Source organism: Somniosus microcephalus, chromosome 7 (assembly GCF_052327205.1).
Source record: "Somniosus microcephalus isolate GS21.2 chromosome 7, FLI_Smic_1.0, whole genome shotgun sequence".
Lineage (NCBI taxonomy): Eukaryota > Metazoa > Chordata > Chondrichthyes > Squaliformes > Somniosidae > Somniosus > Somniosus microcephalus.
In genome coordinates, this window is record NC_140993.1 from 590,961 (window position 1) to 735,139 (window position 144,179).

Here is a 144,179-nt window from a genome sequence, read left to right on the forward strand (position 1 = left end):
AAGGAAGGGGTACTCGGTAAAATAATGGGACTCAAGGCGGACAAATCACCTGGACCTGATGGCTTACATCCTAGGGTCTTGAGGGAAGTGGCGGTAGGGATTGTGGATGCATTGGGAATAATTTTCCAAAACTCCCTGGACTCGGCAAAGGTCCCGGCAGACTGGAAAACTGCTAATGTAACACCCTTATTTAAAAAGGGCAGTAGACAGAAGGCTGGAAACTATAGACCGGTTAGCCTAACATCTGTGGTAGGTAAAATTTTGGAGTCCATTATTAAGGAGACCGTAATAGGACATTTGGATAATCATAATTTAATAGGACAAAGTCAGCATGGTTTTATGAAGGGGAAGTCATGTTTGACAAATTTGTTGGAGTTCTTTGAGGAAGTAACATATAGGGTGGATAAAGGGGAACCAGTGGACGTAGTGTATTTAGACTTCCAAAAGGCATTTGACAAGGTGCCACACGAAAGATTATTGCTTAAGATAAAAAATCACGGGATTGGGGGTAATATTCTGGCATGGATAGAGGATTGGCTATCTAACAGAAGGCAGAGAGTTGGGATAAATGGTTCATTCTCAGACTGGCAATCAGTAACTAGTGATGTTCCGCAGGGGTCAGTGCTGGGTCCCCAACTCTTTACAATCTATATTAACGATTTGGAGGAGGGGACCGAGTGTAACATATCAAAGTTTGCAGATGATACTAAATGGGAGGGAAAGTAGTGAGTGAGGAGGACATAAAAAACCTGCAAGGGGACATAGACAGGCTAAGTAAGTGGGCAGAGATTTGGCAGATGGAATAGAATACTGGAAAGTGTGAGGTTATGCACTTTGGCAGGAAAAATCGTAGAGCAAGTTATTATCTTAATGGCAAGAAACTGGAAAGTACTGAAGTACAAAGGGATCTGGGGGTCCTGGTGCATGAAACTCAAAAGGTTAGTATGCAGGTGCAGCAAGTGATTAAGAAGGCCAATGGAATGTTGGCTTTCATTGCTTGGGGGATAGAATATAAAAATAGGGAGGTATTGCTTCAGTTGTACAAGGTATTGGTGAGACCGCACCTGGAATACAGCGTACAGTTTTGGTGTCCATACTTAAGAAAGGACATACTTGCTCTCGAGTCAGTACAAAGAAGGTTCACTCGGTTAATCCCGGGGATGAGGGGATGGACATATGAGGAGAGGTTGAGGAGATTGGGACTCTACTCATTGGAGTTCAGAAGAATGAGAGGCGATCTTATTGAAACATATAAGATTGTGAAGGGGTTGGATCGGGTGGATGCGAGGAGGATGTTCCCGATGATGGGTGAAACTAGAACTAGGGGGCATAGTCTTAGAATAAGGGGCTGCTCTTTCAAAACTGAGATGAGGAGGAACTACTTCACTCAGAGGGTGGTAGGTCCATGGAATATGCTGCCCCAAAAAGCTGTAGAAGCTACATCATTACATAAATTTAAAACAGAAATAGACAGTTTCCTAGAAGTAAAGGGAATTAAGGGTTATGGGGAGCGAGCAGGAATTTGGACATGAGTCTAGGTTCAGTACCCTGTCCCTGCCTTTTCCACATATCCCTTGATCCCTTTAGCCTCAAGAAATATATCCAACTCCTTCTTGAATATATTTAATGAACTAGCCTCCACCGCCCTCTGTGGCAGAGAATTCCACAGGTTCACCACTCTCTGGGTGAAGAAATTCCTCCTCATTTCAGTCCTAAATGGCTTACCCCTTATCCTCAGACTATGACCCCTGGTTCTGGACTCTCCGGCCATCAGAAACATCCTTTCTGCATCTAGTCTGTCCAGGCCTGACAGAATTTTATAGGTTTCGATGAGATCCCCTCTCAATCTTCTAAATTCCAGTGAGTATAAGCCCAATCGACACAATCTCTCATCATACGTCATTCCTGCCATCCCAGGTATCAGCCTGGTGAATCTTCGCTGCACTCCCTCCATGGCAAGAACGTCCTTCCTCAGGTAAGGTGACCAAAACTGTACACAATACTCAAGGTGCAGTCTCACCAAGGCCCTGTACAACTGTAGCAAAACATCCTTGTTCCTGTACTCGACCCCTCTTGCTACGAAAGCCAACATATCATTTGCCTTCTTAACCGCCTGCTGCACCTGCATGCTTTCCTTCAGCGACTGGTGCACAAGGACACTCAGGTCTCTTTGCACTTCCCCTTCTCCCAATCTATTGCCATCTATTGCCATTCAAATACTAATCTGCCTTCCTGTTTTTGCCACCAAAGTGGATAACCTCACATTTATCCACATTATAGTGCATTTGCCATGTTTCTGCCCAATCACCCAACCTGTCCAAATCGTACTGGAGTTTCCCGACATCCTCCTCACAGCTTAACCTCCCGCCCAGCTTTGTGTCATCTGCAAATTTGGAGATATTACATCCAATTCCCTCGTCCAGATCATTAATATATATTGTGAACAGCTGGGGTCCTGGGACTGATCCTTGCGGTACTCCACTAGTCATTGATTGCCACTCAGAAAACGACCCGTTTATTCCAACTTTTTGCTTTCTGTCCGCCAACCAGTTCTCTATCCAAGTCAATACCTTGCCCCCAATCCCATGTGCCTTAATTTTGCATGCTAATCTCTTATGTGGGACCTTATCGAAAGCCTTCTGAATGTCCAAATACACCACATCCACTGGTTCTCCCTTATCTATTTTACCAGTTACATCCTCAAAAAATTCCAGTAGATTAGTCAAGCATGATTTACCTTTTGTAAATCCATGTTGACTTTGTCCGATCCTGTCACTGCTTTCCAAGTGCTCTGCTATTACATCTTTTATAATAGACTCTAGCATTTTCCCCACTACCGATGTCAGGCTTACTGGTATAATTCCCCGCTTTTTCTCTACCACCTTTTTTGAATAGTGGGGTAACATTAGCTACCCTCCAATCCATGGGTACCGTTCCAGAGTCTATCGAGTTCTGGAAGATGACCAGCAATGCATCTACTATCTCTAGGGCCACTTCCTTAAGTACCCTGGGATGTAGACCATCAGGCCCTGGGGATTTATCAGACTTCAGTCCCATCAATTTTCCTAACACCATTTTCCCACAAATACTGATTTCTTTCAGTTCCTCTCTTTCATCAGACTCTATGTTCCCCGGCATCTCTGAGAGGTTATTTGTGTCCTCCTTTGTGAAGACAGAACCAAAGTATGTATTTAGTTGGCCTGCCATTTCCTTGTTTCCCATTATAAATTCCCCTGATTCTGACTGTAAGGGACCTACGCTTGACTTCACCAATCTTTTTCTCTTCACATATCTATAAAAGCTTTTACAGTCAATTTTTATGTTCCCTGCTAGCTTACTCTCATATTCTATTTTCCCTTTCTTAATTAATCCCTTTGTCCTCCTTTGTTGACTCCTAAATTGCTCCCAATCCTCAGGATTATTGCTTTTTCTGGCCAATTTATATGTCCTCTCCTTGGATCTTATGCTGTCCCTAATTTCCCTTGTTAGCCACGGTTGAGTCACCTTTTTTGTTTTATTTTTATGCCAAACTGGGATGAACAAATTCTGTAGCTCATCCATTCGGTCTTTGAATGTTTGCCATTGCCTATCCACCGTCAACCCTTTGAGCGCCATTCCCCACTCAATCCTACCCAACTCGCTCTTAGACCATCGTAGTTTCCTTTATTTAAATTGAGGACCCTTGTCTCTGAGTCAACTACTTCTTTCTCCATCTTAATGAAGAATTCGATCATATTATGATCGCTCCGACCCAAGGGGCCTCGTACAACAAGATTCCTAATTAATCCTTTCTCGTTACATAATACCCAGTCTAAGATGGCCTGATCTCTGGTTGGTTCCTTGACATATTGGTCCAGGAAACCATCCTGTAAACACGCCAGGAATTCCTCCTCCACAGTATTGTTACTAATTTGGTTGGCCCAATCTATATATAGATAAAGTCACCCATGATGACTGCTGTGCCCTTATTGCACGCTTCTTTAATTTCCCTTTTAATGCCATCCCCAACCTCCACCTTACTGGTTGGAGGTCCATATACCACTCCCACGAATGTTTTTTTCCCCTTAGTATTTCTCAATTCTACCCATAATGATTCTACATCATCAGAGCTAATATCCTTCATTACAATTGTATTAATCCCTTCTTTAACCAGTAATGCTACCCCACCTCCCTTTCCTTTTTGCTTATCTTTCCTGAATATCGAATACCCCTGGATGTTGAGTTCCCAGTCTTGGCCATCCTTGAGCCACGTTTCTGTAATCCCAACCAAATCGTATTCGTTTACCTCTATTTGCGCAGCCAATTCATCCACCTTATTACAAATGTTCCTCGCATTAAGACACAAAGCCTTCAGGCTTGTTTTTTTAATGCTCTTAGACCTATTAGAATTATTATTTACTGTGGCCACGTTTGATTTAAACCGTTGATTTCTCTGACTGCCACTTTTGTTTTTCTCCTTCCTATCTTTTGCTTTTATCCCTGTTTTCCTTTCCTCTGTCTCCCTGCTCAGGTTCCCAACCCCCTGCCATTTTAGTTTAAACCCCCCCGAACAGTGCTCGCAAACCTCCCCGCAAGGATATTTGTCCCGCTCTGGTTCAGGTGCAACCCGTCCAACTTGTACAAGTCCCACCTTTCCCAGAAGCAGGCCCAGTGATCCAGGAAACTAAAGCTCTCCCTCCTGCACCAACTCTTTAGCCACGCATTCATCTGCTCTATCCTCCTATTCCGATACTCACTAGCACGTGGCACCAGGAGTAATCCAGAGATTACAACCTTTGAGGTCCTACTCTTTAATCTGCTACCTAGCTCCCTAAATTCTTGTTGCAGGACCTCATCCCTGGTTCTTCCTACCTATGTCGTTGGTCCCAATGTGAACCACGACCTCTGCCTGTTCACCCTCCCCCTTCAGAATGCCCTGCAGCCGTTCAGTGACATCCTTGACCCTGGCACCAGGGAGACAACAAACCATCCTGGAGTCATGTCTACAGCCACAGAACCGTCTATCTGTTCCCCTTACGATAGAATCCCCTACCACTATTGCTCTCCCACTCTTTTTCCTCCCTCCTGAGCAGCAGAAGTGTCCCTGGTGCCAGGAAGTTGGCTGCTGCTGCCTTCCTCTGGTGAGTCATCCCCCTCAACAGTATCCAAATTGGTATACCTGTTTGAAAGGGGGATGGCCACAGGGGTCCCCTGCACTACCTGCCTGCTTCTACTGCTCCGCCTGGTGGTCACCCATTCCCCTTCTGCCTGTGCAGCCCTACCCTGCGGTGTGACCAACTCATCATATGTGTAATCCACGACCCTCTCAGCATCGTGAATGCTCCACAACCCATCCATCCGCAGCTCCAGCACCTCAATACGGCCTGTTAGTAGCTGCAGCTGGATGCATTTCTGGCACACGTGGTCATCAGGGACACTGGCAGCGTTCCTGAATTCCCACATAGAGCAAGAGGAGCATAACACGGGGCTGGGCTCTCCTGGCATGACTTACCCCTTTAATTAATTTAAATTAATTCAATACCGCCAGTTAAAGATATACTCTAGGGTGCTTATTTACCAACTGTCCCCACTACACCACAGGGACCCAAGAAATTATAAACCGCAGAATTTAATCTTGTAATAAAAGAAATACTCACCTACCAATCACTTACCTGCTTCTTGGTGACGTCACACTTGGATTACTTTTTACCTCTCTCCTCTGCTGTTGAATTGGTATGCCTCGTTCACTGCCGCCGGTTTTATCTGCCGCCGGTCGCGCCTCTGCTCTCCCCCAGGTCCAAGCTCTCTGGTCGGGCCTCGTTCGCTGCCGCCGCTTTTATCTGCTGCCGGTCGCGCCTCTGCACTCCCCCAGGTCCAAGCTCTCTGGTCGGGCCTCGTTCGCTGCCGCCGCTTTTATCTGCCGCCAGTCGCGCCTCTGCGTACAAAGGGATCTGGGGGTCCTGGTGCACGAAACTCAAAAGGTTAGTATGCAGGTGCAGCAAGTGATTAAGAAGGCCAATGGAATGTTGGCTTTCATTGCTAGGGCGATAGAATATAAAAATAGGGAGGTATTGCTTCAGTTGTACAAGGTATTGGTGAGACCGCACCTGGAATACTGCATACAGTTTTGGCGTCCATACTTAAGAAAAGACATACTTGCTCTCGAGTCAGTACAAAGAAGGTTCACTCGGTTAATCCCGGGGATGAGAGGATGGACATATGAGGAGAGGTTGAGTAGATTGTGACTCATTGGAGTTCAGAAGAATGAGAGGCGATCTTATTGAAACATTTAAGATTGTGAAGGGGTTAGATTGGGTGGATGCGGGGAGGATGTTCCCGATGATGGGTGAAACTAGAACTAGGGGGCATAGTCTTAGAATAAGGGGCTGCTCTTTCAAAGCTGAGATGAGGAGGAACTACTTCACTCAGAGGGTGGTAGGTCCATGGAATATGCTGCCCCAAAAAGCTGTAGAATCTACATCATTGCATAAATTTAAAACAGAAATAGACAGTTTCCTGGAAGTAAAGGGAATAAAGGGTTATGGGGAGCGGGCAGGAATTTGGACATGAGTCTAGGTTCAGACCGGTCATGGCCCTGTGGGTAGCGGAGCGGGCCCAGGGGCCGTGTAGCCTGATCCTGCTCCTATTTCGTGTGTCTAATTCTGTTAGATTCAGGAGATGGTTCTGTGATAGTAGATTGGCGGTTAGGATCAGATCAGCCATGATCTTATTGAATGGCGGAGCAGGCTCGAGGGGCCGATTGGCCTACTCCTGCTCCTATTTCTTATGTTCTTATGTTCTTCCTTTCCCTGGATCAGGAGAAGGCATTCGACAGGGTGGATCAGGAGTATTTCTTCGGGACTCTGCGCGCATTCCGGTTCGGGATGCATTTCGTCAGCCGGATCCGACTTTTGTACGCCGCCGCGGAGTGTCTGATTAAAGTTAACGGGTCTTTGACGACGCCCCTTCACTTCGGGGGAGGAGCTGCATCAGGGATGCCCCATGTCCGGTCAGTTATATGCAGTCTGCGTGGAGCCTTTCATGCGCCTCTTGCGGAAGAGGTTGACGGGACTGGCTCTGCAAGGGCTGGGCATGGAGGTCGTCCTCTCGGCTTACGCCGATGACGTGCTCCTCATGGTCACGGATCCCGCTGACTTGCGCAGGATGCGAGAATGCCAGCAGATTTACTCGGACACATCCTCCTCCAGGATCAACTGGGAGAAATGCTCCGGATTCCGGGTGGGTCAGTGGCGGGTGGACTCCCTGCTGGAGGTGTTCAGGCCCTTTGCCTGGAGCACCACGCACCTCCTCTACTTGGGAGTCTACCTGGCCGGCGAACTGGCAAGAGCTGGAGGCCAAAGTCAGCGCTCGCCTAGGACGCTGGACAGGACTGCTCAGAGTGTTGTCCTTACAGGGGTTGAGCACTGGTCATAAACCAGCTGGTGGCCGCCATGTTGTGGTACCAGTTGGTCACTTTGATCCCGCCCCCTGCATTTGTTGCCAAGATGCAGAAGAAGCTCATCGACTTCTTCTGGGACAAAGGGAAGCACTGGGTCTCTGCCGCAGTTCTGAGTCTCCCGCTTAGGGAGGGCGGTCAGGCGCTGGTGTGCCTTCATACCCAGGGTGCGTCTTTCCGTCTTCAGATGCTGCAGAGATACCTGTATGTCGAGAATCCTCCGAGGTGGTGTGCGCTGGCAACGTATTTCTTCCGCCAGCTGCACGGTCTCAATTACAACACGCAGCTCCTGTTTGTGGAATTGGGCCGTACGCGTGCCTGCCTGCGGGAGCTGCCTGTCTTTTACCAGGAACTGCTATGGGTCTGGAACAGCGTCGCCTCCAGGTGGAGTTCTCCCCCGTTAGGAGTGGCAGCTCTCCTTTGGAAGCCGCTGCTCAGGAATCCGCACCTCCACGACCGCGGGTTCGGGCGGCTGGTGGAGGGCAGGGCTGTGCCTGGTAAGGTGACCAGGGTCGGGGACCTGCTCGATGGTGGAGGAGTGGGCTGGATGGTGCCGGAGGAGCTGGTGCAGCGCCTGTCTTGGGCCAACGTCCGGCTCGCGGCCAAAGCCATCGAGACGCTGAAAGCGGCACTGGGCCCTGACTCCACTAGGTGTATCGAGGAGGCTCAAGCACATGGGGCGATCCCGTCCGAACTGACCCCCGTTTGGACGGAATTCCTCATCGACGCGCGGCCCCAAAACCCCTCAGGAACCGGCGCCTCACAGCTTGAGCCGTCTCGGGGAAATGCCCTCCGTGCCTTTTAGTTTTGCACGGAGGGGTTTCCTGTACGGGCTGCTCCTGCACACTCTCCACTTTAAATCTTCACCTGCCATCCGGACACGCCTTGCCGTGCCATCTTGCCATCCAGCAGAGGCAGAGGGCCCCAATGGGGGGCTCTCTATGCGGGAGTCCTCCCTTTATCCATTGGGGACTTGGCCTGGAGGGTGTTGCATGGAGCAGTCCCGTGCAATAAGATTTTGGATAAGTTCCCGGACTCCCAGGCTGCTTGCTATTTCTGCGGCCTGGAGGAGTCCGTGTTCCATATTTATGTGGAATGTGAGAGGTTGCAGCCCCTCTTTCACTATTTGAAGGGGCTGCTCCTCGATTTTTGGTTGCACTTCAGTCCCACGCTCTTGATCTACGGCCACCCAGTGCGGAGGGGAGCAGACAGATCGGAGGACCTCCTCGTGGGACTGCTCCTGGGCCTGGTGAAAGTGGCCATTAATAGGTCCAGGCAGCGGGTGGTCGAGGGGGTCGTTCGGCCCGATTGCCTGCCTCTCTTCCACGGCTATGTTCACACCAGGGTGGCCCTGGAGATGGAGCACGCGGGATTGGCAGGACTGGACAGACTTGATGCAGGAAGGATGTTCCCGATGGCGGGGGAGTCCAGAACCAGGGGTCACAGTCTAAGGATAGGGGGTAAGCCTTTTAGGACTGAGATGAGGAGGAATTTCTTCACCCAGAGAGTGGTGAACCTGTGGAATTCTCTACCACAGAAGGCAGTAGAGGCTAATTCACTAAATATATTCAAGAAGGAGTTGGATGTATTTCTTAAGGCTAAAGGGATCAAGGGGTATGGGGAGAAAGCAGGGACAGGGTACTGAATTTGGATGATCAGCCATGATCGCATTGAATGGCGGAGCAGGCTCGAGGGGCCGAATGGCCTACTCCTGCTCCTATCTGCTATGTTTCTATGTGTCCACCAGCACACTTGAGGCCTTCCGAGACCGGTGGGTGCCGCGAGGACTGGAGTGCATTGTCACCCTGGCCGGGGTGAATTTAATTTAATTTGATAAGTTAAAAAAAATTATTTAAGTTTTTAAGTTTCTTTACAGTCCACTTGTTCGGCCGGGAGAGCGAGAGGCCCTGCTCGGCGATGCAGAGAGCCCTGCAGATGGAAAAGAATGTCAACCAGGGTCTGCTGGATCTGCACAAACTCTCCACTGTGAGCACCGACCCTCATCTGTGTGAATTCCTGGAGACCCATTATCTGGATGAACAAGTGAAGACGACCAAGAAGTTTGTAGAGACTGGGACCCCTGCCTTGTAGGCATGAGGGCTTGTGACTTTGTACAAAGAGCTGAGACCTGAGCTCTGTAAATGTCACTTACTGTAAATAAAATGTTCAATCTTAAATTAAAAAAAAAAATTTTTTAAGATTATTTAAAGACAAATTTCCTCCAGTTTCACAGACAGCCTTTGTCACTGCAATAATTTCTTAAATGTTTAATCATTAAATCAAAAGCATCAAAAAGGAAGAGAGTAGCAAAAGTAAAGAAAGACTTGCATTTCTATAGCGCCATTCAAGACCACTGGACGTCTCAAAGCGCTTTACTTTTTGAAGTGCAGTCACTGTTGTAATGTGGGAAGTGCAGCAGCCAATTTTTACTCAGCAAGCTCCCACAAACAGCAACGTGATAATGACCAGATAATCTGTTTTTGTTATGTTGGTTGAGGGATAAATATTGGCCATGACAACGGGGATAACTCCCCTGCTCTTCTTCAAAATACTGCCATGGGAGCTTTTACATCCACCCGAGAGAGCAGACGGGGCCTCGGTTTAACGTCTCATCTGAAAGACGACACCTCTGACAGTGCAGCACTCCCTCGGCACTGCACTGGAGTGTCAGCCTAGGTTTATGTGCTCGAGTCTCTGGAGTTTTATAAGTATATTAAGGGCAAGAGGATAACCAGGGAAAGGGTAGGGCCCATTAGGGACCAAAGTGGCAATCTGTGTGTAGAGCCAGATGATGTAGGCGGGGTTTTAAATGAATTTTTTGCCTCTGTGTTCACTATGGAGAAAGACGATGCAGACATAGAAATCGGGCAAGGGGACTGTGACATACTTGAACATATTAGCATCGAGAGGGAGGAGGTGCTAGCGGTTTTAGCAGGCCAAAAATGGGATAAATCCCCAGGCCCGGACGAGATGTATCCCAGGCTGCTGTGGGAGGCAAAGGAGGAGATTGTAGGGGCTCTGACACAAATTTTCAGAACCTCTCTGGCCACAGGGGATGTACCAGAGGACTGGAGAACAGCTAATGTAGTACCATTATACAAGAAGGGTAGCAGGGATAAACCAGGGAATTACAGGCCAGTGAGCCTAACATTTGTGGTAGGGAAATTATTGGAAAAAATTCTGAGGGACAAAATTAGTCTCCACTTGGAGAGGCAAGGATTAATCGGGGATAGTCAGCATGGCTTTGTCAAGGGTAAATCATGTCTGACAAATCTGATTGAATTTTTCGAGGGGGTGACTAGGGAGGTGGATGAGGGAAATGCTGTGGATGTGGTTTACATGGACTTCAGTAAAGCTTTTGACAAAGTCCCGCATAGGAGACTGGTCAAGAAGGTAAGAGCCCATGGGATCCAGGGTGCCTTGGCGCGTTGGATCCTAAACTGGCTGAGTGGCAGGAGGCAGAGGGTGATGGTCGAAGGTTGCTTTTGTGACTGGAAGCCTGTGTCCAGTGGGGTACCTCAGGGATCGGTGCTGGGTCCCTTGTTGTTTGTGATCTACATAAATGATTTGGATGAGAATGTAAAAGGGATGATCAGTAAGTTTGCAGATGACACGAAAATTGGTGGGGTGGTAAATTGCAAGGAGGAAAGCCTCAGGCTACAGGACGATATAGACGGGTTGGTCAGTTGGGCGCAAAAGTGGCAAATGGAATTTAACCCTGAAAAGTGCGAGGTGATGCATTTTGGACGGACAAATAAGGCAAGGGAATACACAATGAGTGGTAGGACCCTAGGGAGTACAGAGGGTCAGAGGGACCTTGGTGTACATGTACATAGATCTCTGAAGGCAGTGGAACAGGTAGATAAGGTGGTTAAAAAGGCATATGGGATACTTGCCTTCATTAGCCGAGGCATAGAATATAAGAGCAGGGAGGTTATGATGGAGCTGTACAAAACGCTGGTGAGGCCACAGCTGGAGTACTGTGTGCAGTTCTGGTCGCCTCACTATAGGAAGGATGTGATTGCTTTGGAGAGGGTGCAGAGAAGATTCACCAGGATGTTACCTGGGATGGAGCGCCTCAGCTATGAAGAAAGACTAAACAGGCTGGGGTTGTTTTCCTTGGAGCAAAGAAGGCTGAGGGGGGACCTGATTGAGGTGTACAAAATGATGAGGGGCATAGGTAGGGTAGACAAAGAGGAACTTTTCCCCTTAGTAGGGGGGTCAATAACAAGGGGGCATAGATTCAGAGTAAGGGGCAGGAGATTTAGAGGGGATTTGAGGAGGAACTTTTTCACCCAGAGGGTGGTTGGAATGTGGAACTCAATGCCTAAAAGGGTGGTAGAGGCAGGAACCCTCACAACATTCAAGAAGCATTTGGATGAGCACTTGAAATGCCATTGCATACAAGGCTATGGACCAAATGCTGGAAAATGGGATTAGACAGGACAGGGATGGATGGGCGGCGCAGACACGATGGGCCGAAGGGCCTCTTTCTGTGCTGTAAAACTCTATGACTCTATGACTGGGACTTGAACCCACCACCCTTTGACCCAGAGGCGAGTGTGCTGCCCACTAAGCCACAGATGACAACTTTGGCCCCTTAGAGGTAGAGACAGGAGAAATTATTATGGGGAATAAGGAAATGGCAGAAACGTTAAAACAAATATTTTGTATCTGTCTTCACAGTAGAAGACACAAAAGCATACCAAAGATGGTGGGGAACCGAGGGTTTAATGAGGGTGAGGAACTTAATGTAAAGTACTAGAGAAACTAATGGGACTAAAAGCCGACAAATCCCCTGGACCCGACGGCCTACATCCTAGGGTTCTAAAAGAGGTGGCTGAAGAGATAGTGGATACATTAGTTTTGATCTTCCAAAATTCCCAAGATTCTAGAACGGTCCCAGCAGATTGGAAGGTCGCAAATGTAACACCGCTATTCAAGAAAGGAGGGAGAGAAAAAACAGGGAACGACAGGCCAGTTAGCCTGACATCAGTCGTTGGGAAAATGCTGGAATCCATTGTTACGGAAGTTGTATCAGGGCACTTAGAAAATCATAACATGGTTAGGCTGAGTCAACGTGGTTTTATGAAAGGGAAATCGTGTTTGATAAATTATTAGAGTTATTTGAGGATGTAACTAGCAGGGTATATAAAGGGGAACCAGTGGATGTAGTATATTTGGATTTCCAAAAGGCATTCGATAAGGTGCCACATAAAATATTATTACACAAGATTAGGGCTCACGGGGTTGGGGGTAATACAGTAGCATGGACAGAGGACTGGTTAACAGACATTAAACAGAGAGTAGGGATAAACGGATCTTTTTCAGGTTGGCAGGCTGTAACTAGTGGGGTGCCGCAAGGATCAGTGTTGGGGCCTCAGCTATTTACAATCTATATTAATGACCTAGATAAAGGGACCGACTGGAATCACAGAATCCCCACAGTGCAGATAGAGGCCATTTCGGCCCATCGAGCCTGCACCGACACATATCCCACCCGATCCCCGTAACCCCTACATCAACACATATCCCACCCTATCCCCGTAACCCCACGTATTTAATCCCCCTAACACTAAGGGTCAATTTATCATAGCCAATCAACCTAACCCGCACATCTTTGGACTGTGGGAGGAAACCGGAGCACCCGGAGGAAACCCACGCAAACACGGGGAGAATGTGCAAACTCCACACAGACAGTAAGTGAGTGAGCAGTAAGGTGGCAGATGGAGTATAATGTAGGGAAATGTGAGGTTATTCACTTTGGTAGGAAGAATAGAAAAACAATATTTTTTAAATGGCGAGAAACTTTCAAATGTTGGTGTTCAGAGAGATTTGGGTGTCCTCGTGCAAGAAACACAGAAAGCTAGCATGCAGGTACAGCAAGCAATAAGGAAGGCAAATGGCATGTTGGCCTTTATTGCAAGGGGGTTGGAGTATAAGAGTAAGGAAGTCTTGCTCCAATTGTACAGGGCCTTGGTGAGACCACACCTGGAGTACTGTGCACAGTTTTGGTCTCCTTATCTAAGGAAGGATATACTTGCCTTGGAGGTGGTGCAACGAAGGTTCACTAGATTGATTCCTGGGATGAGAGGGCTGTCCTATGAGGAGAGATTGTGTAGAATGGGCCTATACTCTCTGGAGTTTAGAAGAATGAGAGGTGATCTCATTGAAACATACAAGATTCTGAAGGGGATTGACAGGGTAGATGCTGAGCGGTTGTTTCCCCTGGCTGGAGAGTCTAGAACTAGGGGGCATAGTCTCAGGATAAGGGGTAGGCCATTTAAGGCCGAGATGAGGAGGAATGTCTTCACTCAGAGGGTTGTGAATCTTTGGAATTCTTTGCCCCAAAGGGCTGTGAATGCTGAGTCTTTGAGTACATTCAAGGCTGAGATCGATAGATTTTTGGACTCTAGGGGAATCAAGGGATATGGAGATCAGGTGGGAAAGTGGAGTTGAGGTCGATGATCAGCCATGATCTTACTGAATGGTGGAACAGGCTGGAGGGGCCGTATGGCCGACTCCTGCTCCTATTTCTTATGTTCTTATGGACTTTCAAAAAGCATTTGATAAAGTACCACATAAGAGACTTACTCGGAAAAGAGAAGCACATGGTATTAAAGGGCTGATGGTAATTTGGGTATATAATTGACTGAGGGATAGGAGACAGTGAGCAGTGCTGAGGGATGTTTTTCTGACAGGAGGGAAGTATGCAGTGGGTCGGGATTAGGACGATTGCTTTTCTTGTTATATATAACTGACCTGGACTTGGGTATAAGTGTACAAGTTTGAAGTTTACAGATGAAACAAAACTTGGCAACGTAGTAAATAGTGAGCATAGTAGTAGCAGACTTCAGAAGGACAGAGACAGACTGAAATGAGCAGACACAAGTCAGATTTAATTAAATGAGGATAAGTGTGAAGTGATGCACTTTGGGAGAAACAACAGGGAGAGGCCGTATAATCTAAATGGGACTATTTTGAGGGGGTGCAAGAGCAGAGGGACCTGGGGGTCCATATTCACAAATCTTTGAAAGTGCCACGGCAAGTTGGTGAGGCGGTTCAGAAAGTGTGTGGGATACTTGGCTTTGTAAATAGTGCCATTGAATACAAAAACAAGGAAGTTACACTAAACCTTTACAAATCACTAGTTAGGAACATAGGAACAGGAGGAGGCCATTCAGCCCCTCGAGCCTGTTCCGCCATTCAATGAGATCATGGCTGATCTGTGACCTAACTCCATACACCCGCCTTTGGCCCATATCCCTTAATACCTTTGGTTAACAAAAACCTATCAATCTCAGAATTAAAATTAACAATTGACCTCGCATCAATTGCCGTTTGCAGAAGGAAGTTCCAAACTTCTACCACCCTTTGTGTGTAGATGTGTCTTCTAATTTCACTCCTGAAAGGTCTGGCTCTAATTTTTAGACTATGCCCCTAATCCTAGACTGCCCAACCAGCAGAAACAGTTTCTCTCTATCGACCCTATCTGTTCTTCTTAATATCCTGAAAACTTCAATCAGATCACCCCTTAACCTTCTAAATTCTAGGGACTACAACCCTAATTTGTATAATCGCTCCTCGTAATTTAACCCTTGAAGTCCGGGTATCATTCTGGTAAACCTACGCTGCACTCCCTCCAAGGCCAATATATCCTTCCTAAGGTGTGGTGCCCAGAACTGCTCACAGTGCTCCAGGTGTGGTCTAACCAGGGTTTTGTACAGCTGCAGGGTTTTGGCCTCAGCTGGAGTCTTGTGTACAGTTCTGGGCACCACACTTTAGGAAGGATGTCAAGGCCTTGGAGAGGGTGCAGAGGACGTTGACCAGGATGGTACCATGGATGAGGGACTTCAGTTATGTGGAGAAATTGGAGAAGCTGGGATTGTTCCCCTTAGAGCAGAGAAGGTTAAGAGGAGACCTAATAGAGGTGTTCAAAATGATGAGGGGTTTTGATCGAGCAAGTAGGGAGAAACTTCACTCTGGCAAGTGGGTCGGTAACCAAAGGTCACAGATTTAAAATAGTTGCTAAAAGAACTAGAGGGGAAATGAGGAGAATTGTTTTCACACAGAGGGTTGTTAAGATCTGGAACACACCATCTGAAAGGATGCTGGAATCAGGTTCCACAGGAACTTTCAAACAGTAATTGGACATGTCCTTGAAGAGGACGAGTTTGCAGAGTTCTGGGGATAAAGCTGGGGTTTGGGACTAAATTGGACAGCTCTTTCAAAGAGCCGGCACAGACACGATGGGCCGAATCACCTCCTTCTGTGCTGTTAGATTCTATGATCAGTGTGAAGATGCTGGTGTCCCTTAAGGTTCTTAGAGCTTTTAAAGCTCTTCCCACAGTCAGAACATTTAAAGGGTCTCTCGTCAGTGTGAGCAATCTGGTGTGACAGGAGGGTGGATGACTGAGTGAATCCCTTCCCACACACGGAGCAGGTGAATGGCCTCTCACCAGTGTGGAGGAGCCGATGTCTCTTCAGCTCCCCGGAGCTTTTAAAGATCTTTCCACAGTCAGAACATTTAAAGGGTCTCTCGTCAGTGTGAGCAATCTGGTGTGACAGGAGGGTAGATGACTGAGTGAATCCCTTCCCACACACGGAGCAGGTGAATGGCCTCTCACCAGTGTGGAGGAGCCGATGTCTCTTCAGCTCCCTGGAGCTTTTAAAGATCTTTCCACAGTCAGAACATTTAAAGGGTCTCTCGTCAGTGTGAACTCGCTGATGTGCCAGCAGGTTGGATGACTGAGTGAATCCCTTCCCACACACAGAGCAGGTGAACGGCCTCTCCCCAGTGTATAGGTGTTGGTGTCTCTTCAGCTCCCCGGAGCTTTTAAAGATCTTCCCAGTCAGAACATTTAAAGGGGTTCTCTCCAGTGTGAACTCGCTGATGTTCCAGCAGGTGGGATGACTCAGTGAATCCCTTCCCACACATGGAGCAGGTGATCAACCTCTCACCAGTGTGAACTCGCTGGTGTCTCTTCAGCTCCCCGGAGCTTTTAAAGCTTTTCCCACAGTCAGAACAGTTAAATGGTCTCTCATCAGTGTGAACAAGCTGGTGTCTCAGCAGGGTGGAGGACTTCAGGAATCCCTTCCCACATACAGAGCATGTGAACAGACTTTCCACAGTGTGAACAAGCTGGTGTCCCTTCAGATCCCCAGAGCTTTTAAAGCTCTTCCCACAATCAGGACAGTTAAACGGCCTCTCATCAGTGTGAATAAGTTGGTGTCTCTTCAGCTCCCCGGAGCTTTTAAAGCTCTTTCCACAGTTAGAACATTTAAAGGCTCGGTCTTCAGTGTGAACAAGCTGGTGTGTCTGCAGGTTGGATGACTCAGTGAATCCCTTCCCACACACAGAGCAGGGAAATGGCCTCTCCCCAGTGTGGAGGCGCTGGTGTTGCTTGAGCTCCCGGCGGCTTTTAAAACTCTTCCCACACTCAGAACATTTAAAGGGTCTTTCGTTAGTGTGAACTCGCTGGTGTTGCTTCAGATACTGGGGGCTTTTAAAGCTCTTTCCACAGTTAGGACACTGAGATGGTCTCTCATCAGTGTGAACAAGCTGGTGTCCCTTCAGCTCCCCGGGGCTTTTAAAGCTCTTTCCACAGTTAGGACACTGAAATGGTCTCGCATCAGTGTGAACAAGCTGGTGTCTCTTCAGTTCCCCGGGGCTTTTAAAGCTCTTCCCACAGTCAGAACATTTAAATGACCTCTCCCCAGTGTGAACAAGCTGGTGTCCCTTCAGTTCCCCGGAGCTTTTAAAGCTCTTCCCACAGTCAGGACAGTTAAACGGCCTCTCATCAGTGTGAACTCGCTGGTGTCGCAGCAGATCCCCGGGGCTTTTAAAGCTCTTGCCACAGTCAGGACAGTTAAACGGCCTCTCATCTGTGTGAGCTCGCTGGTGTCCCTTCAGATCCTGGGAGCTTTTAAAGCTCTTTCCACAGTTAGGACACTGAAATGGTCTCTCATCAGTGTGAACAAGCTGGTGTCCCTTCAGATCCTGGGGGCTTTTAAAGCTCTTTCCACAGTTAGGACACTGAAATGGTCTCTCATCAGTGTGAACAAGCTGGTGTCCCTTCAGCTCCTGGGGGCTTTTAAAGCTCTTTCCACAGTCAGAACACTGAAATGGTCTCTCATCAGTGTGAACAAGCTGGTGTCCCTTCAGTTCCCCGGGGCTTTTAAAGCTCTTACCACAGTCAGGACAGTTAAAGGGTCTCTCGTCAGTGTGAACTCGCTGGTGTCCCTTCAGATCCCCAGGGCTTTTAAAGCTCTTCCCGCAGTTAGGACAGTTAAAGGGTCTCTCGTCAGTGTGAACTCGCCGGTGTCCCTTCAGATCCCCGGGGCTGTTAAAGCTTTTCCCACAGTCAGAACACTGAAATGGTCTCTCCCCAGTGTGAAGTCGCTGGTGTGTTTGCAGGTGGGATGAACAAACAAATCCCTTTCCACACACGGAGCAGGTGAACGGACTGTCCCCAGGGTGACTGTGCGGATGAACTTCTGACGCAGACGGGGAACTGAATCCATTCCCCCCGTCCCCACCTTTACCAGGTTTCTCCCCGGTGTGACGGTGCACGTGTCTCACCAGGTCAGGCAATTGGCTGAATCTGCGTCCACACACCGAACACGTGTGCGGTTTGTCTGCACTGCGATCGTTGCTTTCTCCTTCCATATGCAAAGGCCAATGATATTCAGGTCCTGATGAATCGAGCGACTCTGTCTGATCTTGACGTGATGTTTGGTCTGCGCTTCCCGCCTGTAACTGCTCCACTTCTATAACCCTGTAAATTGAGATCAGAAAAGGATCAGAGGCAAACTGTTGTTTAATTTTCCCCTTTCCGAACCTAGGGGCAGTGAAGCTGATTTTCAGGCTCCAGCTGCTGCACAGGTTGGTTGAAAGGATCAGCAGTAATGGCGGCTGTAATACCCACAAGCCCCCGAGCTGCAGAAAGCGCTCTGTTGACTCTGAGTCCCGCGCATGCACCTCATGGCCCCCGCACTTTCCCTCCTGCTCCACAATCGCCCATCCCAATCGGTCCACAACGCACATCTCAGCACACAAAACCCCACGGTGCATAGGCAATGGGAAACATTTAAAGGTCGCATGAATGAACTACAGAATTTGTTCATCCCTGTTTGGCATAAAAATATAACAAAAAAGTTGACTCAATCGTGGCTAACAAGGGAAATTAGGGATAGCATAAGATCCAAGGAGAGGACATATAAATTGGCCGGAAAAAGCAGTAAACCTGAGGATTGGGAGCAGTTTAGGATTCAGCAAAGGAGGACCAAGGGATTAATTAAGAGGGGGAAAATAGAGTATGAGAGTAAGCTTGCAGGGAACATAAAAACTGACTGTAAAAGCTTCTATAGATATGTGAAGAGAAAAAGATTGGTGAAGTCAAGCGTAGGTGCCTTGCAATCAGAATCAGGGGAATTTATAATGGGGAACAAAGAAATGGCAGACCAACTAAATACATACTTTGGTTCTGTCTTCACAAAGGAGGATGCAAATAACCTCCCGGAGATGTCCAGGAACATAGGTTCTAATGAGAGGGCGGAACAGAATGAAATCAGTATTTGTAGGAAAATGGTGTTAGGGAAATTGACGGGATTGAAGGCCGATAAATCCCCTGGGCCTGATAATCTACATCCTAGGGTACTTAAGGAAGTGGCCCTAGAAATAGTAGATAAATTGCTGGTCATCTTCCAAAATTCGATAGACCCTGGAACAGTTCCCATGGATTGGAGGGTAGCTAATGTTGCCCCACTATTCAAAAAAGGTGGTAGAGAGAAAACGAGGAATTATAGACCGGTAAGCTTGACATCGCTAGTGGGGAAAATGCTGGAGTCCATTATCAAAGATGTAATAGCAGAGCACTTGGAAAACAGTGACAGGATCGGACAAAGTCAACATGGATTTACAAAAGGTAAATCATGCTTGACTAATCTACTGGAATTTTTTGAGGATGTAACTGGTATAGATAAGGGAGAACCAGTGGATGTGGTATATTTTGACTTTCAGAAGGCCTTCGATAAGGTCCCGCATAAGAGATTAGCGTGTAAAGTTAAGGCACATTGGGTTGGGGGCAAGGTACTGACTTGGATAGAGAACTGGTTGGCAGACAGGAAGCAAAGTGTTGGAATAAACGGGTCTTTTTCCGAGTGGCAGGCAGTGACTAGTGGGGTACCGCAGGGATTGGTCCTAGGACCCCAGCTATTCACAATATATATAAATGATCTAGACGAGGGAACTAGATGTAATATCTCCAAGTTTGCAGATGACACGAAGCTGGGTTGGCGTGTGTGCTGTGAGGAGGATGCCGAGAAACTCCAGTATGATTTGGACAGGTTGGGTGATTGGGCAGATGCATGGCAGATGCAGTATAATGTGGATAAATGCGAGGTTATTCACTTTGGTGGCAAAAACAGGAAGGCAGATTATTATCTGAATGGAAATAGATTGGGAGAAGGGGAAGTGCAACGAGACCTGGGTGTCCTTGTGCACCAGTCGCTGAAGGTAAGCATGCAGGTGCAGCAGGCGGTTAAGAAGGCAAATGGTATGTTGGCCTTCATAATGAGAGGGTTCGAGTACAGCAACAAGAATGTGTTGCTGCAGTTGTACAGGGCCTTGGTGAGACCACACCTTGAGTATTGTGTGCAGTTTTGGTCGCCTTATCTGAGGAAGGATGTTCTTGCCATGGAGGGAGTGCAGCGAAGATTCACCAGGCTGATACCTGGGATGGCAGGAATGACGTACGCGGGGAGATTGGGTCGCTTGGGCTTATACTCGCTGGAGTTTAGAAGAATGAGAGGGGATCTCATTGAAACATATAAAATTCTAACAGGACTAGACAGACTAGATGCAGGAAGGATGTTCCCGATGGTCAGGGAGTCCAGAACCAGGGGTCACAGTCTAAGGATAAGGGGTAAGCCATTTAGGACAGAGATGAGGAGGAATTACTTCACCCAGAGAGTGGTGAATCTGTGGAATTCTCTACCACAGAAGGCTGTTGAGGCCAATTCATTAAATATATTCAAGAAGTAGTTAGATATATTTCTTAAGGCTAAAGGGATCAAGGGATATGGGAAGAAGGCAGGGACAGGGTACTGAATTTGGATGATCAGTCATGATCTCATTGAATGGCGGAGCAGGCTCGAGGGGCCGAATGGCCTACTTCTGCTCCTATCTTCTATGTTTCTATGAACATCGGGCGCGCATGCGGAGCCGCAACATCTGGTACGCGTGAGCGGCTCAGGTGGGGGCGAATCGGTGTTTCGCCTCAGCCGCCAGGGAGGTGCGCATGCGCAGGACGACCCAACATTCTTCCTGTCAGCAATCACTCCCTCGTTTCTTTAATAAAAACAGAAAATGCTGGAAATACTCAGCAGGTCAGGCAGCATCTGTGGAGAGAGAAACAGAGTTAATGTTTCAGGTCGATGACCCTTCGTCAGAACAGCTTGTTCTTTTGTGTCAGCTGTGGCTCAGTGGGTAGCATTCTCTAGGTGGGAGGGGCTATGAGTGAGCCAGGTGTTACTGGTTGCCTGATTGCAGCTGGGAGTTGGAGGGAGTTTTGTAAAAAGTTGGTGGTGGGTTTTGGGGTTTTGTTTTTAGGTTTTAGGGCCTTTTTGGCCCACTAAAAACAGCCAGATGGCTGCTGAGGGGTCCGGAGTACCGGGCCCCTCAGAGGACAGTGTTCCCGAGAGGAATTTAATTTGGGAAGAAACTGTGGTGGGAAAGGAAAAAAGAAGGCCCAAAGATTTGGGCCGGGACCCCAGGAGGTTTGGTAAAGAAAACACGGTGGTGGTGCAGTGTGAGGATAAGAAGATTCGAGCTTGGGATATTATCCAGGCGGTTCATGAGGACTGTGGCGAGGGAAGCTGCTTTGCCTGCCGACCAAAGCCGAATGTGGGATTTGAGGTGACGGTCAGTGGCCGTGAGGAGGTAGAAAAACAGCTACTCAGTCTGAAAGTTGGTGAGAAATTCTTGGAGGTGACTCTGCTATATTCAGGGGAGGTGGTGGTTTCATTTTTGAACTTGCCACTTTACATCGAAGACGAAGTGCTGAGCAAAAAGTTGGAGTCGTGGGACATTAAAATCTGTTCTGAAATAAAGAGGAGGTACTATCCGGGAACACGGGTAGCAGACGGAACCCGGTATGTAAAGGTGCGGTTCCCAGAGGGGGTGAGGTCTTTGCCGTACAGTATGAAGTTCGAGATACTGGAAGGAGTGCAGTACTTTCGTGTGCTGCACGATAACCAAGTAAAGGTGTGCTATTATTGTCTGGGACATGACCATCTCGTAAGAAACTGTCCAGATTTGTATTGTTACAATTGCGGTGAGTCGGGACATATTGCTCGGAGCTGCAAGGCGGAGAGCTGTGGGGTGTGTCACAAAGGCCCCACCCGCTGTGAGTGTGTGGCAGAAGGGAGCGATATGAGTGATGAGGAAATGGGAGAAGGAGAAGGAGATGAGAGTGGAACAGCCGGAGGAGCGGTGCAGTCGGAGGACACAGCTGGTAAAATAAAGGAGAAAGGACCACAGGAAGAGGCAGAGGATGGCGGAGCGGAGGACGGGATGGAGATGGCGGAAAACACGCCGAGTGCTGTGGAGGGGAACAAAGACAGCAGCGGGCAGCGAGGGTCGAGTGCAGACTTGAGCCTTAGTGTGGTTCGGCTTCCCCTGGGGAGTCTGGTGGCTGCGGGGGGAGAGGAGGCGGGAGCGGGGTGTGTGGTGGATGTGGGTGCTCCGGGGAGAGGCGGGGAGTCGGATATCTTGGTAAGCGGGAGGGGGCAGGACGGGGAGAGGGAGCAAGAGGCAGGAGCCTTAAAGGGACAGCAGGATGGGATCGGCGAGATAGAGACGTCAGAAGGGAACAATTTAGGTGCACCATTGTCCCATGGAGAGGGAACAGGGTGCAAGGGTCAGAGGTGGAGATGTGGTCGAAGGGAGCGGCACAGTGGGAGAAACTGCGACAGCAGGAAGACTCTCTATGGGAGATGAAGTATCTGACGGGGAGCAGGATTATGTATCTGACGGGGAGCAGGCACAGGGGGTTGCAGAAGAGCTTGAGTGTGAGGAATTAGAGGGGAACAGAGACATGGAAGTCGGGGGTGGGGTGGCATCATGTGGAAAGGGAAAGGTTAGTGAGGGGCAGAAGGAGGGAGGAAGGGCAGCTCCTGGGCCCAAACTTAATGCAAGGAAGAGGCTGAAACAGCAAGGAAAGTTTAAACATGAGGGGAAAAAGAGTCGGAGGCTGCAGGAAAAAGCAACAGCTGCCCGAGAAGTTGGGAAGGAGCATGTGAGGAGGGAAGAGCCAGAGATTAAATGATGGGGAGATTATCAGGCATACTTCCCTTCTTTGGAGCCATGATTACATTGGTCTCGATTAATGTGAACGGACTGAGGGGTGAGAAGAAATTGCAGCAGTTGTTGCAGGTTTTAAAGGTACGGACTTGTGTCTTCAAGAAACCTTTTGGGATGAGGATATCCTAGAAAGAGTTCAGAAGGTTTGGAAAGGAGAGGTATTTGCAAGTTGTGCAAACAATAACCGTAGAGGGGTGGCTGTTTTGGTGAGTCTGTCCATAAAAGAGAACGTTGCCTTGATGGATAAGGACGCTGAGGGGAGATTTTTACGGCTAAGGGTAAAAATGGAGGGTTTTAATTGCGATCTCTTTAATATCTATGCACCGAACGACCATTGCAAGCATCGCAAGTTTTTTCGGGGGTTATTCACTGAAGCGGCAGAGGTGGAAAATCCTTGTATAGTGGGGGATTTTAATGTATTTTTATCTTGGATGGACATTTCAGCCCAGATGACCTTTAAGGATGATAACTCCAGAGGGATGATTGTAAAAATGATGGCAAATTTAAATTTGAGAGACTTATGGAGGGACCAGAAGCCCATAAAAAGGGAGTTCTCCAGATCAGGTTGGGTGGGTGATGTTTTAAAACAGAGCCGAATAGATTTTGTGTTAATGCGGGAAGGGTTAAGTTCGGAGGTGATGGAGATTTATTATAAAAAAGTATTTTTTAGTGATCACTCGGCTTTGGTTCTTAGAATTAGGAACAACAGAGTTAAGATTGGTTCAGGGGTGTGGATTTTAAACAATCAATACCTGAAAGAAATTGCTTATAAAGAAGGGATTATAAATATAATAAAGAATGCTCGGAAGGAACCTTTGCTCTTGAAAGAAAGAAGAGTTTGGTGGGATAATTTCAAATATGAGGTAAAAGATTTTTCGGTACGTTATGGGAAAAAGAGGGCGGCAGCTAACCGGCATCGAGAAGAGAATATAAACAAAAAGTTTACGGATGTCTGTAAAGCAGTTGACGGAGGAGATAAGGGAGCAGAGACTAAGTTCCGGGTGCTAAAGGAAGAGTGGGAATTATTGCAAGCTGAAATAACTTTTCAAGAAAAATATATTCCACTGAGGAAAAATGGGAGTAAAAGAAAAGACAGCCATCCGTGGATAAGTAAAGTAATAAAGGATAGTATCCGACTGAAAACAAGGGCATACAAAGTAGCCAAATCTACTTGGAGGATAGAAGATTGGGAAGCATTTAAAAGCCAACAAAGAATAACTAAAAGATTAATTAAGAAGGGGAAGATAGATTATGAAAGTAAACTAGCAAAAAATATAAAAACAGATAGCAAGAGTTTCTACAGCTATATAAAAAGAAAAAGGGTGGCTAAAGTGAACGTTGGTCCCTTAGAGGATGAGACCGGGAAACTAGTGGTGGGGAACATGGAGATGGCAAAGACGCTGAACAAATATTTTGTATCAGTCTTTACAGTAGAGGACACTAAAAATATCCCAACACTGGACAAACAGGGGGCAATGGGGGGGGGGGGGGGAGGAGCTGAACACGATTAAAATCACTAAGGAGGTGGTACTCGGTAAAATAATGGGACTTAAGACGGATAAATCCCTCGGACCTGATGGCCTACATCCTAGGGTCTTGAGAGAAGTAGCGGTAGGGATTGTGGATGCATTGGAGATTATTTTCCAAAACTCCCTGGACTCAGGAAAGGTCCCGGCAGATTGGAAAACTGCTAATGTAACACCCTTATTTAAGAAGGGAAGTAGAGAAAAAGCTGGAAACTATAGGCCAGTTAGCCTAACATCTGTGGTAGGTAAAATGTTGGAGTCCATTATTAAGGAAACAGTAACAGAGCATTTAAGGTTTTGAGATTTAAGGTGGTCATGGAAAAAGACAAAGACGGCCCGGAAATAAGGGTTCTAAATTGGGGGAAGGCCGATTTTAATATGATAAGGCAGGATCTGGCCAAAGTGGACTGGGAGCAGCTGCTTGTAGGAAAATCCACATCAAAACAGTGGGAGACTTTCAGAAGGGAAATAGAGAGAGTACAACGCCAACATGTTCCTGTAAAGGTCAAGGGTGGGACCAACAAGCAAAGGGAACCTTGGATGACAAGGGATATACAAAAATGCATCAGAAATAAAAGGGGGGCTTTTGGCAGTTACAAAAGACTAAAGATGGAAGAAGCCCTAGAGGAGTATAAAAAGTGCAGGGGCATACTTAAAAAATAAATTAGGAGGGCGAGGAGGGGCCATGAAATAACACTGGCGAGCAAAATAAAGGAAAATCCTAAGATGTTTTATAAGTATATTAAGGGCAAGAGGATAACCAGGGATAGGGTAGGGCCCATTAGGGACCAAAGTGGCAGTCTGTGTGTAGAGCCAGAGGATGTAGGCGGGGTTTTAAATGAATTTTTTGCATCTGTGTTCACTATGGAGAAAGACGATGCAGACATAGAAATCGGGCAAGGGGACTGTGACATACTTGAACATATTAGCATCGAGAAGGAGGAGGTGCTAGCGGTTTTAGCAGGCCAAAAAGTGGATAAATCCCCAGGCCCGGACGAGATGTATCCCAGGCTGCTGTGGGAGGCAAAGGAGGAGATTGCAGGGGCTCTGACACAAATTTTCAGAACCTCTCTGGCCACAGGGGATGTACCAGAGGACTGGAGAACAGCTAATGTAGTACCATTATTCAAGAAGGGTAGCAGGGATAAACCAGGGAATTACAGGCCAGTGAGTCTAACATCTGTGGTGGGGAAATTATTGGAAAAAATTCTGAGGGACAAAATTAATCTCCACTTGGAGAGGCAAGGATTAATCGGGGATAGTCAGCATGGCTTTGTCAAGGGTAAATCATGTCTGACAAATCTGATTGAATTTTTCGAGGGGGTGACTACGGGGGTGGATGAGGGAAATGCTGTGGATGTGGTTTACATGGACTTCAGTAAAGCTTTTGACAAAGTCCCGCATAGGAGACTGGTCAAGAAGGTAAGAGCCCATGGGATCCAGGGTGCCTTGGCGCGTTGGATCCTAAACTGGCTGAGTGGCAGGAGGCAGAGGGTGATGGTCGAAGGTTGCTTTTGTGACTGGAAGCCTGTGTCCAGTGGGGTACCTCAGGGATCGGTGCTGGGTCCCTTGTTGTTTGTGATCTACATAAATGATTTGGATGAGAATGTAAAAGGTATGATCAGTAAGTTCGCAGATGACACGAAAATTGGTGGGGTGGTAAATTGCGAGGAGGAAAGCCTCAGGCTACAGGACGATATAAACGGGTTGGTCAGATGGGCGGAAAAGTGGCAAATGGAATTTAACCCTAAAAAGTGCGAGGTGATGCATTTTGGACGGACAAATAAGGCAAGGGAATACACAATGAGTGGTAGGACCCTAGGAAGTACAGAGGGTCAGGGGGACCTTGGTGTACATGTACATAGATCCCTGAAGGCAGCGGAGCAGGTAGATAAGGTGGTTAAAAAGGCATATGGGATACTTGCCTTCATTAGCCGAGGCATAGAATATAAGAGCAGGGAGGTTATGATGGAGCTGTACAAAACGCTGGTGAGGCCACAGCTGGAGTACTGTGTGCAGTTCTGGTCGCCTCACTATAGGAAGGATGTGATTGCTTTGGAGTGGGTGCAGAGAAGGTTCACCAGGATGTTACCTGGGATGGAGCGCCTCAGCTATGAAGAGAGGCGGGACAGGCTGGGGTTGTTTTCCTTGGAGCAGAGAAGGCTGAGGGGGGACCTGATTGAGGTGTACAAAATGATGAGGGGCATAGATAGGGTAGATAAAGAGGAACTTTTCCCCTTAGTGGGGGGGTCAATAACTAGGGGGCATAGATTCAGGGTAAGGGGCAGGAGATTTAGAGGGGATTTGAGGAGGAACTTCTTCACCCAGAGGGTGGTTGGAATGTGGAATTCAATGCCTGAAAGGGTGGTAGAGGCAGGAACCCTCACAACATTCAAGAAGCATTTGGATGAGCACTTGAAATGCCATTGCATACAAGGCTATGGACCAAATGCTGGAAAATGGGATTAGACTGGACAGGGATGGATGGGCGGCGCAGACACGATGGGCCGAAGGGCCTCTTTCTGTGCTGTAAAACTCTATGACTCTATGACTATGACTCATTTGGATAAACATAATGGCCCAGAAATTGGTGTCGGGGGCTTCCCGCGGGTACAAGCCCCCGACCTACACTTACCTAGCACGCCAGCAGTTCAGGCCTGGGCCTGCGTGGATTTCCTGTCAGTGGCCCGGTCCAGCTCCCGGCGCGCTGTGCTTGTGTGTCCCAGGGGCGTAGTTAGTGCGATGCGTTGGCTGGGATCACGTGAGCCATGGGCAGCCAATCGGAGGAGGGAAAAGCCCATTCATGAGATTGACAGAAAGACCTGTCAAACTCATGAAAACTCCGGCCCCCAAAACAGTACTTAACCTTCAAATAGTTTTTTTTTTAAATAACACTTTTTAAATAAACTATAAATAACATTAAATAACTATTTTAAACAATAATTTAAATTTTTGAAAAAAATAATTTTATAAAAAAACGGGGCTAAAAATACACTTACCTTACTTTAAAGTATTTCAAAATAATAAACCTGTGGAAAAAATGTTCTATTTTAATTAATTGACCTCTTACCTTTTAAAATGAAGTCCTTACACCTGGTTTTTAAATGTGTAAAATGTTGAGGCCTTCACGCACGGAAAAACCTGTAAAAAAAAGGAAGTTCAACGCGCCGCGCAGACTCCCGCGCGCACGCATTCGACCTCTGAACCCCTTCGTTCAGAGGATCGGAAATGCCGGTTTCCCGCGCATGCAAGAAACCGGCACTTCCATCGGGTCTACGCGTGAGTACTCTGTGCGTACTCACGCGTTGGGACCCGAATTTCTGGGCCATTTTAATAGGACAGAGTCAGCATGGTTTTATGAAGGGGAAGTCATGTTTGACTAAATTGCTCGAATTCTTTGAGGACGTAACAAACAGGGTGGATAAAGGGGAACCAGTGGATGTGGTGTATTTGGACTTCCAAAAGGCATTTGACAAGGTGCCACACAAAAGATTACTGATCAAGATAAAAAATCATGGGATTGGGGGTAATATACTGGCATGGGTGGAAGATTGGCTATCTAACAGAAAACAAAGAGTTGGGATAAATGGTTCATTCTCAGACTGGCAATCAGTAACTAGTGGTGTTCCACAGGAGTCAGTGCTGGGACCCCAACTCTTTACAATCTATATTAATGATTTGGGGGAAGGGACCGAGTGCAACATATCCAAGTTTGCCGACGATACAAAGATGGGAGGGAAAGCAGTGAGTGAGGAGGACATAAAAAACCTGCAAAAGGACATAGACAGGCTAAGTGAGTGGGCAGAGATTTGGCAGATGGAATATAATATTGGAAAGTGTGAGGTTATGCACTTTGGCAGAAAAAATCAAAGAGCAAGTTATTATCTAAATAGAGGGAAACTGCAAAGTGCTACAGTACAAAGGGATCTGGGGGTCCTGGTGCATGAAACACAAAAAGTTAGTATGCAGGTGCAGCAGGTGATCAGGAAGGCCAATGGAATCTTGGCTTTTATTGCAAGGGGGATGGAGTATAAAAACAGGGAAGTCTTGCTGCAGTTATACAGGGTACTGGTGAGGCCACACCTGGAATACTGTGTGCAGTTTTGGTTTCCATATTTAAGAAAAGATATACAGGAAACTTTGTGCTATCCGGAGGTTGTATGTCCGGCAACTTCGAGCTAACGGCAGAAATCAGCAGCCGTTTTTGTTAGTTTTTTTTTCTTCCCCTAGCATTTTTTTTTAACAGCCAGGCTCTGGAAAGAGTCTCTGTAACTTAGCAACAGCTTCAGAGATGCTTCCAAGGTACGGGCCGAGTGTTGACAAGCTGTTGCTAAGCAACAGTCTTTGTTGTCAGATACTGAGATGAAAAGCTCCGTATCTGATAACATTGACGCTGGTCTATCCGGAAGTTTTGAGGCAACGGCAGCAGCTCGGTCCCGTGGGTGCCGGATAGCACAAAGTTTCCTGTACTTGCTCTCGAGGTGGTTCAGACAAGGTTCACTCGGTTGATTCTGGAGATGAGGGGGTTGACGTATGAGGAAAGGTTGAGTAGATTGGGCCTCTACTCATTGGAGTTTAGAAGAATGAGAGGCGATCTTATCGAAACATATAAGGTTGTGAGGGGGCTTGATCGGGTGGATGCGGTGAGGATGTTTCCACTGATGGATGAGACTAGAACTAGGGGGCATAATCTTAGAATAAGGGGCTGCCCTTTCAAAACTGAGATGAGGAGAAACTTCTTCACTCAGAGGGTGGTGAATCTATGGAATTTGCTACCCCAGAGAGCTGTGGAAGCTGCAACATTAAATAGATTTAAAACAGAGATAGACAGTTTCCTAGCAGATAAGGGAATTAGGGGTTACGGGGAGCGGGCAGGGAAGTGGACGTGAGTCTAGGTTCAGATCAGCCATGATCCTATTGAATGGCGGAGCAGGCCCGAGGGGCCGTATGGCTGCTCCTGCTCCTACTTCTTATGTTCTTATGTTCTTATAAATGCAAGGGGGCCATTCTCCGTGCAAAGGCTAGAGATGCATTGGAGGGCGAAAGATGCACTAAATATTTTCTAGAGCAAGAAAAGCTGCGACAGAGATTATCGTTAATTGAAGAGTTGAAGATCATTCATGAAAGTGGGGAGATTTTAGAGGCGGCTAGCAGCTTTTATCAAGAGTTATATACTAAAGAAGACATTTCCAATTTGGCGATGGAGAAGGTTACTGCTTTTATTGAAGAGGGTTTAAAGGAGGGTGAGAGAAGCATGTGTGACAAAGAAGTAGGATTAGCGGAAATAAAAGTAGCAATAAGTGGAATGAAGTGGGGGGGGGGAAAGCCCAGGGTCCGATGGACTAAGTGCAGAATTTTATAAAGAATTTTGTGAGATTTTAACTCTTAGAAGTTTTTAAGGAAATTAAAATTGAGGGAAGCCTGGCCCCATCTATGAGGAAAGGGATCATAAGCTTAGCTTATATAAAAATAAAGGGGATAGACGGGATCTGAAGAATTGGAGGCCCATCACATTATTAAATGTGGATTATAAGATCTTGGCGAAGGTTATGGCAAATCATTTGAAGGAGGTGTTACCGCAGATAGTTTGGCCTCTCAGTCCTATGGAGTCATAGGCCGGGACATCGCAGACTCTGTGGTCTCAATCCGAGATGCGATAGAGCTCATGGAAGAGAGTGGGAGGGAGGCTTATGTATTAAAGATAGATCAAGAGAAAGCCTTTGATAGGGTCTCTCATGAGTTTTTATTGAAGGTTTTGGAAGCATTTGGTTTCAAGGAAAATTTAATTCAGTGGATAAGGATTTTTTATTCAAACATATTTAGCTGTGTTAAATGTAATGGTTTTTTATCCAAGTATTTTCCGATACAGAGATCAGTGAGACAGGGTTGTCCCCTGTCCCCATTGTTGTACACATTGGTAGCAGAACCATTAGGTTACATGATGCGAAAGAAACAAGGTGTAGTTGGGATTGTGGTTCCCAGTTCTGGGCTGGTGTCGGTGATACACCAATATGCAGATGACACAACCTTAACATTGAGAAATGGGGAGTCAGTGAGGAAAGCTATGGATGTCGTGGAGGAATATTGTAGAGCTTCAGGAGCCAGAGTGAATCATTGTAAGTCCCAATGCCTGGTTGCAGGGAGGGGTAGGGGGAAATGGTTGGGGGAATGTCCCTTTAAGGTGGTGGAGGTTTTGGAAGTTCTGGGGGTGTATATGGGGTGCAAGAAAGACAGGGATGAAGTGGATCGATTAAATTGGGAACCGAAGGTTATGAAAATTAAAAAGATTTTGGGAAGATGGGAAAGAAGGTGGTTGAAAGTGCAAGGAAGAGCGACAGTGGTGTCTGCCCTCCTGCTATCTAAGCTATGATACTTATTGACGGTGGAGGATATTCCTGAGTGGGCGGAAAAGTCCATCTGAGAGGCTTGTGTGAGGTTTTTATGTGAAGGGAAACCAGCCTTGGTGGATTACAATACCATCACTGGACGGAGAAATCAGGGAGGACTCAATTTCCCAGATATTGATTTGAAGAAAAAATCCTTCAGAATCAAATGGGTGAAGAGATTTCTTCAGAAGTCAAATACAAGTTTTTGGAAGAGTTGTTTTGAGCATTTTTTTAAATGAAGTGGGATAGGAGGGCAGGGGATATTGTATATGGAATACAATAATATGTTTTTGAAATCGATTAAACTTCTCCCTAGGTTTTATAAGGGGGTTGTAGAGACTTGGGCCCAATTTTTTAAAAATTGTGCAGTTTATGCCCAAGGGGGCTGAGGAATTTTTAGAACAGCCTTTATTTTTGAATAGGTGGGTCAACATCGAAGGAGAGGTTTTATTTAATCAAGCTTTTATAAAAGCTGGGATTATATCTGTGAAAGATGTATTATACGAGGTGATTCCATGTTGGTTGCCGGAAGCGATAGTGAGGGACATGGTGTGGGAGGAGGATCAGGAGGTAGAGGAAAAGCAATAGGAATTATGTATGAGAAGATTGTAAGGGCAATGCCACAGGATTAGATGGAAGAAATAAATGTGGAAATCTCCAAAGGAAGTAAAATGCATCCTGCTTTTCCAAGCTTTGTACTGGAGAAAGGGGGAGAGTTGGTCCAATTTGACAACTGTAATACTCGAGATTTCTATGAGGTATTCAGAGAATGGAGATTCAAGACACCTGCTGGTCAGGAGTTTTGGCAGAGTATATACCCACAGCTGGACTTCAAAAGGATTTGGAAGGGAGTGTGGGCAAATTTTAAATGTCCAGAGTGGATTGAACTGGATTTCAAATTGGCTCATAACCGGATTTTTACCATAACGGTCTTGTGCAAGATTGGGCGAGTGGAGGCGGCAACATGCCCTGTGTGTGGGACACGGGATGAGACTCTGTCCCATTTACTGGTGTTATGTCCGCAGTTAAATGACTTTAAGTACTATGTTCGACAGTTGTGTGAAGCTTTTTTGCTGGGTGGGGACCGAACAGCGAGAATGGGAATCCCGTGGGACTCAATTTTGAGATGGGGATGGCAGGAGAGTCTGCCCGAGTCTAGCGGAGCGGCAATTAATTTAATGTTCAGTTTGGCTAGATTCGTGATTGTGCAAAGAAGGAATGCTCTGCTTTTTAAGGGGAGGAGAATCAATCTAAAAGTATTTTAAATATAAGCTAAAAGATCATTATAAGGCTCTGTGGATGTTTTATTCAGAAAGGAATTTAAGGATAGTATTTTACAACCAATTTTTAAAGTACAATCGATTAATATATGTTACAGATGTTAAAATGTGGTGGCGGAATGGCTGTGCAGAGCGGCGGAATTGATTTGTATCATACAATGAAATGATCACGATGTTGTAAATGTTCTTAATGTTCAATAAAGTATATTTATAAAAGAAAAGTGGGTAGCACTCTCGCCTCTGAGTCAGAAGATTGTGGGTTCAAGTCCCACTCCAGAGACTTGAGCACCAAAATCCAGGCTGACACTCCAGTCAGTGCTGTGGGAGTGCTGCACTGTCGGAGGCGCCGTCTTTCGGATGAGACATTAAACTGAGGTCCCGTCTGCTCTCTCAGGTGGATGTAAAAGATCCCATGGCACTATTTCAAGAAAGAAAGACTTGCATTTGTATAGTGCTTTCATGACCACCAAATGTCTTGAAGTGCTTTACAGCCAATGAAGTACTACAATGATGAGGTCACTGTTGTAATGTTGGAAAGAGCAGGGCAGTTATCCCCAGTCTCCTAGCCAATGTTTATCTCTCAATCAACATAAAAAGATAGATTATCTGGTCATTATCACATTGCTGTTTGTGGGAGCTTGCTGTGCGCTAATTGACTGCCGTGTTTCTTACATTACAACAGTGACTACACTTCAAAAGTACTTCATTGACTGTAAAACACTTTGGGATGTCCGGTGGTGGTGAAAGGTGCTATATAAATGCAAGTCTTTGTTTCTTCACTGATCTCACCAGCGACCTCTTCTAGCTGATGGTTGACATTACAAGAGGATTTGAGTACAGGACTAAAGAAGTCTTACTCCAATTGTACAGGGCCTTGGTGAGACCACAGCTGGAGTACTGGGTACAATTTTGGTCTCCTTACCTAAGGAAGGATATATTTGCCATAGAGGGAGTGCAACGAAGGTTCACGAGATCGATTCCTGGGATAGCGGGACTGTCGTATGAGGAGAGATTGAGTAAACTAGGCCTGTACTCTCTTGAATTCAGAAGAATGAGAGGGGATCTTATTGAAGCATACACAATTATTACAGGGCTTGATAGGGTGGATGCTGGGAGAATGTTTCCCTTGGCCGGGGAGTCTAGAACCAGGGGCCACAGCCTCAGGATAAAGGGTAGGCCATTCAGGACTGAGATGAGGAGGAATTTCTTCACTCAGAGGGTGGTGAACCTTTGGAATTCTCTACCCCAGAGGACTGTAGAGGCTGAGTCTTTCAGTATATTCAAGGCTGAGATCGATTTTTGGACTCTAGGGGAATCAGGGGATGTGGGGATCGGGCCGGTGAATGGAGTTGAGGTGGATGATCAGCTATGTTCTCACTGAATGGTGGAGCAGGCTTGAGGGGCCGAATGGCCACTCCTGCTCCAACTGGGGACAGCCGAGAGTCCGCGCGTGCGCACGCGGGACAGCGGTTTGGGCCGAGTCCGGCACAGCGACCCCTCCCGGTCACCAAGGGTAATAACCGCGCATGCCCAGAGGAGACCAACCCCCTCCCCCACTCGGAGCTGCGCCTGCGCGGTCGGATACTGCCGGAGTTGGCGCAGGGCATTCCGGGGAAAGGCCTTAGTGTCGGGTCCAGAGTCGCGATCGGTGACGCAAAGTGAGTTTTCTCCGCTCCGATTGGGTGGAGAATCGCGCAGGGTGGGGGGGGGAGAGAATAAAGAGAAATAGAAAAACCTGAGAGTCCGCGAGGCCCCGGACCGAGCAGCATCAGTTGGACGGTGCACGGGATCTCCTCAGGGACACGTGACCCAGGCCCACGGGCTGAGTGACGGGAGCTTCCGACCAATAGGGAACGAGCGGGGCGGGGCTGGAGGAGCGAGCCGGCGGCGGGTCCTCTGACCAATCGGGGAGCCCGAGGGGCGGGACTAGCGCTGGCTGATTGTCTGATCTGCAGGGCAGCGAATTTCTCCAGTCCCTTGTTCAGGGCCCGGGGCCAGGGGAGGCTCTGGGCCTTTATTCCCCGCATTGGACACAAGGCTCTTTGGCTCACAACACACTGGCTCAGGTTTTAATAGAGACTTTTTAAATTCATCAATAAAAGCAGATAAAACCCGTGCTTCTGTGGAACAAACTTTCTAATATTTTATAGAATCAGAGAATGGTTACAGCACAGGAGGCCATTCGGCCCGTCGAGCCCGTGCCGGCTCTCTGCAAGAGCACTTCAGCTAGTCCCACTCCCCGCCCTTTCCCCGTAACCCTGCAAATTTCTTTACTTCAGGTACGCGAGGGGGCGAATGGCCAGCTCCTGCTGCTATCTTCTATGTATCTATTATCCGAGGCGCAGGTAGGCCCCACAGCGGGGGCGGACCTTTGTGGGGCGAGGCGGCGGTGATATAAAGAGCGAGGCGGCGGAGCAGGTAGGCCCCACAGCGGCGGCGGACCTGTGAGGAGCGGCGGCGGTGATATAAAGAGCGAGGCGGCGGAGCAGGTAGGCCCCACAGCGGGGGCGGACCTGTGTGGAGCGAGGCGGTAGTGGTATAAAGCGAGGCGGCGGAGCAGGTAGGCCCCACAGCGGGGGCAGACCTGTGAGGAGTGGCGGCGGTGATATAAAGAGCGAGGCGGCGGAGCAGGTAGGCCCCACAGTGGGGGCGGACCTGTGTGGAGCGAGGCGGCAGTGATATAAAGCGAGGCGGCGGAGCAGGTAGGCCCCACAGCGGGGGCGGACCTGTGTGGAGCGAGGCGGCAGTGATATAAAGCGAGGCGGCAGAGCAGGTAGGCCCCACAGCGGGGGCAGACCTGTGAGGAGCGGCGGCGGTGATATAAAGAGCGAGGCGGCGGAGCAGGTAGGCCCCACCAATCTCAGAGCTCCGAGAGCGTGAGAGAGAAGTAAAAAGTAATCGAACTGTAACGTCACCAGAAAGCAGGTAAGTGATTGGTTGGTGAGTATTTCTCTCTTTCTCCTTTTTTCCAAACTTAAATTTTGTGGTTTTTAGTTTATCGGGTGTCTGTGGTGTAGCGGGGACTGCTGGTAAACAAGGGCCCTTGAGTATATCATGTAATTGTTGTGTAATTGGTGGGATTGATTTGATTTAATTTAATTTGAATTAATTAAAGGGTAAGTCATGGCAGGACAGCTCGGCCCCATGGTATGCTCCTCCTGCGCTATGTGGGAAATCTGGGACACTTCCTGTTTCCCTGACGACCATGTGTGTGGGAAGTGTATCCAGCTGCAGCTACTGACAGACCGCATTGCGGCGCTGGAGCTGCGAGTGGATACATACTGGAGCATTTGAGATGCTGAGGAGGCCGTGGATAACACGTTTAGGGAGTTGGTCACACTGCAGGTAAAGGCTGCACAGGCAGGAAGAGAATGGGTGACCACCAGGCAGAGTGGTAGGCGCAGGCAGGTAGTGCAGGAGTCCCCTGTGGCCATCCCCCTCTCAAACAGATATACCGCTTTGGATATTGGTGAGGGAGATGGCTTATTGGAGGAAGGCAGCAGCAGCCAACTTTCTGGCACCAGGGGTGGTTCTGCTGCACAGGACGGGAGGAAAAAGAGGGGTGGAGCTATAGTAATAGGGGATTCTATTGTAAGGGGAATAGATAGGCATTTCTGCGGCCGCAAACGAGACTCCAGGATGGTATGTTGCCTCCCTGGTGCAAGGGTCAAGGATGCCTCAGAATGGCTGCAGAACATTTTGGAAGGGGAGGGTAAACAGCCAGTTGTCGTGGTGCATATAGGTACCAACGATATAGGTAAAAAACGGGATGAGGTCCTAAAAGCTGAATATAGGGAGTTAGGAGGTAAATTAAAAAATAGGACCTCAAAGGTAGTAATCTCAGGATTGCTACCAGTGCCACGTGCTAGTCAGAGTAGAAATAGAAGGACATTTCAGATGAATACGTGGCTAGAGGAATGGTGTAAGGGGGAGGGATTCAAATTCCTGGAACATTGGAAACGGTTCTGGGGGAGGTGAGACCAGTACAGACTGGACGGTTTGCACCTGGGCAGGACTGGGACTGCTGTGCTAGGGGGAGAGTTTGCTAGTGCTCTGGGGGAGGGATAAAACTAAAATGGCAGGGGGTTGGGAACCTCAGCAAGGAGACAGAGGAAAGGGAAACCAGGATAAAAGCAAAAGAAAGGAAGGAGAAAAACAAAGGTGGCAGTCAGAGAAATCAAGGGTTTAAATCAAACATGGCCACAGTAAATAATAATTCTAAAAGGTGTAAGAGTGTTAAAAAAAACAAGCCTGAAGGCCTTGTGTCTTAATGCGAGGAGCATTCGTAATAAGGTGGATGAATTATCTGCGCAAATAGAGGTAAACGGATATGATATGATTGGGATTACGGAAACATGGCTCCAGGGTGACCAAGGCTGGGAACTCAACATCCAGGGGTATTCAATATTCAGGAAGGATAGGCAAAAAGGAAAAGGAGGTGGGGTAGCATTGCTGGTTAAAGAGGGGATTAACACAATTGAAAGGAAGGATATTAGCTCCGATGATGTGGAATCTGTATGGGTAGAACTGAGAAATACCAAGGGGCAGAAAACGTTAGTGGGAGTGGTATGCAGACCTCCAAACAGTAATGCGGAGGTTGGGGATGGCATTAAACGGGAAATTAGAGACGCATGCAATAAGGGCACAGCAGTTATCATGGGTGACTTTAATCTACATATAGATTGGGCTAACCAAATTAGTAACAATACTGTGGAGGAGGAATTCCTGGAGTGTATACGGGATGGTTTCCTGGACCAATATCAAATCAAAATCAAATCAAATCAACTTTTATTGTCATTGTAGTGCACAAGTGCAGTACAACGAAATGTAGGCTTGTGGCTCCCGAGAGTGTACATTTGGATTAAGACATTTAAACATTCAACATACATTTGGCTTGTAGTATATTAACATAAATATAACCATAATAAAGTGCATTGGCAGATGTGCAGGCTTTAGGGTTTATTTGTGGAGTTTAGTAGGATGACAGCCCTGGGAAAGAAGCTGTTCCTAAATCTGGTCGTATGGGTGCGAATGCATCTGTAGCGTCTCCCAGATGGCAGGAGGGCGAACAGACTGTGGCTGGGGTGGGTAGGGTCTTTGATGATGGGCCGTGACCTCCGGAGACAGCGTTTCTGGTATATGTGCTCTATGGTCGGTAGCCGGGTGCCGGTAATGCGTTGGGCAGTTTTGACTACCCGCTGCAGGGCTTTCCAATCATAGTAGCTACAGCTGCCATACCATACTGTGATACAGTTTGTCAGGATGTTCTCTATAGTGCAGCGGTAAAAGTTAGAGAGGATCAGGGGTGACAGATTACATCCCTTCAGCCTCCTTAGGAAATATAGGCGCTGCTGGGCCTTCTTCACCAGAGAGGAGGTATTGACGGACCAGGAGAGGTCTTCCGTGATGTGGACTCCGAGGAACTTAAAGCTGTCCACCCTTTCCACCACAGCCCCATTGATGTGGATGGGGGTGTGACTTCCGCCATTGGACTTCCTGAAGTCCACAATGATTTCTTTTGTTTTCTTGGTGTTAAGGGCCAGGTTGTTATCGGCGCACCACTTCACGAGATGCTGGACCTCCTCCCTGTAGGCTGACTCATCATTGGTGGTGATCTGGCCTACTACCGTGGTGTCATCCGCAAACTTGATGATGGTGTTGGAACCATTAACAGCCACACAGTCGTGGGTGAAGAGGGAGTAGAGGAGGGGGCTCAGCACACATCCTTGTGGGGCCCCCGTGTTCAGGGTCAGGAATATGTCGAGGAACCAACTAGAGATCAGGCCATCTTAGACTGGGTATTATGTAATGAGAAAGGATTAATTAGCAATCTTGTAGTGCGAGGCCCCTCGGGTCGGAGCGATCATAATATGATAGAATTCTTCATTAAAATGGAGAGTAAAGTAGTTGACTCAGAGACTAGGGTCCTGAATTTAAATAAAGGAAACTACGATGGTATGAGGCGCGAGTTCGGTAGGATTGATAGGGGATTGTCACTCAAAGGGTTGACAGTGGATAGGCAATGGCAAACATTCAAAGATCGCATGGAGGAACTACAGAATTTGTTCATCCCAGTTTGGCATAAACACCAGTCGCTGAAAGTAAGCATGCAGGTGCAGCAGGTGGTTAAGAAGGCAAAAGGCAGTAGAGACCAATTCATTAAATATATTCAAGAAGGAGTTGGATATATTTCTTAACGCTAAAGGGATCAAGGGATATGGGGAGAAGGCAGGGACAGGGTACTGAATTTGGACGATCAACCATGATCTCATTGAATGGCGGAGCAGGCTCGAGGGGCCGAATGGCCTACTCCTGCTCCTATCTTCTATGTTTCTATGTCATGGAGAGTGCGGTGAAGATTCACCAGACTGATACCTGGGATGGCAGGAATGACGTATGAGGAGAGATTGGGTCGACTGGGCTTATACTCGCTGGAGTTTAGAAGAATGAGAGGGGATCTCATTGAAAAGTATATAATTCTAACAGGACTACACAAACTAGATGCAGGAAGCATGTTCCCGATGGTCATGGATTCCAGAACCAGGGGTCGCATAGAAACATAGAAGATAGGAGCAGGAGTAGGCCATTCGGCCACTCGAGCCTACTCCGCCATTCAATGAGATCATGGCTGATCATCCAAATTCAGTACCCTGTCCCTGTCTTCTCCCCATATCCCTTGATCCCTTTAGCCTTAAGAAATATATGTAACTCCTTCTTGAATACATTTAATGAATCGGCCTCAACTGCCTTGTGTGGTAGAGAATTCCACAGGTTCAACACTCTCTGGGTGAAGAAATTCCTCCTCATCTCTAAGTCTAAGGATAAGGGGTAAGCCATTTAGGACAGAGGCCATAGGCAGTAGGCCAATTCATTAAATATATTCAAGAAGGAGTTAGATATATTTCTTAAGGCTAAAGGGATCAAGGGATATGGGGAGACAGCAGGGATAGAGTACTGAATTTGGATGATCAGCCACGATCTCAATGAATGGCGGAGCAGGCTCGAGGGGCCGAATGGCCGACTCCTCTTCCTATCTTCTATGTTTCTTCTTTGTTTAATCTGAAGAACACATGAGAGAGGGGGAGAGAGTCCCTTTAAATTTGGAGGTGGGTGTCCCTTTAAATGTGGAGGGGGTGGTTGTCCCTTTAAATGTGGAGGGGGTGGGTGTCCCTTTAAATGTGGAGGGGTGGGTGTCCCTTTAAATGTGGAGGGGTGGGTGTCCCTTTAAACGTGGAGGGGGAGGAGGACCCTTTAAATGTGGAGTGGGTGGGTGTCTCTTTAAATGTGGAGGGGCTGGGTGTCCCTTTAAATGTGGAGGGGGTGGGTGTCCCTTTAAATGTGGCGAGACGAGGCCGCGCATGCTCATTCGGCCCCCTCACCACAACACCAGGCTTCCAGTGCGCCTGCGCGGGGCCTCCGGGGAGCAGCCGGAAGGTCGGGCCCGGGGAATAGGCGGAATCAGCGGCCGGGGTAAAGTCAAGTGTTGGGGAATCGATTTAAATCGAAGTGAGGGGGGAGCGGAGAGCGAGATTATAAAGTAAAATACGAGAAAACCAAACCTGAGATTCGGACGGGCGGGACCTCAGCGGACGCCGGAAGAGCGGATTCAGCTGCGCGGGGGGGCGGCGAGGGCCAGAGCAATGTGATTCTGACTGACGGGAGCGCTGACCATTAGGAAGAGGGCTGAGCTGGGAGGACTGAACTGGGCGGCCTGGTCCTCCAACCAATGGCGGCGCGGCTAGGGGGCGGGACCTTCCCCCCGGGCGCTGAGGCTGGGGCCCGATTGTGACGTCATCAGAGGAAGAGGCCCATTCAGTTGGATGGAGGCCCGACCCGGCCTGTGATTGACGGTAGCTCTGACCAATAGGACAAGGGCTGAGGTGGGTGGACTGAACTGGGCGGCCTGGTCCTCCAACCAATGGAGGCGCGGTAAGGGGGCGGGGCCTCCTCTCCAGCTCAGGTGCGCTGGGGCCGATTGTGACGCGCTGTCCCCAGGTGAGAGCAGCTCAGTCAGCACAGAGCCGGGGCTGGAATCTGGGAGACGGGCCGCAGGCAGCACAGAGCTGGGGCTGGAATCTGGGAGAGGGGCCACAAGCAGCACAGAGCTGGGGCTGGAATCTGGGAGAGGGGCCGCAGGCAGCACAGAGCTGGGGCTGGAATCTGGGAGAGGGGCCGCAGGCAGCGGGCCTGGCAAAGGGGCAGAAGCTTCACAATACAAGCTTCTTTCAAATGCAAAATTGTTTCCGACACACAGCCTTGGTCACTTTGCAAAAAAAAACTGTTTAACAATTCATCGTAACTTCCCTGCTTTAGGAGAGGCGTAGAGTGCAAAAAGCAAGGAAGTTATGATGAAACTGTGTAAAAGACTGGAGTCAGCTGTGGCTCAGTGGATAGCAGAGTCAGAAGGTTGTGGGTTCAAATCCCGCTCCAGGGACTTGAGCACATGAAGCGAGGCTGACACTCCAGTGCGGTGCTGAGGGAGCGCCGCCCTGTCGGAGGGGCAGTGCTGAGGGAGCGCCGCACTGTCGGAGGGGCAGTACTGAGGGAGCGCCGCACTGTCGGAGGGGCAGTACTGCGGGAGCGCCGCACTGTCGGAGGTGCAGTACTGAGGGAGCGCCGCACTGTCGCAGGGGCAGTACTGAGGGAGCGCTGCACTGTCGGAGGTGCAGTACTGAGGGAGCGCCGCACTGTCGGAGGGGCAGTACTGAGGGAGCGCCGCACTGTCGGAGGTGCAGTACTGAGGGAGCGCCGCACTGTCGGAGGGGCAGTGCTGAGGGAGCGCCGCACTGTCGGAGGGGCAGTACTGAGGGAGCGCCGCACTGTCGGAGGTGCAGTACTGAGGGAGCGCCGCACTGTCGGAGGTGCAGTACTGAGGGAGCGCCGCACTGTCGGAGGGGCAGTACTGAGGGAGCGCCGCACTGTCGCAGGGGCAGTACTGAGGGAGTGCTGCAGTGCCGGCGGTACCGTCCTACGGATGAGACGTTAAACCGAGGCCCCCGTCTGCCCCCTCGGGTGGACGTAAAAGGTCCCGTGGTGCTCTTTCGAAGAAGTTATCCCCGGTGTTTTGAGCCCAATATTTATCCCTCAATCAACATGATGAAAACACAGATTATCTGGTCATTATCACATTGCTGTTTGTGGGAGCTTGCTGTGCGCAATTTGGCTGCCGCGTTTCCCACATTACAGCAGTGACTACACTTCAGAAGTACTTCATTGGCTGTGAAACGCTTCGGGACATCCAGTGGTCATGAAAGGTGGTTAAGAAGGCAAATGGTATGCTGGTCTTCGTTACAAGAGGATTTGAGTACAGGAGTAAAGAAGTCTTACTCCAATTATATCTTCTTCTTAGGCAGTCCCTCGGAACTGAGGATGACTTGCTTACATATTAAAAATGAGTTCTCAGGTGACTGATGAGTCCAATGCGGGACCTACAGTCTCTGTCACAGGTTGGGCAGACGGTGGTTGAAGGGGCGGGTGGGTGGGGTGCTTGAGTTGACGTTCGCTCCTTGCGCTTGGCTTCCGCTTGCTCTTGGTGAAGAGACTCGAGGTGTTCGGCGCCTTCCCGGATGCTTCTCCACTTTGTGTGGTCTTGGGTCAGGGATTCCCAGGTGTCACTGGGGATGTTACACCTTTTCAAGGAGGCTTTGAGAGTGTCCTTGAAGAGTTTTCTCTGCCCACCTGGGGCTATCTTGCCGTGCCGGAGCTCCGAGTAGAGCGCTTGTTCTGGGAGTCTCGTATCGGGTATGCGGACAATGTCACAGAGTCATAGAGTCATAGAGTTTTACAGCACAGAAAGAGGCCCTTCGGCCCATCGTGTCTGCGCCGCCCATCCATCCCTGTCCAGTCTAATCCCATTTTCCAGCATTTGGTCCATAGCCTTGTATGCAATGGCATTTCAAGTGCTCATCCAAATGCTTCTTGAATGTTGTGAGGGTTCCTGCCTCTACCACCCTTTCAGGCATTGAGTTCCACATTCCAACCACCCTCTGGGTGAAAAAGTTCCTCCTCAAATCCCCTCTAAATCTCCTGCCCCTTACCCTGAATCTACGCCCCCTTGTTATTGACCCCCCTACTAAGGGGAAAAGTTCCTCTTTGTCGACCCTATCTATGCCCCTCATCATTTTGTACACCTCAATCAGGTCCCCCCTCAGCCTTCTTTGCTCCAAGGAAAACAACCCCAGCCTGTCCAGCCTCTCTTCATAGCTGAGGCGCTCCATCCCAGGTAACATCCTGGTGAATCTTCTCTGCACCCTCTCCAAAGCAATCACATCCTTCCTATAGTGAGGCGACCAGAACTGCACACAGTACTCCAGCTGTGGCCTCACCAGCGTTTTGTACAGTTCCATCATAACCTCCCTGCTCTTATATTCTATGCCTCGGCTAATGAAGACAAGTATCCCATATGCCTTTTTAACCACCTTATCTACCTGTTCCGCTGCCTTCAGGGATCTATGTACATGTACACCAAGGTCCCTCTGACCCTCTGTACTTCCTAGGGTCCTACCACTCATTGTGTATTCCCTTGCCTTATTTGTCCGTCCAAAATGCATCACCTCGCACTTTTCAGGGTTAAATTCCATTTGCCACTTTTCCGCCCATCTGACCAACCCGTTTATATCGTCCTGTAGCCTGAGGCTTTCCTCCTCACAATTTACCACCCCACCAATTTTCGTGTCATCTGCGAACTTACTGATCATACCTTTTACATTCTCATCCAAATCATTTATGTAGATCACAAACAACAAGGGACCCAGCACCGATCCCTGAGGTACCCCACTGGACACAGGCTTCCAGTCACAAAAGCAACCTTCGACCATCACCCTCTGCCTCCTGCCACTCAGCCAGTTTAGGATCCAACGCGCCAAGGCACCCTGGATCCCATGGGCTCTTACCTTCTTGACCAGTCTCCTATGCGGGACTTTGTCAAAAGCTTTACTGAAGTCCATGTAAACCACATCCACAGCATTTCCCCAATCCACCCCCCTAGTCACCCCCTCGAAAAATTCAATCAGATTTGTCAGACATGATTTACCCTTGACAAAGCCATGCTGACTATCCCCGATTAATCCTTGCCTCTCCAAGTGGAGACTAATTTTGTCCCTCAGAATTTTTTCCAATAATTTCCCTACCACAGATGTTAGGCTCACTGGCCTGTAATTTCCTGGTTTATCCCTGCTACCCTTCTTGAATAATGGTACTACGTTAGCTGTTCTGCAGTCCTCTGGTACATCCCCTGTGGCCAGAGAGGTTCTGAAAATTTGTGTCAGAGCCCCTGCAATCTCCTCCTTTGCCTCCCACAGCAGCCTGGGATACATCTCGTCTGGGCCTGGGGATTTATCCACTTTTTGGCCTGCTAAAACCGCTAGCACCTCCTCCCTCTCGATGCTAATATGTTCAAGTATGTCACAGCCCCCTTGCCCGATTTCTATGTCTGCATCGTCTTTCTCCATAGTGAACACAGAGGCAAAAAATTCATTTAAAACCCCGCCTACATCATCTGGCTCTACACACAGATTGCCACTTTGGTCCCTAATGGGCCCTACCCTTTCCCTGGTTATCCTCTTGCCCTTAATATATTTATAAAACATCTTAGGACTTTCCTTTATTTTGCTCGCCAGTGTTATTTCATGGCCCCTCCTCGCCCTCCTAATTTCTTTTTTAAGTATGCCCCTGCATTTTTTATACTCCTCTAGGGCTTCTTCCGTCTTTAGTCTTTTGTAACTGCCAAAAGCCCCCCTTTTATTTCTAATGCATTTTTGTATATCCCTTGTCATCCAAGGTTCCCTTTGCTTGTTGGTCCCACCCTTGACCTTTACAGGAACATGTTGGCGTTGTACTCTCTCTATTTCCCTTCTGAAAGTCTCCCACTGTTTTGATGCGGATTTTCCTATAAGTAGCTGCTCCCAGTCCAATTTGGCCAGATCCTGCCTTATCATATTAAAATCGGCCTTCCCCCAATTTAGAACCCTTATTTCCGGGCCGTCTTTGTCTTTTTCCATGACCACCTTAAATCTCACCGAATTGTGGTCACTGTCGCCAAAATGCTCTCCTACTGACACTTCCACCACTTGCCCGGCTACATTCCCCAGAATTAGGTCCAGTACCGCCCCCTCTCTTGTAGGACTTTCTACATGTTGGCTCAAAAAGCTCTCCTGGATGCACTTTAAGAATTCTGCACCCTCTAAGCCTTTCACACTCTGACTATCCCAATTTATATTGGGGAAGTTGAAATCCCCCACTATTATTACCCTATTATTTTCGCACTTTTCTGAGATTTGCCTACATATCTGTTCCTCTATCTCCCCCTGACTGTTTGGGGGCCTATAGTACACTCCCAGCAAAGTGCTTGCCCCCTTTTTGTTTTTAAGTTCTACCCATATGGCCTCATTAGAGGAACCTGCTAATATATCATCCCTCCTTACAGCAGTAATTGACTCCTTAATTAATATTGCAACACCCCCTCCCCTTTTACACCCCCCTCTGTCTCGCCTGAAGATTCTATACCCCGGAATATTGAGCTGCCAGTCCTGACCCTCCCTCAACCATGTCTCCGTGATAGCAACAATATCGTACTCCCATGTGTTCAACAACAACTTCAGTTCATCCACCTTATTTGCAAGACTCCTTGCATTAAAATAAATGCCTTCCAGCCCTGCCATATTCTCTTTTGCCTTCACATATTTGCTTTGCCTTCCCAGCTGACTTGTTTTTCCCTCTGTATTTGGCTGTAAATCACCCCCTACTATAGCTCCACTCTGTACCCCATCCCCCTGCCAAGTTAGTTTAAACCCCCCCCAGCAGTGCTAGCAAACCTCCCCGCAAGGATATTGGTTCCCCTCTGGTTCAGGTGTAAACCGTCCGACTTGTACAAGTCCCACCTTTCCCAGAAGCAGACCCAGTGATCCAGGAAACTAAAGCCCTCCCCCCTGCACCATCCCTTTAGCCACGCATTCATCTGTTCTATCTTCCTATTTCTATACTTACTAGCACGTGGCACCGGGAGTAATCCAGAGATTACAACCCTTGAGGTCCTGCTCTTTAATCCTTCACCTAGCTCCCTAAATTCTTGCTGCAGGACCTCATCCCTCTTTTTACCTATGTCGTTGGTACCAATGTGGACCACGACCACTGGCTGTTCACCCTCCCCCTCCAGAATGCCCTGCAGCCGCTCAGTGACATCCTTGACCCTGGCACCAGGGAGGCAACAAACCATCCTGGATTCACGTCTACGGCCACAGAAACGCCTATCTGTTCCCCTTACTATAGAATGTGACCCCTCCTTCGGAGCTGATCGAGCGTGGTCAAAGCTTCGATGCTGGGGATGTTGGCCTGAGCGAGAACACTGATGTTGGTGCGTCTATCCTGCCAATGAATGTGCAGGATCTTGCGGAGGCAGCGTTGGCGATACCTCTCCAGTGCTTTGAGGTGCACTGGAGAGGTACCACCAACGCTGCCTCCAATTATATAGGGCCTTGGTGAGACCACACCTGGAGTACTGTGTACAATTTTGGTCTCCTTACCTGAGGAAGGATATACTTGCCATAGAGGGAGTGCAACAAAGGTTCACAAGATTGATTCCTGGGATGGCGGGACTGTCGTATGAGAAGGTTGAGAGGAGATTTGATGGAGGTGTTCAAAATCATGAGGGGGTCTGGACAGAGTAGAATGAGGGAAACAGTTCCCATTGGCGGAAGGCTCGAGAACCAGAGGACACATTTAAGGTGATTGTCAGAAGGTCCAAAGGCTCCTCATAGTTTACTGTCCCACCTAGCTTTGTATCATCAGCAAACTTGGATACATTACACTCGGTCTCTTCATCTAGGTCATTAATATAGATTGTAAATAGCTGAGGCCCCAACACTGATCCACGCGGCACCCCACTAGATACAGCCTGCCAACCTGAAAAAGATCTGTTTATCCCTGCTCTCTGTTTTCTGTCCATTAACCAATCCTCTATCCATGCTACTATATTACCCCCAACCCCATGAGCCCTAATCTTGTGTAATAACCTTTTATGTGGCACCTTATCGAATGCCTTTTGGAAATCCAAATATACTACATCCACTGGTTCCACTCTATCTACCCTGCTAGTTACATCCTCAAAAAACTCTAATAAATTTGTCAAACACGATTTCCCTTTCATAAAACCATGTTGACTCTGCCTAATCATGTTATGATTTTCTAAGTGACTTGATACCACTTCCTTAACAATGGATTCCAGCATTTTCCTGATGACTGATGTAGCTTGCAAAGGCTCTTTTATAATAATGTGTCCGTGACTACACAAACCACCCTGGGTACAGGTATACTGTGTATCAGTAAAACAGGTTGTGGTGATTATTCCTTGATTAGTAAAAGTATTGTGATTCGTTGTTTGTTAACTGCCTTGGGATATGTGTTGTAATCTCATTGGTAGTTGATGATCACATGATGTGTTGTGGCTACCTTAAATTCAGTCCTTTTCTAGCTTTAGTTGGGACTGGATGTAGAAAGATATGCTGCCGATTTTAAAGTTAATAAAGCCTAACTTTGGAAGGCAAATCTATTCTTTATTTCAATTTATTAACTTTATGTTAGAATGGAGTGATATCTTCAACCAGAACGATTCAAGGCTGACCCCAATTCTGCTGGAGTGGATGCTAAATGGAAACATTGGTATTGTACATTTAAAAACTTTTTGGGCGTGTTGGATCAAGAGGCTCTAAATAAGCTGAATATGCTGATCAACTACATTGACCCGGATGTATATAAATATATTTTGCACTGTAAAACTTATGAAGAGGCTATTTCTACATTGGAAAAGATTTTTGTTAAACCAAAGAATGAGGTATTTGCACGTCATCTTCTATCTGCCCGTAGGCAGCAGGTGGGAGAATCTTTGGATACTTATTTACAAGCACTTCGGTGCCTTAGTGTTGACTGTAATTATAAGGCTGTGACGGCTGAAGAATATAAGGACGAATCGGTACGGGATGCTTTTATTAATGGATTACTGTCTAGATCAATTCGTCAGCGGTTGTTAGAAAATAAGACTCTGGATCTTAAAAGTGCTTTTGAGCAAGCTTCTACATTGGATATGGCTCAGAGAAGTTCGGATTCTTATGCTCTTTTTAATCGGCCTGCGACTATGGTTTCGGCAGTTTCGGATGAAAAGGAATTATGTGGACTTAATGGGAGTGGTTTACTAGATTTTGAAACAGTTTCTACTTCGGCAGCCGTTGCCTCTAGGATTCAGAAGTGTTATTTTTGTGGGAATATCCGGCACCCTCGTCTGAAGTGTCCTGCTCGGGATGCTGTGTGTAGTAAATGCGGCAAGAGAGGTCATTATGCACGTGTGTGCAAATCATCAGGTTCAATTACCTTCCCTTCTCCTGGTGTGGGAGGGTCTTCCTCCACTACCTCTTCTGTGACTATTCAGCCTTTAGATAGGGCGTTTATTGCATCAATTTCTGCTGCATTTGCTCATGGCCTAAACAAAGCTATAGTTACGGCTCAAGTTAATGGGTTGGAAGTGAAGGCCCTTATAGATACGGGCAGTACTGAGAGTTTTATAAGTCTTCAGTTTGCGAAGGAGAAGCATTTGAAAATTTCGCCTGTTACGTATCAGGTGTGTATGGCTCAGCTGACCCTCACTCGGAGCAGCAGAGAGCAGCGAGGAGGAGCCCGGCTTAAAAACCGGCGGCAGTTGCGAGGCCCGACCACTCGGAGCAGCAGGGAGCAGCGAGGAGGAGCCCGGCTTAAAAACCGGCGGCAGTTGCGAGGCCCGACCACTCGGAGCAGCAGGGAGCAGCGAGGAGGAGCCCGGCTTAAAAACTGGCGGCAGTTGCGAGGCCCGACCACTCGGAGCAGCAGGGAGCAGCGAGGAGGAGCCCGGCTTAAAAAGCGGCGGCAGTTGCGAGGCGTACCAAATCAACAGCAGAGGAGAGGGGTAAATAGTAATCAGTGTGTGATGTCACCAGGGAGCAGCTGGTGCAGTCGGGAGAGCAGGAGGCCAGTAACTCTTATATAGGTGGAGCTGTTGCTAAACTCGAAACACTACAGTGTAGTGTCTCCCACCCTTCCACCTCCTCTAACCTTTTAGGGGTTAGGGGAAGTTGAAAAGGTAGGTTCAATTTATTTTATTTCAGGAGCCTAACCTAGGTGGAAAAGGTTCCAGGACAGGAGGCGGCAGTGAAAATACAACACCAGAAAACAGGTAGGTGACTGGTTGGTGAGTACTTTCACAAACTTATTCTAAGTAGAATTCAATAATTAAGCTAAATCGTAGTAAATAAAAAGGTATTGTAAGGGTTAAGTCATGGAAGGGCAGCTCAGACCCGTGTCATGCTCCTCCTGTGCCATGTGGGAAATCAGGGACACTGTCCCTGACAACTATGTGTGCAGGAAGTGTGTCCAGCTGCAGCTCCTAGCGGACAGCATGGCGGCGCTGGAGCTGCGAATGGACTCACTCTGGAGCATACGCGATGCTGAGGATCTTGTGGATAGCACATTCAGTGAGTTGGTCACACCGCAGGTAAAGGCTAGCTCAGACAGTAAATGGGTGACCAAAAGGCAGGGTAAAGGCAGGAAGGTAGTGCAGGAGTCACCTGCGGTCATCTCCCTCCAAAACAGGTTTACCGTTTTGGGTACTGTTGGGGGAGATGACTTATCAGGGGAAGGCACCAGCAGCCAGGTTCAGGGCACCATGACTGGCTCTGCTGCACAGAAGGGCGGGAAAAAGAGGGATAGGGCTATAGTGATAGGGGATTCAATTGTAAGGGGGATAGATAGGAGTTTCTGTGGCCGAGACCGAGACTCCAAGATGGTATGTTGCCTCCCTGGTGCAAGGGTCAAGGATGTCTCGGAGCGGGTGCAGAGCATTCTGAAGGGGGAGGGGGATCAGCCAGTTGTCGTGGTACATGTAGGTACCAACGATGTAGGTAAAAAGAGGGATGAGGTCCTACAAGCTGAATTTAGGGAGTTAGGAGCTAAATTGAAAAGTAGGACCTCAAAGGTAGTAATCTCTGGATTGCTACCAGTGCCACGAGCAAATAAGTTTAGAGAGAGTAAGATAGATAAGCTAAATACGTGGCTTGAGCAGTGGTGCAAGGGAGAGGGATTTAAATTCTTGAGGCATTGGAACCAGTTCTTGGGGAGGAGTGACCTGTACCAAGGGGACGGTCTACACCTGAACTGTGAGGGAGCCGATGTCCTCGGGGTAATATTTTCTAGGGCGGTTCGGGAGGATTTAAACTAATTTGGCAGGGGGATGGGAACCTAGGTAGTGGAAAAGAGGGAAGTCATATGAAGTCAGAAATAGATGGTAGAAAGGTGAGAAGCAATAAGCAAAGGAGAGAAACACAAAGGGCCAAACTAATTCATAATGAGAGTGTGAAAAAAGCAAGCCTGAAGGCTTTGTATCTTAATGTTAGAAGCATTAGGAACAAGGTGGATGAATTAGTTGTGGAAATAGAGGTAAACAAGTATGATTTGATTGGGATTACAGAAACGTGGCTGCAGGGTGGGCAAGGCTGGGAACTTAACATCCAGGGATATACAATATTTAGGAAGGATCGGCAAAAAGGTAGGGGAGGTGGGGTAGCATTGCTGGTAAAGGAGGGGATTAATGCAATGGAAAGGAAGGATATTAACTCGGATGAAACGGAATCTGTATGGGTAGAAATGAGAAATAGCAAGGGGAGGAAAACGTTAGTGGGTGTGATATATAGGCCTCCAAATAGTAATATGGAGGTGAGGGAAGGCATAAAAAGGGAAATTAGAGAAGCGTGCGATAAGAGCACAGCTGTCATCATGGGTGACTTTAATTTACGTATTGATTGGACTACCCAAATTAGTAAAAATTCTGAGGAGGAGGAATTCCTGGAATGTTTTCGGGACGGTTATCTGGACCAATATGTCGAGGAGCTGACTCGAGATCAGGCCATTTTAGGCTGGGTATTGTGCAATGAGAAGGGACTTATCAGCAATCTTCTTGTACGAGGCCCCTTGGGTCAGAGCGATCATAATATGATCGAGCTTTCAGTCGAGATGGAGAGTGAGGAAATTGAATCAGAGACTAAGGTCCAGAACTTAAATAAAGGGAATTACGAGGGTATGAGACGGGAATTGGGTAAGATTGATTGGGTGGTGTTTCTGGGGGGATTGACAGTGGAGAGACAATGGCAAGCATTCAAAGATAGAATGGAAGAATTCCAGAACATGTTTATACCGGTTTGGCATAAAAATAAACCTAAAAAGGTGACTCAACCGTGGATAACGAGGGAAATTAGGGACAGCATAAAATCAAAAAAAAGGGCATATCAACTGGCAAAAAAAAGCACCAGACCGGAAGATTGGGGGCAGTACAGGATACAGCAAAGGAGGACAAAGGGATTAATCAGGAAGGGGAAAATAGAATACGAAAGTAAACTTGCAGCAAACATAAAGACAGACTGCAAAAGCTTTTATCGGTATATCAGGAGGAAAAGACTGGTAAAATCCCAAGTCGGTCCCTTGCAGTCCGATTCGGGAGAATATATAATGGAGAATAAGGAAATGGCAGACCAATTAAACTCATACTTTGGTTCTGTATTCACAAAGGAGGACACAAATAACCTCCCAGGAATATCGGCAAACATAGGGACTAATGAGAGGGAGGAGCTGACAGAAATTAGTATCTCGAGGGATATGGTGTTGGGTAAGTTGAGGGGACTGAAGGCCGACAAATCCCCGGGGCCTGATAAACTACATCCTAGGGTACTTAAGGAGGTGGCCCTGGAGATAGCAGATGCTCTAAGGATCATCTTCCGGAACTCCATTGACTCGGGAACAGTACCCGTGGATTGGAGGGTAGCTAATGTTACCCCAATATTTAAAAAGGGGGGTAGAGAGAAAGCAGGGAATTATAGACCAGTAAGCCTTACATCGGTTGTGGGCAAAATGCTAGAGTCCATTATTAAGGATAAAATAGCGGAGCACTTGACAAATGGGGAAAGGATCGGACAGAGTCAACATGGATTTACAAAGGGTAAATCGTGTTTGACTAATCTGCTGGAATTTTTTGAGGAAGTAACTGGTAAAATAGATGGGGGAGAGCCAGTGGATGTGGTGTACCTTGACTTCCAGAAAGCCTTCGATAAGGTTCCACACAAAAGATTATCATGCAAAATTAAGGCTCATGGAATTGGGGGCAAAGTATTAACGTGGATAGAGAACTGGCTGGCGGATAGAAAACAGAGAGTTGGAATAAACGGCTCGTTTTCGGAGTGGCAGGCAGTGACCAGCGGGGTGCCGCAAGGATCTGTCCTGGGACCCCAGCTGTTCACAATATATATAAATGATCTGGATCAGGGAATTGGATGCAATATTTCCAAATTCGCTGACGACACTAAACTAGGAGGAGGGGTGGGCTCTGATGAGGATGTCAGGAGGCTACAGTGCGATTTGGACAGGTTGGGGGAATGGGCGGATACGTGGCAGATGCACTATAATGTGGATAAATGCGAGGTTATCCACTTTGGGGGTAAAAACAGGAGGGTAGATTATTATCTAAATGGCAGTAGATTGGGAGATGGGGAAGTGCAGAGGGACCTGGGTGTTCTTGTGCACCAGTCACTGAAGGAGAGCATGCAGGTGCAACAGGCGATTAAGAAGGCAAATGGTATGTTGGCCTTCATATCAAGGGGGTTCGAGTATAGGAATAGGGATACCTTACTACAGCTGTACAAGGTGCTGGTGAGACCGCATCTGGAGTATTGTGTACAGTTTTGGTCGCCCCATCTGCGGAAGGATGTTCTTGCCATGGAAAGAGTGCAACGGCGATTCACCAGGCTGATACCTGGAATGGCAGGAATGACCTACGAAGAGAGATTAAATAGTTTGGGCTTGTACTCACTGGAGTTTAGAAGATTGAGAGGGGATCTCATCGAAACATATAAAATTATGGCAGGCCTGGACAGGCTGAATTCAGAGAGAATGTTTCCAATGGCCGGGGAGCACAGAACCAGGGGCCACAGTCTAAAAATAGCGGGCAAATCATTTAAAACAGAGATGAGGAAGAATTTCTTCACTCAAAGAGTGGTGAGCCTGTGGAATTCCCTGCCACAGAGGGCTGTGGAGGCTAATTCAATAAATATTTTCAAGAGAGAATTGGATATATTTCTGAAGGCTAAGGGGATTAAGGGTTACGGAGAAAAGGCGGGGACGGGGTACTGAACTGGTAAGATCAGCTATGATCTCAGACGAAGATCAGCCATGATCTCATTGAATGGCGGAGCAGGCTCGAAGGGCCGAATGGCCTACTCCTGTTCCTATCTCTATGTTACTATGTTACTTCATAAATAGCTGGTTGTTGCTTTGTGAAAATGGTTCTTCTAGGTAATACGTATACTGATATATGCCTATCTGTTTTGCCTAATCTCTGTGCGGATATTTTGATTGGACATGATGTGCTTCAGTTACACGAGTCTCTTAGTCTTTCATTTGGAGGGACTAAGCCACCTTTATCTATTTGTGGATTAACCTCTTTATCTATTCCTCCATTATCACTTTTTTCCAATTTGATGTCGGATTGTAAGCCAATTGCTACCAAGTCAAGAAGATATAGTAGTCAGGATAGAGAATTTATTAATTCTAAAGTTCAACGTCTCTTATTGGAAGGAATCATTGAACCTAGTTGTTCGCCTTGGCGAGCACAGGTAGTTGTCATGACTAACGAGAGACACAAGAAACGAATGGTGATAGACTATTCCCAAACTATTAATAGGTATACTCAATTAGATGCGTACCCTTTGCCTAAGATTGATGAGCTTTTCAATAAAGTATCTCAGTATAAAGTTTTTAGCACTATTGACTTAAAGAGTGCTTATCATCAGATTCCTATTGCTAAGAAGGATCAACCATATACGGCCTTTGAGGCTGGTGGAAAGCTATCAGTTTTGCCGAATACCATTTTGTGTTTCTAATGGTGTTGCTTGTTTTCAACGGGCAATGGATGCTTTTATAAGTGATAACTCCCTCTCTGACACCTTTTCACACTTAGATGACATCACAGTGTGTGGCAAATCAAGGGTGGAGCATGATTCTAATTTAAAAAGATTCCTTCAAGCTGCGGAAAAAGTTGGTTTAACTTTTAACAAAGAGAAATGTGTCTTTTCGACTACTGAGGTAAATCTATTGGGGTATATTATTTCGGGAAATAAGATTAAACCAGATCCAGAACGTCTGCGACCATTGATCGAATTACCTTGTCCTACTAATTCTAAGGCTTTGCAACGAGTTGTTGGACTGTTTTCTTATTATTCTAATTGGATTGCAAATTTTTCACGGAAGATCCGGCCTCTTATTCGGGTTACGACATATCCTCTATCATGGGAGGCCAGGACATGTTTTGAGAATTTTAAAAAGGATATTTTAGGAGCAGTTGTGCATTCCATTGATGAGCAGGTTCCCTTTGTGATTGAGACGGATGCTTCGGATTTTGCAATTGGGGCTACTTTGAACCAAAATGGAAGACCTGTGGCCTTTTTCTCACGTACTTTGAATAATAGTGAAAAAAGACATTCCTCAATAGAAAAAGAGGCATACGCAATAGTAGAAGCATTGCATAAATGGAGACATTATTTATCGGGGCGACATTTCACGTTGGTAACTGACCAAAAATCTGTGTCCTTTATGTTTGATGTTAAACATTTTGGAAAGATTAAAAATGATAAAATAATGAGATGGAGGATTGAGTTGGCATGTTACCATTTTGACATAGTTAATCATCCGGGGAAGGATAATGTTGCTGCTGATGCACTGTCGAGGGCTTATTGTTCGGTGATTCACGGAGATACGCTTATTAATCTTCACAATGCCTTATGTCACCCTGGGGTTACGAGGATGATACACTTTGTACGCAGTAAGAACTTGCCTTTTTCAGTTGAAGACGTCAAGCGTATGACTTCATCATGTTCTATCTGTGCTCGGTGTAAACCGAATTTCTTTAAGCCTCAACGAGCTCATCTTATAAAGGCTACTTCTCCTTTTGAACGTTTGAGTGTTGATTTTAAGGGACCTCTTCCTTCAACTACTCAAAACCGATATATATTTACTGTTGTGGATTAGTTTTCAAGTTTCCCTTTTGCTTTTCCTTGTGCAGATGTATCAGCTGCTACAGTTATTAAATGTTTGACTCAACTTTTTGTCATCTTTTGGGATGCCTGCGTATATCCATTCGGATCAGGGAAGTTCTTTTATGTCTTCCCAGTTGAAGGAATACCTTCAGAGTTGGGGAATTTCTACTAGCCGAACTACCCCGTATAATCCCCAGGGTAATGGACAGTGCGAACGATACAATGGGGTGATCTGGAAGGCAGTTATGTTGGCGTTGACATCCCGGAACCTTAAGAATACACAGTGGGAAATGGTACTGCCTGATGCCCTGCATTCCATTAGATCATTGCTTTCAACGGCTACTAATGTGACCCCCCATGAAAGGCTCTTTAACTATCCACGGAGATCTACTACGGGATATTCGGTACCTTCATGGCTTACTATGCAGGGACCTGTGTTGCTTCGACGCCATGTTAGATTGTCAAAATATGACCCCTTGGTGGAGGAGGTGGAGGAGGTGGAGCTGTTAGAGGCAAATTCCCAATATGCTCATATTCGATTTCAAGATGGGAAAGAAAGTACTGTTTCAATTAAAGACTTGGCTCCTTGTGGGGGCCAGCCCTCTTCTGAGGATAATAATAATGGTCATGATTCGGATAATGTGGATGCTGTTACAGATACTACGAATATTTCCAATCCGATTGCAGATAATCATACTTCTATTAGTCAGCCTTTGATAGATGTTTATGACCGTCCCAGTGCATCTTCTGATGGGATTTCTAATCCGGAAACCGTTGAGAATCGGGATATGGATAGCCTTCCTGTTGAAGATACTTCTGTGCCTTCTGGCGTGGGAGGGCAAGGAATTTCACCAAGGTTAAGAAGGTCGACACGAACAAGATATCCGGTCGACCGATTGAAAATGGACTTTTAAATTGATAGTAATGTTTTAAAAATTGTTGAAATATATTATATTGTTTTAGTTGAGAGATACTTAATACTTATGCGTAATGTTATTATTTGTTGTTGTTCATTTAGTATTGTGTTATGTAAATAGTTTTATTCTCGTGCATAGTTTAGTTGTAAATAATTAATTGTAAATTGTAAAAGTTATTAGGTTAGCATATATTTTAAAGGAGGGGTGAATGTGGTGATTATTCCTTGATTAGTAAAAGTATTGTGATTCGTTGTTTGTTAACTGCCTTGGGATATGTGTTGTAATCTCATTGGTAGTTGATGATCACATGATGTGTTGTGGCTACCTTAAATTCAGTCCTTTTCTAGCTTTAGTTGGGACTGGATGTAGAAAGATATGCTGCCGATTTTAAAGTTAATAAAGCCTAACTTTGGAAGGCAAATCTATTCTTTATTTCACAGGTTTATTAAGCATTAAACATCCGGTACAAAGAAGTAGTACTTAACAAGAAGATAGTCACAGTTTGTTCGTTCAAACCCCGGCGTTCCTTCCGAGAAGCGCGGCGCAAGTCTCCTGATGTATCTTGCTGTGTTCTGTTGACCCATGCGCGCTTCCTTGGGATCTTGCTGTGTTCTGTTGACTGAAGCTCCTATCAATCTCTGGTTACACGGTGCGTTGCTTTCGATGTTCAAAACCTGTATCTTTATACCCTTTTCCCTCTCGTTTTGCCTACGTGGCAGTAATTAACCCTCTAACACCTGGTAAAAAGTCTTGCTCCCTCGTTAGCCATCTTATGACCTTGTTTGATCCTTCTGACTTTTTCTCCATGCATAACAAAGTCCCCTTATCTCAGATCTTCACTTTTCACAGAACACTTCCTAGAATGTTGAAGAAACAGTCGGTCCATCCGATAGCTGGGCCAATGAAGGACGTCTCCAACTCTTATCTACCTCTCTAGTTTTTATCTCTTTAAGCATAATATTGCTGAATTCCTCGTCTCCATAAAGTTAACACAACATTCCATTACTTCAGTAATTTTAAACACAGGTTTTTAGTCAGGTTGGCATAATCCCATCCTGCTTTGTTCTCAGCCATTCTCCATTTTATACAGGCTTTTAGGATCTTAACATACAATTTCACGTATTATAGTTATATAAAAATGGTTATAGGATCTTAATAATGTTTATTAAATCCTACAGGTACACCCTATCCTACACTGATGTCAAGCTAACTGGCCTGTAGTTCCCTGTTTTTCTCTCTCCCACCTTCCTTGAATAGCCCTGTTACTTTTGCGACCTTCCAATCCGCTGGGACCATTCTACAATCTAGGGAATTTTCGAAGATCAAAACCAATGCATCCACTATCTCTTAGCCACCTCTTTTACAACCCTAGGATGTAGGCCGTCAGGTCCAGGGGATTTGTCGGCTTTTAGTCCCATTAGTTTTCCTAGTATCTTTTCTCTACTTATATTAATTACGTTAAGTTCCTCACCCTCATTACACCCTTGGTTCCCCACCATTTTTGGTATGCTTTTTGTGTCTTCTACTGTGAAGACATTTTTTTAACGTTTCTGCTATTTTCTTATTCCCCATAATAATTTCTCCGCCTCTGAGGGACTAATGTTTACTTTTGCTACTCTTTTCCTTTTTACATACTTGTAGAAACTCTTACAATCTGCTTTTATATTTCTTACTAGTTTTCTCTCATTCTACTTTTTCCCTTTTTATCAATTTTTTGGTCAACCTTTACTGGTTTCTGAAACTCCCAATCCTCAGGCTTACTATTATTCTTTGCAACATTATAAGCTTCTTCTATCAATCTAATGCTATCCTTAACTTCTTCAGTTAGCCACGGTTGGATCACTTTTCCTGTGGAGTTTTTATTTCTCAATGGAATATATTTTTGTTGAGAATTATGAAATATTTCTTTAAATGCTAGCCACTGCTTATCTACTGCTATACCTTTTAATCTATTTTTCCTATCTACCATAGCCAACTCACACCTCATACCTGTGCAATAGGCTTTATTTGAGTTTAAGTCTCTAGTTTTGGACTGAGGCAAGTCGCTTTCAAAATTAACGTAAAATTCTATCATATTATGATCACTCTGCCCCAGAGGATCCTTTACTATGAGATTGCTAATTAACCCTGTCTCATTACACAACACATGATCTAAAATAGCCTGTTCCCAGGTTGGTTCCATGACATGTTGTTTTAGGAAACTTTCCCAAATGCATCCCATGAACTCATCCTCCAAACTGCCTTTGCCAATTTGATTTGTCCGTTCTATAGAAACATAGAAGATAGGAGCAGGAGTAGGCCATTCGGCCCCTCGTGCCTGCTCCGCCATTCAATGAGATCATGGCTGATCATCCAAATTCAATACCCTGTCCCTGCCTTCTCCCCATATCCCTTGATCCCTTTAGCCTTAAGAAATATATCTAACTCCTTCTTGAATATATTTAATGAATTGGCCTCCACTGCCTTCTGTGGTAGAGAATTCCACAGGTTCACCACTCTCTGGGTGAAGAAATTCCTCCTCATCTCAGTCCTAAATGGCTTACCCCTTATCCTTAAACTGTGACCCCTGGTCCTGGACTCCCCCGCCATCGGGAACATCCTTCCTGCATCTAGTCTGTCTAGTCCTGTTAGAATTTTTTATATGAAGATTAAAGTCCCCCAAGATTATTGCATTACTTTTGTTGCAAGCTCCTACTATTTCTTGATTAATATTCTTTCTAACGGTTTAGCTACAGTTAGGGGGCCTATATACTACTCCTACCAGTGTTTTCTGCCCCTTGTTATACCTTCGCTCCTTATTCTACTTTCTGAACTTTCAAGTCGAGATCCTTTCTCCCTTCTGTTTTTCAAAATGACGGCCACAGGATCTTTAACGCCCACCTGAGAGGGCAGACGGGGCCTCGGTTTAATGTCGCATGCGAAAGATGGCACCTCTGACAGAGCAGCTCTCCCTCAGTACTGCCCTGGAGTGTCAGCCTAGATTACGTGCTCAAATCTCCAGAGTGGGACTCAAACCCACGACCTTCTGACACTAGAGGTGAGAGTGTCACGAATGAGCCAAGGCTGACCCCTCTTAAACTCCAGCCTAGTTACTGGGGTTATTATCAGCATCTTCAAACCGCCCCCCGCCACCCCGTAATTGCCATTATTAACACAGAACAGTCCTTCATGTGATTAACAGCAGAATGGGACCAGTGCGCTCAGGTGTGAACTCGCTGGTGTCTCAGCAGGTGAGTTGAACTGGTGAATCCCTTTTCACACACTGAGCAGGGAGACGGCCTCTCCCTGGTGTGGGTGAACTGGTGTTTCCGGAGATTGGATGAGTGCGTAAACCTCTTCCCGCAGTGAGAGCAGCTGAACGGCCTCTCCCCGGTGTGGATGCGTCGATGCATCTTCAGGCCGTTGGAGCATTTGAAACTCTTGTCGCAGTCGGAACATTTAAACGGCCTCTCGCCAGTGTGAACCAGCTGGTGTTCCCGCAGAGAGGTGTGATTGGTGAATCCTTTCCCGCACTTGGAGCAGGTGAATGGCTTCTTGTCAGTGTGAACCAGCTGGTGTTCCCGCAGAGAGAAGGGACGAGCGAATCCTTTCCCGCACTCGTAGCAGGTGAACGGCCTCTCGTCAGTGTGGAGCAGCTGGTCTCTCAGCAGGGTGGAGGAGAGAGTGAATCCCTTCCCACACACGGAGCAGGTGAACGGCCTCTCCCTGGTGTGAACTCGCTGGTGCTGTATCAGGTCGCTGGATCTTCTGAAGCCCTTCTCGCAGTCAGAGCACTGAAAAGGTCTCATCAGTGTGAACGCGCTCGTGTATCAACGGGTGGCAAGACTAGTTAAACCTCTTTTTACAGTGAGAGCAGGTGAACGTCTTCTCCCCGGTGTGAACTCGCCAGTGTCTCAGCAGAGCGGATTGTTGAGTAAATCCCTTCCCACACACTGAGCAGGTGAACTGCCTCTCCCCGGTGTGAACTCGCTGGTGATTCTGCAGGACGAATGAAAAACTGAATCCCTTCCCGCACACGGAACAGGTGAACGGCCTCTCCCCGTTGTGTACTCGCTGGTGTGCCTGCCGGGAGCCTGAATGAGTGAATCCCTTCCCACACACGGAGCAGGTGAATGGCCATTTCACAGAGTGACTGCGTTGATGAGTCTCCAGCTCGGAGAGGCAACTGAATCCCTTCCCGCATTCCTGACATTTGCACAGACTCTCCTCGCTTTGGTTACATTTGTGCCTCCCAGGCTGCACCTTCGGTTGAATCCACGTCCACACACAAAACACATGTGCAGTTTGCCCGCACTCTGATTGCTGCTTTCCGCTTCTATATGTCAATGATATTCAGGTCCTGATGAATCGAGTGACTCTGTCAGATCTTCGTGTGAAGTTTGCGTTAAGCTGCCCGTCTGCAATTCCTCCCCTTGCAAGAGACAGTAAAAGAGGTTTATATAAGTAATTAATGTAAATACAGGAGAGAAAATAAAGAAAGACTGGCCTTTATACAGCGCCTTTCACGACCAATGGTTTTACAGCCAATGAATTACTTTTTGAAGTGTAGTCGCTGTTGTAATGTGGGAAACACTGCAGCCAATTTGCATGATAAATAATGGCCAGGACACCGGGGATAACTCTCCTGCCCTTCTTCGAAATAATGGGATCTTTTATGTCCACCTGAACGTCTCATCCGAAAGACAGCCCTCCGACACTGCGGCGCTCCCTCAGTACTGCCCCTCCGACAGTGCGGCGCTCCCTCAGTACTGCCCCTCTGACAGTGCGGCGCTACCTCAGTACTGCCCCTCCCACAGTGCGGCGCTCCCTCAGTACCGCCCCTCCGACAGTTCAGCGCTCCCTCAGTAGCGCCCCTCTGATGCTGTGGCGCTCCCTCAGTACTGACCCTCCGACACTGCAGAGCTCACTCAGTATTGTCCCTCTGACAGTGCGGCGCTCCTTCAGTACTGCCCCGCCGACTGTGCAGCGCCCTCTCAGTACCGCCTCTCCGACAGGGCCGCGCCCCCTAAGCACTGCCCCTCCAACAGTGCGGTGCTCCTTCGGCACTGCCCCGGAGCGTCAGCCTAGGTTTATGTGCTCGAGTCCCTGGAGTGGGGCCTTTGAACCCACAACTTTCTGACTGAGAGTCGAGGGTGCTCCCAACTGAGCCACTGGCTGGGTCTCAAGGTCTTTCACATCCTTGCTAAAGTGCGGTGGCTGGGGGAATTGTCACCAACCCTTTAATCAGAAGAACACACGAGAGGGGGGAGGGAGTCCCTTTAAATGTGGAGGGGGTGGGTCTCCCTTTAAATGTGATGGGGGAGGGTGTCCATATAAATGTGGAGGGGGTGGGTGTCCCTTTAAATGTGGAGGGGGCGGGCATCCCTTTAAATGTGGAGGGGGTGGGTGTCCCTTTAAACGTGGAGAGGTGGGGCCGCGCATGCTCATTCAGCCCCTCACCACAAAACGAGGGTGCCAGTGTGCCTGCGCGGGGCCACCGGGGAGCAGACAGAAGGCCGGGCCTGGGGAAGAGGCTGAATCAGCGGCCGGGGTAAAGTAAAGTGTTGGGGAATCGATTTAAATCGAGATGAGGGGGGTGGAGCGGAGAGCGAGATTATAAAGTAAAAGAGGAGAAAAACCAAACCTGAGAGTTGGGCAGGCGGGCCCTCCGCGGATACCGAACGGAACGGATTGATCCACGCGGGGGGGCGGAGTGAGCCGGAGCAATGTGATTCTGACTGACGGGAGTGCTGACCAATAGGAAGAGGACTGAACTGGGCGGCCTGGTCCTCCAACCAATGGCGGCGCGGCAAGGGGGCATGCCCTGCGTCTCCAGCTCATGTGCGCTGGGGCCGATTGTGACGCGCTGTCCCCAGGTGAGAGCAGCTCAGTCAGCACAGAGCTGGGGCTGGAATCTGGGAGAGGGGCCGCAGGCAGCACAGAGCTGGGGCTGGAATCTGGGAGAGGGGCCACAGGCAGCACAGAGCTGGGGCTGGAATCTGGGAGAGGGGCCGCAGGCAGTGGGCCTGGCAAAGGGGCAGAAGCTTCACAATACAAGCTTCTTTCAAATGCACAATTGTTTCACAGAAATCACAGAAATCCCACAGTGCAGATAAAGGCCATTTCAGCCCATCGAGCCTGCACCGACACATATCCCACCCTATCCCCACGTATTTAATCCCCCTAACACTAAGGGTCAATTTTTATCATAGCCAATCAACCTAACCCACACATCTTTTGGACTGTGGGAGGAAACCGGACCACCCGGAGGAAACCCACGCAAACACGGGGAGAATGTGCAAACTCCACACAGACAGTCACCTGAGGTCGGATTTGAACCCGGGTCCCTGGCGCTTTGAGGCAACAGTGCTAACCACTATGCCACCGTGCTACACACAGCCTGGGTCACTCTGCAAAAAAAACAGTTTAACAATTCATCATAACTTCCCTTGCTTTTGGAGAGGCATAGAGTGCAAAAAGCAAGGAAGTTATGATGAAACTGTGTAAAAGACTGGAGTCAGCTGTGGCTCAGTGGATAGCAGAGTCAGAAGGTTGTGGGTTCAAATCCCGCTCCAGGGACTTGAGCATATAAAGCGAGGCTGACACTCCAGTGTGTCAGAAGGGCAGTACTGAGGGAGCACCGCACTGTCGGGGGGGCAGTACTGAGAGAGCGCTGCACTGTCAGGGGGGCAGTACTGAGGGAGCGCTGCACTGTCAGGGGGGCAGTACTGAGGGAGCGGCGCACTGTCGGAGGGGCGGTACTGAGGGAGCGCCGCACTGTCGGAGGGGCAGTACTGAGGGAGCGCCGCACTGTCGGAGGCGCGGTACTGAGGGAGCGCCGGACTTTCGGAGGGGCAGTACTGAGGGAGCGCCACACTGTCAGAGGGGCAGTACTGAGGGAGCTTCACACTGTCGGAGGAGCAGTACTGAGGGAGCACCGCACTGCCGGAGGGGCAGTACTGAGGGAGCGCCCCACTGTCGGAGGCGCAGTACTGAGGGAGCGCCGCACTGTAGGCAGGGCAGTACTGAGGGAGCTCCGCATTGTCGGTGGGGCAGTACTGAGGAAGCACCGCACTGTCGGAGGGACAGTACTGAGATAACACTGCCGTGTTGGAGGTGCCGTTCTACGAATGAGACGTTAAACCGAGGCCCCCGTCTGCCCCCTCAGGTGGACGTAAAAGATCCCGTCTTTTGAAGAAGTTATCCCTGGTGTTTTGAGCCCAATATTTATCCCTCAATCAACATGATGAAAAAACATTATCTGGTCAATATCACATTGCTGTTTGTGGGAGCTTGCTGTGTGCAAATTGGCTGCTGTGTTTCCCACATTACAACAGTGAATACACTTCAAAAGTACTTAATTGGATGTAAAGCGCTTTGGGACATCCGGTGGTCGTGAAAAGCAGTTAAGAAGGCAAATGGTATGCTGGCCTTCATTACAAGAGGATTTGAGTACAGGCGTAAAGAAGTCTTACTCCAATTATATCTTCCTTCTTAGGCAGTCCCTCGGAACCGAGGATGACTTGCTTCCACATTAAAAATGCATTCTCAGGTGTAAGGGTAAACCAGGAGAGCTTCTTCTCCCCGAGACGGACCCTCTGATATGAAGGGTCGACTGGATCCATGCTTACCTGTAATTTAAACAGAGGTCTGGTCATCTTCCGCGCTCTTTCCCCTAGAGGAGAGGGTAGAATGGGGGTCTTTTGTGTTAAATGGTTTCACCTGGGTCCATTGCTTCCATCGCATACCCATCGGTTCTTGAAGACAAACACATGTATCACTTGTCATTATTACAGTATATGGCCCCATCCAACGGGCCCCATTCCCTTTCTTCCGATAACTTGCGTCATTACTTGTTGATCTATTCTGGGCAACTCATCTGGTTTAAGTCCAGCATTCTGCCTTTCTAGATTTTTAATCTGTTGTTGGTTCCTTACTACTTTATTTAGTGCTTGTACCTCCTGATTTAGTTATACTAAGTATCGCCTTAATCTATCTTGCACTGGTCCTGATCTTAAACACATACTTTGGTTCTGTCTTCACCCGGGAGGACTCAAATAACCTCCCAGAGATGTCGGGGAACATAGGGTCTGATGAAAGGGAGGAACTGAAAGAAATCAATATTTGTAGGGAAATGGTGTTTGGGAAATTGATGGGATTGAAGGCCGATAAATCCCCAGGGCCTGATAATCTACATCCTAGGGTACTTAAGGAAGTGGCCCTAGAAATAGTAGATGCATTGCTGGTCATCTTCCAACATTCGATGGAATCTGGAACAGTACCCATGGATTGGCGGGTAGCTAGTGTTACCCCACTATTCAAAAAAGGTGGTAGAGAGAAAATGGCGAGTTACAGACCGGTAAGCCTGACATCGGTAGTGGGGAAAATGCTAGAGTCCATTATAAAAGATCTAATAGCAGAGCACTTGGAAAAAAGTGACTGGATCGGACAAAGTCAACATGGATTTACAAAAGGTAAATCATGCTTGACTAATCTACTGGAATTCTTTGAGGATGTAACTGGTAGAATAGATAAGGGAGAACCAGTGGATGTGGTGTATTTGGACTTTCAAAAGGCTTTCGATAAGGTCCCGCATAAGAGATTAGCGTGTAAAGTTAAGGCACATGAGATTAGAACATAAGAAGTAGGAGCAGGAGTAGGCCATACGGCCCCTCGGGCCTGCGCCGCCATTCAAAAGGATCATGGCTGATCCAAACCTAGACTCACGTCCACTTCCCTGCCCGCTCCCCATAACCCTTAATTCCCTTATCATCTAGGGAACTGTCTATGTCCCTTTTAAATTTATTTAATGTCGCAGCTTCCACAGCTCTCTGAGGTAGCAAATTCCATAGATTTACTACCCTCTGAGTGAAGAAGTTTCTCCTCATCTCAGTTTTGAAACGGCAGCCCCTTATTCTAAGATTATGCCCCCTAGTTCTAGTCTCACCCATCAGTGGAAACATTCTCCCCGCATCCACCCGATCAAGCCCCCTCACAATCTTATATGTTTCGATAAGATCGCCTCTCATTCTTCGGAACTCCAATGAGTAGAGGCCCAACCTTCTCAACCTTTCCTCATAAGTCAAACCCCTCATCTCCGGAATCAACCGAGTGAAGCTTCTCTGAACTGCCTCGAGAGCAAGTATATCTTTCCTTAAATATGGAAACCAAAACTGTACGCAATATTCCAGGTGTGGCCTCACCAGTACCCTGTATAACTGACGCAAGACGTCCCTGCTTTTATACTCCATCCCCCTTGCAATAAAAGCCAAGATTCCATTGGCCTTCCTGATCACCTGCTGGAACTGCATACTAACCTTCTGTGTTTCATGCACCAGGACCCCCAGATCCCTTTGTACTGTAGCACTTTGCAGTTTCTCTCCATTTAGATAATAACTTGCTCTTTGATTTTTTCTGCCAAAGTGCATAACCTCACACTTTCCAACATGATATTCCATCTGCCAAATTTCTGCCCACTCACTTAGCCTGTCTATGTCCTTTTGCAGGTTTTTTATGTCCTCCTCACTCACTGCTTTCCCTCCCATCTTTGTATTGTCGGCAAACTTGGATATGTGGCACTCGGTCCCTTCCCCCAAATCATTAATATAGATTGTAAAGAGTTGGGGTCCCAGCGCTGACCCGTGCAGAACACCCCTAGTTACTGATTGCCAGCCCGAGAACGAACCATTTATCCCAACTCTCTGTTTTCTGTTAGATAGCCAATCTTCCACCCATGCCAGTACATTACCCCCAATCCCGTGATTTTTTATCTTGTGCAGTAATCATTTGTGTGGCACCTTGTCAAATGCCTTTTGGAAGTCCAAATACACCACATCCACTGGTTCCCCTTTATCCACCCTGTTTGCTAAATCCTCAAAGAATTCAAGCAAATTTGTCAAACATGACTTCCCCTTTATAAAACCATGCTGACTCTGTCCGATTAAATTATGCTTATCCAAATGTCCTGTTACTGCTTCCTTAATAATGGACTCCAACATTTTACCAACCACAGATGTTAGGCTAACTGGTCAATAGTTTCCAGCCTTTTGTCTATCTCCCTTTTAAAATAAGGGCGTTACATTAGCAGTTTTCCAATCTGCTGGGACCTTGCCTGAATCCAGGGAGTTTTGGAAAATTACCAGCAATGCATCCGCAATCCCCACCGCTACCTCTCTCAAGACCCTAGGATGTAAGCCATCAGGTGAAAACAGAACTAGAGGACATAATTTAAGGATAAGGGCTAAACCATTTAGGACAGAGATGAGGGGGAATTTCTTCACTCAGAGAGTGGTGAACCTGTGGAACTCATTGCCACAGAGGGCAGTGTACGCCAGCTCATTAAATATATTTAAGAGGGAATTAGATATATTTCTACGGGCAAAAGGGGTTAAGGGTTACGGAGAGAAGGCGGGGACGGGATACTGAATTAAAGGATCAGCCATGATCTCATTAAATGGCGGAGCAGGCACGAAGGGCCGAATGGCCTACTCCTGCTCCTATCTTCATCTTCTATGTAGGTCCAGGGGATTTGTTCACCTTAAGTCCCATTATCTTACCAAGTACCATCTCCTTAGTGATTTTAATCATGTTCAGCTCCTCCCCCCCTATAGCCCCCTGTTTGTCCAGTGCTGGATATTTTTAGTGTCCTCTAATGTAAAGACTGATACAAAATATTTGTTCAGTGTTTTGGCCATCTCCATGTTCCCCACTACTAATTTCCCGGTCTCATCCTCTAAGGGACCAACATTCACTTTAGCCACCCTTTTTCTTTTTATATAGCTGTAGAAACTCTTGCTATCTGTTTTTATATCATTTACTAGTTTACTTTCATAATCTATCTTCCCTTTCTTAATTAATCTTTTAGTTATTCTTTGCTGACTTTTAAATGCTTCCCAATCTTCTATCCTCCCACTAGATTTGGCTACTTTATATGCCCTTGTTTTCAGTCAGATGCTATCCTTTATTACTTTACTTAGCCATGGATGGCTGTCTTTTACGCCCCTTTTTCCTCAGTGGAATATATTTTTCTTGAAAGTTGTGAAATATCTCCTTGAATGTACACCACTGCTCATGTACCGTCTTACACAATCTATTTTCCCAGTCAACTTTAGTCAACTCTGCTCTCATACCTTCATAGTCTCCTTTATTTAAGCTTAGTACGCTGGTTTGAGATCCAACTCTCTCACCTTCTAACTGGATTTGGAATTCAACCATGTTATGGTCACTCATTCCAAGGACATTTTTTATTAATCCTGTCTCATTACACAGGACCAGATCTAAGATTGCCTGCCCCCTGGTTGGTTCAGTAACATACTGCTCAAGGAACCCATCCCTAATGCACTCTATGAACTCTTCCTCAAGGCTGCCCTGCCCAATTTGATTTGTCCAGTCAATATGAAAGTTAAAATCTCCCATGATTATAGCTGTTCCCTTATTACAAGCCCCAACTATTTCCTGATTTATACTCCAACCAATAGATTTGCAACGGTTAGGAGGCCTATAGACTACGCCCACTAGTGACTTTTTCCCCTTATTATTCCTTATTTCCACCCAAACCGTTTCACTATCCTGATCCTTTGACCCAATATGATTTCTCACTACTGCAGTGATTCCATCCTTTATTAACACAGCCACCCCACCTCCTTTTCCTTCCTGTCTGTCCTTGCTAATAGTCAAATACCCCTGGATGTTTAGTTCCCGGTCATGGTCACCCTGCAGCCATGTCTCCGTAATGGCCACCAGATCATACCCATGTGTAGTTATTTGTACCGTCAACTCGTCCATTTTGTTACGAATGCTGCGTGCATTAAGATAAAGAACTTTTAAATATGTTTTGTGACAATTTATTCCTGCTTTTACCCCCTTTACTACTTTACCTTTATCTATTCTGTCCCTTCCTGACACGCTCTGGTTTTTAATTCCCCCACTGCTACCTTGCTCTATTGCCTTCTCCGCTGACATTTTTATTTTTCGCTCTTTTGAAACCTCCCCCCCACTAATTAGTTTAAAGCCCTCTCTACAGCCCTAGTTATTCGATTCGCCAGGATTCTAGTCCCAGCACTGGCCAAGTGAAGTCCGTCCCAACGGAACAGCTCTCTCCTGTCCTAGTACCCCAAGAAGCAAAACCCATTTCTCCCACACCAGTCTTTGAGCCACGCATTTAACTCTCTGATTTTATTTACCCTAGCCAAATTTGCTCGTGAGGGCAGGTACAGCACGGGTTAGATACAGAGTAAGGCTCCCTTTACACTGTCCCATCAAACACTCCCAGGGCAGGTACAGCACGGGTTAGATACAGAGTAAAGCTCCCTCTACACTGTCCCATCAAACACTCCCAGGGCAGATACAGCATGGGTTAGATACAGAGTAAAGCTTCCTCTGCACTGTCCCATCAAACACTCCCAGGGCAGGTACAGCACGGGTTAGATACAGAGTAAAGCTCCCTCTACACTGTCCCATCAAACACTCCCAGGGCGGGTACAGCACGGGTTAGATACAGAGTAAAGCTCCCTCTACACTGTCCCATCAAACACTCTCAGGGCAGGTACAGCACGGGTTAGATACAGAGTAAAGATCCCTCTACACTGTCCCATCAAACACTCCCAGGGCAGGTACAGCACGGGTTAGATACAGAGTAAAGCTCCCTCTACACTGTCCCATCAAACACTCCCAGGGCAGGTACAGCACGGGTTAGATTCAGAGTGTCAGCCGTATCTCAGGCGGTAGCACTCTCTCCTCTGAGTCAGAAGGTTGTGGGTTGAAGTCCCACTCCAGAGACTGGAGTCTAAAACTCTGTGCTGCCCCTCCAGTGCAGTGCTGAGGGAGTAAAGCCCAGTGCAGAGTAAAGTTCCCTCTGCACTGCTCCACTAACAGGCCTGAGCCCCAAACTCAGAAGAGCGCCCTCTGCTGCATTCCACTTGTCTCAGCAGCGGGAGAAGCAGGCGGCAGAAGTCCCGCCCCTCGGGAACCCCGATTGGTTGAGGAGAGATAGTTTAGCTTTGTCACAGTCACAAAGGATGTCATTTGATGAGACTTGATTTAACTTCAGGGCCAAGTCAGTGAGGTGGATTGGGCTGTTTCTGGCCCGTTGGTTATTGTAGGCACGGCTGGACACCAGTGGGACCGGCACTACCCTGTTTGTTCTTTGAGGCAAAATTAGCCCAAAAAAACCCTGCTTCCCCCCCTTACCCTTTCTACACTCCTTTTACAGGGTTTTAGAAGTGGAGCATTTACAGACAGGAAGCTCAAACCAAACATCACCTCAAATTCTGACAGAGTTACACGATTCCTCAGTACCTGATTCAATCGCTCCTTGAATCTGCTGGCACACCCGTGAGTTCACACTGGGGAGAGAACTTTTAAATGTCCTGAAAGAGCTTCAAAATCTACAAATACCTGAAGCAACACCAGTGGCCACACACTGGGGGAAACCCGGGCCCCATGTGTAGGAAGGGATTCACTCAGCCATCCGCTCCAATGATACACCAGCAAATTCACATGAGGGAGGGAACTTTAACCCACTCCGTGTGTGGGAAGGGATTAATTGCACCATCCGTGCTGCTGAGACACCAGCTTGTCCACTCCGATGAGAGACCGGTGCCCTGCTCCGTGTTTTTGAAGTGATTCTCTCATTCTGCCACCCTCCTGAGACACCATCTTGTTCATAGTGATGAGAGACCGATTAAATGTTCTGACTGTGGGAAGAGATTTAAAAGGTCCCAGGATCTGAAGAGACACCAGCTCGAGAGAGCAGGAGAGATTCTGTTCACCTGCTCCGTGTGTGGGAAGAGATTCACTCGGTCCTCGAATCTGCTGGCACACCAGTGAGTTCACACTGGGGAGAGGCCGGTGAAACATTCTGACTGTGAGAAAAGCTCTCAAATGTCCCAGGAGCTGAAGAGACACCAGCTGGAGAGAGCAGGAAAGAGGCCGTTCACCTGCTCCGTGTGTGGGAAGGGATTCACTCAGTCATCCCACCTACTGACACACCAGCGAGTTCACACTGGGGAGAGGCCGTTCACCTGCTCCATGTGTGGGAAGGGATTTACTCAGTCATCCCAACTGTTGAAACACCAGCAAGTTCACACTGATGAGAGACCATTTAAATGTTCTGACTGTGGGAAGAGCTTTAAAACCTCTGAGGATCTGAAGCAACACCAGTGAGTTCACACCGATGAGAGACCATTTACATGTTCTGTTTGTGGGAAGAGCTTTAAAACCTCTAGGGAGCTGAAGGTACACCAGCTTGTTCACACTGATGAGAGACCATTTACAAGTTCTGTCTGTGGGATGAACTTTAAAAGCGCTGGGGATCTGAGCGGACACCAGCGAGTTCACACTGGGGAGAGGCCGTTCACCTGCTCCATGTGTGGGAAGGGATTCATTCGGTCAGCCCACCTGCTGACACACCAGGAGGTTTACACTGATGAGAGACCATTTAAATGTTCTGACTGTGGGAAGAGCTTTAAAAGCTTCAAGGAGCTGAAGAGACACCAGCTGGCTAGAGAAGGAAAGAGACCGCTTACCTGCTCCGTGTGTGGCAAAGGACTCACTCAGTCATCCCACCTGCTGACACACCAGCAATTTCACATTCTTCTGCAGCCGCAGGGCCCTGGAGACAGCTGGGGTGACATGAGAATGGAACGGATGAATGTTTTATAAATTATTGTACTATTGTTTAATCTTTAAGACTGTTGTGCTGAGGATTCCCTTCTTTTGACAGTTCATGGTGTTACATAGAATGTACAGCACAGAAACAGGCCATTCAGCCCAACTGGTCCATGCCAGTGTTTATGTCATAGAGTCATAGAGTAATACAGCACAGAAAGAGGCCCTTCGGCCCATCGTGTCTGCGCCGTCCATCAAGCCCTGTCCAATCTAATCCCGTTTTCCAGCATTTGGTCCATAGCCTTGGATGCAATGGCATTTCAAGTGCTCATCCAAATGCTTCTTGAATGTTGTGAGGGTTCCTGCCTCTACCACCCTTTCAGGCAGTGAGTTCCAGACTCCAACCACCCTCTGGGTGAAAAAGTTCCTCCTCAAATCCCCTCTAAACCTCCTGCCCCTTACCTTGAATCTATGCCCCCTTGTTATTGACCCCCCTACTAAGGGGAAAAGTTCCTCTTTATCTACCCTATCTATGCCCCTCATCATTTTGTACACCTCAATCAGGTCCCCCCTCAGCCTTCTTTGCTCCAAGGAGAACAACCCCAGCCTGTTTAGTCTTTCTTCATAGCTGAGGCGCTCCATCCCAGGTAACATCCTGGTGAATCTTCTCTGCAACCTCTCCAAAGCAATCACATCCTTCCTATAGTGAGGCAACCGGAACTGCGCACAGTACTCCAGCTGTGGCCTTAGCAGCGTTTTGTACAGCTCCATCATAACCTCCCTGCTCTTATATTCTATGCCTCGGCTAATGAAGGCAAGTATCCCATATGCCTTTTTACCCACCTTATCTACCTGTTCCGCTGCCTTCAGGGATCTCTGTACATGTACACCAAGGTCCCTCTGACCCTCTGTACTTCCTAGGGTCCTACCACACATTGTGTATTCCCTTGCCTTATTTGTCCGTCCAAAATGCATCACCTCGCACTTTTCAGGGTTAAATTCCATTTGCCACTTTTCCGCCCATCTGACCAACCCGTTTATATCGTCCTGTAGCCTGAGGCTTTCCTCCTCGCAATTTACCACCCCACCAATTTTCGTGTCATCTGCGAACTTACTGATCATACCTTTTACATTCTCATCCAAATAATTTATGTAGATCACAAACAGCAAGGGACCCAGCACCGATCCCTGAGGTAACCCACTGGACACAGGCTTCCAGTCACAAAAGCAACCTTCGACCATCACCCTCTGCCTCCTGCCACTCAGCCAGTTTAGGATCCAATGTGCCAAGGCACCCTGGATACCATGGGCTCTTACCTTCTTGACCAGTCTCCTATGCGGGACTTTGTCAAAAGCCTTACTGAAGTCCATGTATACCACATCCACAGCATTTCCCTCATCCGCACACCTAGTCAACCCCTCGAAAAATTCAATCAGATTGGTCAGACATGATTTACCCTTGACAAAGCCATGCGGACTATCCCCGATTAATCCTTGCCTCTCCAAGTGGAGACTAATTTTGTCCCTCAGAATTTTTTCCAATAATTTCCCTACCACAGATGTTAGGCTCACTGGCCTGTAATTCCCTGGTTTATTCCTGCTACCCTTCTTGAATAATGGTACTACATTAGCTGTTCTCCAGTCCTCTGGTACATCCCCTGTGGCCAGAGAGGTTCTGAAAATTTGTGTCAGAGCCCCTGCAATCTCCTCCTTTGCCTCACAAAGCAGCCTGGGATACATCTCGTCCGGGCCTGGGGATTTATCCACTTTTTGGACTGCTAAAACCGCTAGTACCTCCTCCCTCTCGATGCTAATATGTTCAAGTATATCACAGTCCCCTTGCCCGATTTCTATGTCTACATCGTCTTTCTCCATAGTGAACACAGATGCAACAAATTCATTTAAAACCCAGCCTACATCATCTGGCTCTACACACAGATTGCCACTTTGGTCCCTAATGGGCCCTACCCTTTCCCTGGTTATCTTCTTGCCCTTAATATACTTATAAAACATCTTAGGATTTTCCTTTATTTTGCTCACCAGTGTTATTTCATGGCCCCTCCTCGCTCTCCTAATTTCCTTTTTAAGTATGCCCCTGCAGTTTTTATACTCCTCTAGGGCTTCCTCCGTCTTTAGTCTTTAGTAACTGCCAAAAGCCCCCCTTTTTTTCCTTATGCATTTTTGTATATCCCTTGTCATCCAAGGTTCCCTTTGCTTGTTGGTCCCACCCTTGACCTTTACAGGAACATGTTGGCATTGTACTCTCTCTATTTCCCTTCTGAAAGTCTCCCACTGCTTTGATGTGGATTTTCCTATAAGTAGCTGCTCCCAGTCCACTTTGGCCAGACCCTGCCTTATCATATTAAAATCGGCCTTCCCCCAATTTAGAACCCTTATTTCCGGGCCGTCTTTGTCTTTTTCCATGACCACCTTAAATCTCACCGAATTATGGTCACTGTCGCCAAAATGCTCTCCTACTGACACTTCCACCACTTGCCCGGCTACATTCCCTAGAATTAGGTCCAGTACCGCCCCCTCTCTTGTAGGACTTTCTACATGTTGGCTCAAAAAGCTCTCCTGGATGCACTTTAAGAATTCTGCACCCTCTAAGCCTTTCACACTCTGACTATCCCAATTAATATTGGGGAAGTTGAAATCCCCCACTATTATTACCCTATTTTTTCCACACTTCTCTGAGATTTGCCTACATATCTGTTCCTCTATCTCCCCCTGACTGTTTGGGGGCCTATAGTACACTCCCAGCAAAGTGCTTGCCCCCTTTTTGTTTTTAAGTTCTACCCATATGGCCTCATTAGAGGAACCCGCTAATATATCATCCCTCCTCACAGCAGTAATTGACTCCTTAATTAATATTGCAACACCCCCTCCCCTTTTACACACCCCTCTGTCTCGCCTGAAGATTCTATACCCTGGAATATTGAGCTGCCAGTCCTGACCCTCCCTCAACCATGTCTCCGTGATAGCAACACTATCATACTCCCATGTGTTCAACAACAACTTCAGTTCATCCACCTTATTTGCAAGACTCCTTGCATTAAAATAATTGCCTTCCAGCCTTGCCATATTCCCTTTTGCCTTCACATATTTGCTCTGCCTTCCCAGCTGACTTGTTTTTTCCTCCGTATTTGGCTGTAAATCACCCCCTACTATAGCTACACTCTGTATCCCATCCCCATGCCAAGTTAGTTTAAACCCCCCCCAACAGTGCTAGCAAACCTCCCCGCAAGGATACTGGTCCCCCTCTGGTTCAGGTGTAAACCGTCCAACTTGTACAAGTCCCACCTTTCCCAGAAGCAGACCCAGTGATCCAGGAAACTAAAGCCCTCCCTCCTGCACCATCCCTTTAGCCATGCATTCATCTGTTCTATCTTCCTATTCCTATACTCACTAGCACGTGGCACCGGGAGTAAGCCAGAGATTACAACCTTTGAGGTCCTGCTCTTTAATCTTCTACCTAGCTCCCTAAATTCTTGCTGCAGGACCTCATCCCTCTTTTTACCTATGTCGTTGGTACCAATGTGGACCACGACCTCTGGCTGTTCGCCCTCCCCCTCCAGAATGCCCTGCAGCCGCTCAGTGACATCCTTGACCCTGGCACCAGGGAGGCAACAAACCATCCTGGATTCACGTCTACGGCCACAGAAACGCTTATCTGTTCCCCTTACTATAGAATCCCCTACCACTATTGCTCTCACACTCTTTTTCCTCCCTTCCTGTGCAGCAGGAGCACCCCCAGTGCCAGGAAGTTCGCTGCTGCCACCTTCCCCTGGTAAGTCATCCCCCCCAACAATATCCAAAGCGGTATACCTGGTTGAAAGGGGGATGGCCACAGGGGTCCCCTGCACTACCTGCCTGCTTCTATTGTTCCGCCTGGTGGTCACCCATTTCCCTTCTGCCTGTGCAGCCCTTCCCTGCGGTGTGACCAACTGATTGTACGAGTAATTCGCGACCATCTCAGCATCGTGAATGCTCCACAACCCATCCACCTGCAGCTCCAGCGCACCAAGACGGCCCGTTAGTAGCTGCAGCTGGATGCATTTCTGGCACACGTGGTCATCAGGGACACTGGCAGCATCCCTGAATTCCCACATAGATCAAGAGGAGCATATCACGGGGCTGGGCTCTCCTGGCATGACCTACCCCTTTAATCAAGCTAAATTAAATTAATTCAATACCACCAGTAAAGTAAGCCTTACCTGGTCTCTGGAGCGCTTTGTAGGCCCGCTCTACTGCTGAAGCACCCGCCAAAGCTCTGAGGCCTTGCCTCACCTAACTCCCTGACTCACCCAACTCTCAGCACTCTGTTGAAAACCGCACTCAGTGAAAAATCGCACTTCAAAGCCTGTTTTTATAGGCCCTGAAACAAAGATTTGCTGAGCCCAGCTACAGAAGAACCAGGTTAACCAGATTACTCCAGTTTCCCTTGTTAACTGCCTTCAGCTGCTCTGAGTTGTAGGACTTGTTTATTCCTTTTTAACCCTGCTTAAAGCTGGGAAATTTAGATTTTAAACAGTAAACAGTACACAGTAAATGTGAAACAAACAAAAGTTTGATTTCAGCAACCAGTTAAGACTCCCTGACTCACCCAACTCATAGTTTCATAGAGATAGGAACAGGAGTAGGCCATTCGGCCCTTCGAGCCTGCTCCGCCATTCAATGAGATCATGGCTGATCTTCGTCTGAGATCATAGCTGATCTTACCAGTTCAGTACCCCGTCCCCGCCTTTCCTCCGTAACCCTTAATCCCCTTAGCCTTCAGAAATATATCCAATTCTCTCTTGAAAATATTTATTGAATTAGCCTTCACAGCCCTCTGTGGCAGGGAATTCCACAGGCCCACCACTCTTTGAGTGAAGAAATTTTTCCTCATCTCTGTTTTAAATGATTTGCCCGCTATTTTTAGACTGTGGCCCCTGGCTCTGTGCTCCCCGGCCATTGGAAACATTCTCTCTGAATTCAGCCTGTCCAGGCCTGCCATAATTTTATATGTTTCGATGAGATCCCCTCTCAATCTTCTAAACTCCAGTGAGTACAAGCCCAAACTATTTAATCTCTCTTCGTAGGTCATTCCCGCCATTCCAGGTATCAGCCTGGTGAATCGCCGTTGCACTCTTTCCATGGCAAGAACATCCTTCCGCAGATGGGGCGACCAAAACTGTACACAATACTCCAGATGCGGTCTCACCAGCACCTTGTACAGCTGTAGTAAGGTATCCCTATTCCTATACTCGAACCCCCTTGATATGAAGGCCAACATACCATTTGCCTTCTTAATCGCCTGTTGCACCTGCATGCTCTACTTCAGTGGCTGGTGCACAAGAACACCCAGGTCCCTCTGCACTTCCCCATCTCCCAATCTATTGCCATTTAGATAATAATCTACCCTCCTGTTTTTACCCCCAAAGTGGATAACCTCGCATTTATCCACATTATAGTGCATCTGCCACGTATCCGCCCATTCCCCCAACCTGTCCAAATCGCACTGTAGCCTCCTGACATCCTCATCAGAGCCCACCCCTCCTCCTAGTTTAGTGTCGTCAGCGAATTTGGAAATATTGCATCCAATTCCCTGATCCAGATCATTTATATATATTGTGAACAGCTGGGGTCCCAGGACAGATCCTTGCAGCACCCCGCTGGTCACTGCCTGCCACTCCGAAAACGAGCCGTTTATTCCAACTCTCTGTTTTCTATCCGCCAGCCAGTTCTCTATCCACATTAATACTTTGCCCCCAATCCCATGAGCCTTAATTTTGCATGATAATCTTTTGTGTGGGACCTTATCGAAGGCTTTCTGGAAGTCAAGGTACACCACATCCACTGGCTCTCCCCCATCTATTTTACCAGTTACTTCCTCAAAAAATTCCAGCAGATTAGTCAAACACGATTTACCCTTTGTAAATCCATGTTGACTCTGTCCGATCCTTTCCCCATTTGTCAAGTGCTCCGCTATTTTATCCTTAATAATGGACTCTAGCATTTTGCCCACAACCGATGTAAGGCTTACTGGTCTATAATTCCCTGCTTTCTCTCTACCCCCCTTTTTAAATATTGGGGTAACATTAGCTACCCTCCAATCCACGGGTACTGTTCCCGAGTCAATGGAGTTCCGGAAGATGATCCTTAGAGCATCTGCTATCTCCAGGGCCACCTCCTTAAGTACCCTAGGATGTAGTTTATCAGGCCCCGGGGATTTGTCGGCCTTCAGTCCCCTCAACTTACCCAACACCATATCCCTAGAGATACTAATTTCTGTCAGCTCCTCCCTCTCATTAGTCCCTATGTTTGCCGATATTCCTGGGAGGTTATTTGTGTCCTCCTTTGTGAATACAGAACCAAAGTATGAGTTTAATTGGTCTGCCATTTCCTTATTCTCCATTATATATTCTCCCGAATCGGACTGCAAGGGACCGACTTGGGATTTTACCAGTCTTTTCCTCCTGATATACCGATAAAAGCTTTTGCAGTCTGTCTTTATGTTTGCTGCAAGTTTACTTTCGTATTCTATTTTCCCCTTCCTGATTAATCCCTTTGTCCTCTTTGGTGTATCCTGTACTGCCCCCAATCTTCCGGTCTGGTGCTTTTTTTTGCCAGTTGATATGCCCTTTTTTTTGATTTTATGCTGTCCCTAATTTCCCTCGTTATCCACGGTTGAGTCACCTTTTTAGGTTTATTTTTATGCCAAACCGGTATAAACATGTTCTGGAATTCTTCCATTCTATCTTTGAATGCTTGCCATTGTCTATCCACTGTCAATCCCCCCAGAAACACCACCCAATCAATCTTACCCAATTCCCGTCTCATACCCTCGTAATTCCCTTTATTTAAGTTCTGGACCTTAGTCTCTGATTCAATTTCCTCACTCTCCATCTCGACTGAGAGCTCGATCATATTATGATCGCTCTGACCCAAGGGGCCTCGTACAAGAAGATTGTTGATAAGTCCCTTCTCATTGCACAATACCCAGTCTAAAATGGCCTGATCTCGAGTCGGCTCCTCGACATATTGGTCCAGATAACCGTCCCGAAAACATTCCAGGAATTCCTCCTCCTCAGCACTCTGTTGAAAACCGCACTCATGCCCCACACCCACCCTACTTCAATTAACCCGATCAACACATCCTCCAATTCCTTTCTCCCTCATGTGGCTTCCTCATAAATGTATCTATGCTGGTCACCTCAACCACGCCTTGTGGTAGCGAGTTCCCCATTCTACCACTCGCTGGGTATAGAAGTTTCTCCTGAATTCCCTCCTGGATTTGTTAGTGACTTTTATATTTAAAGCCCCATAAATATGATGAGATTCTGTTAAGCTGACCAGAATGTTGTTGTACTTTGTCTTTTTCTGATGAATGAAACATTTCTGAGCCCCTGTACCCATGTTATGGGATGAAGTGCCAGACAAGTAAAGACACAACGTCTGGGTGTGAACCTGATAATAACCTCACGGACCGTATAGGTGTGATAACCAGACGGGCTTGTGATTATAGTCTGGTCACAGATGGACTAAATTCCCTGAATTAGCAGGAGTTCAGGAGGCGGTCAACAAACGGGTCCAAACAATCCCATTTCCTGAGCGGTAACCAAGCTTGTGTATAAGAACAGGCCACTTAAGCTGTTGTCAGTTGGAACAGACTCGAGAAGGTCACGTGCAAATCCACTGTACTTCTATTCTCCAGATTGAGGGAATTATCACCCGATCTGTGTTAAGCAGTGATCTTAATAAAGTCTGGAGAGACAATTTGTGTTCTTGTGAGCATGATTATCTGGAATCCGAAACCCTAGCACCCCTGATCATTAGAGTCAACCTCAGTGTGTGGAAAGTGATTCCCTGGTGTATCCCACCCGCTGACACACCAGAGTGTCCACAGTGTGACTGTGGTGGGTCGATTCCACTGTTTCCGATGCCTTTAATCACATCCAGGACTGAACCATGTTAATTCAGGCAAGTGGGGCTTGTTAATGTTAAGAGCTCCCAATAACTGGGCTGGATTTAAAGATTATTCCCTGTTCTCTCAGTACTAGTGAGCAGAGAGAAGCAGATGTTATAGAATCATAGAGCACAGTAGGATGCCTTTCGGCCCATCGTGCTGGTGCCGGCTCTCTGAAAGAGCGATGCAATTAGTCCCACTGCCCTGCTCTTTCCCCACAGCCCTGCAAATTTCTGCTTTTAGTAGATATCCAATTCCCTTTTGACAGTTACTATTGAATCTGCTTCCACCTCCCTTTCAGGCAGTGCATTCCAGATCATCACAATTCGCTGTGTAAAAAAAGTCTCCTCATTTCCTCTCTAGATTCTTTTGCCAATGATCTGAAATCTGTGTCCTATCATTACCGACCCTCCTGCCAGTGACAACAGCTTCTCCTTGTTTGCTCAATCAAAACCCCTCATAATTTTGAGCACCTCAATCACAGCTCCACTTAACCGTCTCTGTTCCAAGTTATATTGCCATTGTTTTGTGAATTGTCGCTGTGATTGAGGTGCTGGATGTCCGTGCCTGGGGAATGGGACATTCTATCCTTGTGAGCACCGAGTGTCAGCATCCAGCAATCTCTGGTCAGGGACTGTCTTTTTAAACTGCCTCACCTGAGCTTTTTGACTCCCTGATTTCATTATTAAACATTTCAGAGTTTTTGCAGATTGACCAAAGCTGAACAGATAAATGTGAGGTATTACATTTTAGTAGGATGAATGGGGTGGTCACTTATCACTTGGAGGGTGCGAGTCTAGGTGGCATAGAGGAGCAAAGGAATCTCGGAGTACAAATACACAAATCACTAAAAGTTGTGACACAGGTTAGCAAGGCCATAAAAAAAGCAAACCAAGCACTAGGGTTTATTTCTAGAGGGATAGAATTGAAAAGTAGTGAAGTTATGCTAAACCTGTATCGAACCTTAGTTAGACCACACTTCGAATACTGCGTACAGTTCTGGTCGCCATATTATAAAAAGGATATAGAGGCACTGGAGAGGGTGCAGAGAAGATTTACAAGGATGATACCAGAAATGCGAGGGTATACATATCAGGAAAGGATGAACAGGCTGGGTCTCTTTTCTCTTGAAAAAAGAAGGCTGAGGGGTGACCTAATAGAGGTCTTTAAAATTATGAAAATTTTTGATAGAGTGGATACAGAGAGAATGTTTCCACTTGTGGGGAAGAGCATAACTAGAGGCCTCAATATAAGATAGTCACCAAGAAATCCAATAGGGAATTCAGAAGAAACTTCTTTACCCAAAGAGTGGTGAGAATGTGGAACTCGCTGCCACAGGGAGTGGTTGAAGCGAATAGTATAGATGCATTTAAGGGGAGGCTAGACAGGCATATGAGGGAGAAGGGAATAGAGGGTTATGCTGATAGAGTGAGATGAGGAAAGATGGGAGGAGGCTCGAGTGGAGCATAAACACCGGCATGGACTGGTTGGGCTGAATGGCCTGTTTCTGTGCCATATATCCGATGTAATCCTATGTCAAGTATCCCAGCTGGCTTAGCTCCAGGCACTTTAGCTCAGTGGGCAGCACTCTCACCTCTGAGTCAGAAGGTCATGGGTTCAAGTCCCAGTCCAGAGACTTGAGCATAAAATCTAGGCCGACACTCCAGAACTGAGAGAGTGCTGCACTGTCAGAGGTGCTGTCTTTCGGATGAGATGTTAAACCGAGGCCCCTGTCTGCTCTTTCAGGTGGACGTAAAAGATCCCGTGGCACTACATTGAAGAAGAGCAGGGGAGTTCTCCCTGGTGTCCTGGGGCCAATATTTATCCCTCAATCAACATCACTGAAATAGATTATCTGGTCATTGTCACATTGCCGTTTGTGGGAGCTTGCTGTGCACCAATTGGCTGCCGCATTTCCTATATTACAACAGTGACTACACTTCAGTAGTTCTTCATTGGCTGTAAAGCGCTCTGGGACGTCCTGAGGTTGTGAAAGGCGCTATATAAATGCAAGCCTTTCTTTCTCAGCAAGAGGGCGAGTGTCAGTGGTTGGAGGGAGTAGCTCAGTGTTGTCACTGGGTGGACACAGACAGATTGAAGCTAAAAGACAGAGAATGCTGAAGTTTGGAATGATAACACCCAAAGTAAGGAGATGAGCCCTTTGCCTAGGTAAGGGAGGTGGTTGCTAAGACACCTACAGACCTAATAACACTGGAAACTGCTCAGGCAGCAGACTTGTTGGCAATATGTGAGGTCACGAGTGAGTTGGTGCACAGACAACAGAGCCTTGTGCATTCCTGAGAGAGACAAACTGGTTCTGTAACCGGGAGAACAGGTTGAGGGAGTCACCCTACGTGGGATGGCTCGTCTGAGGTATTAACACAGAGTCAGCTTGGGAATGGGATGATCAATGAATCATAGAATCATAGAAATTTACAGCACAGAAGGAGGCCATTTGTAGGTTACGGCACTTCAAGTGCATATCCAAGTACTTTTTAAATGTGATGAGGGTCTCTGCCTCTACCAGCCTTTCAGGCAGTGAGTTCCAGACCCCCACCAACCTCTGGGTGAAAGAATTTCTCCTCAAATCCCCGCTAAATTTCCGACCAATTACTTTAAATCTATGCCCCCTGGTTACTGACCTCCCTGCTAAGGGATATAGGTCCTTCCTATCCTCTCTATCTAGGCCCCTCATAATTTTGTACACCTCAATTAGGTCTCCCCTCAGCCTCCTCTGTTGCAAAGAAAACAACCCCAGCCTATCCAATCTTTCCTCATAGCTAAAATTCCCGAGACCAGGCAACATCCTCGTAAATCTCCTCTGCACCCCCTCTAGTGCAATTACATCCTTCCTGTAATGTGGTGACCAGAACTGCACGCAGTATTCTAGCTGCGGCCTAACTAGTGTTTTATACAGTTCAAGCATAACCTACCTGCTCTTATATTCTGTGCCTCAGCTAATAAAGGCAAGTATCCCGTGTGCCTTCTTAACCACCTTATCTACCTGTCCTGCTACCTTCAGGGATCTGTGGACATGTACTCCAAGGTCCCTCTGATCTTCTGCACTTCTCAGTGTCCTACCATTTATTGTGTATTCCCTTTCCTTGTTAGCCCTCCCCAAATGCATTACCTCACACTTCTCCGGATTGAATTCCATTTGCCACTCTTCTGCCCACCTGACCAGTCCATTGATATCTTCCTGCAGTCTGCAGCTTTCTTCTTCATTATCAACCACACGGCCAAATTTTGCATCATCTGCAAACTTCTTAATCATACTTCCTACATTCAAGCCCAAATCATTGATTTATACCAGAAAAAGCAAAGGACCCAGTACTGAGCCCTGTGGACCCCCACTGGAAACAGCCTTCCAGTCACAAAAACACCCTTCAACCTTTACCCTTTGTTTCCTGCCTCTGAGCCAATTTTGGACCCAACTTGCCACTTTGCCTTGTGTCCCATTGGCTTTTACTTTTATGACCAGTCTGTCATGTGGGACCTTATTAAAAGCCTTGCTAAAATCCCTATAGACAACATCAGATGCACTACCCTCATCGGCCTCCTCAAATAATGCAATCAAATTAGTCAGACATGACCTTCCCTTAACAATCCATGCTGTCTCTCCCTGATTAATCTAAATGAAGATTTATCTGTCCCTCAAAATTTTTCCCAATAATTTTCCCACCACCGAGGTTAGGCTGACTGGCCTGTAATTACTCAGTCTATCCCTTTCTCCCTTTTTAATCAATGGTACCATGTTAGCAGTCCTCCAGTTCTCTGGCACCACACCTGTAGCCAGAGAGGATTGGAAAATGATGGTCAGAGCCTCTGCTATTTCCTCTCTTACTTCTCTTAAAAGTCTAGGATATATTTAATCCAGGCCTGGGGATTGAACCACCTTAGACTGGGTATTATTTAATGAGAAATGATTAATTAGCAATCTTGTTGTGTGAGGCCCCTTGGGGAGGAGCGATCATAATATGATAGAATTCTTCATTAAGATGGAGAGTGAAGTAGTTGATTCAGAGACTTGGGTACTGAAGTTAAACAAAGGAAACTATGATGGTATGAGGCACGAGTTGGCAAGGATGGATTGGGGAATATTACTTAAAGGGCTAATGGTGAATAGGCAAAGGCAAACATTTAAAGATCGCATGGATGAACTACAGAAATTGTTCATCCCTGTTTGGCATAAAAATAAAACAAAAAAGGTGACTCAACATTGGCTAACAAAGGAAATTAGGGATAGCATAAGATCCAAGGAGAGGACATACAAATTGGCCAGAAAAAGCAGCAAACCTGAGGTTTGGGAGCAGTTTAGGATTCAGCAAAGGAGGACAAAGGGATTAATTAAGAGGGGGAAAATAGAGTATGAGAGTAAGCTTTCAGGGAACATAAAAACTGACTGTAAAAGCTTCTATAGATATGTGAAGAGAAAAAGATTGGTAAAGTCAAGCGTAGGTCCCTTGCAGTCAGAATCAGGGGAATTTATAATGGGGAACAAAGACATGGCAGATCAATTAAATACATACTTTGGTTCTGTCTTCACAAAGGAAGACACAAATAAACTCCCAGAGATGTCGGGGAACATAGGGTCTAATGAGAGGGAGGAACTGAATGAAATCCGTATTTGTAGGGAAATGGTGTTAGGGAAATTGACGGGATTGAAGGCCGATAAATCCCCAGGGCCTGATAATCTACATCCTAGGGTACTTAAGGTAGTGGCCCTAGAAATAGTAGATGTATTGCTGATCATCTTCCAAAATTCTATAGACTCTGGAATAGTTCCCATGGATTGGAGGGTAGCTAATGTAACCCCACTAATTAAAAAAGGTGGTAGAGAAAAAATGGGGAATTATAGACCGGTAAGCCTGACATCGGTTGTGGGGAAAATGCTAGAGTCCATTATAAAAGATGTAATAGCAGAGCACTTGGAAAACAGTGACAGGATCGGACAAAGTCAACATGGATTTGCAAAAGGTAAATCATGCTTGACTAATCTGGAATTTTTTGAGGATGTAACTGGTAGAATAGATAAGGGAGAACCAGTGGATGTGGTGTATTTGGACTTTCAGAAGGCTTTCGATAAGGTCCCGCATAAGAGACTAGCGTGCAAAGTTAAAGCACATGGGATTGGGGGTAAGGTGCTGATTGGATAGAAAACTGGTTGGCAGACAGGAAGCAAAGAGTTGGAATAAACGGGTCTTTTTCTGAGTGGAAGGCAGTGACTAGTGGAGTACCACAGGAATCGGTGCTAGGACCCCAGTTATTCACAATATATATTAATGATCTAGACAAGGGAACTAGATGTAATATCTCCAAATTTGCAGACGACACAAAGCTGGGTGGGCGTGTGTGCTGTGAGGAGGATGCCGAGAAACTCCAGGATGAGTTGGACAGGTTGGGTGATTGGGCAAAAGCATAGCAGATGCAATATAACGTGGATAAATGTGAGGTTATCCACTTTGGTGGCAAAAACAGGAAGGCAGATTATTATCTGAATGGCAGTAGATTGGGAGAAGGGGAAGTGCAACGAGACCTGGGTGTCCTTGTGCACCAGTCGCTGAAGGTAAGCATGCAGGTGCAGCAGGCAGTTAAGAAGGCAAATGGTATGTTGGCCTTCGTAGCGAGAGGGTTTGAGTACAGGAAAAAGGTTGTGTTGCTGCAGTTGTACAGGGCCTTGGTGAGACCACACCTTGAGTAATGTGTGCAGTTTTGGTCGCCTTTTCTGAGGAAGGATGTTCTTGCCATGGAGGGAGTGCAGCAAAGATTCACCACACTGATACCTGGGATGGCAGGAATGACGTATGAGGAGAAATTGGGTCGATTGGGCTTGTACTCGCTGGAGTTTAGAAGAATGAGAGGGGATCTCATTGAAACTTACAAAATTCTGACAGGACTGGACAGACCAGATGCAGGAAGGATGTTCCCGATGGTCGGGGCGTCCAGAACCAGGGGTCACAGTCTAAGGATAAGGGGTAGGCCATTTAGGACAGAAATGAGGAGGAATTTCTTCACCCAGAGAGTGGTGAACCTGTCGAATTCTCTACCACAGAAGGCGGTAGAGGCCAATTCATTAAATATATTCAAGGAGTTGGATATATTTCTTAAGGCTAAATGGATCAAGGGATATGGGGAGAAAGCAGGGACAGGGTACTGAATTTGGATGATCAGCCATGATCGCATTGAATGGCGGAGCGGGCTCGAGGGGCCGAATGGCCTACTCCAGCTCCTATCTTCTATGTTTCTATGTTTCTCTGCACATAACTGAAGTCCCCAATAAGAATATACGAATTAGGAGCAGGAGTCGGCCATGCAGCCCCTCGAGCCTGCTCCGCTATTCAATAGGATCATGGCTGGTCTTTGAACTCAACTCCGCTTTCTCTCCCAATCTCCATATTCCTTGATTCCCCTGGAGTCCAAAAATCTATCTATCTCAGCCTTGACTATACTCAACAGTTCCCGCATCCCTGGTACCATTCTAGTAAATCTCCTCTTAACCATCTCTGCTCCAAGGAGAACAACCCCAGCTTCTCCAGTCTCTCCACATCACTGAAGTCCCTCATCCCTGGTCCCATTCTCGTAAATCTCCTCTGCACCCTCTCCAAGGCCTTGACATCTTTCCTAAAGTGCGGTGCCCAGAATTGAACACAATACTCCAGTTGGGGCCTAACCAGTGTTTTAGAAAGGCTTAGCATAACTTGCTTGCTGTTGTTCTCTATTCCTCTATTAATAAAGTCAAGGATCCTGTTTGCTTTTTAACAGCCTTCTCAACTTGTCCTGCCACCTTCTAAGATTTGTGTACATACACCCCGAGGCCTCTCTGTTCCTGCACCCTCTTTAAAATTGGACCATTCAGTTTATATTGCCTCTCCTCACACTTCCCACCAGAATGTCTCACTTCACACTCCTGTGTGTTAAGTGCCACCTGCCCGGTGTCGGCCCATTTCACCATTTTCACTGATTGTTGCTCATTCTGGGGATGTGGGCTCCACTGGCAGGGCCGGCGTTCATTGCCCATTTCCAGTTGTCCTGAGCCGGTGCTGGTGGGCCTTCTGTCTGATACAACTGAGGGGAGGGGGTTGGGGCTTTCTGGGCCACTTCCGAGGGTGGTTCAGGGCCAATCACGCTGGGCGGGTGGGGGACGGGAGTCACGTGTAGGCCCAGACGTGGGAAGGGCGGCAGGTTTCCTCCCTCTCGAAGGGACGTCAGTGAACCAGTCGGGTTTTTGGACCACAATCCGACTGCTTTGCGTTCACTTTCACCGAGGCTTTGATTTCAGATTCTTCATTTTGTTTTTTTTAAAATGGGGTTGATGGTGAGATTTGAACTGACGGTGTCTGGATTACTGGTCCAGTAACAGAAGCACTCCACTACCTACCGCACCCTGTTGTGGTCAGTTAAATCAGAACACACGGGAGGGGGCTGGAACATACTACCTTGTCTCTCCAGCAGAGGGAGTGTGAGCAGGGAGCAGGCTCCGAATCAGAGAATCTTACAGCACAGGAGGAGGCCAATCGGCCCGTCGAGCCCGTGCTGGCTCCTAGAGAGTGCCGTCCAATTTAGTCCCACAGCCCAGCTCTTTCCCCATAACCCTGCAAACTAGTCCTCTTCCAGCACCTGTCCAATACAATGTTACACTGAATTTGTATTTTGAGGTGCGCGGTCCCTTTAAGGGGCTGGGTGACCCATTTAAAACATGGCCCAGGCCTGATTTTTCACCTTTAAAAGCCGGTGAGCCGGCTGCACGGCCTCGCGTCTTAAAGGAAACAGAGGTATGATATGAACGTAGGAGGGATGATCAGTAAGTTCGCAGGTGACAGGAAAATTGGTGGGGTGGTAAATAGCGAGGAGGGAAGCCTCAGGCTACAGGACGATACAGACGGGTTGGTCAAATGGGCAGAACAGTGGCAAATGGAACTTAACCCTGAAAAGTGTGAGGTGATGCATTTTGGGAGGACGAACAAGGCAAGGGAATACACAATGAATGGTAGGACCCTAGGAAGGACAGAGGATCAGGGGGACTTTGGTGTGAATGTACATAGATCCCTGAAGGCAGCAGGACAGGTAGATAAGGTGGTTATGAAGGCATATGGGATACTTGCCTTTATTAGGCAAGGCATAGAATATAAGAGCAGGGAGGTTATGATGGGGCTGTACAAAATGCTAGTTAGGCCACAGCTGGAATACTGTGTGTGTAGTGTATGTACCTTTAAGAGGAACTATGTTTTTGAAGCCCTTGTATACTGTAGTACCAGTAGTGACCACTCGGGTATATAAGCCTGTGTAGCATCTTGTGTTGTTAGTTCACCTCCAGACTTTGTTCAGTAAACACTTGTTAAATCAACTCCTGCATTCCGTGTCTCCATTAACACACGGATCTAACAGTGGCGACGAGGATGGGATTAGTAAATTATTAATTTAGAAACGAACTTACCTGCAATTCGGCAGCACCTCAAGGGGATCGATTCCTCAGACGAAGGTCGAAGCCAGAAGCAAGAAAAAAAATAATAACTCGAAGAAACTCGAAAACGAGGGCCAGGCTTGGTCTCCAGTCTGTGGTTTCCCCAGCTAAACGGGCTGGTAGCAGGTAGTGCACTGATCCTTCCTGGGCTGCGGCGGGCTAGAGCTCGATCGGGTGGCTCTGCAACGGGGCCGGGCAGCGAGTCGGGAAGCAGAAGCAAAGAGAGAGAGAGGGTGGAGCACTCAGGGCATGGCCGGTGCTGCAAAGCAGGTCGGCGTTCGGACCGAGCAGAGGGAGGGGAAAGTCCCAGAGGGTCCGCTCCACGACGGGAACGGTTCTCCAAGTAACGGAGAAACTATTGAAGCGATATATAAAAAAAATAGAAATACCGCGAAAAGCTGCAGGTCGCAACAGGAACCGTGGAGAACAGCATTGGCAGCAGCGGCAGCGGCGGGAAAGCACGGGAGGCACCATCTTGACTCGGCGGGGAAGAAGGAAAAGCGCGGGAGGCGCCATTTTTGATTTTCAGGATGCCGAAGACTGGCGATATTACTGCTTTCGATAGGGATATACAGGATTGGACCACATATGTGGAAAGAGTGGAGGTATATTGCAAGGCGAATGAAGTAGCGGATGATAAAAAGGCATCGGTACTTCTAAATCTGATGGGTGCAAGGACATACGGGCTGTTACGAAACTTGATCACTCCAGCTAAACCGATGGACAAGAATTTTAAGGAGGTTGTTGATACCTTACAGGAACACTTAAGCCCAACACCGCTGCTGATAGCGGAACGATTCAAATTCTTCAGGAGGAATCAGCACAAGAATGAAAGTAACGCTGATTACCTCACTGAATTACGAAAACTGTCAAAACACTGCCAATTCGGGGCAGGACTGGCAGTTTCTCTACCAGACAAATTCGTCTGCGGTCTCCTAAGCGAAGGAACACAGAAAAGACTACTTTCTGAGAAAGATTTGACACTGGACAAGGCTTTCAGTTTGGCTGTATCACACGAAGCAGCAGCAAGAGGAGCTGCAGAGATAAAGCAAAAGCCACAGGACTTCGGCACCCATGAAATGACACGGGGTTTTGAGAGATGTTATCGCTGCGGCAGATCCACCCATGACCAGAGGGACTGCTGGTTCAAGGACAAATCATGCAGGCAATGCAGAAAGATGGGACACATTGCACGTGTATGCAGATCTGGAAAAAAATCCGCTGACTGTAAAAAGGTCAATAAGGAAAAGTACAGAAAGGTATAAATGATGACGGACAGTAGCTCCGAAGACCAGAAGAGCGATAGCGACTCTGGAAACAAGAGACTAAGCTGTCTCAAATTACATAATGTAATTGCCAAAGAAGATTACCAGACCATTTGGGTTACCCTCACGATAGCGGGGTCCCCAGTCAAAATGGAGCTAGATACAGGATCAGCTCTGACCGTCATGAGTCGACGGGATTATGAGCGGCTATTTCCGCATATACCTTTGAAAGACACATCCATTATCTTGAAGACATATACGGGGCAGAAAGTATACACCAGAGGGAAAATAAGGGTGCCTGTTGTATACAACGGCAAGGAAATACAGAAGTTGTATTTATACGTTCTGCAAGATGGTGGTCCACCATTGTTGGGACGTGAATGGATCAGAAAGATACGTTTAGACTGGCACTCCATTCAGGCACTGACGGTGACCAGTAAGAAAATAAATGATGATGATGTCATACCTGGACGATTAAAAGAAATCTTGGCTAACGCCAAAGAAGTCTTTCAACAGGAACTAGGAACCCTGAAAGGCGCCACCGCCTCAATAAAAGTGGAAGATGCGGCAATTCCCAAGTTTTTTAAGGCAAGGCCGGTGCCATACGCAATTCGTCCAGCCATCGAGGCAGAGCTGGAGAATTTGGAAAAAGCAGGCGTGTTATCCAAGGTAGATTGGAGCGAGTGGGCAACACCCATCGTCCCAGTCATGAAGAAAACGTTGAATAATGATAAATCTGAAGAACAGAGAAAAATTTGCATCTGTGGTGACTTCAAGGTGACTGTAAACCCGGTTCTTCACACGGTACAGTATCCTCTTCTGAGGATAGAAGATATTTTCGCCTCACTATCCGGAGGGAAAAGTTTCACCAAAATTGACTTAGCACAGGCATATCTACAGATGGAGGTTGAGGAGGCCTCTAAAAAGTATCTCACGATAAACACACACAAAGGCCTGTACCAGTACAATCGACTGGTTTTCTGAGTGGCATCAGCTCCGGCTATCTGGCAAAGAGCTATGGAGCAAGTCCTGCAAGGGATTCCGGGGACTCAATGCTACCTAGACAACATCCTTGTAACAGGAGAAAATGACAACGAGCACCTTGCCAACTTGGAGCAGGTGCTCACGGGGCTGAGAGAACGGGGCCTACGAGCAAACCGCCCCAAGTGCGAATTTTTCCAGAAACAAATATCATATTGTGGCCATGTCATTAACGAAGAAGGGTTGCATAAGTCACCTGAAAAAATTGAAGCGGTCGTAAAAGCCCCCGTGCCTGAAAATGTCTCACAATTAATGTCGTTCCTGGGATTAATAAATTACTATCATAAATTTTTACCGAACTTGTCAACGGTTCTGCACACTCTTAACGCACTGCTACAAATGGGAGTAATTTGGAAATGGAGCAAAGAATGTAAACGTGCCTTCCATAAATGCAAAGGCTTGATCACGTCCAGGGAAGTGTTGGCTCATTACAACCCATCACTGCCAATCAGACTGGCGTGCGATGCATCCCCTTACGGCGTGGGAGCGGTATTATCGCATAGATTCCCTGATGGCTAGGAGCGGCCAATAGCTCTTGCGTCACGCTCATTGAACTCAGCTGAGCATAACTATGCCCAGATCGACAGGGAGGCACTCAGCCTGGTGTGGGGGGTAAAGAAATTCAACCATTACCTACATGGACAAAAATTTACCTTGTTGACTGACCATCAACCCCTCATCTCCATATACAACCTTAAAAAGGGCGTTCCCATTATGACAGTGCAAAGGCTACAGAGGTGGTCCCTTTTCCTAGGGGCACACCAATATGACATAGCATACAAAGGAACAAAACAGCATGGGAATGCTGACGGGTAACCGCGCCTACCATTGCCAATGGTAGAAGAGGCGCCTACAGTGGACCCAGTGGAGATGTTCCACTCGACCATAGTGGAATGTCTACCGGTGACAAATTCTACCATTGAAAAGGAAACGAGAAATGACCCGACTCTCTCACGAGTCTACGATTTAACGGTGAAGGGATGGCCAGCACATGGCGAACCACTGTTGCCAGCATTCTCGCAAAGAAGAGAACAACTGTCAGTGTGCCGAGGAACCTTGATGTGTGGATCCAGAGTGGTGATTCCACCCAAACTCAAGGATAAATTGCTAAAGGAGCTTCACGAGGGGCATCTGGGTGGAGTGAAAATGAAGAACTTAGCCAGAGCATTTGTGTGGTGGCCAGGTATCGATGGAGACATTGAAGAAATGACCAAGAGCTGTCTAGGATGCCAGAAGGTTCAAAACGCCCCACCACAAGCCCCTCTACATCCATGGGAGTGGCCCTCATCTCCATGGCAAAGGGTACATATCGACTTTGCTGGTCCATTTATGGACTCAATTTTCTTAATCACGGTGGATGCACACTCCAAGTGGCCGGAGGTAATAAAGATGTCCTCCACCACCACGGAAAAAACCATCACAGTATTAAGGACCATATTCACCAGGAATGGGCTGCCTGAACAGATCTATAAAGATAATGGACTGCAATTTGTATCCGAAGAATTCAGGAAGTTCTTAAAAAACAATGGGGTTAAGCACTACACGTCCGCCCCATACCATCCCACCACCAATGGATTGGCTGAAAGGTTTGTCCAGACCTTCAAGAAGGCCATAAAGGCCATGGGTAATGAAGACATAAATCTACAACATAAGGTAGATAACTTCTTGTTTGCGTACAGGAATGCAACACATGTGGTTACAAACCACACCCCCGCCATGATGTTTTTCAATAGAAGACTAAGATGCCAGCTGGATTTGGTCAAGCCAAATGTCAGAAGGGACATAGAGAACAGGCAATTTCAAAGCATGAATGAAAGGCCAACTAGAACCTTCCAGATAGGTCAACCAATTTTGGCCCGGGACTACCGTACCGAGAAATGGCAGCCTGGAACTATTTGCACATGACTAGGACCGCTGATGTATACCATGGACATTGGAGAAAGCATAATAAGGCGCCATGCTGACCAGATCATAGAGTCATCCGAAAAAGGACAACCTACACCACAACTCTATATGCCTAGTGATGAAGCAGAGATACCCATAGTATCTACCTCCAATCCGGTGATACTGGAACCAGATGAACCCGACACTGGCATTGATGCCGAATCGACCTTGCCAAAAGAACCTACTCCACCACCGAAACCTACTACACCACCGAGGCGTTATCCGGACCGAGTCAGGAAGCCTCCAGAGAGACTGAATTTGTAATTGATTAACTTCAGCAAATGTGTAGATTATTGTTCTTGTAAAAATGTTATTTAATGATTACTTAAAATGTTATGTACTATTTATCTAAAAAGGGAGGAATTGTAGTGTATGTACCTTTAAGAGGAACTATGTTTTTGAAGCCCCTGTGTACTGTAGTACCAGTAGTGACCACTCGGGTATATAAGCCTGTATAGCATCTTGTGTAGTTACAGAATCACAGAATCACAGAAATCACACAGTGCAGATAGAGGCCATTTCGGCCCATCGAGCCTGCACCGACACATATCCCAACCAATCCCCGTAACCCCTACACCAACACATATCCCACCCTATCCCCGTAACCCCATGTATTGAATCCCCCTAACACTAAGGGTCAATTTATCATAGCCATAGCCAATCAACCTAACCCGCACATTTTTGGACTGTGGGAGGAAACCGGAGCACCCGGAGAAAATCCACGCAAACACGGGGAGAATGTACAAACTCCACACAGACAGTCACCCGAGGCCGGATTCGAACCCGGGTCCCTGGCGCTGTGAGGTAACAGTGCTAACCACTATGCCACCGTGCTACCCTCCAGTTCACCTCCAGACTTTGTTCAGTAAACACTTGTTAAATCAACTCCTGCATTCCGTGTCTCCATTAACACATGGATCTAACAGGCTGGGTGCGTCGATTCACCAAGTTGTGTAGCATGCAGCAGCAGCCAACAACGATGTGTCCCAATTGCTGCGGCGAGTACTGCAGGGATCCCCCGAATGTTCCAGACATCGGAAACGCTTTTTGAGAACACCAATAGTGTGGGAGGCCAGCCAGGAGTGCGTTGGAATAGTCAAGTCTAGAGGTAACAAAGGCCCGGGTGAGGGTTTCAGCAGTGGATGAGCTGAGGCAGGGGTGGAGACGGGCGATGTTACCGAGGTGGAAGTAGGCGGTCTTAGTTATGCTGCGGATATGTGTTCGGAAGCTCATTTCAGGTTCAGATATGACACCAAGGTTGTGAACAGTGTGGTTCAGCCTCAGACAGATGTTAGGGAGAGGGATGGAGTCAGTGGCTAGGGACCAAAAACAATTGCTTCAGTGTTCCCAATATTTACTTGGAGAAAATTTCTGCTCACCCAGAACCGGATTAGAGATTGTGGAGGGGTTGAGAGAAGTGGTAGTGATGTCGACCTGGGTGTCGTCAGCGTACATGTGGAAACTGAGGCTGTGATTTCAGATGATGTCACCAAGGGGCAGTATTTAGAAGAGAAATAGGAGGGGCCCAAGGATAGATCCTTGGGGCATACCAGAGGTAATGATGCGGGAGCAGGAAGAGAACCCGTTGCAGGTGATTCTGTAGCTACGATTAGATAGAGAAGAATGGAACCAGGCGAGTGCAGTCCCACCCAGCTGGACGACAGTGGAGAGGTGTTGTAGAAGGGTGGAGTGGTCAACCGTGTCAAAGGCTGCAGACAAGTCAGGAAGGACGAGGAGGGATAGTTTACCTTTGTCACAGTCACAAAGGATGTCATTTGATGAGACTTTGATGAGACTTGATTTGACTTCAGGGCCAAGTCAGTGAGGTGGATTGGGCTGTTTCTGGCCCGCTGGTTATTGTGGGCACGGCTGGACGTCAGTGGGACCGGCTCTACCCTGTTTGTTCTTTGAGGCAAAATAAGCCAAAAAAAACCCTGCTTCCCCCCTTACCCTTTCGACACTCCTGTTACAGGGTTTTAGAAGTGGAGCATTGTGGTGATTATGCTTTATGTTTAATAAGAAGTATTGTGATTAGTTGTTTGTTTCCTGCCTTGGGATATATGCTGTAATCTCATTGGTAGTTGATGTCATGTGATTTGTGGTGGCCATCTTAAATTCAGTTCTTTCCAGCCTTTAGTTGGGACTGGGTGTTGAAGATGTGCTACCGGATTTTTAAGTTAATAAAGCCTAGATTAGAAAGGCAAATCTATTCTTTATTTCAATTTATTAACTTTATGTCAGAATGGAGCGATATCTTCAACCAGAACGATTCAATGCTGACCCTAATTCTGCAGGAGTGGATGATAAATGGAAACATTGGTGTTGTACATTTAAAAACTTTTTGGGCGTGTTGGATCAAGAGTCTCTAAATAAGCTGAATATGCTGATCAACTACATTGCTCCGGATGTGTATAAGTGTATTTTGGACTGTAAAACTTAAGAAGTGGCTATTTCTACATTGGAAAAGATTTTTGTTAAACCAAAGAATGAGGTATTTGCACGGCACCTTCTATCTGCCCGTAGGCAGCAGGTGGGAGAATCTTTGGATACTTATTTACAAGCACTTCGGTGCCTTAGTGTTAACTGTAATTATAAGGCCGTGACGGCTGAAGAATATAAGGAAGAATCGGTACGGGATGCTTTTATTAATGGATTACTGTCTAGATCAATTCGTCAGTGGTTGTTAGAAAATAAGACTTTGGATCTTAAGAGTGCTTTTGAGCAAGCTTCTACATTGGATGTGGCTCAGAGAAGTTCGGATTCTTATGCTCTTTTTAATCAGCCTGTGACTGTGGTTTCGGCAGTTCCGGATGAAAAGGAATTATGTGGACTTAATAGGAGTGGTTTACTAGATTCTGAAACAGTTTCTACTTCAGCGGCTGTTGCCTCTAGGATTCAGAAGTGTTATTTTTGTGGGAACGTCCGGCACCCTCGTCTGAAGTGTGCTGCTCAGGAGGCTGTGTGTAGTAAATGCGGCAAGAAAGGTCATTACGCACGTGTGTGTAAATCATCAGGTTCAATTACCTCCTCTGTGACTATTCAGCCTTTAGATAGGGCGTTTATTGCATCAATTTCTGCTGCATTTGCTCATGCCCTAAACAAAGCTATAGTTACGGCCCAAGTTAATGGGTTGGAAGTGAAGGCCCTTATAGATACAGGCAGTACCGAGAGTTTTATAAGTCTTCAGTTTGCAAAGGAGAAGCATTTGAAAATTTCGCCTGTTTCCTATCAGGTGTGTATGGCTCAGACGACTCTCACTTCACAAGTAGCTGGTTGTTGCCTTGTGAAATTGATTCTTCTAGGTAATACGTATACTGATATACACCTATCTGTTTTGCCTAATCTCTGTGCGGATATTTTAATTGGTCATGATGTGCTTCAGTTACACGAGAGTCTCAGACTTTCATTTGGAGGGACTAAGCCACCTTTATCTATTTGTGGATTAACCTCTTTATCCATTTCTCCATTATCACTTTTTTCCAATTTGATGCCAGATTGTAAGCCAATTGCTACCAAGTCAAGAAGGTATAGCAGTCAGGATAGAGAATTTATTAATTCTGAAGTTCAACGTCTCTTATTGGAAGGAATCATTGAACCTAGTTGTTCGCCTTGGCGGGCACAGGTAGTTGTCACGACTAACGAGAGACATAAGAAACGAATGGTGATAGATTATTCCCAAACTATTAATAGGTATACTCAATTGGATGCGTACCCTTTGCCTAAGATTGATGAGCTTATCAATAAAGTATCTCAGTGTAAGGTTTTTAGCACTATTGACCTAAAGAGTGCTTATCATCAGATTCCTATTGTTAAGAAGGATCAACCATATACGGCCTTTGAGGCTGGTGGAAAGCTGTATCAGTTTTGCCAAATACCATTTGGTGTTACTAATGGTGTTGCTTGTTTTCAACGGGCAATGGATGCTTTTAAAAGTGATAACTCTCTCTCTGGCACCTTTTCATATTTAGATGACATCACGGTGTGTGGCAAATCAAGGGTGGAGCATGATTCTAATTTAGAAAGATTCCTTCAAGCTGCGGAAAAAGTTGGTTTAACTTTCAATAAAGAGAAGTGTACCTTTTCGACCACTGAGGTAAATCTACTGGGGTACATTATCTCGGGTAACAAGATTAAACCAGACCCAGAACGTCTGCGACCATTGATTGATTTACCTTGTCCTACTAATTCTAAGGCTTTGCAACGAGTTGTTGGACTGTTTTCTTACTATTCTAATTGGATTGCAAATTTTTCACAGAAGATCCGGCCTCTTATTCGGGTTACGACATATCCTCTATCATGGGAGGCCAGGACGTGTTTTGATAATTTTAAAAAGGATATCCTTGGAGCAGTTGTGCATTCTATTGATGAGCAGGTTCCTTTTGTGATTGAGACGAGCGCTTCTGATTTTGCAATTGGGGCTACTCTGAACCAAAATGGAAGACCTGTGGCCTTTTTCTCACGTACCTTGAACAATAGTGAAAAAAGGCATTCTTCAATAGAGAAAGAGGCGTATGCAATAGTAGAAGCACTGCGTAAATGGAGACATTATTTATCGGGGCGACATTTTACGTTGGTAACTGATCAAAAGTCTGTGTCCTTTATGTTTGATGTCAAACATTTTGGAAAGATTAAGAATGATAAAATAATGAGGTGGAGGATTGAGTTGGCATGTTACCATTTTGATATAGTTTATCGTCCGGGGAAGGATAATGTTGCTGCTGATGCGCTGTTGAGGGCTAATTGTTCTGTGATTCACGGAGATACGCGTATTAATCTTCACAATGCCTTATGCCATCCTGGGGTTATGAGGATGATACACTTTGTACGCAGTAAGAATTTGCCCTTTTCAGTTGAAGACGTCAAGCGGATGGCTTCATCATGTTCTATCTGTGCTCGGTGTAAACCGAATTTCTTTATGCCTCAACGAGCTCATCTTATAAAGGCTACTTCTCCTTTTGAACGTTTGAGCGTTGATTTCAAGGGGCCTCTTCCTTCAACTACTCAAAACCGATATATATTTACTGTTGTGGATGAGTTTTCAAGGTTCCCTTTTGCTTTTCCTTGCGCAGATGTATCAGCTGCTACAGTTATCAAATGTCTGACTCAACTTTTTGTCATCTTTGGGATGCCTGCGTATATCCATTCGGATCAGGGAAGTTCTTTTATGTCTTCCCAGTTGAAGGAATACCTTCAGAGTCGGGCAATTTCTACTAGCAGAACTACCCTGTATAATCCTCAGGGTAATGGACAGTGCGAACGATACAATGGGGTGATCTGGAAGGCAGTTATGTTGGCTTTGACATCCCGGAACCTTAAGAATACACAGTGGGAAATGGTACTGCCTGATGCCCTGCATTCCATTAGATCATTGCTATCAACGGCTACTAATGTGACCCCCCATGAAAGGCTCTTTAACTATCCACGGAGATCTACTACAGGATATTCGGTACCTTCATGGCTTACTATGCAGGGACCTGTGCTGCTTCGACGCCATGTTAGATTGTCAAAATATGATCCTTTAGTGGAGGAGGTGGAGCTGTTGGAGGCAAATTCCCAATATGCTCATATTCGATTCCAAGATGGGAAAGAAAGTACCGTTTCAATTAAAGACTTGGCTCCTTGTGGTGGCCAGCCCTCTTCTGAGGATATTAACAATAGTCATGATTCTGATAATGTGGATGCTGTTACAGATACTACGAATATTTCCAACCCGACTGCAGATAATTATACTTCTATTAGTCAGCCCTCGATGGATGTTCATGACCGTTCCAGTTTACCTCCTGATGGGATTTCTAATCCGGAAACCGTTGAAAATCGGGATATGGATAGCCTTCCTGCAGAAGATACTTCTGTGTCTCCTGGTATGGGAGGGCAAGGAATTTCACCAAGGTTAAGAAGGTCGACATGAACAAGATATCTGGTCGACCAATTGAAAGTGGACTTTTAAATTGATAGTAATGTTTTAAAATTGTTGAAATATTATATTATACTGTTTTAGCTGAGAGATACTTAATACCTTTGTGCAATGTTACTATTTGTTGTTGCTCACTTAGTATTGTGTCATGTTGAATAGTTTTATTTTGTCTGTGCATAATTTTAGTTGTAAATAATTAATTATAAATTGTAAAGGTTATTTAGGTTGGAGTATATTTTAAAAGGAGGGGTGAATGTGGTGATTATTCTTTATGTTTAGTAAGAAGTATTGTGATTGGTTGTTTGTTTCCTGCCTTGGGATATATGCTGTAATCTCATTGGTAGTTGATGTCATGTGATTTGTGGTGGCCATCTTTAAATTCAGTTCTTTCCAGCCTTTAGTTGGGACTTGGTGTTGACGATGTGCTACCGGATTTTTAAGTTAATAAAGCCTAGATTAGAAAGGCAAATCTATTCATTATTTCAAGCATTTACAGACAGGAAGCTCAAACCAAACATCACATCAAATTCTGACAGAGTTACGTGATTCATCAGGACCTGATTCAGCCGCTCCTCCAATCTGCTGGCACAGCCGTGAGTTCACACTGGGGAGAGAAATTTTAAATGTTCTGAAAGAGCTTCAAAATCTACAAATACCTGAAGCAGCACCAGTGGCCACACATTGGTGGAAACCCGGGCCCCATGTGTGGGAAGGGATTCACTCAGTCATCCGCTCCAATGATACACCAGCAAATTCACATGAGGGAGAAACCTTTAACCCGCTCCATGTGTGGGCAGGGATTAATTGCACCCTCTGTGCTGCTGAGACACCAGCTTGTCCACACCAATGAGAGACCATTGACCTGCTCCGTGTTTTTGAAGCGATTCTCTCATTCTGCCACCCTCCTGAGACACCAGCTTGTTCACAGTGATGAGAGACCGATTAAATGTTCTGACTGTGGGAAGAGATTTAAAAGGTCCCAGGATCTGAAGTGACACCAGCTGGAGAGAGCAGGAGAGATTCTGTTCACCTGCTCCGTGTGTGGGAAGAGATTCACTCAGCCCTCAAATCTGCTGGCACACCAGCGAGTTCACACTGGAGAGAGGCCAGTGAAACATTCCGACTGTGGGAAAAGCTTTCAAATGTTCCAGGAGCTGAAGGGACACCAGCTGGAGAGAGCAGGAAACAGGCCATTCACTTGCTCCATGTGTGGGAAGGGATTCACGCAGTCAGCCCACCTGCTGATACACCAGCGAGTTCACACTGGGGAGAGACCATTTAAATGTTCTGACTGTGGGAAGAGCTTTAAAACCTCTGGGGATCTGAAGCAACACCAGCGAGTTCACTCCAATGAGAGACTATTTACATGTTCTGTTTGTGGGAAGAGCTTTAAAAGCTCTGGGGATCTGAAGGTACACCAGCGAGTTCACACTGGGGAGAGACCATTCACCTGCTCCGTGTGTGGGAAGGGATTCACTTGGTCATCCCACCTACTGACACACCAGCGATATCACAATGATGAGAGACCATTTAAATGTTCTGTCTGTGGGATGAGCTTTAAAACCTCTGGGGATCTGAAGCAACACCAGCGAGTTCACACTGTTGAGAGACCATTTACATGTTCTGTCTGTGGGATGAGCTTTAAAAGCGCTGGGATTCTGGGCAGACACCAGCGAGTTCACACTGGGGAGAGGGCATTCACCTGCTCCGTGTGTGGTAAGGGATTCATTCGGTCCTCGAATCTGCTGGCACACCAGCGAGTTCACACTGGGGAGAGGCCGGTGAAACATTCCAACTGTGGGAAAAGCTTTCAAATGTTCCAGGAGCTGAAGGGACACCAGCTGGAGAGAGCAGGAAAGAGGCCATTCGCCTGCTCCTTGTGTGGGAAGGGATTCACTTGGTCATCCCACCTACTGACACACCAGCGATATCACACTGATGAGAGACCATTTAAATGTTCTGTCTGTGGGAAGAGCTTTAAAAGCGCTGGGATTCTGAGCGGACACCAGCGAGTTCACACTGGGGAGAGGCCGTTCACCTGCTCCGTGTGTGGGAAGGGATTCACTCGGTCGTCCAACCTGCTGACACACCAGCAAGTTCACACTGATGAGAGACCATTTAAATGTTCTGACTGTGGGAAGACATTTAACTGTTCGAAGGGCCTGAAGAGACACCAGCTGGAGAGAGAAGGAAAGAGATCGTTCTCCTGCTCCGTGTGTGGCAAGGGATTCACTCGGTCATCCCACCTACTGACACACCAGCGAGTTCACACAGTTCCGTAGCACAGGACTCTGTAGACAACTGGGGTGACATGAACATGGAATGGATGAATGTTTTATAAATTATTGTACTGCTGTTTAATCTTTAAGACTGTTGTGCTGATGATTCCCTTCTTTTGACAGTTCATGGTGTTACATAGAATGTACAGCACAGAAACAGGCCATTCGGCCCAACTGGTCGATGCCAGTGTTTATGCTCCACACCCACCCTACTTCAATTAACCCGATCAACACATCCTCCCATTCCTTTCTCCCTTGTGTGGCTTCCCCATAAATCCATCTGTGCTGTTCACCTCAACCACTCCTTGTGGTAGCAAGTTCCCCATTCTCACCATTCTCTGGGTAAAGAAGTTTCTCCTGAATTACCTCCTGGATTTGTTAGTGACTTTAATATTTATAGCCACATAAATATGATGAGATTCGGTTAAGATGACCAGCTGTGAGGCGGATATCGTGAAACTCCAGTACGATTTGGACAGGTTGGGTGATTGAGCAGAAACATGGCAAATGCACTATAATGTGGATAAATGTGAGGTTATCCACTTTGGTGGCCAAAACAGGAAGGCAGATTATTTTTGAATGGCAATAGATTGGGAGAAGGGGAAGTGCAAAGAGACCTGGGTGTTCTTGTGCACCAGTCGCTGAAGGTAAGCATGCAGGTGCAGCAGGCGGTTAAGAAGGCAAATGGTATTTTGGCCTTCGTAGCAAGACGGTTCGAGTACAGGAACAAAGATGTCTTGCTACAGTTGTACAGGGCCTTGGTGAGACCACACCTTGAATATTGTGTGCAGTTTTAGTCACCTTACCTGAGGAAGGACGTTCCTGCCATGGAGGGAGTGCAGCGAATATTCACCAGGCTGATACCTGGGACAGCAGGAATGATGTATGAGGAGAGATTGTGTCGATTGGGCTTATACTCACTGGAGTTTAGAAGATTGAGAGGTGATCTCATTGAAACCTATAAAATTCTGTCAGGCCTGGACGGACTAGATGCAGGAAGGATGTTCCTTATGGCCGGGGAGTCCAGAACCAGGGGTCATAGTCTAAGGATAAGGGGTAAGCCATTTAGGACTAAAATGAGGAGGAATTTCTTCACCCAGAGAGTGGTGAACCTGTGGACTTCTCTGCCACAGAGGGCGGTGGAGGCCAGTTCATTAAATATATTCAAGAAAGAGTTTGATATATTTCTTAAGGCTAAAGGGATCAAGGGATATGGGGAGAAGGCAGGGACCGGGTACTGAATTTGGATGATCAGCCATGATCTCATTGAATGGTGGAGCAGGCTCGAAGGGCCGAATGGCCTACTCCTGCTCTTATCTTCTATGTTTCTATGTACTTTGTCTTTTTCTGATGAATGAAACATTACTGAGCCCCTGTACCCGTGTTATGGGATGAAGTGCCAGACAAGTAAAGACACAACGTCTGGGTGTGAATCTGATAATAACCTCATGGACAGTATAGGCGTGATTCTTCCTACCAAAATGTAATACCTCACATTTATCTGTTCAGCTTTGGTCAGTCTGCAAAAACTCTGAAATGTTTAATAATGAAATCAGGGAGTCAAAAAGCTCAGGTGAGGCAGTTTAAAAAGACAGTCCATGACCAGAGATTGCTGGATGCTGACACTCGGTGCTCATGAGGATAGAATGTCCCATTCCCCAGGCATGGTCATCCAGCACCTCGATCAGAGCAACAATTCACAAAACAATGGCAATATAACTTGGAGCAGAGACGGTTAAGTGGAGCTGTGATCGAGGTGCTCTAAATTAGGAGGGGTTTTGATCGAGCAAACAAGGAGAAGCTGTTGTCACTGGCAGGAGGGTCGGTAACAAGAGGACACAGATTTCAGATCATTGGCAAAAGAATCTAGAGAGGAAGTGAGGAGACTTTGTTTTACACAGCGAATTGTGATGATCTGGAATGTGCTGCCTGAATGGGAGGTGGAAGCAGATTCAGTAGTAACTTTCAAAAGGGAATTGGATATCTACTAAAAGCAGAAATTTGCAGTGCTGTGGGGAAAGAGCAGGGCAGTGGGACTAATTGCATCGCTCTTTCAGAGAGCCAGCACCAGCACGATGGGCTGAAAGACATCCTACTGTGCTCTATGATTCTATACCATCAGCTTCTCTCTGCTCACGAGTACTGAGAGAACAGGGAATAACCTTTAAATCCAGCCCAGTTATTGGGGGCTCTTAACATTAACAAGCGCCAGTTGCCTGAATTAACATGGTCCAGTCCTGGATGTGATTAAAGGCATCGGAAACAGTGGAATCTGTTGTATCCGTGTGTTAATGGAGACACAGAATGCAGGAGTTGGTTTAACAGGTGTTTACTGAACAAAGTCTGGAGGTGTACTAAAAGATACAAGATGCTATACAGGCTTATATACCCGAGTGGCCACTACCAGTATTACAGTACACAGGGGCTCTTAAAGGTACATACACTACAATTCCTCCCCTTTTAGATAATTAGTACATATCATTTAAGTAATCATTAATTAACATGTTTACAAGAACAATAATTACACATTTGCTGCAGTTAATCAATTATAAGTCAGTCTCTCTGGAGGCTTCCTGACTCGGTCCGGATAATGCCTCGGTGGTGTAATAGTTTTCGGTGGTGTAGTAGGTTCTTTTGGCAAGGTCGATTTGGCTTGAATGCCGGTGTCGGGTTCATCTGGTTCCAGTATCACCGGATCGGAGGTAGATACTATGGGTATGTCTGCTTCATCATTAGGCGTATAGAGTTGTGGTGTAAGTTGTCCCTTATCCGATGACTCTATGATCTGGTCAGCATGGCACCTTATTATGCTTTCTCCAATGTCCACGGTATACATCAGTGGTCGTAGTCGTGTGCAAATAGTTCCAGGCTGCCATTTCTCAGTACGGTAGTCCCGGGCCAAAACTTGTGGACCGATCTGGAAGGTTCTAGTTGGCCTTTCATTCATGCCTTGAAATTGCCAGTTCTCTACGTCCCTTCTGATGTTTGGCTTGATCAAATCCAGCCGGCATCTTAGTCTTCTATTGAAAAACATCATGGCGGGAGTTTGGTTTGTAACCACATGTGTTGCATTCCTGTACGCAAACAAGAAGTTATCTACCTTATGTTGTAGATTTATGTCTTCATTACCCATGGCCTTTATGGCCTTCTTGAAGGTCTGGACAAACCTTTCAACTAATCCATTGGTGGTGGGATGGTATGGGGCGGACGTGTAGTGCTTAACCCCATTGTTTTTTAAGAACTTCCTGAATTCTTCGGACACAAATTGCGGTCCATTATCAGAACAGATCTGCTCAGGCAGCCCATTCCTGGCAAATATGGTCCTTAATACTGTGATGGATTTTTCCGTGGTGGTGGAGGACATCTTTATTACCTCCGGCCACTTGGAGTGTGCATCAACCGCGATTAAGAACATTGTGTCCATAAAAGGACCAGCAAAGTCGATATGTACCCTTTGCCATGCAGATGAGGGCCACTCCCATGGATGTAGAGGGGCTTGTGGTGGGGTGTTTTGGACCTTCTGGCATCCTAGACAGCTCTTGGTCATTTATTCGATGTCTCCATCGATACCTGGCCACCACACAAACGCTCTGGCTAAGTTCTTCATTTTCACTCCACCCAGATGCCCCTCGTGAAGCTCCTTTAGCACTTTATCCTGGAGTTTGGGTGGAATCACCACTCTGGATCCACACATCACGGTTCCTCAGCACACTGACAGCTGCTCTCTTCTTTGCGAGAATGTTGGCAACAGTGGTTCGCCATGTGCTGGCCATCCCTTCACCGTTAAATCGTAGACTCGTGAGAGAGTCGGGTCATTTCTCATTTCCTTTTCAATGGTAGAATTTGTTACTGGTAGACATTCTACTATGGTTGAGTGGAACATCTCCACTGGTTCCACTGTAGGTGCCTCTCCTACCGTTGGCAACGGTAGGTGCGATAAACCGTCAGCATTCCCATGCTGTTTTGATCCTTTGTATTCGATGTCATATTGGTGAGCCCCTAGGAAAAGGGACCACCTCTGTAACCTTTGCGCTGTCATAATGGGAACGCCCTTTTTAGGGTTGAATATGGAGATGAGGGGTTGATGGTCAGTCAACAAGGTAAATTTTTGTCCATGTAGGTAATGGTTGAATTTCTTCACTCCCCACACCAGGCTGAGTGCTTCCCTGTCGATCTGGGCATAGTTACGCTCAGCTGAGTTCAATGAGCGTGGTGCAAAAGCTATCAGCCGCTCCGAGCCATCAGGGAATCTATGTGATAATACCGTTCCTATGCCATAAGGGGATGCATCGCACGCCAGTCTGATTGGCAGTGATGGGTTGTAATGAGCCAACACTTCCTTGGACGTGATCAAGCCTTTGCATTTATGGAAGGCACGTTTACAGTCTTCACTCCATTTCCAAATTACTCCCGTTTGTATCAGTGCATTAAGAGGGTGCAGAACAGTTGATAAGTTCAGTAAAAATTTATGATACTGATTTATCAATCCCAGGAACGACCTTAATTGTGAGACATTTTCAGGTGCTGGGGCTTTTATGACCGCTTCAAATTTTTCAGGTGACTTATGCAACCCTTCTTCGTTAATTATATGGCCACAATATGATATTTGTTCCTGGAAAAATTGGCACTTGGGCCGATTTGCTCGTAGGCCCCGTTCTCTCAGTCTAGTGAGCACCTGCTCCAAATTGGCAAGGTGCTCATTGTCGTTTTCTCCTGTTACAAGGATGTCGTCTAGGTAGCATTGAGTCCCCGGAATCACTTGCAGGACTTGCTCCATAGCTCTTTGCCAGATAGCTGGAGCTGATGCTACTCCGAAAACCAGTCGATTGTTCTGGTACAGGCCTTTGTGTGTGTTTATCGTGAGATACTTTTTAGAGGCCTCCTCAACGTCCATCTGTAGATATGCCTGTGCCAAGTCAATTTTGGTGAAACGTTCCCCTCTGGATAGTGAGGCGAAAATATCTTCTATCCTTGGAAGAGGATACTGTATCGTGTGAAGGACCGGGTTTACAGTCACCTTGAAGTCCCCACAGATGCGAATTTTTCTCTGTTCTTCAGATTTATCATTATTCAATGTTTTCTTCATGACCGGGACGATGGGTGTTGCCCACTCGCTCCAATCTACCTTGGATAACACGCCTGCTTTTTCCAAACTCTCCAGCTCTGCCTCGACTGCTGGATGAATTGCGTATGGCACCGGCCTTGCCTTAAAAAACTTTGGAATTGCCGCATCTTCCACTTTTATTGAGGCGGTGACGCCTTTCAAGGTTCCTAGTTCCTGTTGAAACACTTCTTTGGCATTAGCCAAGATGTCTTTTAATCATTCAGGTATGACGTCATCATCATTTATTTTCTTACTGGTCACCGTCAGTGCCTGAATGGAGTGCCAGTCGAAACGTTTCTTCCTGATCCATTCACGTCCCAACAACGGTGGACCACCATCTTGCAGAATGTATAAATACAACTTCTGTATTTCCTTGCTGTTGTATACAACAGGCACTCATATTTTCCCTCTGGGGTATACTTTCTGCCCCGTATATGTCTTCAAGATACTGGATGTGTCTTTCAAAGGTATATGCGGAAATAGCCCTCGTAATCCCGTCGACTTATGATGGTCAGAGCTGATCCTGTATCTAGCTCCATTTTAACTGGGGACCCCGCTATCGTGAGGGTAACCCAAATGGTCTGGTAATCTTCTTTGGCAATTACATTATGTAATTTGAGACAGCTTAGTCTCTTGTTTCCGGAGTCGCTATCGCTCTTCTGGTCTTCGGAGCTACTGTCCGTCATCATTTGTACCTTTCTGTACTTTTCCTTATTGATGTTTTTTCAGTCAGTGGATTTTTTGTTTCCAGATCGGCATACACGTGCAATGTGTCCCATCTTTCCGCATTGCCTGCATGCTTTGTCCTTGAACCAGCAGTCCCTCTGGTCATGGGTGGATCTGCCGCAGCGATAACATCTCTCAAAACCCCATGTCATTTCATAGGTGCCGAAGTCTTGTATCTCTGCAGCTCCTCTTGCTGCTGCTTCGTATGATACAGCCGCACTGAAAGCCTTGTCCAGTGTCAAATCTTTCCCAGAAAGTAGCCTTTTCTGTGTTCCTTCACTTAGGAGACCGCAGACGAATTTGTCTTGTCGAAAATCTGCCAGTCCTGCCCCGAATTGGCAGCGCTTTGACAGCTTTCTTAATTCGGTGCGGTAATCAGCGTTACTTTCATTCTTGTGCTGATTCCTCCTGAAGAATTTGAATCGTTCCGCTATCAGCAGTGGTGTTGGGTTTAAGCGCTCCTGTAGGGTGTCAACAATCTCCTTAAAATTCTTGTCCATCGGTTTGGCTGGAATGATTAAGTTTCATAACAGCCCGTATGTCCTTGCGCCCATCAGATTTAGAAGTACCGGTGCCTTTTTATCATCCTCTACTTCATTCGCTGTGCAATATACCTCCACTCTTTCCACATATGTGGTCCAATCCTCTATATCACTATCGAAAGCAATAATATTGCCAGTCTTAGGCATCCTGAAAATCAAAAATGGCGCATCCCGCACTTTCCTTTCTTCCCTGCTGAGAAAAAATGGCGCCTCCCGTGCTTTCCCGCCGCTGCCGCTGCTGACAATGCTGTTCTCCGTGGTTTTTATTTAAATAGATATTTTTAATAGTTGGAGACTCATTCCCGCCGGACTCTCTGGGGCTTTTCCCTCCCTCTGCTTGGTCCGAACGCTGACCTGCTTTGCAGCACCAGCCGTCTCCCGAGTGCTCCACCCTCCTCTCTGTTTGCCTCCGCCTTCCGACTCACTGCTCGGCCCCGCTGCAGAGCCACCCGATCGAGCCCCAGCCCGCTGCCCAGGAAGGATTAGTGAAGTACCTGCCACCAGCCCGGCTAGCTGGTGAAACCACAGTTTTTTTTTTTCGTTTTTTTTTTCTTCGACCTTCGTCTGAGGAATCGATCTCCTTGAGGTGCTGCCGAATTGCAGGTAAGTCCATTTCCAATTCATTGCCACTGTTGTATCCGTGTGTAAATGGAGATACGGAATGCAGGAGTTGGTTTAACAGGTGTTTACTGAACAAAGTCTGGAGGTGAACTAAAAGATACAAGACGCTATACAGGCTTATATACCTGAGTGGTCACTACCGGTATTACAGTACACAGGGGCTCTTAAAGGTACATACACTACAGAATCGACCCACCGCAGTCACACTGTGGACACTCTGGTGTGTCAGCGGGTGGGATACACCAGGAATCCCTTTCCACACACTGAGCAGGTGAACAGCTTCTCCCCATTGTGCGTACGCTGGTGTCCCTTCAGATCTCCGGACCTTTTAAACCTCTTCCCACAGTCAGAACATTTAAACGGCATCTCCCCAGTGTAAACTTGCCGGTGTGCCAACAGGTTGGATGACTGAGTGAATCCCTTCCCACACTCGGAGCAGGTGAAAGGCCTTTCATTGGCGTGAACTCGTTGGTGTCTCAGCAGGTTGGATGAGCAGGTGAATCGCATCCCACACACGGAGCAGGTGAATGGCCTCTCCCCAGTGTGAACTCGCTGGTGTTCAAGCAGAGTTGAGGAATGAGCGAATCCCTTCCCACACACAGAGCAGGTGAACGGCCTCTCCCCAGTGTGAACTCGCTAGTGTTCGAGCAGAGTTGAGGACTGAGTGAATCCCTTACCATACACGGACCAGGTGAACGGCCTCTCTCCAGTGTGAACTCGCTGGTGTGTTCGCAGGATGGATGTCTTGGTGAATCCCTTCCCACACACGGAGCAGGTGAATGCCCTCTCCCCAGTGTGAACTCGTTGGTGTGTCATCTGATTCTGAGAGCTTTTAAAGCTCTTCCCACAGTCAGAACACGTAAACGGCCTCTCGTCGGTGTAAATTAGCTGGTGTTCCTTCAGAGTACCAGAGCGTTTAAAGCTCTTCCGGTGTGAACAAGCTGGTGTCTCAGCAGGTGGGATGGATAAACAAATCTCTTTCCACACACGGAGCAGCTGAACGCACTGTCCCCAGTGTGACTGTGCCGATGAACTTCCAACGCAGATGGGGAACTGAATCCCTTTCCGCCGTCCCCACCTTTACTCGGTTTCTCCCCGGTGTGACGGTGCACGTGTCTTGCCAGGTCAGGCGATCGGCTGAAGGTGAGTCCACACACGGAACACGTGTGCGGTTTGTCAGCGCTACGATCGCTGCTCATTCCTTCCATTTTTAAAAAATTCATTGATGGGATGTGAGCGTTGCTGGCTGGCTAGGCCTGCATTTAGTGTCCATCCCTAATTGCCCTTGAGAAGATGGTGGTGAGCCGCCTTCTTGAACCGCTGCAGCCCATACGGTGTAGGTACACCCACAATGCTGTTAGGAAGGGAGTTCCAGGATTTTTGCCCAGCGACAGTGAAGGAACGGCGATACAGGTCCAAGTCAGGATGTTGTGTGGCTTGGAGGGGAACTTGTAGGTGGCGATGTTCCCATGCGTCTGCTGCCCTTGTCCTTCTAAGTGGTAGAGGTCGCGGGTTTGGAAGGTGCTGTTGAAGGAGCTTTGGCGAGTTGCTGCAGTGCATCTTGTAGATGGTACACTCTGCAGCCACAGTGCGCCGGTGGTGGAGGGAGTGAATGTTGAAGGTGGTGGATGGAGTGCCAATCAAGCGGGCTGGTTTATCCTGAATGGTGTCAAGCTTCTTGAGTGTTGTTGGAGCTGCACTCATCCAGGAAAGTGGAGAGTATTCCATCACACTCCTGACTTGTGCCTTGTAGATGGTGGAAAGGCTTTGGGGAGTCAAGAGGTGAGACACTCGCCACAGAATTCCCAGCCTCTGGCCCGCTCTTGTAGCCATAGTATTTATATGGCTGGTCCAGTTCAGTTTCTGATCAATGGTAACCCCCAGGATGTTGATAGTGGGAGATTCAGCGATGGCAATGCCATTGAATGTCAAGGGGAGATGGTTAGAGTCTCGCTTGTTGGAGATGGTCATTGCCTGGCACTTGCGTGGTGCGAATGTTACTGTTTCCATGTGCAAAGGCCGATGATATTCAGGTCCTGATCAATCGAGTGACTCTGTCTGATCCTGACATGATGTTTGGTTTGAGCTTCCTGTCTATAAATGCTCCACTTCTAAAACCGTGTAAAAGGAGTTTAGAAAGGAGTAAGAGGGAGAATGTTGCCTCATGTCCCCCTTTCCCAGCCCAGGGGCAGTGAAGCTGATTTTCAGGCCCCAGCTGCTGCACAGGTTGGTTGAAAGAATCAACAGTAATGGCGGCTGCAATCCCCACAAGACTCCGCACTCCAGAAAGCGCTCCGGCCGCCGCGCTGAGTTGTGGCTGACACCGCGCATGCGCCCCATGGCCCCGCCCTCTCCTGCTCCACAGGCGCCCGGCCCACACCGCGCATGCTCAGCACACACCCTGGGCCTCTGTCAATCATCCTCCCCCGTGCCTGTGCGCTGGGCCCCTGAGCTCCAGGCTGCCGCGCGGGACTTTCTTTGTAAAGTCGGTGTTGGTGAAGAGCCGCAATCAGTGAGGGAAAGTAAGTTTTCCCCCAGATCCGATTGAGATCAGAGGAGGGGAGAGAATAAAGGGGAATCCAAAACTGAGAGTCCGAGGGCTCTGCAGGCACCGAATGGAGCGACTTCACTTGGGCGGAGCCGGAGAGCGCCTCAGGGGCACGTGACCATGGGTAGCCGTGATTGACGTGTCTGCCGACCAATAGGGAGAGAGATCGCGGGAACAGTGGGTGGGCGGCAGGTGACGCGCACTGGGATGTCTTGATGCCATAAAAGGTGCAGACGTCATGACGTCATGCACAACTTGGTTTTCTGTGTGGTCGAGAGCAATGATTTGGGCTTGAATGTAGGGGGTATGATTAAGAAGTTTGCAGATGATGCAAAAGTTGTCCGTGTGGTTGATAATGAAGAAGAAAGTTGCAGACTGCAGGAAGATATCAATGGACTGGTCAGGTGGGCAGAACAGTGGCAAATGGAATTCCACCTGGAGAAGTGTGAGGTAATGCATTTGGGGAGGGCTAACAAGACAAGGAATACACAATAAATGGTCGGACACTGAGAAGTGCAGTGGATCAGAGGGACCTTGGAGCGCATGTCCACAGATCCCTGAAGGTAGCAGGACAGGTAGATAAGGTGGTTAAGAAGGCACACGGGGTACTTGCCTTTATTAGCTGAGGCATAGAATATAAGAGCAGGGAGGTTATGCTTGAACTGTATAAAACACTAGTTAGGCCACAGCTAGAATATTGCGTGCAGTTCTGGTCACCACATTACAGGAAGGATGTGATTGCTCTAGAGGGGGTGCAGAGGAGATTTATGAGTATATTGCCTGGTCTGGGGAATTTTAGCTATGAGCAAAGATTGGATAGGCTGGGGTTGTTTTCTTTGGTACAGAGGAGGCTGAGGGGAGACCTAATTGAGGTGTATAAAATTATGAGGGACCTAGATAGAGTGGTAGGAAGGACCTATTTCCCTTAGCAGAAGGGTCAATAACCAGGGGGCATAGACTTAATGTAATTGGTCAGAAGTTTAGAGGGGATTTGAGGAGAAATGTTTTTCACCCAGAGGGTGGTGGGGGTCTGGAACTCACTGCCTGAAATGGTGGCAGAGGCAGAGACCATCATCACATTTAAAAACTACTTGGATATACACTTGAAGTGCCATAACCTACAAGGCTACGGATCAAGTGCTGGACAGTGGGATTAGGGTGGATAGCTCTTTGTCGGTCGGCACGGACAAGATGGGCCAAATGGCCTCCTTCTGTGCTGCTAATTTCTATGATTCTATCAGTGAGGGAGTCTGGGGGTCAATGTTGACTGACATTCTGTGCTGACCCTTGACCTCCCTTTCCCCCACTCCCCAGGATAGGTTGCACATTCCAGCTGCCCACTGTGGGGGTGCTCAGCTGATCCCAGCCTGGGATGCAGTTGGGGAGACTGCAGTTAGCCTCAGTGCCCTGGGCTCCTGCTACTGATCACTGTCCAGTCACCCCGGCAGTAAAGGCCGAGTCTGCAAAGGGAGCTTTATTTTGTCTGTGATGCCCCCAAGGTTGAATAGGCTGCCAACAATCCCTGCACACCCTCACACATTGGTCACTCGGAGGGGCATTGGAAGGCAACCAGTGACTGTGGGACTGTATCCCAGCGGATACCCGCCCTTCACAATAGAGGGAGGGAAACTTGAATGACAGTTTAAAAAACTAAAAAGGGCAGGGGGAGTTCTCCCTGTGTCCTGGGGCCAATGTTTATCGCTCACCCAACATCACCAATACAGCTTATCTGGTCATTATCACACTGCTATCTGTGCGAGCTTGGTGTGAGTGAATTCATTGCCACGTTTCCTGCCTGAAACCCTCATCCAAACCTTCCTATTGAATGACGGAGCAGGCCCAAGGGGCCGTATGGCCTACTTCTGCTCCTACTTCTTATGTTCTTTTTCTCTTCACACATATCTATAAAAGCTTTTACAGTCAGTTTTTATGTTCCCTGAAAGCTTACTCTCATATTCTATTTTCCCCTTCTTAATTAATCCCTTTGTCCTCCTTTGTTGAATCCTAAACTGCTCCCAATCCTCAGGTTTACTGCTTTTTCTGGCCAATTTATATGTCCTCTCCTTGGATCTTATGCTATCCCTAATTTGCCTTGTTAGCCATGGTTGAGTCACCTTTTTTGTTTTATTTTTATGCCAAACTGGGATGAACAAATTTTGTAGTTCATCCATGCGGTCTTTGAATGTTTGCCATTGCCTATCCACCGTCAACCCTTTGAGTGACATTCCCCAATCAATCCTACCCAACTCACTCCTCAGACCATCGTAGTTTCCTTTATTTAAATTTAGGACCCTAGTCTCTGAGTCAACAACTTCATTCTCCATCTTAATGAAGAATTCGATCATATTAAGATCACTCCGACCCAAGGGGCCTCGTACAACAAGATTGCTAATTAATCCTTTCTCGTTACATAATACCCAGTCTAAGATGGCCTGATCTCCAGTTGGTTCCTCGACAGATTGGTCCAGGAAACCATCCCGTAAACACTCCAGGAATTCCTCCTCCACAATATTGTTGCTAATTTGGTTAGCCCAAATTAATGTATAATTTTGTATGCTTCAATGAGATCCCCTCTCATTCTTCTGAATTCAAGAGAATACAGGTCTAGTTTACTCAATCTCTTCTAATACGACAGTCCCGCCATCCCAGGAATCAATCTCGTGAACCTTTGTTGCACTCCCTCTATGGCAAGTATAGCCTTCCTTAGGTAAGGAGACCAAAATTGTACACAGTACTCCAGGTGTGGTCTCACCAAGGCCCTATATAATTGGAGGCAGCGTTGGTGCTACCTCTCCAGTGCTTTCAGGTGCACTGGAGAGGTACCACCAATGCTGCCTCCGCAAGATCCTGCAAATGCATTGGCAGGATAGATGCACCAACGTCAGTGTTCTGGCTCAGGCCAACAACCCCAGCATCGAAGCTTTGACCATGCTCGATCAGCTCCGATGGACGGGTCACATTGTCCGCATGCCCGATGCGAGGCTCCCAAAACAAGTGCTCTACTCGGAGCTCCGGCACGGCAAGAGAGCCCCAGGTGGGCAGAGGAAACGCTTCAAGGACACCCTCAAAGACTCCTTGAAAAAGTGTAACATCCCCACCAATACCTGGGAATCCCTGGCCCAAGACCGCACAAAGTGGAGGAGAAGCATCCGGGAAGGCGACGAACACCTCGAGTCTCTTCGCCGGGAGCAAGCGGAAGCCAAGCGCAAGGAGCGCACGTCAACCCAAGCACCCCACCCACCCACCCCTTCAACTACCATCTGCCCCACCTATGTGAACTCATCAGTCACCTGAGAAATCATTTTTAATGTGTAAGCAAGTTATCCTCGGTTCCGAGGAACTGCCTAAGAAGAAGATATAATTGGAGTAAGACTTCTTTACTCTTGTAATCAAATCATTTTGTAATGAAGGCCAGCATACCATTTGCCGTCTTAACCACCTTTCGTGACCACCGGACATCCAGAAGTGCTTTACAGCCAATGAAGTACTTTTGAAGTGTAGTCACTGTTGTAATGTGGGAAACGCGGCAGCCAATTTGCGCACAGCAAGCTCCCACAAACAGCAATGTGAAAATGGCCAGATAATCTGTTTTTTCCTCATTTTGATTGAGGGATAAATATTGGGCTCAAAACACCGGGGATAACGTCTTCCAAATAGCACCACAGGATCTTTTACATCCACCTGAGGGGGCAGACGGGGGCCTCGGTTTAACATCTCATCTGTAAGACTGCTTATCCGACACTGCAGCGCTCCTTCATTACTGCCCCTCCGATAATGCGGCTCTCCCACAGCATTGCTTCCCCCGACAGTGTGGCGCTCCCGCAGTACTGCCCCTCCGACAGTGTGATGCTCCCTCAGTACTGCCCCTCCGACAGTGTGATGCTCCCTCAGTACTGCCCCTCCGACAGTGCTGCGCTCCCACAGTACAGCCCCTCCGATGGAGCAGCGCTCCCTCAGTACTGCCCCTCCGACAGTGCAGCACTCCCTCAGTGCTGACCCTCCGACAGCGCGGCGCTCCCTCAGTACTGCCGCTCTGACAGCACGGCACTCCCTCAATACTGCCCGTCCGACAGTGCGGCGCTCCCTCAGTACTGCCCCTCTGACAGTGCGGCGCTCCCTCAGTACTGCCATCCGACAGTGCAACACTCCCTCAGCACTGCACTGGAGTGTCAGCCTCGCTTTATGTGCTCAAGTCCCTGGAGCGGGATTTGAACCCACAACCTTCTGACTCTGCTATCCACTGAGCCACAGCTGACTCCAGTCTTTTACACAGTTTCATCATAACAGCCTTGCTTTTTGCACTCTACCCCTCTCCTAAAGCAGGGGAGTTATGATGAATTGTTAAACAGTTTTTTTTGCAGAGTGACCAAGGCTGTGTGTGGGAAACAATTTTGCATTTGAAAGAAGCTTGTATTGTGAAGCTTCTGCCCCTTTGCCAGGCCCGCTGACTGCGGCCCCTCTCCCAGATTCCAGCCCCAGCTCTGTGCTGACTGTGGCCCCTCTCCCAGATTCCAGCCCTAACTCTGTGCTGCCTGCGGCCCCTCTCCCAGATTCCAGCCCCAGCTCTGTGCTGACTGTGGCCCCTCTCCCAGATTCCAGCCCCAGCTGTGTGCTGCCTGCGGTCCCTCTCCCAGGTTCCAGCCCCAGCTCTGTGCTGACTGAGCTGCTCTCACCTGGGGACAGCGCGTCACAATCGGCCCCAGCGCACCTGAGCTGGAGAGGAGGCCCCGCCCCCTTGCCGCACCGCCATTGGTTGGAGGACCAGGCCGCCCAGTTCAGTCCTACCAGCTCAGCCCTCTTCCTATTGGTCAGCACACCCATCAGTCAGAATCGCATTGCTCCGGCTCACTCCGCCCCCACCGCGCGGCTCAATCAACTCCATTCGGCGTCCGTGGAGGTCCCGCCCACCCGCCCGACTCTCAGGTTTGGTTTTCTCGTATTTTATTTTATAATCTCGCTCTCCGCTCCCCCCCCTCACCTCGATTTAAATCGATTCCCCAACACTTGTGTTGTGTCCGTGTGTTAATAGAGACACTGAAGACAGGAGTTGGTTTCACAGGTGTTTACTGAACAAAGTCTGGAGGGGAACTAAAAGATACAAGACACTATACAGGCTTATATAACCCAAGTGGCCATTACCGGCATTACAGTACACAGGGGCTCTTAAAGGCACATACACCACAATTCCTCCCCTTTTAGACAACCAGTACATAACATTTTAAGTAATCATTAATTAACATGTTTACAAGAACAATAATCTGCACATTTGCTGCAGTTAATCAATTATAAGTCAGTCTCTCTGGAGGCTTCCTGACACGGTCCGGATAACGCCTCGGTGGTGTAGTAGTTTTCGGTGGTGTAGTAGTTTCTTTTGGCAAGATCGTTTCGGCTTGAATGCCAGTGTCGGGTTCATCTGGTTCCAGTATCACCGGATCGGAAGTAGATACTATGGGTATCTCTGCTTCATCATTAGGCGTATACAGTTGTGGTGTAGGTTGTCCCTTTTCGGATGACTCTATGATCTGGTCAGCATGGCTCCTTATTATGCTTTCTCCAATGCCCACGGTATACATCAGCAGTCCTAGTCGTGTGCAAATAGTTCCAGGCTGCCATTTCTCGGTACGGTAGTCCCGGGCCAAAACTTGTTGACCTATCTGGATGGTTCTAGTTGGCCTTTCATTCATGCCTTGAAATTGCCAGTTCTCTACGTCCCTTCTGATGTTTGGCTGGATCAAATCCAGCCGGCATCTTAGTCTTCTATTGAAGAACATCATGGCGGGAGTTTGGTTTGTAACCATATGTGTTGCATTCCTGTATGCAAACAAGAAGTTATCCACCTTATGCTGAAGTTTTATGCCTTCATTACCCATGGCCTTTATGGCCTTCTTGAAGGTCTGGACAAACCTTTCAGCCAATCCATTGGTGGCGGGATGGAATGGGGCGGACGTGTAGTGCTTTACCCCATTATTTTTTAAGAACTTCCTGAATTCTTCGGACACAAATTGCGGTCCATTATCAGAACAGATCTGTTCAGGCAGCCCAGTCCTGGCAAATATGGTCCTTAATACTGTAAAGATTTTTTCCGTGGTGGTGGAGGACATCTTTATTACCTCCGGCCACTTGGAGTGTGCATCAACCTCGATTAAGAACATTGAGTCCATAAATGGACCAGCAAAGTCGATGTGTACCCTTTGCCAGGGAGATGAGGGCCACTCCCATGGATGTAGAGGGGCTTCTGGTGGAGCGTTTTGGACCTTCTGGCATCCTAGGCAGCTCTTTGTCATTTCTTCGATGTCTCCATCGATACCTGGCCACCATACAAACGCCCTGGCTAGGTTCTTCATTTTCACTCCACCCAGATGCCCCTCGTGAAGCTCCTTTAGAACTTTATCCTGGAGTTTGGGTGGAATCACCACTTTGGATCCACACATCAAGGTTCCTCGGCACACTGACAGCTGTTCTCTTCTTTGCGAGAATGCTGGCAACAGTGGCTCGCCATGTGCTGGCCGTCCCTCCACTGTTAAATCGTAGACTCATGAGAGAGTCGGGTCATTTCTTGTTTCCCCTTCAATGGCAGAATTTGTTACTGGTAGACATTCGCCTATGGTAGACTGGAAAATCTCCACTTGGTCTACGGTAGGTGCCTCTTCTACCATTGGCAATGGTAGGCACAATAAACTGTCAGCATTCCCATGCTGTTTTGATCCTTTGTATTCTATGATATATTGGTGTGTCCCTAAAAAAAGGGACCACCTCTGTAGCCTTTGCGCTGTCATAATGGGAACACCCTTTTTAGGGTTGAATATGGAGATGAGGGGTTGATGGTCAGTCAACAAGGTACATTTTTGTCCGTGTAGGTAATGGTTGTATTTCTTCACTCCCCATACCAGGCTGAGTGCTTCCCTGGCGATTTGGGCATTGTTAAGCTCAGCTGAGTTCAATGATCGTGACGCAAAAGCTATCGGCCGTTCCGAGCCATCAGGGAATTTATGTGATAATAACGCTCCTAGACCATAAGGGGATGCATCGCACGCCAGTCTGATTGGCAGTGATGGGTTGTAATGAGCCAAAACTTCTTTGGACGTGATTAAGTCTTTGCATTTATGGAAGGCACGTTTACAGTCTTCGCTCCATTTCCAAATTACTCCTGTTTGTAGCAGTTCCTTAAGAGGGTGCAGAAGAGTTGATAAGTTCGATAAAAATATATGATAGTAATTTATTAATCCCAGGCACGACCTTAATTGTGAAACATTTTCAGGCGCTGGGGCTTTTATGACCGCTTCAATTTTTTCAGGTGACTTATGCAACCCTTCCTTATTAATTATTTGGCACAATATGATATTTGATTCTGGAAAAATTGGCACTTGGAGCGATTTGCTCGTAGGCCCCGTTCTCTCAGCCTAGTGAGCACCTGCTCCAAATTGGCAAGGTGCTCGTTGTCATTTTCTCCTGTTACAAGGATGTCGTCTAGGTAGCATTGAGTCCCCGGAATCCCTTGGAGGACTTGCTCCATAGCTCTTTGCCAGATAGCTGGATCGGATGCTACTCCGAAAACCAGTCGATTGTACTGGTACAGGCCTTTGTGTGTATTTATCGTGAGATACTTTTTAGAGGCCTCTTCAACCTCCATCTGTAGATATGCCTGTGCCAAGTCAATTTTGGTGAAACGTTTCCCTCCGGATAGTGAGGCGAAAATATCTTCTATCCTCGGAAGAGGATACTATACTGTGTGAAGGATTGGGTTTACAGTCACCTTGAAGCCTCCACAGATGCGAATTTTTCTCTGTTCTTCAGATTTATAATTATTCAACGTTTTCTTCATGACTGGGATGATGGGTGTTGCCCACTCGCTCCAATCTATTTTGGATAATACGCCTGCCTTTTCCAAATTCTCCAGCTCTGCCTCGACTGCTGGACGAATTGCGTATGGCACCGGTCTTGCCTTAAAAAACTTGGGAATTGCCGCATCTTCCACTTTTATTGAGGCGGTGATGCCTTTCAAGGTTCCTAGTTTCTCTTGAAACACTTCTTTGGCGTTGGCCAAGATGCCTTTTAATCGTTCAGGTATGACATCATCATCATTTTTTTCCTTACTGGTCACCGTCAGTGCCTGAATGGAGTGCCAGTCTAAACGTATTTTCCTGATCCATTCACGTCGCAACAGCGGTGGACCACCACCTTGTAGAATGTATAAATACAACTTTTGTATTTCCTTGCCGTTGTATACAACAGGCACCCTTATTTTTCCTTTGGGGTATACTTTCTGCCCCGTAAATGTTTTCAAATGATGGATGTGTCTTTTAAAGGTATATGCGGAAATAGCCGCTCGTAATCCCGTCGACTTATGACGGTCAGAGCTGATCCTGTATCTAGCTCCATTTTAACTGGGGACCCTGCTATCGTGAGGGTAACCCAAATGGTCTGGTAATCTTCTTTGGCAATTACATTATGTAATTTGAGACAGCTTAGTCTCTTGTTTTCGGAGTCGCTATCGCTCTTCTGGTCTTCGGAGCTACGGTCCGTCATCATTTGTACCTTTCTGTACTTTTCTATATTGATTTTTTTTTCCTGTCCGTGGATTTTTTTTGTCCAGATCGGCATACCCATGCAATTTGTCCAATCTTTCCGCATTGCCTGCATGCTTTGTCCTTGAACCAGCAGTCCCTCTGGTCATGGGTGGATCTGCCGCAGCGATAACATCTTTGGAAACCTTGTGTCATTTCATGGGTGCCGAAGTCCTGTGTCTTTTGTTGTATCTCTGCAGCTCCTCTTGCGGCTGCTTCGTATGATACAGCCATACTGAAAGCCTTGTCCAGTGTTAAATCTTTCTCAGAAAGCAGCCTTTTCTGTGTTCCTTCACTTAGGAGACCGCAGACGAATTTGTCTCGAAGATAATCTGCTAGTCCTGCCCCGAATTGGCAGTGCTTTGATAGCTTTCTTAATTCGGTGAGGTAATCAGCGTTACTTTCATTCTTGTGTTGATTCCTCTTGAATAATTTGAATCAATCCGCTATCAGCAGTGGTGTTGGGTTTAAGTGCTCCTGTAGGGTATCAACAATTTCTTTAAAATTCTTGTCCTTTGGTTTGGCTGGAGTGATTAAGTTTCGTAACAGCCCGTATGTCTTTGCGCCCATTAGATTTAGAAGTACTGACGCTTTTTTTTCATTTTCTATTCCATTTGCGGTGCAATATACCTCCACTCTTTCCACATATGTGGTCCAATCCTCTATATCGTTATCAAAAGCATCAATATTGCCAGCCTTAGGCATCCTGGAAAAAAAATGGCGCTTCCCGCGCTTTTCTTTCTTTTCTGCAGAAAAGATATGGCACTTCCCGTGCTTCCCCACCGCTGCTGCCGATGACAACGCTGTTTTCCGCGGGATTCCCTTCTTTTTATTTATTTATTTACAGGTGGCGACTCGTTCCCGCCGGACTCTCTCTGCTAGGTCTGAACGCCGACCTGCTTGCAGCGCCTGCCGTCTCCCGAGTGTTCCCTTCCCATCTGTTACTGCTTGCCTCCACCTTCGCTGCTTGGCCTCGCTGCAGAGCCAGCCGCTGGAGCCCCAGCCCGATGCCCAGGAAGGATTATTGCAGTACCTGCCACCAGCTCAGCCAGCTGGTGATACCACAGCTTTTTTTTTTTCTTGATTTTCTTCGACTTTGGACGCCAGAGGAATCGATGTCCTTGAGGTGCTGCCGAATTGCAGGTAAGTCCGTTTCCAATTCGTCGCCACTGTTGTGTCCGTGTGTTAATAGAGACACTGAAGACAGGAGTTGGTTTCACAGCTGTTTACAGAGCAAAGTCTGGAGGGGAACTAAAAGACACAAGGCACTATACAGGCTTATATAGCCCAAGTGGCCATTACCAGCATTACAGTACACAGGGGCTCTTAAAGGCACATACACCACAACTTGACTTTACTCGGGCCGCTGAGTCCGCCTCTTCCCCGGGCCCGGACTTCCGTCTTCTACCCGGCGGCCCCACGCAGGCGCACTGGTAGCCTGGTGTTGTGGTGAGGGGCCACATTTAAAGGGACACCCACCCCCTCCACATTTAAAGGGACACCCACCCCTCCACATTTAAAGGGACACCCACCCCCTCCACATTTAAAGGGACACCCAGCCCCTCCACATTTAAAGGGACACCCACCCCATCCACATTTAAAGGGATACCCACCCCCTCCATATTTAAAGGGACTCCCTCCCCCTCCACATTTAAAGGGACTCACTCACCCTCCACATTTAAAGGGACTCCCTCCCCTTCACATTTAAAGGGACACCCTCCCCTCCACATTTAAAGGGACACCCAACCACTCCACATTTAAAGGGACTCCCTCCCCATCACATTTAAAGGGACTCCCTCCCCCATCTCACGTGTTCTTTTGATGAAAGGGTCTGTGACAATTCCCCCGGCCACCGCACTTTAGCAAGGATTTGAAAGACCTTGAGAGCCAACTAGTGGCGCAGTTTGGAGCACCCTCATCTGTGAGTCAGAAAGTTGTGGGTTCAAAGTCCCCACTCCCGGGATCGAGCACATAAACCTAGGTTGATGCTCCGGGGCAGTGCTGAAGGAGCGCCGCACTGTCGGAGGGGCGGTGCCCTGTCAGAGGGGCGGTACTGAGGGAGTGCTCCACTGTGGGAGGGGCAGTACTGAGGGAGCGCTGCACTGTCGGAGGGACATTACAGACGAGTGCTGCACTATGGCAGGGGTAGTATTGAGGGAGCACTGCACTGCCGGAGGGGCAGTACTGAGGGAGCGCTGCACTGTCGGAGGGACAGTACTGAGGGAGCACTGCACTGTCAGAGGGGCAATACTGAGGGAGCGCCGCATTGTCGGAGGGGCAGTTCTGAGGGAGCGCTGCACTGTCGGAGGGGCAGTACTTACTTAGAAACATAGAAGATAGGAGCAGGAGTAGGCCATTCGGCCCCTCGAGCCTGCTCCGCCATTCAATGCGATCATGGCTGATCATCCAAATTCAGTACCCGGTCCCTGCTTTCTCCCCATATCCCTTGATCCCTTTAGCCTTAAGAAATATATCCAACTCCTTCTTGAATATATTTAATGAACTGGCCTCTACTGCCTTCTGTGGCAGACAATTCCACAGGTTCACCACTCTCTGGGTGAAAAAATTCCTCCTCATCTCAGCCCTAAATGGCTTACCCCTTATCCTTAGACTGTGACACCTGGTTCTGGACTCCCCCGTCATTGGGAGCATCCTTCCTGCATCTAGTCTGTCCAGGCCTGACAGAATTTTATAGGTTTCGATGAGATCCCCTCTCAATCTTCTAAACTCCAGTGAGTATAAGCCCAATCAACACAATCTCTCCTCATACGTTATTCCTGCCATCCCAGGTATCAGCCTGGTGAATCTTCGCTGCACTCCTTCCATGGCAATATCATCCTTCCTCAGATAAGGCGACCAAAACTGCACACAATACTCAAGCTGCGGTCTCACCAAGGCCCTGTACAACTGCAGCAAGACATCCTTGTCCCTGTACTCGAACCCTCTTGCTACGAAGGCCAACATACCATTTGCCTTCTTAACCGCCTGCTGCACCTGCATGCTTACCTTCAGCGACTGGTGCACAAGAAAACCCAGGTCTCTTTGCACTTCCCCTTCTCCCAATCTATTGCCATTCAAATAATAATCTGCCTTCCTGTTTTTGCCACCAAAGTGGATAACCTCACATTTATCCACATTATAGTGCATCTGCCATGTTTCTGCCCAATCACCCAACCTGTCCAAATCGTACTGGAGTTTCACGACATCCTCCTCACAGCATACCCTCCCACCCAGCTTTGTGTCGTCTGCAAATTTGGAGATATTACATCCAATTCCCTCATCCAGATCATTAATATATATCGTGAACAGCTGGGGTCGTAGGACTGATCCCTGCGGTACCCCACTAGTCACTGCCTGCCACTCGGAAAACAACCCGTTTATTCCAACTCTTTGCTTTCTATCTGCCAACCAGTTCTCTATCCAAGTCAATACCTTGCCCCCAATCCCATGTGCCTTAATTTTGCACGCTAATCTCTTATGCGGGACCTTATCAAAAACCTTCTGAAAGTCCAAATACACCACATCCACTGGTTCTCCCTTATCTATTTTACCAGTTACATCCTCAAAAAATTCCAGTAGATTAGTCAAGCATGATTTTCCTTTTGTAACTCCATGTTGACTTTGTCCGATCCTGTCACTGCTTTCCAAGTGCTCTGCTATTACATCTTTTATGATGGACTCTAGCATTTTCCCCACGACTGATGTCAGGCTGACTGGTCTATAATTCCCTGCTTTTTCTCTGCCACCTTTTTTGAATAGTGGGGTAACATTTGCTACACTCCAATCCATGGGTACTGTTCCAGAGTCGATCGAGTTCTGGAAGATGACCAGCAATGCATCTACTATCTCCAGGGCCACTTCCTTAAGTACCCTAGGACATAGATTATCAGGCCCTGGGGATTTATCGGCCTTCAATCCCGTCAACTTCCCCAACACTATTTCCCTACAAATACTGATTTCTTTCAGTTCCTCCCTCTCATTAGTCCCTATGTTCACTGACATCTCTGGGAGGTTATTTGTGTCCTCCTTTGTGAAGACAGAACCAAAGTATGTATTTAATTGATCTGCCATTTCTTTGTTCCCCATTATAAATTCCCCTGATTCTGACTGTAAGGGACCTACACTTGACTTCACCAATCATTTTCTCTTCACATATCTATAAAAGCTTTTACAGTCAGTTTTTATGTTCCCAGCAAGCTTACTTTCATAATCTATTTCCCCCCCTTAATTAATCCCTTTGTCCTCATTTGCTGAATCGTAAACTGCTCCCAATCCTCAGGTTTGCTGCTTTTTTGGCCAATTTATATGTCCTCTCTTTGGATCTTATGTTATCCCTAATTTCCCTTATTAGCCACGGTTCAGTCACTTTTTTGATTTATTTCTATGCCAAACTGGGATAAACAAATTCTGTAGTTCATCCATGCGATCTTTGAATGTTTGCCACTGCCTATCCACCGTCAACCCTTTGAGTGACATTCCCCAATCAATCCTACCCAACTCACGTCTCATACCATCATAGTTCCCTTTATTTAAATTCAGGACTTTAGTCTCTGAGTCAACTACTTCACTCTCCATCTTAATGCAGAATTCTATCATATTATGATCGCTCTGACCCAACGGGCCTCGCACAAAAAGATAGCTAATTAATCCTTTCCCATTGCATAATACCCAGTCGAAGTTGGCCTTATAGTAATCTGGGATGTTATGATTAAGGTTATCCACCAGGCGGTGCTGTAGCCATGCTGCTGCTAAGGTCAGATGTTTGCTTCCTTTTAAGGTCAGAGGTTTGCCTCCTGTCAAGGTCAGCAAAGGTGAAATGCCAGGATGCAGGCATGAAGGTCGAGAGCTGGAGTGACAGTTTGAAGGTCGAGAGCTGGAGAGACAGTTTGAAGGTCGAGAGCTGGAGAGACAGTTTGAAGGATGGGAGCTGGAGAGACAGTTTGAAGGTCGAGAGCTGGAGAGACAGTTTGAAGGGCGAGAGCTGGAGTAACAGTTTGAAGGTCGAGAGCTGGAGAGACAGTTTGAAAGTTGAGAGCTGGAGAGACAGTTATAAGGTCGAGAGCTGGAGAGACAGTTTGAAGGTGGAGAGCTGGAGGGTCAGTTTGAAGGTCGAGAGCTGAAGAGACAGTTTGAAGGTCGAGAGCTGGAGTGACAGTTTGAAGGTCGAGAGCTGGAGAGACAGTTTGAAGGTCGGGAGCTGGGGTGACAGTTTGAAGGTCGAGAGCTGGAGAGACAGTTTGAAGGTCGAGAGCTGGAGAGACAGTTTAAAGGTCGAGAGCTGGAGAGACAGTTTGAAGGTCGAGAGCTGGAGTGACAGTTTGAAGGTCGAGAGCTGGAGAGACAGTTTGAAGGAGCACAGCTGGAGAGACAGTTTGAAGGTCGAGAGCTGGAGAGACAGTTTGAAGGTCGAGAGCTGGAGTGACAGTTTGAAGGTCGAGAGCTTGAGAGACAGTTTGAAGGAGCAAGAGCTGGAGTGACAGTTTGAAAGACGAGAGCTGGAGAGACAATTTGAAGGTCGAGAGCTGGAGTGACAGTTTGAAGGTCGAGAGCTGGAGAGACAATTTGAAGTTCGAGAGCTGGAGAGACAGTTTGAAGGAGTGAGAGCTGGAGAGACAGTTTGAAGGATGCGAGCTGGAGTGACAGTTTGAAGGAGCAGAGCTGGAGGGCGAGTTTGAAGGTCGAGAGCTGGAGAGACACTTTGAAGGATGAGAGCTGGAGAGACATTTTGAAGGAGCGAGAGCAGGAGCGACAGTTTGAAGGAGCAAGAGCTGGAGAGACATTTTGATGATCGAGAGCTGGAGAGACAGTTTGAAGGAGCGAGAGCTGGAGAGACAGTTTGAAGGAGCGAGAGCTGGAGAGACAGATTGAAGGATGTGAGCTGGAGTGACAGTTTGAAGGAGCAGTGCTGGAGGGCGAGTTTGAAGGTCGAGAGCTGGAGAGACGCTTTGAAGGATGAGAGCTGGAGAGACAGTTTGAAGGAGCGAGAGCTGGAGCGACAGTTTGAAGGAGCAAGACCTGGAGAGACATTTTGAAGATCGAGAGCTGGAGAGACAGTTTGAAGGAGCGAGAGCTGGAGAGACAGTTTGAAGGAGCGCGAGCAGGAGAGACAGTTTGAAGGTTGAGAGCTGGAGAGACAGTTTGAAGTTTGAGAGCTCGAGAGACAGTTTGAATGTTGAGAGCTGGAGAGACAGTTTGAAGGTCGAGAGCTGGAGAGACAGTTTGAAGGTCGAGAGCTGGAGAGACAGTTTGAAGGAGCGAGAGCTGGAGAGACAGTTTGAAGGATGAGAGCTGGAGAGACAGTTTGAAGGTCGAGAGCTGGAGAGACAGTTGGAAGGAGCGAGAGCTGGAGAGACAGTTTGAAGGATGAGAGCTGGAGAGACAGTTTGAAGGTCGAGAGCTTGAGAGACAGTTTGAAGGAGCAAGAGCTGGAGTGACAGTTTGAAAGACGAGAGCTGGAGAGACAATTTGAAGGTCGAGAGCTGGAGTGACAGTTTGAAGGTCGAGAGCTGGAGAGACAGTTTGAAGGTCGAGAGCTGGAGAGACAGTTTGAAGAAGCGAGAGCTGGAGAGACAGTTTGAAGGATGCGAGCTGGAGTGACAGTTTGAAGGAGCAGAGCTGGAGAGCGAGTTTGAAAGTCGAGAGCTGGAGAGACACTTTGAAGGATGAGAGCTGGAGAGAAAGTTTGAAGGAGCGAGAGCTGGAGCGACAGTTTGAAGGAGCAAGAGCTGGAGAGACATTTTGAAGATCGAGAGCTGGAGAGACAGTTTGAAGGAGCGAGAGCTGGAGAGACAGTTTGAAGGAGCGCGAGCAGGAGAGACAGTTTGAAGGTTGAGAGCTGGAGAGACAGTTTGAAGTTTGAGAGCTCGAGAGACAGTTTGAATGTTGAGAGCTGGAGAGACAGTTTGAAGGTCGAGAGCTGGAGAGACAGTTTGAAGGTCGAGAGCTGGAGAGACAGTTTGAAGGAGCGAGAGCTGGAGAGACAGTTTGAAGGATGAGAGCTGGAGAGACAGTTTGAAGGTCGAGAGCTGGAGAGACAGTTGGAAGGAGCGAGAGCTGGAGAGACAGTTTGAAGGATGAGAGCTGGAGAGACAGTTTGAAGGTCGAGAGCTTGAGAGACAGTTTGAAGGAGCAAGAGCTGGAGTGACAGTTTGAAAGACGAGAGCTGGAGAGACAATTTGAAGGTCGAGAGCTGGAGTGACAGTTTGAAGGTCGAGAGCTGGAGAGACAGTTTGAAGGTCGAGAGCTGGAGAGACAGTTTGAAGAAGCGAGAGCTGGAGAGACAGTTTGAAGGATGCGAGCTGGAGTGACAGTTTGAAGGAGCAGAGCTGGAGAGCGAGTTTGAAAGTCGAGAGCTGGAGAGACACTTTGAAGGATGAGAGCTGGAGAGAAAGTTTGAAGGAGCGAGAGCTGGAGCGACAGTTTGAAGGAGCAAGAGCTGGAGAGACATTTTGAAGATCGAGAGCTGGAGAGACAGTTTGAAGGAGCGAGAGCTGGAGAGACAGTTTGAAGGAGCGCGAGCTGGAGAGACAGTTTGAAGGTTGAGAGCTGGAGCGACAGTTTGAAGGTTGAGAGCTGGAGGGACAGTTTGAAGTTTGAGAGCTCGAGAGACAGTTTGAATGTTGAGAGCTGGAGAGACTGTTTGAAGGTCGAGAGCTGGAGGGACAGTTTGCAAGACGAGAGCTAGAGAGACAGTTTGAAGGTCGAGAGCTGGAGAGACAGTTTGAAGGAGCGAGAGCTGGAGAGACAGTTTGAAGGAGCGAGAGCTGGAGAGACAGTTTGAAGGTCGAGAGCTGGAGAGACAGTTTGAAGGAGCGAGAGCTGGACTGACATTTTGAAAGACAAGAGCTGGAGAGACAGTTTGAAGTTCGAGAGCTGGAGAGACAGTTTGAAGGTCGAGAGCTGGAGAGACAGTTTGAAGGAGCGAGAGCTGGAGAGACAGTTTGAAGGATGAGAGCTGGAGTGACAGTTTGAAGGTCGAGAGCTGGAGAGACAGTTGGAAGGAGCGAGAGCTGGAGAGACAGTTTGAAGGTCAAGAGCTGGAGTGACAGTTTGAAGGTCGAGAGCCGGAGAGACTGTTGGAAGGAGCGAGAGCTGGAGAGACAGTTTGAAGGATGAGAGCTGGAGAGACAGTTTGAAGGTCAAGAGCTGGAGAGACAGTTTGAAGGTCGAGAGCTGGAGTGACAGTTTGAAGGTCGAGAGCTGGAGTCACAGTTTGAAGGTCGAGAGCTGGAGAGACAGTTTGAAAGTCGAGAGCTGGAGAGACAGTTTGAAGGTTGAGAGCTGGAGAGACAGTTTGAAGGTCGAGAGCTGGAGAGACAGTTTGAAGGAGCGAGAGCTGGAGAGACAGTTTGAAGGATGAGAGCTGGAGAGACAGTTTGAAGGTCAAGAGCTGGAGAGACAGTTTGAAGGTCGAGAGCTGGAGTGACAGTTTGAAGGTCGAGAGCTGGAGAGACAGTTGGAAGGAGCGAGAGCTGGAGAGACAGTTTGAAGGATGAGAGCTGGAGAGACAGTTTGAAGGTCAAGAGCTGGAGAGATAGTTTGAAGGTCGAGAGCTGGAGTGACAGTTTGAAAGTCGAGAGCTGGAGTGACAGTTTGAAGGTCGAGAGCTGGAGAGACAGTTTGAAAGACAAGAGCTGGAGAGACAATTTGAAGTTCGAGAGCTGGAGAAACAGTTTGAAAGTCGAGAGCTGGAGAGACAGTTTGAAGGTTGAGAGCTGGAGAGACAGTTCGAAGGTCGAGAGCCGGAGTGACACTTTGAAGGTCGAGAGCTGGAGTGACAGTTTGAATGTCGAGAGATGGAGAGACAGTTTGAAGGTCGAGAGCCGGAGTGACAGTTTGAAGGTCGAGAGCCGGAGTGACAATTTGAAGCTCGAGAGCTGGAGAGACAGTTTGAAGGTCGAGAGGTGGAGAGACAGTTTGAAGGTCGAGAGCTGGAGAGTCAGTTTGAAGGAGCAGAGCTGGAGAGACAGTTTGAAGGTCGAGAGCTGGAGAGACAGTTTGAAGGTCGAGAGCTGGAGTGACAGTTTGAAGGTCGAGAGCTGGAGAGACAGTTTGAAGGAGCATAGCTGGAGAGACAGTTTGAAGGTCGAGAGCTGGAGAGACAGTTTGAAGGTCGAGAGCTGGAGTGACAGTTTGAAGGTCGAGAGATTGAGAGACAGTTTGAAGGAGCAAGAGCTGGAGTGACAGTTTGAAAGACGAGAGCTGGAGAGACAATTTGAAGGTCGAGAGCTGGAGTGACAGTTTGAAGGTCGAGAGCTGGAGAGACAATTTGAAGGTCGAGAGCTGGAGAGACAGTTTGAAGGAGCGAGAGCTGGAGAGACAGTTTGAAGGAGCGAGAGCTGGAGAGACAGTTTGAAGGATGTGAGCTGGAGTGACAGTTTGAAGGAGCAGAGCTGGAGGGCGAGTTTGAAGCTCGAGAGCTGGAGAGACACTTTGAAGGATGAGAGCTGGAGAGACAGTTTGAAGGAGCGAGAGCTGGAGCGACAGTTTGAAGGAGCAAGAGCTGGAGAGACATTTTGAAGATCGAGAGCTGGAGATACATTTTGAAGGAGCGAGAGCTGGAGAGACAGTTTGAAGGAGCGCGAGCTGGAGAGACAGTTTGAAGGTTGAGAGCTGGAGAGACAGTTTGAAGTTTGAGAGCTCGAGAGACAGTTTGAATGTTGAGAGCTGGAGAGACAGTTTGAAGGTCGAGAGCTGGAGAGACAGTTTGAAGGATGAGAGCTGGAGAGACAGTTTGAAGGTCGAGAGCTGGAGAGACAGTTGGAAGGAGCGAGAGATGGAGAGACAGTTTGAAGGATGAGAGCTGGAGAGACAGTTTGAAGGTCGAGAGCTCGAGAGACAGTTTGAAGGAGCAAGAGCTGGAGTGACAGTTTGAAAGACGAGAGCTGGAGAGACAATTTGAAGGTCGAGAGCTGGAGTGACAGTTTGAAGGTCGAGAGCTGGAGAGACAGTTTGAAGGTCGAGAGCTGGAGAGACAGTTTGAAGAAGCGAGAGCTGGAGAGACAGTTTGAAGGATGCGAGCTGGAGTGACAGTTTGAAGGAGCAGAGCTGGAGAGCGAGTTTGAAGGTCGAGAGCTCGAGAGACACTTTGAAGGATGAGAGCTGGAGAGAAAGTTTGAAGGAGCGAGAGCTGGAGCGACAGTTTGAAGGAGCAAGAGCTGGAGAGACATTTTGAAGATCGAGAGCTGGAGAGACAGTTTGAAGGAGCGAGAGCTGGAGAGACAGTTTGAAGGAGCGCGAGCTGGAGAGACAGTTTGAAGGTTGAGAGCTGGAGCGACAGTTTGAAGGTTGAGAGCTGGAGGGACAGTTTGAAGTTTGAGAGCTCGAGAGACAGTTTGAATGTTGAGAGCTGGAGAGACAGTTTGAAGGTCGAGAGCTGGAGGGACAGTTTGCAAGACGAGAGCTGGAGAGACAGTTTGAAGGTCGAGAGCTGGAGAGACAGTTTGAAGGAGCGAGAGCTGGAGAGACAGTTTGAAGGAGCGAGAGCTGGAGAGACAGTTTGAAGGTCGAGAGCTGGAGAGACAGTTTGAAGGAGCGAGAGCTGGAGAGACAGTTTGAAGGATGAGAGCTGGAGAGATAGTTTGAAGGTCAAGAGCTGGAGTGACAGTTTGAAAGTCGAGAGCTGGAGAGACAGTTGGAAGGAGCGAGAGCTGGAGAGACAGTTTGAAGGATGAGAGCTGGAGTGAGAGTTTGAAGGTCAAGAGCTGGAGTGACAGTTTGAAGGTCAAGAGCTGGAGAGACAGTTTGAAGGTCGAGAGCTGGAGTGACAGTTTGAAGGTCGAGAGCTGGAGTGACAGTTTGAAGGTCGAGAGCTGGAGAGACAGTTTGAAAGTCGAGAGCTGGAGAGACAGTTGGAAGGTTGAGAGCTGGAGAGACAGTTTGAAGGTCGAGAGCTGGAGAGACAGTTTGAAGGAGCGAGAGCTGGAGAAACAGTTTGACGGATGAGAGCTGGAGAGACAGTTTGAAGGTCAAGAGCTGGAGAGACAGTTTGAAGGTCGAGAGCTGGAGTGACAGTTTGAAGGTCGAGAGCTGGAGAGGCAGTTGGAAGGAGCGAGAGCTGGAGAGACAGTTTGAAGGATGAGAGCTGGAGAGACAGTTTGAATGTCAAGAGCTGGAGAGACAGTTTGAAGGTCGAGAGCTGGAGTGACAGTTTGAAAGTCGAGAGCTGGAGTGACAGTTTGAAGGTCGAGAGCTGGAGAGACAGTTTGAAAGACAAGAGCTGGAGAGACAGTTTGAAGGTCGAGAGCTGGAGAGACAGTTTGAAAGTCGAGAGCTGGAGAGACAGATTGAAGGTCGAGAGCCGGAGTGACACTTTGAAAGTCGAGAGCTGGAGTGACAGTTTCAAGGTCGAGAGCTGGAGAGACAGTTTGAAGGAGCGAGAGCTGGAGAGACAGTTTGAATGTCGAGAGCTGAAGAGACAGTTTGAAGGTCGAGAGCCGGAGTGACAGTTTGAAGGTCGAGAGCCGGAGTGACAGTTTGAAGCTCGAGGGCTGGAGAGACAGTTTGAAGGTCGAGAGGTGGAGAGACAGTTTGAAGGTCGAGAGCTGGAGAGTCAGTTTGAAGGAGCAGAGCTGGAGAGACAGTTTGAAGGTCGAGAGCTGGAGAGACAGTTTGAAGGTCGAGAGCTGGAGTGACAGTTTGAAGGTCGAGAGCTGGAGAGACAGTTTGAAGGAGCATAGCTGGAGAGACAGTTTGAAGGTCGAGAGCTGGAGAGACAGTTTGAATGTCGAGAGCTGGAGTGACAGTTTGAATGTCGAGAGCTTGAGAGACAGTTTGAAGGAGCAAGAGCTGGAGTGACAGTTTGAATGACGAGAGCTGGAGAGACAATTTGAAGGTCGAGAGCTGGAGTGACAGTTTGAAGGTCGAGAGCTGGAGAGACAATTTGAAGGTCGAGAGCTGGAGAGACAGTTTGAAGGAGCGAGAGCTGGAGAGACAGTTTGAAGGAGCGAGAGCTGGAGAGACAGATTGAAGGATGTGAGCTGGAGTGACAGTTTGAAGGAGCAGAGCTGGAGGGCGAGTTTGAAGGTCGAGAGCTGGAGAGACGCTTTGAAGGATGAGAGCTGGAGAGACAGTTTGAAGGAGCGAGAGCTGGAGCGACAGTTTGAAGGAGCAAGACCTGGAGAGACATTTTGAAGATCGAGAGCTGGAGAGACAGTTTGAAGGAGCGAGAGCTGGAGAGACAGTTTGAAGGAGCGCGAGCTGGAGAGACAGTTTGAAGGTTGAGAGCTGGAGAGACAGTTTGAAGTTTGAGAGCTGGAGAGACAGTTTGAAGGTCGAGAGCTGGAGAGACAGTTTGAAGGTCGAGAGCTGGAGAGACAGTTTGAAGGAGCGAGAGCTGGAGAGACAGTTTGAAGGATGAGAGCTGGAGAGACAGTTTGAAGGTCGAGAGCTGGAGAGACAGTTGGAAGGAGCGAGAGCTGGAGAGACAGTTTGAAGGATGAGAGCTGGAGAGACAGTTTGAAGGTCGAGAGCTTGAGAGACAGTTTGAAGGAGCAAGAGCTGGAGTGACAGTTTGAAAGACGAGAGCTGGAGAGACAATTTGAAGGTCGAGAGCTGGAGTGACAGTTTGAAGGTCGAGAGCTGGAGAGACAGTTTGAAGGTCGAGAGCTGGAGAGACAGTTTGAAGAAGCGAGAGCTGGAGAGACAGTTTGAAGGATGCGAGCTGGAGTGACAGTTTGAAGGAGCAGAGCTGGAGAGCGAGTTTGAAGGTCGAGAGGTGGAGAGACACTTTGAAGGATCAGAGCTGGAGAGAAAGTTTGAAGGAGCGAGAGCTGGAGCGACAGTTTGAAGGAGCAAGAGCTGGAGAGACATTTTGAAGATCGAGAGCTGGAGAGACAGTTTGAAGGAGCGAGAGCTGGAGAGACAGTTTGAAGGAGCGCGAGCTGGAGAGACAGTTTGAAGGTTGAGAGCTGGAGCGACAGTTTGAAGGTTGAGAGCTGGAGGGACAGTTTGAAGTTTGAGAGCTCGAGAGACAGTTTGAATGTTGAGAGCTGGAGAGACTGTTTGAAGGTCGAGAGCTGGAGGGACAGTTTGCAAGACGAGAGCTAGAGAGACAGTTTGAAGGTCGAGAGCTGGAGAGACAGTTTGAAGGAGCGAGAGCTGGAGAGACAGTTTGAAGGAGCGAGAGCTGGAGAGACAGTTTGAAGGTCGAGAGCTGGAGAGACAGTTTGAAGGAGCGAGAGCTGGACTGACATTTTGAAAGACAAGAGCTGGAGAGACAGTTTGAAGTTCGAGAGCTGGAGAGACAGTTTGAAGGTCGAGAGCTGGAGAGACAGTTTGAAGGATGAGAGCTGGAGTGACAGTTTGAAGGTCGAGAGCTGGAGAGACAGTTGGAAGGAGCGAGAGCTGGAGAGACAGTTTGAAGGTCAAGAGCTGGAGTGACAGTTTGAAGGTCGAGAGCCGGAGAGACTGTTGGAAGGAGCGAGAGCTGGAGAGACAGTTTGAAGGATGAGAGCTGGAGAGACAGTTTGAAGGTCAAGAGCTGGAGAGACAGTTTGAAGGTCGAGAGCTGTAGTGACAGTTTGAAGGTCGAGAGCTGGAGTCACAGTTTGAAGGTCGAGAGCTGGAGAGACAGTTTGAAAGTCGAGAGCTGGAGAGACAGTTTGAAGGTTGAGAGCTGGAGAGACAGTTTGAAGGTCGAGAGCTGGAGAGACAGTTTGAAGGAGCGAGAGCTGGAGAGACAGTTTGAAGGATGAGAGCTGGAGAGACAGTTTGAAGGTCAAGAGCTGGAGAGACAGTTTGAAGGTCGAGAGCTGGAGTGACAGTTTGAAGGTCGAGAGCTGGAGAGACAGTTGGAAGGAGCGAGAGCTGGAGAGACAGTTTGAAGGATGAGAGCTGGAGAGACAGTTTGAATGTCAAGAGCTGGAGAGATAGTTTGAAGGTCGAGAGCTGGAGTGACAGTTTGAAAGTCGAGAGCTGGAGTGACAGTTTGAAGGTCGAGAGCTGGAGAGACAGTTTGAAAGACAAGAGCTGGAGAGACAATTTGAAGTTCGAGAGCTGGAGAAACAGTTTGAAAGTCGAGAGCTGGAGAGACAGTTTGAAGGTTGAGAGCTGGAGAGACAGTTCGAAGGTCGAGAGCCGGAGTGACACTTTGAAGGTCGAGAGCTGGAGTGACAGTTTCAATGTCGAGAGCTGGAGAGACAGTTTGAAGGTCGAGAGCTGGAGAGACAGTTTGAAGGTCGAGAGCCGGAGTGACAGTTTGAAGGTCGAGAGCCGGAGTGACAGTTTGAAGCTCGAGAGCTGGAGAGACAGTTTGAAGGTCGAGAGCTGGAGTGACAGTTTGAAGGTCGAGAGCTGGAGAGTCAGTTTGAAGGTCGGGAGCTGGAGAGACAGTTTGAAGGTCGAGAGCTGGAGAGACAGTTTGAAGGAGCGAGAGCTGGAGCGGGCAGTTTGAAGGTCGAGAGCTGGAGAGACAGTTTGAAGGTCGAGAGCTGGAGAGACAGTTTGAAAGTCGAGAGCTGGAGAGAAAGTTTGAGCTGGAGGCGGAGCAGCGCGGCAAAGCGACTGCAAGAGGCCCCAGAGGCTCAGGTAGGCCCCAGTGCGGCATCGGCAGCGGGTGGAGGCGGAGCAGTGCGGCAGAGCGACTACAAGAGGCCCCAAAGGCTCAGGTAGGCCTCACCAATCTCCAATCTCAGGGAAGGAGAGAGGTAAAAAGTATTCAAGGTGTGACGTCACCACAAAGCGGGTAAGTGATTGATTAGTAAGTATTTCTCCCTTTTTAAGCTTAAATCTCCTTGGTTTATAGTTTCTAAGGTATGATATTCACCATCTAGAATCGAGGCAGAGGGTATTTAAGATTAATATTCATAAATTTAATTAATTACATAGAATGGGAGATCAGGTGATGTGGTGCTGCTGCAATATGTGGGAGCTGGTGGACACCATTGATGCTCACGGTGATCACATTTGCAGTAAGTGTTGGCTGCTCGAGGCATTCCGGCTCCGTGTTGAAGAGCTGGAGTCCGAGCTTCAAACACTGAGACACATCAGGGAGGGGGAGAGCTACCTGGACTCTGTGTATCAGGAGGTAGTCACACCAATTAGATTAATTAATTCAGATGTAGTCCGTGGCCAGGGTCAGGATGGTGTGACTAGAAGTGAGGCAGGTACGGGGATCCAGGAGGTAGTGTAGGAGGAGCCGTAGCCCTTGCACTTGACCAACAGGTTCGAGGCTCTTACTCCCTGTGAGGATGGGAACAGGCACTGCGGGGAGGATGAGCAACCTGGCCACAGCACCGTGGAGCGGGGGGCCATTCAAGTGTGGGGAGTTAAAAGAAATGTTGTAGTGGTAGGGGATCGTATTGTTAGGGGGATAGATTAGAGTTCTCTGCAGCCGAGAGCGAGAGTCCCGAAGGCTGTGTTGCCTGCCCGGTGCCAGGGTTAAGGACATCTCCCCTGGACTGGAGAGAAACTTGGAGTGGGAGGGGGAGGATCCAGTTGTCGTGGTCCATGTTGGTACCAACGACATAGATCGGACAAGGAAGGAGGTTCTGCTGAGGGAGTTTGAGCAGCTAGGGGCCAAATTAAAAAGCAGAACCACAAGGGTAATAGTCTCTGGATTATTACCTGAGCCACGAGCGAATTTGGCTAGGACAAATAAAATTAGAGAGTTAAATGCGTGGCTCAAAGTCTTGTGTGGGAGAAATGGGTTTTGCTTCCTGGAACACTGGCACCAGTACTGGGGCAGGAGGGAGCTGTTCCATTGGGACGGGCTTCACTTGGCCAGTGCTGGGACTAGAGTCCTGGCGGATCATATAGCTAGGGCTGTAGAGAGGGCTTTAAACTAACTAGTGGGGGGGAGGTTCCTAGAGAGCAAATAATACAAATGACAACAGAGAAGGTCATAGACTTAGGTAGCAGTGGGGAAATTAAAAACCAGAGCATGTCAGGAAGGGGCAGAAGGTGTGGAGTAAAAGGTAAAGTAATAAAAAGGGCAAAAGCAGGAAGTAAGTGTCACAAAACATCTTTGAAAGTTCTCTATCTGAATGCACGTAGCATTCGTAACAAAATAGATGAGTTAATGGCACAAATAACTACATATGGGTATGATCTTGTGGCCATTACAGAAACATGGCTGCAGGGTGACAATGCCTGGGAATGAAACATACCAGGTTATTTAACGATCAGGAAGGACAGGCAGGAAGGAAGGGGAGGTGGGGTGGCTATGTTAATAAGGGAAGGAATCACTGTAATACAGAGAAATGATATTGGGTCAAAAGATCAGGACAATGAAACAGTTTGGGTGGAGGTAAGGAATAGAGTCATAGAGTCATAGAGTTTTACAGCACAGAAAGAGGCCCTTCGGCCCATCGTGTCCGCGCCGCCCATCCATCCCTGTCCAGTCTAATCCCATTTTCCAGCATTTGGTCCATAGCCTTGTATGCAATGGCATTTCAAGTGCTCATCCAAATGTTTCTTGAATGTTGTGAGGGTTCCTGCCTCTACCACCCTTTCAGGCATTGAGTTCCACATTCCAACCACCCTCTGGGTGAAAAAGTTCCTCCTCAAATCCCCTCTAAATCTCCTGCCCCTTACCCTGAATCTATGCCCCCTTGTTATTGACCCCCCTACTAAGGGGAAAAGTTCCTCTTTATCTACCCTATCTATGCCCCTCATCATTTTGTACACCTCAATCAGGTCCCCCCTCAGCCTTCTTTGCTCCAAGGAAAACAACACCAGCCTGTCCAGCCTGTCTTCATAGCTGAGGCACTCCATCCCAGGAAACATCCTGGTGAATCTTCTCTGCACCCTCTCCAAAGCAATCACATCCTTCCAATAGTGAGGCGACCAGAACTGCACACAGTACTCCAGCTGTGGCCTCACCAGCGTTTTGTACAGCTCCATCATAACCTCCCTGCTCTTATATTCCATGCCTCGGCTAATGAAGGCAAGTATCCCATATGCCTTTTTAACCACCCTATCTACCTGTTCCGCTGCCTTCAGGGATCTATGTACATGTACACCAAGGTCCCTCTGACCCTTTGTACTTCCTAGGGTCTTACCACTCATTGTGTATTCCCTTGCCTTATTTGTCCGTCCAAAATGCATCACCTCGCACTTTTCAGGGTTAAATTCCATTTGCCACTTTTCCGCCCATCTGACCAACCCGTTTATATCGTCCTGTAGCCTGAGGCTTTCCTCCTCGCAATGTACCACCCCACCAATTTTCGTGTCATCTGCGAACTTACTGATCATACCTTTTACGTTCTCATCCAAGTCATTTATGTAGATCACAAACAACAAGGGACCCAGCACCGATCCCTGAGGTACCCCACTTGACACAGGCTTCCAGTCACAAAAGCAACCTTCGACCATCACCCTCTGCCTCCTGCCACTCAGCCAGTTTATGATCCAAGGCACCCTGGATCCCATGGGCTCTTACCTTCTTGACCAGTCTCCTATGCGGGACTTTGTCAAAAGCTTTACTGAAGTCCATGTAAACCACATCCACAGCATTTCCCTCATCCACCCCCCTCGTCACCCCCTCGAAAAATTCAATCAGATTTGTCAGACATAATTTACCCTTGACAAAGCCATGCTGACTAACCCCGATTAATCCTTGCCTCTCCAAGTGGAGACTAATTTTGTCCCTCAGAATTTTTTCCAATAATTTCCCTACCACAGATGTTAGGCTCACTGGCCTGTAATTCCCTGGTTTATCCCTGCTACCCTTCTTGAATAATGGTACTACGTTAGCTTTTCTCCAGTCCTCTGGTACATCCCCTGTGGCCAGAGAGGCTCTGAAAATTTGTGTCAGAGCCCCTGCAATCTCCTCCTTTGCCTCCCACAGCAGCCTGGGATACATCTCGTCCGGGCCTGGGGATTTATCCACTTTTTGGCCTGCTAAAACCGCTAGCACCTCCTCCCTCTCGATGCTAATATGTTCAAGTATGTCACAGTCCCCTTGCCCGATTTCTATGTCTGCATCGTCTTTCTCCAGAGTGAACACAGATGCAAAAAATTCATTTAAAACCCTGCCTACATCATCTGGCTCTACACACAGATTGCCACTTTGGTCCCTAATGGGCCCTACCCTTTCCCTGGTTATCCTCTTGCCCTTAATATACTTATAAAACATCTTAGGATTTTCCTTTATTTTGCTCACCAGTGTTATTTCATGGCCCCTCCTCGCCCTCCTAATTTCTTTTTTAAGTATGCCCCTGCACTTTTTATACTCCTCTAGGGCTTCTTCCGTCTTTAGTCTTTTGTAACTGCCAAAAGCCCCCCTTTTATTTCTAATGCATTTTTGTATATCCCTTGTCATCCAAGGTTCCCTTTGCTTGTTGGTCCCACCCTTGACCTTTACAGGAACATGTTGGCGTTGTACTCTCTCTATTTCCCTTCTGAAAGTCTCCCACTGTTTTGATGTGGATTTTCCTATAAGTAGCTGCTCCCAGTCCACTTTGGCCAGATCCTGCCTTATCATATTAAAATCGGCCCTCCCCCAATTTAGAACCCTTATTTCCGGGCCGTCTTTGTCTTTGTCCATGACCGCCTTAAATCTCACCGAATTATGGTCACTGTCGCCAAAATGCTCTCCTACTGACACTTCCATCACTTGCCCGGCTACATTCCCCAGAATTAGGTCCAGTACCGCCCCCTCTCTTGTAGGACTTTCTACATGTTGGCTCAAAAAGCTCTCCTGGATGCACTTTAAGAATTCTGCACCCTCTAAGCCTTTCATATTCTGACTATCCCAATTTATATTGGGGAAGTTGAAATCCCCCACTATTATTACCCTATTATTTTTGCACTTTTCTGAGATTTGCCTACATATCTGTAATAAGGGGAAAAAAACACTAGTGGACGTAGGGCTAGATTTTCAGTAGCTTGCGCCAGAAGTTAGCGCCTTAAGAGAAGTGATTTCCGGGCGCTATGCGTGTAGCGCCCGGGCGCAGCGCAGTTTGCGCTCCGCCCCAAATTAAGTTGCCCGTTAGCGCCGGCGCAAAGTTTAGCGCCCGCCCGGATGCGCGCGCAGAAAATGACGTCACATCCTCGTGCAACGCCCTTTGGCCGCCCCGATTGCAAACTTCAGTCGGACCGCCCCATTGTGCGGCGGGCGGCCGGAGCGTTTGGAAAAAGGAACGCAACACAACCAGCGCGGGCCCCGGGGGGCGCTAATTAAAGGGAACGTCCTCTCCAGTAGAAAGGCCATCCTTTTTTCAGAAAACAGTCTTGTGCAACGCATTTCTGGAGACACAACAAGGAGGATAGCTAACTGGTTTCAAGCAGCAAGAGGCAGGTATTTTTGGACTCAGGCAATAGCGCTGCAAGTGGCCATTTGGAAATTAGACTGTTTGCCAGGATTTGATGGGGGCTGCATGGGGTGCCAACGCACAGCTGCAGCGCCATATCTGTAGGGCTCGCAGACGCATTGTGAGAGGGGCAGCCCTGGCTAGAAGCAGAGGGGGCTACAGGCGTCGGCCACGTAGGCCTTACCCAGTCAGGCTATACCGCCAGCAGCGCTCCTACCTAAACATGAGTGCCGCGCGATGTGTTAGAAGGCTCCGATTCCGAAAGGAGGTGATTGCAGAGATCTGCCACCTGCTTCGCCGAGATCTGCGGCCAAAGCTCAGGTGCAGGACGTCTCTGTCGGTGGAAGTGAAGGTGACGGTGGCATTGAACTTCTATGCCACCGGCTCCTTCCAATACGCTGCTGGGGACATAGCAAACATCTCCCAGTATGGCACGCATCGCTGCATCCGCCACGTGACCGAAGCACTGTTCAGAAGGAGAAGCCAATTCATCTCCTTCCCCATGGCCCTCGAGAGCCAGCATCAGCGCGCATTGGGATTTGCCAGACTCGGGGAATTCCCCTTGGTGCAGGGCGCCATTGATTGTACGCATGTGGCTTTGCGGGCCCCTCTGGAGCATGGCGAGCAGTATCGCAACAGGAAGGGCTACCATTCTCTGAATGTGCAGCTGGTCTGTGACCACAAGCAGCGCATCATGGCAGTCAATGCCAGCTTCCCAGGCAGCAGCCACGATGCCTTTATCCTGTGGCAGAGTACTGTGCATGACATGTTCCAGGCACAGCCTTCCCCAAGAGGATGGCTCATCGGGGACAAAGGCTATCCTTTGTGCACCTGGCTCATGACCCCGCTTCGCGCGCCCAGGACCGCTGCTGAAGAGGCCTACAACGAGAGCCATCAAACCACCCGCAACATCATCGAGCTAACTATTGGGGTCCTCAAGCAGCAGTTCCGCTGCCTTGATCTCTCCGGAGGAGCTCTCCAGTATTCGCCGGACCGGGTCTCCCAATTTGTGGTGGTTTGCTGCATGCTACACAACCTGGCTATCCGCAGGACTCAGGCACTGCCACCTGACGTTGGACCAGCACCTCAGGAGGAGGAGCAGGAGGAGCATGAGGAGGAGGAGGAGGAGCAGGAGTACGTTCCCAGGAGGGAGCGACCAGGGCCAAGGGCCGCACGACGCCACCTTATTACACGGTACTTCTAAGCCCCCTGTCAGGGAATGGCCAGGGGCCATGAGGGAAGATGAATGCAGCCGCTCCGCAAGCCCTCAGCCGGCGAAGCCAACAAACACTAAGAAGAACAACCATGGAGACTGCATGAATAAAGATAATTTTTTATTGCACAAAAATGAAAAGCCCTTCCCACATGAATCCCCAAAAACAATAAACGGGCCCCACAAAAAGCCCAACAAACGACTCACTCGCACAAACTGGGGAGGAGCCACTCCACCTTTATTGAAACCGGGCCTCAACGTCGGCTTAACGCAAAAAATAAGCCCTCCAAAAGCACAACCATGGGCAAAATAAAGATGGCCACCGCCATATTAAAGGAAAGCTGCCCACACCCTCTACTGAGTGGCCCACGAGGGCGAGACCTTGGCCAGCATTTTGCCTCCCCTGCCCTGCCTGCTGCTCCTTCGCAAGCTCTGCCCAGTGGCTGCTGCGAGGCTGGGGGAAGGCGCCTGAGGCTCAGATGCTCTTCCGCCAGATGCCGCTGGGGGGCGGCCTACACGGCGTTTGGGCCTCGAGGGGCCGTCTGCTGAGTGGCGCACCTGAGCCTGGCCACCATCAGCTGCAGCCGCTTGCCGTTGACGCCCCAGAGGGGGAATGGCGGCGACGGGTGGCGCAATGTGGGCCAGCTGGCCTCTGGGATGCGCTGGCTGGTGCTGTGGCGCGGTGGCACTCGGCCGGGCCCGCACTGCAGGATCCGCAGCAATCAGCCGACGGGCAGCTTGCTGGGATGGTCCAGCGCGGCGCCTGCCCTGGCGATGCCTGCCTGAGACAGCGCGTGTGGCAGCAGTGAGTGGCCCTGTGGTCCTGGTGTGCGCGCGCATCACATCCGCCAGGGTCTTGACGGCATCAGTCAGCATGCGGCAGTCGCGGCAGTTGCTGCCCCGAACTCACGCACACTGGTCGCCAGCGACTCGATGGCCTCAGGCATGCGCCCCACCACGCTCATGAGCTCCGTGTGGCGCTGGTCCGAGTCGTCGGCCATCTTATCCAGCTTCCGCACCTCCTCCGAAGTGAAGGTGTCCGGACTGGAGTCGCGACTCTCCCGCTGGGGAGGAGGGGGCCGAACTAGGGGACCCTTGCCGCGTTGGTGACGGCGAGTGTGCCGAGCAGCAGCACTCCCCTCTGATCCTTCCCCCCTTTGGAGGGAAGGCCGCGGGCCACGCGCACGGCTGCTGGGTGGCTGGCCGCCACTGGTCCCAGAAGCTGCATTGCCCTCCGACAGTTCCTCCAGGCAGTCGTCCAGTGAGGAGGTGTCAAGCATTTCCTCCTCTCCTGCGGGACGTGACTGTTCCCCCGAAGGTCCGGCTTGCTCCTCCTCCTCCTCCTGGTCGGAGGTGCTGTCACTGGCAGCCTCAGGGTCCTGGTCGTCACCAGCTGAAAGCAGGAATGCACAAGAGTAGCTTCAGAGTAAGGAGACGGCGTCAGCGAGGGAGTTAGGACTGGTGGGATTCAGCGCATTGGTGGGACAGTGGCAAAGGAGGTAGCTCGGATGGGCCAGTGCGACGCGAGAGGGCCAAAAGGCGAGGTCCTTACCATTGCCGGGCAGTGGAGGGTCGGATACACCGCTCGCTGTGGGGACAATCACACGGGCTCCCATGAGCACACACACGTGCTCCTCCAGCCGAGTGAGCTTCTGCAGCTTGGCGCGGCCACCCCTGGCACGGGCCTGGCGATTAAACGCTACTTTAGCCTGCAAGAGAAAGGACGGGCTGTAAGTGCGCAGTGAAGCCCTGATGTAGTGTGCACTGCCTCCCATGGTGGAATAGCTTGGACAGAGTGAAGCCCTGATGTAGTGTGCACTGCCTCCCATGGTGGAATAGCTTGGACAGAGTGAAGCCCTGATGTAGTGTGCACAGCCTCCCATGGTGGAATAGCTTGGACAGAGTGAAGCCCTGATGTAGTGTGCACTGCCTCCCATGGTGGAATAGCTTGGACAGAGTGAAGCCCTGATGTAGTGTGCACTGCCTCCCATGGTGGAATAGCTTGGACAGAGTGAAGCCCTGATGTAGTGTGCACTGCCTCCCATGGTGGAATAGCTTGGACAGAGTGAAGCCCTGATGTACTGTGCACTGCCTCCCATGGTGGAATAGCTTGGCCAAAGTGTAGAGTGCCGAATGGCCATTTGATGCTCATGACTGTCCCAATGCTGCTGGCTGAGGGCTGGCCAATAGGACTTTCAGGTCCCTTTGCCCATCATGTCAGGTGTACATGCAAGAATGAGGAGGAGACTGGAAAGGCTACTCACCTTCACAATCCTGGTCAGATCGTTGTATTTCTTACGGCATTGTTTGTGGGTCCTGGGGGCCTCGCCGGTGAACGTCACCCTCTGGGCGATCTGCTTCCAGGCTTTGGTGTAGTCATGGTGGGTTGGATTCCTCCCACTCTCTGGAAACAAGATCTTGCGCCTCACCTCCAGAGCTGTGACCATTATGTCCAGATCACCCTCTGAGAAGCGCAGGGCACGCTGACGGGCCTTCTCTGGCGTTGCCATGACTCCCTGGGGCTGAGCAGCAGTGTTGAGGCCTCTTTGCAAGGCTGCAGTGTGCAGGGCGTGGCAGCAGACCAATTCGTCCCTTCCCCCTTTAAGAGCTGGTCGGCACCACGGGGTCTGCTGTCAGTGCAAAAATGACCGCACCCGTGCTGCGCCCCGCCTGGGCGCTATCCCTCTGGACCGCCGGCTTAGCGCCTAAAGGTAGGACTGCAACGCCTCTTTTAGCGCTCCACCACTCTCTTAGGGCGAAGCCACTGAATTTCCGGCAACGAGGCGCTACTTTGGGGCGGGCGCTAACTTCGGGCGGGCGCTAAGGTTAGCACCCCAAAACTGTCTATACTGAAAATCTAGCCCTAAGGATATCCCAACAATGGACAAACAGGGGGCTAAAGAGGGGGAGGAGCTAAACATGATCAAAATCACTAAGGAAGTGGTACTCGGTAAAATAATGGGACTCAAGGCGCATAAATCACCTGGCCATGATGGCTTACATCCTAGGGTCTTGAGGGAGGTGGCGGTAGGGATTCTGGATGCATTGGTAATAATTTTCCAAAACTCCCTGGACTCGGCAATGGTCCCGGCAGACTGGAAAACTGCTAATGTAACACCCTTATTTAAAAAGGGCAGTAGACAGAAGGCTGGAAACTATAGACCGGTTAGCCTAACATCTGTGGTAGGTAAAATTTTGCAGTCCATTATTAAGGAGACAGTAACAGGACATTTGGATAATCATAATTTAATAGGACAAAGTCAGCATGGTTTTATGAAGGGGCAGTCATGTTTGACAAATTTGCTGGAGTTCTTTGAGGAAGTAACATATAGGGTGGATAAAGGGGAACCAGTGGCCGTAGGGTATTTAGACTTCCAAAAGGCATTTGACAAGGTGCCACACAAAAGATTATTGCTTAAGATAAAAAATCACGGGATTGGGGGTAATATTCAGGCATGGATAAAGGATTGGCTATCTAACAGAAGGCAGAGAGATGGGATAAATGGTTCATTCTCAGACTGACAATCAGTAACTAGTGGTGTGCAGCAGGGGTCAGTGCTGGGTCCCCAAATCTTTACAATCTATATTAACGATTTGGACGAGGGGACCTAGTGTAACATATCAAAGTTTGCAGATGATACTAAGATGGGGGGGAAAGTAGTGAGTGAGGAGGACATAAAAAACCTTCAAGGGGACAAAGACAGGCTAAGTAAGTGGGCAGAGATTTGGCAGATGGAATACAATACTGGAAAGTGCGAGGTTATGCACTTCGGCAGGAAAAATCGTAGAGCAACTTATCATTTTAATGGCAAGAAACTGGAAAGTACTGAAGTACAAAGGGATCTGGGAGTCCTGGTGCACGAAACTCAAAAGGTTAGTATGCAGGTGCAGCAAGTGATTAAGAAGGCCAATGGAATGTTGGCTTTCATTGCTAGGGGGATAGAATATAAAAATAGGGAGGTATTGCTTCAGTTGTACAAGGTATTGCTGAGACCGCACCTGGAATATTGCGTACAGTTTTGGTGTCCATACTTAAGAAAGGACATACTTGCTCTCGAGTCAGTACAAAGAAGGTTCACTCAGTTAATCCCGGGGATGAGCGGATGGACATATGAGGAGAGGTTGAGTAGATTGGGACTCTACTCATTGGAGTTCAGAAGAATGAGAGGCGATCTTATTGAAACATATAAGATTGTGAAGGGGTTGGATCAGGTGGATGCAGGGAAGATGTTCCAGATGATGGGTGAAACTAGAACTAGGGGGTATAGTCTTAGAATAAGGGGCTGCTCTTTCAAAACTGAGATGAGGAGGAACTACTTCACTCAGAGGGTGGTAGGTCCATGGAATATGCTGCCCCAAAAAACTGTGGAAGCTACATAATTACATAAATTTAAAACAGAAATAGACAGTTTCCTAGAAGTAAAGGGAATTAAGGGTTACGGGGTGCGGGCAGGAATTTGGAAATGAGTCTAGGTTCGGATCGGTAATGGCCCTGTGGGTAGCGGAGTGGGCCCAGGGGCCGTGTAGCCTGTTCCTGCTCCTATTTCGTGTGTCTAATTCTGTTAGATGCAGGAGATGGTTCTGTGAAAGTGGATTGGCAGTTAGGATCAGATCAGCCATGATCTTATTGAATGGCGGAGCAGGCTCGAGGGGCTGATTGGCCTACTCCTGCTCCTATGTCTTATGTTCTTTTGAAGGTTGAGAGCTGGAGAGAGCAGTTTGAAAGTCGAGAGCTGGAGAGACAGTTTGAAGGTCGAGAGCTGGAGAGACAGTTTGAAGGTCGAGAGCTGGAGAGACAGTTTGAAGGGTGAGAGCTGGAGAGACAGTTTGAAGGTCAAGAGCTGGAGCGACAGTTTGAAGGATGAGAGCTGGAGAGACAGTTTGAAGGCCGAGAGCTGGAGAGACAGCTTGAAAGACGAGAGGTGCAGAGACAGTTTGAAGGTCGAGAGCTATAATGACAGTTTGAAGGTCGAGAGCTGGAAAGACAGTTTGAAGGTCGAGAGCTGGAGAGACAGATTGAAGGTCGAGAGCTGGAGTGACAGTTTGAAGGTCGATAGCTGGAGAGACAGTTTGAAGGAGTGAGAGCTGGAGAGACAGCTTGAAGGAGCAGAGCTGGAGAGACAGTTTGAAGGTCGAGAGCTGGAGAGACAGTTTGAAGGTCGAGAGCTGGAGAGACAGTTTGAAGGAGCGAGAGCTGGAGAGACAGTTTGAAGGTCGAGAGCTCGAGAGACAGTTTGAAGGAGCGAGAGCTGGAGTGACAGTTTGAAGGTCGAGAGCTGGAGAGACAATTTGAAGGTCGAGAGCTGGAGTGACAGATTGAAGGTTGAGAGCTGGAGGGACAGTTTGAAGGTCGAGAGCTGGAGAGACAGTTTGAATGAGCAAGAGCCGGAGAGACAGTTTGAAGGATGAGAGCTGGAGAGACAGTTTGAAGTTCGAGAGCTGGAGAGACAGTTTGAAGGTCGAGAGCTGGAGCGACAGTTTGAAGGTCGAGAGCTGGAGAGGCAGATTTAAGGTCGGGAGCTGGAGTGACAGTTTGAAGGTCGAGAGCTGGAGAGATAGTTTGAAGTTCGAGAGCTGGAGACACACTTTGAAGGTCGAGAGCTGGAGTGACAGTTTGAACATCAGGAGCTGGAGAGACAGATTGAAGGAGCAGAGCTGGAGAGAGAGTATGAAGGTCGAGAGCTGGAGAGACAGTTTGAGGGATGAGAGCTGGAGAGACAGTTTGAAGGAGCGAGAGCTGGAGCGACAGTTTGAAGGATGAGAGCTGGAGTGACAGTTTGAAGGTCGAGAGCTGGAGTGACAGTTCGAAGGTCGAGAGCTGGTGAGACAGTTTGCAAGACGAGAGCTGGAGAGAGTATTTGAAGGTCCAGAGCTGGAGTGACAGTTTGAAGGTCGAGAGCTGGAGAGACAGTTTGCAGGTCGAGATCTGCAGAGACAGTTTGAAGGTCGAGAGCTGGAAAGACAGTTTGAAGGAGCGAGAGCTGGAGAGACAGTTTGAAGGAACAGAGCTGGAGAGACAGTTTGAAGGTCGAGAGCTGGAGAGACAGTTTGAAGGAGTCATAGAGTAATACAGCACGGATAGAGGCCCTTCGGCCCATCGTGTCCAGACCGGCCATCAAGCCCTGTCTAATCTAATCCCATATTCCACCATTTGGCCCGTAGCCTTGTATGCTATGGCATTTCAAGTGCACATCCAAATGCTTCTTAAATGTTGTTAGGTTTTCTGCCTCCACAACTCTTTCAGGCAGTGAGTTCCAGACTCCAACCACCCTCTGGGTGAAAAAGTTCTTTCTCAAATCCCCTCTAAACCTCCTGCCCTTTACCTTGAATCTATGCCCCCTAGTTATTGACCCCTCTACTAAGGGAAAAAGCTCCTCAGCATCCATCCTATCTATGCCCCTCATAATTTTGTACACCTCAATCATGTCCCCCCTCAGCCTCCTCTGCTCCAAGGAAAACAAACCCAATCTGCCCAGTCTCTCTTCATAGCTGAAGCGCTCCAGCCCTGGTAACATCCTGGTGATCCTCCTCTGCACCCTCTCTAACGAGATCACATCCTTCCTGTAGTGTGGCGACCAGAACTGCACACAGTATTCCAGCTGTGGCCTAACCAGTGTTTTATACAGCTCCATCATAACCTCCTTGCTCTTATATTCAATGCCTCGGCTAATGAAGGCAAGTATCCCATATGCCTTTTTTACCAACTTATCCACCTGTTCCGCCGCCTTCAGGGATCTGTGTACTTGCACACCCTAATCCCTCTGACCCTCCGTCTTGCCTAGGGTCTATCCATTCATTGTGTATTCCTTTGCCTTGTTAGTCCCCCCAAAGTGCATCACCTCGCACTTTTCCGGGTTAAATTCCATTTGCCACTGTTCCGCCCATCTGACCAACCCATCTATATCGTCCTGCAGACTGAGGCTACCCTCCTCGCTATTTACCACCCTACCAATTTTTGTATCATCCGCGAACTTACTGATCATACCCTTTACATTCATATCCAAGTCATTAATGTAGACCACAAACAGCAAGGGACCCAGCACCGATCCCTGTGGTACCCCACTGGCCACAGGCTTCCAGTCACAAAAACAACCTTCGACCATCACCCTCTGCCTTCTGCCACTAAGCCAGTTTTGTATCCAATGTGCCAAGGCACCCTGGATTC

At 47.8% G+C, this 144,179-nt stretch overlaps 1 protein-coding gene across 1 annotated transcript; it reads right to left on the minus strand.

The window, feature by feature from the left end:
• Positions 1–57,768: 57,768 nt before the first annotated feature.
• Positions 57,769–114,903, minus strand: LOC147114437 (uncharacterized). Its single transcript, XM_085993918.1, has 3 exons — positions 114,872–114,903; positions 106,137–106,514; positions 57,769–58,785 (listed from the first exon to the last, which is right to left on the minus strand). The coding sequence occupies exons 1-3, from the start codon at positions 114,901–114,903 to the stop codon at positions 58,203–58,205; spliced, it is 993 nt and encodes a 330-aa protein (XP_085850044.1). The 3' UTR covers positions 57,769–58,202.
• Positions 114,904–144,179: the final 29,276 nt, after the last annotated feature.

What these genes read in the sequence shown, in the direction of transcription:
- LOC147114437 (XM_085993918.1), bottom strand. Translation starts at nt 114,903, where the DNA reads ATGCCCAAATCGCCAGGGAAGCACTCAGCCTG. An exon ending in CCAGGGAAGCACTCAGCCTG is followed by an intron (nt 106,515 to 114,871) that starts GTATGGGGAGTG and finishes AACCGAGTAAAG; the next exon opens with GTGGGGACGGCGGAAAGGGA. An exon ending in CGAGTTCACACTGGAGAGAG is followed by an intron (nt 58,786 to 106,136) that starts GCCGTTCACCTG and finishes CACACTGATGAG; the next exon opens with ACCTTTTCAGTGCTCTGACT.